Source organism: Elephas maximus, chromosome 20 (assembly GCF_024166365.1).
Source record: "Elephas maximus indicus isolate mEleMax1 chromosome 20, mEleMax1 primary haplotype, whole genome shotgun sequence".
Classification (NCBI taxonomy): domain Eukaryota; kingdom Metazoa; phylum Chordata; class Mammalia; order Proboscidea; family Elephantidae; genus Elephas; species Elephas maximus.
Window position 1 is genome coordinate 72,083,495 of NC_064838.1, and position 144,179 is coordinate 72,227,673.

Below are 144,179 nucleotides of genomic sequence, written 5' to 3' on the forward strand. Positions count from 1 at the left end.
ACGACATCATTTACAGTTTTAGAATTTGTCTCTTCTTGCACCTTTCCTTTCTTCATGCTAATCTCTGGGGAATTTATTCCGTGAGCAGAGAAGGTAAAATTGTTTTATTTTTGGGCAGTGTTAAATCTTCATCTTATCCAGAGAGCTTTGAGATGCTTCAACTTCCAGTCTCTTAAAGCATTATTCCCTGGACATTTACCTAAAGAACTCTTAGCGTTAAAATAAGTAGCTCTTATTGGAGTTCAGGTCCAGAGCGACGTGTTTGTATGGAACGATAAGAGAAATTTATGTTACTTATTACAAAGGCTGCTAACAAACTGACGTGGAGTCCAGTCTGTGTTTTCTTTATGCTAGAGGCTCTTATGAGATAGAAGCAAGGGTGGACCAAGTGACAAAAAGTTTTCCTGAAGGATGTTATGCATGTATTATTTTTCATTTTTTAAATAAATTAAGAAAAACTCAGGATAATATTTCTGACTGGAACCATCAGACATATCACAAAAGTGAGTATGTTTCTTATTATCAATGAAATGTTTGTCCCATCCATAATTTGACTTTGCTGGAATAAATTGCAGGGAGTCCCAAATTATCTCTTTAACATATTTAGCGTTATTGATTATATATGTAATATGTTTCAGCCATTGTTGAAAACATAGAAATACAGTCTCTACCCTTTGATATGCCATATTTTGCTGCTATGTTAATGACCACGTGTGCATATTCCTAAAGAAAAAGAGTGTTGATTGCCGGAAAAAGAAAAAAGGATAAAGAAGAAAAGAAGGCGTAATATCATCTTAGACACTACTCACCCATCAGTAATACTAATTGTTGAGTTAGGCAGAAGGGAACATCTTCTACATGTTACCTTCATCAGTGCTGTCTTACCAGTTCATGCTATAGAAAGAGATTGATACTAGGAACATTACTGAGAACTTGTACACAGATACAATTCTGGTTGTAAAGGATAGAGCAGTGGAAAAAAAAAAAAAGATAAAAATCGCTGAGCTTATATTTTAGCAATTTCTGTTTTCCCTAGAGTAAATCCTAAAATATATGTATATACATATATTTCCTGTAATCAGTATTCTAAAAAGGAGACAATGAGATATTGGCATTAAAACTTTCTTTATGAGTTCATTCTTGTCCTCAATCAGGTTTAAGACCAAAGAGAATAGTAGTAAAAAAAAAAAAAAAAAAAGTCCATTTAATAATTTTAATTAAAAAAACACAACAATACCACTAATCCTGTTGTAGAAATATATTAATGATAGGCTCTATCTATGTGAGTATTGATTCATCTCTCTGGTTTCTGTTTTCTTTCCCATTAATGAAAACTAACTTTACTCTTGTTTACAATCAAGATCATTCTAGTGATATGTTTACGTGATTGGAAAACACCTTTATCTTTGTTGATTGTATTTAAAATAAAAGGTATTAAGAATAAAAATAGTTTCAGATACTATTAAGTTCAGGGATTGCGATTGGGTTTTAATTACCGCCAAAGCCCTAGTAAACAATAAAGAATTTTTTGTTTTGTTTTTGTCTTTTTTTAATTTATTGTACATTGGATGGAGATTTACAGGACAAACTAATTTCTCATTAAACAGTCAGTACACACATTGTTCTATGACATTGGTTAAGAACCCTACAACATTAGGCAAGAAAATTTTAAAATTTTGGCACGAGGATAAATACTCAAAATTAAATTCATTCCTAAAATCATACAATCTTCAAAGCTGGAAAACAATGTTTCAGTATATAAACTATAGATATAATTCATTAATATTGGTGTGGAAATTTATGATTCAAGGATATACTGAAAATATAGAAAATTTGACTCTATGTAGAGGTTATACACACTGACACTGATTTGGGTTTTAACATAGGTCTGTGAATAGATTTTCTTTTCAAAGAGGCTCTAAGAAAATGTTCCATTTTAATAAGGGTGACAAGATATTGGAAGAGAGCTGAAAGAGAAAAAAGGGTCCATTGTTTAGTGTCATTGGGGTTATTAATACTAATATTTAAATCTAATGTTTGCTCATTTTTTATGTTTTTTCACCAATAGATTTTGCTTGAAGAGGAAAATACGTCAGTGTGAGAAATCACACAATGATTACAGAGTTTGTACTCTGGGGCATACCAGATGACCCAAAGCTTCAGGCTGTGGTCTTTATCTTTTTATTTATAGCTTATGTATTAACCGTCACAGGCAACCTGACCATCATCGTCCTCACCTTGATAGACTATCGTCTAAAGACTCCTATGTACTATTTCCTCTGGAACTTCTCCTTCTTGGAAATTACGTTCACCGCTGTGTCTATCCCCAGATTTCTAGGGGCAATCATTACCAAAGTCAAGACCATTTCTTACAACAATTGTTTAGCTCAATTATTTTTCTTCATCTTTATGGGTGTGTCTGAATTTTTCTTCTAACGGCCATGTCTTATGATCGTTATGTTGCCATCTGCAAGCCCCTTCATTATACCACCATCATGAACAAGAAAATCTGCACCCTGCTTGTTCTTTGTTCATGGCTGGGAGGATTCCTGACCATTTTCCCACCACTCATGCTTATCCTCCAGTTAGATTTCTGTCCTTCTAATGCCATTGACCATTGCTTTTTATAATCTCCTCGTTATCTGTATTTGTTTTTGAAAATGTATAACAAAGATGAATATTTAGGGAGCCACTATTACCATTATATAACCTGCAAGTCTGATTGATGTGTAATAAATAATAATAGCTCCTCTGAAGAGAATACGTACTCTGTGCATTTACTCAACTATGTAAGTTCTATACTATATTTTATTTACTAGGTATATGGCATGCTAAACATGATTATCTTCCTTTTAAAATTTGTAAATTCATTCTCAATTTGAGTAACTTGCTTGAGGCTACTGAGCTATAGTATCTAGTGTGATAGCCTGAAGTAAAAAACAAAACAAACAACAGAAAAAAATAAGCTTGAGTTTGTTCTATTTTTATACATAGTTGGAACTCTGAAATGACCCACAGATTTTGTATAGATTCCGAAGAACCTGAACAATTTTTTTTATTATTCAAATTATCTAATTTGAGTGTAAGTATATTATTGAGCATAGGCAGGGAAGATACTAACTCCAATTATTATTTTGGAATATAAGTTATAACATTATTCAATCAAAATAAGGTACACTCTTCATTTTGCTATTGCTGGTGAGCAGTAGCAGAGTGATCACAAAAAAAGCATAAAGTATTAGCAGTATATGGCAGCAAAAATTTGTATTAGAAGGCAGGTTAAAAATAATAAGATTTATATATGTATTTATTACAATGTAGTAGACTCTTAGCTTTAAAAAATGGCGTAGAGTATTGAGAAGAAATCTGAATTTGGAGATAAGATATTTGGTTTCTTGTCTTTGTCTGGGGGGCAGGGGAATCAAGGGGAAAAACTTCAGACTTAACTGTTGTTAGTTTTTATTCCCTGTCTCACAGGCTCTCTTTTCCAATTTCAATACTAATGTGTGTTATGTTTTATATTCCTTAGTGTTTTGTATACATTCCTCTTCTGGAAATTTTGATTCCCTGAATTAATCCCCTTGAGCCAGTGGCAGTTCAAATAGATAAAACGTTAAGTATCTGTGCAAGTGAAATCTATGTAGAAAGCATTTCATAGAGTTTCAAAACACCTTCTGACATTTTTCCTCTTTTATATTTTTGCTCCTTTCTCACTCTCTGCAAATATATATTCCTCAAGGGTAAAATGAGACATATCTGTAATAGGGCATCATAAGATCCTATGTTCGGTGGGAAGGGGAGGGGATGGTTTCAGGAATGCTGGCTTCCCTGGATTACAACGATGGCATTTTTAGCATCCTAGGCATTCTGAGTGTGTGTGAAACTATACGAATAGCAGAGGTAAGTGGGGCATATAAAAGGCAATGAAAATTCCCCATTCTTAGCATTAATTTGTTTTGTATCAACTCAACTTTTTATGAAAATAAATAGGATCTATACGGGTTATAATTTAAAACCAAATACATTAAAAAGTATTTTTAAAAAGTTGAGCATTATTTTATTGTATCAATTTATTTATTCCCAATTAATTAAAGGCAGAGAACTGCTGTCTCCATGTCTGTGTTTCTAATTGTACATAGGCTGTGCAGTTTAAGGGAACAGAATTGCATTTCAGGTAGTCCGATATTACATTTAACACTTGCTAGCTATAGGAATTTATTTAAGTTGCATAACTTCTCCCAGCCTTAGTTTTTTCATTTAAGAATAAAGATAAAAATTTCATAGCAATTGTTACAAAGAATAAATGAGATAAATTATAAAATCTTTAGTCTTTCACTGAAATAGTGCCTTTGAAAATTCACAAATATGAATATCTTTTCCAAAGTTGAGCATTTGTTCCAATTAAAATAAAGACAAATTTAATTAAGCCATTACTTTTAAGCACCAATTTAGTATGATAGAATTTATGAAGCACTTTCATTTATGTTATTTCAATTAATTCTCAAAAACACCCTTGACATTTCCACTTCATTTTTAAAAGAAATTCAGTAACTCACTCAGAGTCACAAATTCATGATGTGGCCTGTTTGAATTTTTAATGCACGTCTCTCTATCTGCAAAGCCCATATATTTTCTAGGATAATAAATTGACCTTATAATACCAAAAGTTGAAAATTAAGTGTTAAGTTTTAACACTATAACTTTATTAATAATTATTTCCTTTTCTTGTTTCCCTGGCAGGAAAGTGGTTAAGAGCTATGGCTGCTAACCAAGAGGTTGGCAGTTCGAATCCACAGCCACTCCTTGGAAGCCCTATGGGGCAGTTCTACTCTGTCCTGTAAGGTCGCTATGAGTCGGAATTGACTTGATGGCAATGGGTATCTTGTTTCTGTGTGAAATGGTCTGTTATATTATAGGTGGCAAATTAATGAACTGAAAGTGTGAGGTTACAAGCTGATATTCTCCATAAACTCTTACATGTATGAATGTTATTGTTTCTGAAGTTATTATTAAATGTGACTTTCGGATGTCTATTTACCTTTCATTTGTTTCTATACACACTGGTATAAAATCTGACAAATGAACCTGCCCATCTTTATGGAAATGAAGAAATATAAATTATTCAACTTTTTCCAGGGAAACAATAAAATTTCTATGAAAAATGTTAAAAAAATTTTTTTTTTTCTAATAAAACAGTTCTGCCAGCAAGTCAACGCCGTCCCCTGTGGAGACTTTGTTTCATTCGGGAAGAGAAAAGGTCTCAGATGAGCCCCGTGTTATTCAAAGCCAAGAATGATTGAGCAGTGCCAAATGCATATTTTAGTGTACTTATGAAGCTATGTTGAATGTTGCTCACAACAGTATATTAGACTCTTTTCCTTTTTCTAATGTATTAGCTTAAACACTAAACAAATCTTTAAATTCAGTAACGTAAAAAGAAACAGGGTGACATGGTCAGTAAAGCAGATTGCTTTGGAGATTCGCTCTGTCCTTGTTTTTCTAATGGCCTTTAATGAAACTTAACTAAAGAAGAGAGAACTGAGTGAACATAGGGGAAGATGAAAAAAGTAGGCTTTCAAAGACATTAAATCACCAACTGGCATTCCCTCCCAGTGTAACATAAAGCACTAAAATGAAAAAAAGAAAAAAAAAAAAAAACACCAGGAAAGAAGTGGAACCAGTCAAAAGTTCATCTCAGTTTGTCAAAGGTATATGCTTCAATCTTCAAATCTAACTTGACCTTTAAAATAAAGTTCCTTTCTTATTTTGTGCATCAAAGGAATTGTCTTCAGTATTCAAAGGGAGATTATTAGTACTGATGGTAGGGATTTTGGAAGAGCACAATATAGGAGTGCTTTGAGAATGAAGGCCCGGAAAATCCTTTCCAGCCATTTTACTTAACCAGTGTTAAGATTACTGTTAATTTGTATTTTGAATGATTTCACACAGTCTGTCTCAGGGGTCCTTTGAAGGTAATTAAGAATCCGTTTTGAAGAAATGGGTGGAAAGAAATGTAAAGCTTGGTAACATGACCCATGTTCAGCCAGGGAAAAATAGGGATCTGCACTCAGCAATACAAAGCTGAAATGTTGAGTTAAATTTTGAAAATGTCCTTCACTACTCTGAGTACATCCTTGGGATGACTTAAGACTCTACAAATCATATGACCTTGTGGGACATTGAAGTTTATTTCTCTCTAAGGATTATGAGTGTTGAACATTTTTATCAGCTTATTTCATGTTGGTAAGTAAATATAATTCATTGGATTTCCATAAACATTTTTGCATAAAAGTTTGATGTACTGCCACTAATCTTATGGTGTTGGATCATGTCCTGCTAGAGTTTCTTTTTGTTAGGTTTTTTTTTTTTTTTTTCTAGTAGTCCTTGCAGACTGGGTATAGAAGTGTTAATTCTTTGTGATGCTCAAGTAAACTATCTCTTCATACATTTCTTCACAGCTCTTTGTACACTTCTTCAGTGCTTTAATCAATCTCCAGAGTGAGTAAGTCATGGTACCATTACTCAGAAAAATGCTAAAATTAAGAGGAAAAACAGATACTTTTTAAAAAAGTTGTGTATATTTAAAAATACTGTGCAATGATACGTTACTCACTGTATAAAATAATAATAATTATAAAACAGCAGTAATAATAACCCTTGGTTCCCAAAGCCAGTAAGCTATTGAAGGAACTTCAATCTTGAGATTGAAATAAAATCTTTTCTATTTGATGAGGATGCCCTTTGAGACTTTAAGTTGTTATGAAAAACCAGTGATTTAATGAACAGTGACCTCTGAAAAGGAAGAATGATGTCACTGAACTAACAGAGTGAATTGAGAGGATGGATTGTAAAGTAATTTAAAGGGAAGTAATTTTAAAAAATGTTTTATAAAGTTTGTTTTTAAATTTTACATATCAATATTTTCTTCCCTTTACATATCGTTTGTTTGCAATTTATTCAATACAGAGAGTTTCGGCCAAACATTATTGGTAAAGGGGAAAATAATTTATCTTGCAAAACGTAGACACGAATTTAAGAAACGTCCAAGCTATAATATAGCATAAAATAGAGAACTGCACATGATGGCAATGTCTGGTTCAACAACAAACTCAGCTTCTGTTTGTTTGTTTATTTGACAAGTGTTTATTTTAAACCTACTATTTATATACTAAGCAGAAAACCCTGGTGGCATAGTGCTTAAGAGGTATAGCTGCTAACCAAAAGGTCAGTAGTGCGAATCCACCAGGCACTCCTTGGAAACCATATGGTTGCAATTATTTTGATGATTAGACACGGTCCTCTCGAGAATGCACGTAGTAGTGGGAAAATTCACAGATTTCAGCACAGTAAAGATGCATAAGTAGATTTTAGTGGGTTAGCAGCTTTAAGCCCAATATCTAATTACTAACAGATTCCAACTTTGGCTATGCTTCTGTTCTATTGAGATAACACTTTTATTTTATTTGCTCTGTTTTTATTTCTGGAAATTGCAGACTATAGTGCATGAAAACCTACTATTACAAGCATAAAACACAATTAGAATACACTTTTCCCATCCAGATTGTCACAGGCTTCCTCCACTAATACTTCCCAGGAATAACAGTTACCGATTAGGTGTACGAGTGATTCCTGGAGACATGAAGGTGTGAAAATGTGATAAGAAAACAAGGATTTTTCACCCCTAAAAAAAAAAAAAAAAAATTTTTTTTTTTTTTTATGGAGCTGCATGTGAGTATTAAGTACAGATTCTAGGTACCCATAACTGGGCAGGGAATGTGAAGAGATGCAATGCATTTTCTATATTCTCCTTTTATTCTTGTGGTCTTGGCAGAACATCTAAGCCATGAACAGGTTTTTTCTTTTTTTTTGTAGATGTAGCATAAAAACCAAAAACAAAGGTATTGCCGTCAAGTTGATTTGGACTCATAGTGGCCCTACAGGAAAGAGTAGAACTGCCTTATAGGTTTTCCAGTGAGCAGCTAGTAGATTTGAACTGCTGACCTTTTGTTAGCAGCTGAGCTCTTAACCACTGTGCCACCAGGGCTCCAATGTAACTGTATCTGATTAATAATCAGTTTATTTTTTCCCCTAGAATCAGCCTGTGTTTGTTTTTTTGTGGCATTACACTGCCTTTTTGCCATTTCTGCCTTCATAAAGTACTACATTGTACAGTTGTAGGAGGCTACAGATGAAGTCTTAAAAATATCACTTTAATATAAAATCTTAGCTTCAGAATTTAATTGTAGCTCTTAATTTATCAACGTTTTATTTTGATAAGCTTAATAGCTTAAAAATGAATGAATTACCTTTGAATCCTGAGCCCAGCATTTTATTTATGATCTAGCTAAATTTGGAATTAGATACAATTGACTGGAAGTTTGTAAGAGAGAAAAAAATCATCTCTCACTGGTTTTGTAGATCAATCTCCAAATCTGACTTCACTTTTATAGTTCATTTAAACTCTTAGTTTCTGTTCCACAGCTTTGGATCATATATGCAACTTCCATGGAGTATTACATCGTAAACAGTCATGTTTCTGAATATGGGTGTTTTTATATATCTTTTTTCTGGAGATATACCTACTCATATAATTTCTGATTTTTGTACCATTTTATTTCTAGAATTTCATTGAACTCATAAAAGAGGATTGAAGAATCATACAAAGAGCATAGAGTTTATTCTGCTGGGACTAACAGATAATTCCCAGCTACAGATTGTCATTTTCTTGTTTCTGCTTCTCAGTTTCATGTTGAGCATGATAGGAAACATAACCATCGTTGCCCTCACTCTGCTGGATTCCCATCTCAAGACCCCAATGTATTTCTTCCTTTGTCATTTCTCTTTCATGGAAATCTCATTCACAACTGCTTGCATCCCCAGATTCCTAAGCACAACTGCAGCCAGGGAAAAGACCATTTCCTATAATGGTTGTATGTCTTAGTTGTTTTTTTAATATCTTTTTTGGGGTTACAGAGTTTTTCCTTATGGCTGCTATGTCCTGTGACCGCTACGTTGCCATCTGCAAACCCTTGCATTATACATTCATCATGAGCAGCAGATATTGTCGCCAGCTTCAGCTCCTGGGTAACCGCATTGTTGATCATTTTCCCTCCACTGATTTTCTGTCTTAATTTGGATTTTTGTGCTTCCGATATCATTGACCATTTCATTTGTGACATTTTTCCTGTGTTGCAACTTTCTTGCTCAGACACACATTTACTAGAATTGATTGTTTTTTTAATAGCTCTGATGACAATCATTGCCATATTGTTATTAGTAATCTTTTCTTACTCCTATATCATCAAGACAATTCTAAAATTCCCTTCAACTCAACAAAAGAAAAAAGGCTTTTCTACCTGCTCTTCTCACATGATTGTTGTCTCCATCACTTATGGCAGTTGTATACTCACCTACATCAGCAAATGAAAGAGTTACTTTAAGCAAAGAGTAGCTGTGCTCAATACTTCACTTGCCCCATTGTTGAACCCAGTCATTTAAAACAAGCTTTCAGGGCTGTATTCAAAAAGATATTTTTCTGCTTCAGACAAATAAGGCTATCTACGGAAAAAAATTAACATGACAACATTAAGGAAACATTGAAAAAAATTTGATACTTCCAGTTTACGAAATCATATTTAATATTTAAGACTTTGGATTATTTTAATTTACCTAATCATTTTTTTTTAATCATATAAACTTTTTTCCATTCTATGCATCACAACTTTAACTTTCCTTCTTCGATATGAAATCTTGTCTATATTGGAAATATAAAATTGAACTATTTTAGTATCAAATGAATGAGAGGTTTGATTATATTATGGAATATAAATCCTTGGAGAGTATGAACCTGTTTAATAAATAATGAGTCTGTTTTATTTAGAAGCCATGTTCTTGGAAACTGTTAATAAATTTAATTTTGTCATCATAAACTGTGTTTAAAATGTACCAAGAGAGCATAATCTTCAAAAGAATAATGTAGAGAATTATTTTTTGTTTCTTTTAGAAATGTTAACTGTCAACAAGAAAGCATAACTTCTTTGAAATGAACCATAAATTTCTTTCACGTGATATTTAGTATTTATGCTGGATATATTTTCAAAGTTGCAGAAAAAAATATGATTTAAAATACAAGTAACTTATTCAACACACAATGTTTTCAAGAATACATGAAGCAAGTTTAATCTCTTTGAACATGCTAATGAATATATTAAATAAATAAGAATATATGGTGAGTTTTACGACCTATACTGTAACGATTGGTTTTTAATTTTGTACAAGAATACCAATGTCTTAAGCTTTTAATGACTTGCTTAAAGATAAAATTATGTTTCATTTCTTCCAAAATATGTGTATGAAATGATCTACTTTTTAAATCTAAAGTATCAGTTCTTAGAACACATAAATTCCATAATTTTATAATTATTGAACGTGCAGTATAAATTTTTTTTTTTTTTAGTTTGGTACTGATTAAACCAGTAGCACAAGATTCTTCTCAAGTTGTATCAGTTGGCTATGCCAACAGTTACCATACATTTCTTGAGATAATGTTCCTGAAAATATTTACCTATTAAACTTAATTGCCAATGGGAAAAGTAAACATGAATAAAAAAACCAAACCAAACCTGTTGCCATTGAGTCTATTCCAACTCATAGCAACCCTATAGGACAGGGCAGAACTGCCCCATAGAGTTTCCAAGGAGCGCCTGGTGGATCTGAACCACCAACCTTTTTGTTAGCAGCCATAGCACTTAACCACGCTGCTACCAGGGTTTCAAACATGAATAGATCAATGAAAATCTATTATTAGGCTATTGGTGGACTCTCTGGTCTTCAGGATAAATTATAAGTTGAAGGCTTTCAGGAAAGGTCACACGAAGTTAAAAAGATAGATGCAAGTTTGCCTAGAAAAACTTGAGGAGATAAACTTGTAGGGTAATGAGCTGGAGAAACTCTCCATGTTGTTTCATTATCTGTATAGCCTCATTGAATAAGAAATAAAGCAGAATGCTCTGTCCTTCACCTTCACTTCTGTGGCAGAGCTGTTTTTCTAAAGGATAACACCACATTACCTCCTGTCCAACATGCTCTTAAAAGTGACTGACACTTCTCTGAAGGAGAGGTGGGGTCTAAGTTTCTTTTCCCTAAATTTGGGCAGAAACTAGTAACAACTCTAATCAGTACAGTATCATACAAGACATGCCATGTGACTTCAAGCCTAGGCCATAAAAAAGGCTACAACTCCTTTCTAGGCCCCTCTATTTGGAGATTTTTACACTTGAAAGCCAGCCGCCATGTTGTGAAAAAGCCCAAATAGCCCTATGGAGAGACCACATGGAGAGTCCCATATAGGAAGAAAGCTAGCCCTCAAACTTACAATCAACATCAACCACCAGATGTGTGAGTGAAAGTATCTTCAGCTAACCCAATCCTCTAGTGTTTAAATCTTCCATGTGACACTCCAGACATCCTTAAGTAGAGACAAGCCTTGCTGAACTCTGAATAAATTCCTGATGACAAAATCTCTGAGCCCAGTAAATGGTTGCTTTAAGCCACAAAGTATTGAGGTAATTTTTAATGCAGCCCTATTAATCAGAATATTACCAGAATATGATGAGGAACCGATGGTACTGAAGGAAAAAGTCTAAACTACACCAAAGGCATTGGCAAAAAACAAGTCTCCAAGAATTTACTAGATAGCAATTGAGATGTTTCGAAAAAAGGGTGCAGCATCTATGCCAAGAAATTTGAAAACAGCTACCCGGCAAACCAACTGGAAGAGATCCACATTTATGCCTCTTCCCAATGAACATGATCCAACCAAATGTGAAAATGTAAAAAATTATTATTTTTTTTTGCTTTGTTTTATCATTAATATCACACAGAAGTAAAATTTTGCTGAAGATCATTCAAAAGTGGCTGCAGCAGTGTATCCACAGGGAACTGCCAGAAATTCAAGCCAGATCAGAAAAGAATGTGGAAACTGGAATATCATTGCTGATGTCAGGTGGATGCTGGCTGAAAGCAGAGAATACCAGAAAGATGTTTACCTGTGTTTCATTGACTATGCAAAGGCATTCGACTGTGTGGATAGTAACAAATTATGGATAACATTGCAAAGAATGGGAATTCCAGAACACCTCACTGTGCTCATGAGGAACCTGTACATACATCAAGAGGCAGTCTTTCGAACAGAACAAGGGGATACTGTGTGGTTTAAAGTCGGGAAAGGAGTGTGCCAGAGTTGCATTGTTTCACCATGCTTATTCAATCTCTTTGCTGAGCAAATAATCTGAGAAGCTGGACTATATGAAGAAGAACGGGGCATCAGGATTGGAGGAAGACTCATTAAATCCTGCATTATGGCAAATGACATAACCTTGCTTGCTGAAAGTGAAGAGGACTTGAAGCACTTACTGATGGAGATCAAAGACCACAGCCTTCAGTGTGGATTACACGTCAACATAAAGAAAACAAAAATCCTCACAACTGGATCAATAAGCAACACCATGATAAACACAAAAAAGATTGAAGTTGTCAAGAATTTCATTTTACTTGGATCCACAGTCAACTCCCATGGAAGCAGCAGTCAAGAAATCAAAAGTCTCATTGCATTGGGCAAATGTGCCGCAAAAAAAACTCTTTAAAGTGTTGAAAAGCAAAGGTGTCACCTTGAAGACTAAGGTGTGCCTGACCCAAGCCACGGTGTTTTCAGTTGTCTCATATGCATGTGAAAGCTGGACAAAATAAAGAAGATCAAAGAAGGATTGATGGTGTTGGTGAAGAATATTGAATATACCATGGACTGCCAAAAGAACAAGCAAATCTGTCTTGGAAGAAGCAAAGCCAGAATGTCCTTAGGGGCAAGGATGGTGAGTGACACTGTGTCTGATGTACTTTAGACATGTTATCAGGAGAGATCAGTTCCTGGAGAAGGACATCACGCTTGACAGAGTAGAGGGTCAGCAAAAAAGAGGAAGACCCTAAATGAGATGGATTGACACAATGACTGCAACAATGGGTTCAAGTATAATAATGATTGTGAGGACGGCACAGACTGGGCAGTATTTAGCTCTGTTATATAGTCAGAACTGACTTAACGATGCCTAACAATAGCATTAATCAGAATAACAGCCAACACTTACCACTTGGCATTTCTCTTTATCTGTTCTGTAGCATCTGCATGGCTGATTAATTTTTAAATGGAGATGTACTGGAATATGTTGTTATTAGCTGCTGTTGACTGGGCTCCTACTGATGAAGACCTTATGCATAACATAAAAATGTTGCCTGATCCTATACCATCTTCATGATTGTTGGCATGTTTTAGTCTGTTGCTGTACCTATTGTGTCAATCCATCGAATTGAGGGTTCCCCTCATTTTCACTGACCCTCTACCAACCATGATGTCCTTCTCTAGTGATTGGTGTTTCCTGATTATGTCCAAAGTAAAAGAGCCAGTATCTCTCCATCCTCACTTCCTTAGAAGTGAACATTCTGATTGTATTTCTTCTAAAACTCATTTGTTTTTTTGGCAGTTCATGGTATATTCAGTATTCTTTGCAAATACCACAATTTGAATGTATTAATTTTTCTTCTGTCTCCCTTTTTGATTTCTGGCTCTCACAGGCATATGTGGCAATTGAAAAGACCATGAGTTTGGTCAGAGTCATCTTAGTTATCAAAGTGACATCATTGCCTTTTAAAACTTTAAAGGGATCTTTTGCAGCAGATATTCCCAATGCAATTCATCAATTTACTTATTTCTTGGTCACAGATTCCATGGACATTGATTGTTGATGCAAGCAGAATTAAATTGTTGACAACTTCATTTTCTTCTTCATGTATCATCATGATGTTTATATAGGTACTTTCAATTGACATTTTTTCTTCTTTATAGACATCAAAAGTAATCCACAACTCAGTGTATAAACCTTCAGGTGATATATTAATTTTGACAGATAAAAAGGACGTTGCTTACGTTAAACATCATCGAATTCAACACATAATATTTGTGCATTTCAGCAAATATAAACTTTATTTAAAAAAAAAAAGAATCCTAGTTAGTAGGTTTGCTTTCAAAGTGATGGGGCTTATCATTTCTGTAATGATAATAAACACTGTTCTGTGTTTATTCTTACTGTGCAAATGAGAGATTGAAGAAAATGACACTCAAGTCTCTCACTGTGGGAGAAATAAATATGGAGCATAAAAAATCTACAAAATACCCTATAAGGTGTTGTATCAGAATTAGTGATGTCAGTATGAATATATAGATATAGATATACATGTATACACATTTGAACAAGGGATCCTTGAGGAAATGGCTGTATTCAAAGCTAGATAAAGAAAAGTACAAGAGATCCAAGGTCATCCTGTAGTAAGAAAGGACACAAAAAATGAAAGGGACATATGAATAAAATCCAGAAGCCAATTTGAAGATGCTCTCTCTGTCCATAACTGGATAATTTGATCATCAAAGTAAATGATGACAGTAATGGATTGTAATATATTAAGTAAAATAAGAGCGTTGAATCAATATAAAATGTAAATGAATAAATATATGCAGGATAAAGTAAAATATGCCAACTAATAAATGTATAAATAATGATGACATCAGAAACCTTCAATAAATGCATCATCTTAAAGTGTTTCTCCATAAATTGTTTATTATTACAAGGAGAAAATAGTAACTTTTCAGTCTAGAGATGTCTGGAAGGTATCAACTTAAACAAATGACCAATTGCCATCACCAATAATGGGAAAAACATTATGTTTAATATTGTGCATTAAGAAGGATTCTTCATTATGTTTGTATTATTCCTGGAAAAAAAAAAAAAAAAAAGAACCTTGTTTTAACCTAGAAGAAAAATCCCATTAGCTCCAATATCATGTGTTCTTCCAAAATCTCAAGACGAGAAGGTCAAAGATTGGCTGAGAAACTAGTCCAGATTAAATAATTAAATAGGCACAATAGGTAAATGAAATGTGCTGGACTACACAATCAATATGTAATCATTGATGCCGCCTCCCCAAAAAAGAGAATACAAAGGACATTACTGAAAAAACTGATAAAGTTTTAATAGGGACTGTGAATTTTATTGTGTCAATATAATATAGATACAATAGTATTATATTAATGTTATATTTTCTGGTTTTGATAATTAAAATCCCATTGCCATTAAGTTGATTTTGAATTTTAAATTATACTTTGACTATATAAGAAAATGTTCATGTTAAAAAATACACACTGAGTTAATAAAGGATAAAGCATGATATCTTCAACTTAATATCAAATTGTTCAGTGAGAAAAAATGTACATATACATATATCTATCCATATTAAATATAGATAGATGATAGAGAGAGAGAAAATAACAGAGAATGATAAAGGAAATCATATGAAAACAATTAGTGAATTTACAAACTGGACATATGGAATTCTTTGTATTATTTTTGGAATTTTTCTTTAATTTTGAAACTACAAAAATATAACAAAAACAAACTTATACAAAGCAATAACTCTGAAAATACAATATGATGTATTGTTTATTCATGAAAACAGTTCTCTTATGCTCATGCTCACAATTTTAGGAAAAAGATGCCCTTTTATCATGTTTTTCGTTTTAAGTTAATTGAAGTTTTGACTTAATCTTGTTTTCTCTTACAAATGATACATTATTGTTAGATTAAATTCATCCTCATTAATTCATTACTGTTTGTGTTTTTTGTGTAACCTTAACAAAACAAAGTAATCATAACATCTTTTAGTGATAATTTTTTTACTACAAAATTCTCCTAATTAAAACTTACAGGTACTAGACTTACAACAACATTGCAATTTAAATAGGATTCAGCTATATTTCTATTGCTAAAGTGACAACACTATCTCAGAGTAAAGAATGTACATAACCTTCCCTATGGTTTGTTACAACCCTTAGGATCATCACTAGGTCCTTCAAACACTATAAAATCCATCTAACTGAGCTGTAGTTCAAACAGAAACTTCTGCACAAATGTTCATAGCAGCAGTGTTCATATAGCTAAAAAGTGGAAGCAACCTAAAGGTCCATCGACTGATGAATGCATTTAAAAAATGTACATTATATCCATACAAAGGAATATTATTAAACCATAAAAAGGAATACATGCTGTAACATGGACAAACCTTGAAAACGTTATCTTAAGTGCATTAAGACAGACACTTTACAAAAAGCCACATATTATTTGGTTCCATTTATATGAGATGAGCAGAGCAGGCAGATTCATAAGTCGGGGAAACGTAAGCAGGAATCTGGAGCGACGATCATGTTCTCACACAGAGCTCAGGAGAGCAACTGCCTGGTCGACTCCCGACTTAGGAAGTGGTGGTGTCTTTTTCTGTGGGGACACTCAGAGTTCTGTCTCACCTGGACCACACGTTTGTTAAATGAGATCGAGCAGGAAATTATTTTCCCAACTGGTGAGCAATCCTTCCGTAGACTAACTGCAGAAAAGGCAGAATTAGCACATTAGTAGAGCAGGTAAATATCAGGCACCACTTTCTTCACTCCATTTAGTTTTCCAGGAAACTTAGAGAATAAGTTGACAGTTGCACAGCAGCCGGCGTTAGGAGGGGTTTGCTACGTGGAAAGAAGTGTAAAACTTGATCCGTAAGATTTTATTTTGAATGTTAGGGTCTCCTTAGCTGTGAATGGGCCTGCTGGGTATTTATTTCTCAAATTCTTAATGTCTTATAGGAGCCCTAGGCCAAAATCCCCACCATTGGACCAATAAGCAACATCTTCACAAACGGAGAAAAGATTGAAGTTGTTAAGGATTTCATTTTACTTGGATCCACATTCAACATCCATGGAAGCAGCAGTCAAGAAATCAAAAGATGCGTTGCATTGGGCAAACCTGCTGCAAAGGACCTCTTTAAAGTGTTAAAAAACAAAGCTGTCATCTTGAAGACTAAGGTGTGCTGACCCAAGCCATGGTGTTTTTAATCGCCTCATATGCATGTGAAAGCTGGACAATGAATAAGGAAGACTGAAGAAGAGTTGCCTTTGAACTGTGGTGTTGCCGAAGAATACTGAACATACCACGGACTGACAAAAGAACTAACAAATATCTCTTGGAAGAAGTACAAACAGAATGCTCCTTAGAAGCAAACATCGAGACTACGTCTCAGATATTGTGGACATACTATCATGGAGTCCCTGCAGAAGGACATCAGGCTTGGTAAAGAAGATGGTCAGTGAAAAAGAGGAAGACCCTCAAAAAGATAAATTGACACAGTGGCTGCAACATTGGGCTCAAGCGTAACAATGATTATGACGATGCCACAGGACTGGGCAGTGTTTCCTTCTGTTTTACATAGGGTGGCTAAGTCAAAACTGACTCCCTGGCACCTAACAACAACGACAACAACAGGCCATTTCATGGTGTTGTAACTGGCCAATCTGTTAGTCAGAAAACTAACAAGGTTGAAGTAAAAGAGGAATTACTACTGTGTGGCAGACTGAGAATTCAGAGGATTGCCGGAACAGGGATTCAATGTAGAGAAACTATATTCTTAAAGACATCAAATGACTGAAAAATATGAGGGTTTGGAGGAGAGAGTTTTGAAATGAAGCTCCAGTTTCAAGACCTGGGATCATATTGGCTGCATATGTTGAAGGACACGGGCTGCGGAATTCGTGGCTTTGACAAGATTGATGCGTAGTTTCAGTTCACTGGCACTAAAAAAATATTTCAAGTCTTATACTTTCACCAGTAAAATGAATTGTGCCACATACTGGGCACTACTTTGCTTGTCTGATACTTCAAATTAAGGTCTGAAAAAACTCCACCTGTGAAAGCAACATATTCTAAACCGTCTGACCCTCAACTAGTATGTTCTCACACCTGGAGAACTAATGCCAACTCATCACGTGGTTCTCAATCTGTGCAATAAATTACCAACCTGGGGGAAAAAGGAGTTTCCCTCTGGCAATGTACTTAAAAGTTACCACATTTAAGGATGTTATTTTTCTTCTATACATAATGTTCCAAACTTGTTAACCTTTTCCGTGATGAAAACGATGTCAGTAAGGCACCTAAAGGATATTTGAAAAAATAACTACGTTTGTCTTTTCAGGGCAATGGTTATGGGCTAACAAAACGAAAGAGAGAGAGTAACAGCTTTTCAGAATAAACTCATGCTGTCCAGAGGCGAGCTGAGAAGGCAGAAAGGGACAGGAGCTGGTTGAATGGACGAGGGAAATCTGGGGTGGAAAGGGGGAGTGTGCTCTCATTATAGAGAGAGCAACTAAGGTCACATAACAACTTGTTTATAAATTTTTGTATGAGAAACTAACTTGAGCTGTAAACTTTCACTTAAAACACAATAAAAATAAATTAAACTCGTACTTTGGAGACAGTATACTGAAAAGGGGTAGTGGAAATGTCTCCAGTGTTATGTGATCTTGAGGCAGAATATTATGTAAGTGGGCCACCTATTAACATCGTTTCTATGCTTTAAACTCTTGGAAACAGGGTATTCGAACCTCATAAAAAGCTAGAATAAGCTAATTTATTAACAATATGGAAATGTAGAACCTTCCAATTATTTTGCAAGAATAACTGATTGACATTAGGAAAAATGAGTATCACAACTTGTTAGGCAAAGTCCATAAAGCGCTTTTTCCTTTTGGTATCTGTGCATGTTGCTGAAGTTCTTTTTCAAGTACTGGAATAATCTGAATTTAGAACTAAACCAACATTGTCAAAAAATTGAGCATATTTACCTTTGCTAAAACACACACACACACAGAGATATATAAATAAAACCAAAACAAAACCAAACCGTTGCCGACAAGTGGCATCCGACTCACAGCAACCTTTTAGGACAGAGCAGAACTGCCCCACAGGGTATTCAAAGAGCGCCGGGTGGATTCAAACTGCCGACCTTTTGGCTAGCAGCCAAACTCTTAGCCACTACGCCACCAAGGTTTCCATGTATTTATACATGAACAACAGCAAATAAAAACCAAACCGGTTGCCGTCAAGTTGATTCCAACTTACAGCAACCCTAGAGGACAGGGTAGAACTGCCCCATAGTGTTTCCCAGGAAAGCCTAGTGGATTCAGAATTCCGACCCTGACCTTTGGGTTAGCAGCTGAATTCTTAATCCCTACACCACCAGGGTTTATAAACACACACACACACACACACACACACACACACACACACACAGACCCAGACACAGACACAGACACAGACACACACACATTTTTTAGTGAGAACAAAAATGTGCTGTGCCCTAATAAGTAAAATTAAAATATTTTATTTATTTGTTTTTATTGTGCTTTAGATGAAGGTTTACATAGCAGATTAGTTTCTCATTAAATAATTAATACACATATTATTTTGAGACATTGCTTGCCAGCCCTGCGATGTGTCAACACTCTCCCCTTTTCGACCTTGGGTTCCCCATTTCCCTGCGTCCAGCTTTCCTGTACCCTCTTGCCTTCTGGTTCTTGCGCCTGGGCTGGTGGGCCCATTTAGTCTGGTATACACGGTTGAGCTATGTGTATTATTGTTGGTTTTATGTGCCTATCTAATCTTTGGCTGAAGGGTGAACCTCAGAAGTGACTTCAGTACTGAGTTAAAAGAGTGTCTGGGGGCCATACTCTCATGGTTTCTCCTGTCTCTGTCAGACCAGTAAGTCTGGTCCTTTTTTGTGAGTTAGAATTTTGTTCTCCATTTTTCTCCAGCTGTCTGGGGGCCTTTATTGTGATCCCTGTCAGAGTATTTGGTGATGGTAGCCAGGCACCATGTGGTCAGTTGTGCTGGAAAAATTAAAATATTTTTTAAAGGTAGTTTATTTGATATTTATATTCTCTTTTCAAAATGTGAATCGGTAGTACTTGGACCAGCAGCATCAGCACTACTTTGAAGAGTGTTATAAAAGAAGGTTCTCAGTTCCAACCCCAGGCCCCACGTCACTGCTTTGAGCTAAATGTAGGAATTACCTGCACTGATGAGTTTGGTATAAGTACAATCGGGAAAGGCCAAGGCTATTTACTGTTAGGTAGGGTGAGGGTCTGCTCTTCCAGTTAGAAGTTTTGAGGATGAAAAATAATTCTTGACATTTTGAAATGAGTTTGTGTTAAAACAGATTTTCTGGGGTAGGTGGAGCCCCTAACCGAAAACAAAACCCAGTGCCGTCGAGTTGATTCGGACTCATAACGACCCTATACGTCAGAGTAGAACTGCCCCATAGAGTTTCCAAGGAGGGCCTGGAGGATTTGAACTCTCAACCCTTTGGTTAGCAGCCGTAGCACTCCACCACTACACCAGCAGGGTTTCTGGTGGAGCCCCTACTAGGTATAAATTCCAACTCCACTTTTATAATGGCACTCAATAGTAGATGTATAGAATAATATTCAGAGTCCTGGTGGCCCAATGCTTGAGAGCTCGGCTGCAAACTGGAAGATCGGCAGTTGGAATCCACCACCCACTCTTTGGATACCCTATGGGGCAGTCACACCCTGTCCTATAGTGTCATTATGAGTCGGAATCAACTTGACAGCAAGTTAACATAACATTTATCATGTGCCAGGCTTGTTCTAAGTTCTTATGGATTACTGAATTTGACCCTTTCTGCAACCCTCAGAGGTGGTGAGTCTGCTATTACCCTCAGTTTACAGATGGGACAGCTGAGATACAGAGGTTGTTTGCTCAGGGTCACGTACCTAAAAAGTTGCAAAGCCAGGATTTGGGAGATAGTCTATCTGACTCCAGAGCCCAAGCTCTTAACCATTACACTACACTGCCTAGGTATAAAATGTATAAATGAATAAATATTCATACATTGGAGGTGTATACACAAATATTTTTATTGATGAGGAACATGATCAAAAAAATTTGGAGCAGGGCCAAGAGGCGGACTAGGTGGACGCTACCGCGGATCCCTCTTGCAACAAAGACTCGGAAAAACAAGTGAATCGATCACATACATAACAATCTACCAACCCTGAACAACAAACACAGATTTAGAGATGGAGAACGAACAAATACGGAGAGGCAGCGATTGTTTTCAGAGCCTGGAGCCAGTGTACCAGTCAGGCAGCTTCATTAACATCCGAATAGCCTGAGCCAGAGGGAGAACTCTGATAGGGATCTGACTGCATTTTTTTTTAGCGGATTTTCTGGAAAAACTAGTTTCCCAGTGATGGCTCAGAGACAGCACTCCATATCAAACCACATAAAGAAGCAGACCATGACAGCTTCTCCAACCCCCCAAACAAAAGAATCAAAATCTTTCCCAAATGAAGATACAATCCTGGAGTTATCAGATACAGAATATAAAAAACTAATTTACACAATGCTTCAAGACATCACAAAGGAAATTAGGCAAACTGCAGAAAAAGCCAAAGAACACACTGATAAAACTGTTGAAGAACTCAAAAAGATTATTCAACAACATAGTGGAAAAATTAAAAAGTTCCAAGAATCCATAGAGAGACAGCATGTAGAAATCCAAAAGATTAACAATAAAATTACAGAATTAGACAATGCAATAGGAAGTCAGAGGAGCAGACTCGAGCAATTAGAATGCAGACTGGGACATCTGGAGGACCAGGGAATCAACACCAACATAGCTGAAAAAAAATCAGATAAAAGAATTAAAAAAAATGAAGAAACCCTAAGAATCATGTGGGACTCTATCAAGAAAGATAACTTGTGAGTGATTGGAGTCCCAGAACAGGGAGGGGGGGACAGAAAACACAGAGAAAATAGGTGAAGAACTCCTGACACAAAACTTCCCTGACATCACGAAAGACGAAAGGATATCTATCCAAGATGCTCATCGAACCCCATTTAAGATTGATCCGAAAAGAAAAACACCAAGACATATTATCATCAAACTTGCCAAAACCAAAGACAAACAGAAAATTTTAAAAGCAGTCAGGGAGAAAAGAAAGGTTTCCTTCAAGGGAGAATCGATAAGAATAAGTTCAGATTACTCAGCAGAAACCATGCAGGCAAGAAGGGAATGGGACGACGTGTACAGAGCACTGAAGGAGAAAAACTGCCAACCAAGGATCATATATCCAGCAAAACTCTCTCTGAAATATGAAGGAGAAATTAAGATATTTACAGATAAACACAAGTTTAGAGAATTTTTAAAAACTAAACCAAGACTGCAAGAAATGCTAAAGGAGATTGTTTGGCCTGATGATCATTAATATCAGGTACCAGCACAATACAAGGTCACAAAACAGAACATCCTGATATCAACGCAACTCAAATAGGGAAAGCACAAAAACAAACAAATTAAGATTAATTCTAAAAAATAAATAAATAAACAAAATAATACACATAACAGGGAATCATGGAAATCAATAGATAAACGATCACAATAATCAAAAAGAGGGACTAAATATAGGAGGCATTGAACTGCCAGATGGAGAGTGATACAAGGCGATATAGAACGATACAAGTTAGATTTTTACTTAGAAAAATAGGGGTAAATAATAAGGTAACCACAAAAAGGATTATCAATTCCATAACTCAAGAAAAACGTAACGACTCAACTAACATAAAGTTAAACATTCTGAAAATGAGGATCTCACAATCTACTAAGAAAAACATCTCAGCAAAAAAAGTATGTGGAAAAATGAAATGGCCAACAACACACATGAAAAGGCATCAAAATGACAGCACTAAAAACTTATTTATCTATAATTACGCTGAATGTAAATGGACTAAATGCACCAATAAAGAGACAGAGAGTCAAGGACTGGATAAAGAAACACGATCCATCTATATGCTGCCTACAAGAGACACACCTTAGACTTAGAGACACAAACAAACTAAAACTCAAAGGATGGAAAAAAATATATCAAGCAAACAATAAGCAAAAAAGAAGAGGAGTAGCAATATTAATTTCTGACAAAATAGACTTTAGACTTAAATTCACCACAAAGGATAAAGAAGGACACTATATAATGATAAAAGGGACAATTGATCAGGAAGACATAACCATATTAAATATTTATGCACCCAATGACAGGGCTGCAAGATACATAAATCAAATTTTAACAGAATTCAAAAGTGAGATAGACACCTCCACAATTATAGTAGGAGACTTCAACACACCACTATCGGAGAAGGACAGAACATCCAGTAAGAAGCTCAAGAGAGACACGGAAGACCTACTTACAACAATCAACCAACTTGACCTCATTGACTTATACAGAACTCTCCACCCAACTGCTGCAAAGTATACTTTTTTTTCTAGTGCACATGGAACATTCTCCAGAAGAGACCACATACTAGGTCATAAAACAAACTTTTGCAGAGTCCAAAACATCGAAATATTATAAAGCATCTTCTCAGACCACAAGGCAATAAAAGTAGAAATCAATAACAGAAAAACTAGGGAAAAGAAATCAAATACTTGGAAAATGAACAATACTCTCCTGAAAAAAGACTGGGTTATAGAAGACATCAAGGAGGGAATAAGGAAATTCATAGAATGCAACAAGAATGAAAATACTTCCTATCAAAACCTCTGGGACACAGCAAAAGCAGTGCTCAGAGGCCAATTTATATCGATAAATGCACACATACAAAAAGAAGAAAGAGCCAAAATCAGAGAACTGTCCCTACAACTTGAACAAATAGAAAGTGAGCAACAAAAGAACCCATCAGGCACCAGAAGAAAACAAATAATAAAAATTAGAGCTGAACTAAATGAATTAGAGAACAGAAAAACAATTGAAAGAATTAACAAAGCCAAAAGCTGGTTCTTCCAAAAAATTAACAAAATTGATAAACCATTGGCTAGACTGACTAAAGAAATACAGGAAAGGAAACAAATAACCCGAATAAGAAACGAGAAGGACCACATCACAACAGAACCAAATGAAACTGAAAGAATCATTTCAGATTACTACGAAAAATTGTACTCTAACAAATTTGAAAACCTAGAAGAAATGGATGAATTCTTGGAAAAACACTACCTACCTAAACTAACACATTCAGAAGTAGAACAACTAAATAGAAAAATAGACCCATAACAAAAAAAGAGATTGAAACGGTAATCAAAAAACTTCCAACAAAAAAAATCCCTGGCCTGGACGGCTTCACTGCAGAGTTCTACCAAACTTTCAGAGAAGAGCTAACACCACTAGCACTGAAGGTATTTCAAAGCATAGAAAAGGACGGAATACTACCCAACTCATTCTATGAAGCCACCATCTCCCTGATACCAAAACCAGGTAAAGACATTACAAAAAAAGAAAATTACACACCTATATCCCTCATGAACATAGATGCAAAAATCCTCAACAAAATTCAAGCCAATAGAATCCAACAACACATCAAAAAAATAATTCACCATGATCAAGTGGGATTTATACCAGGTATGCAAGGCTGGTTTAATATCAGAAAAACCATTAATGTAATCCATCACATAAATAAAACAAAAGATAAAAACCACATGATCTTATCAATTGATGCAGAAAAGGCATTTGACAAAGTCCAATACCCATTTATGATAAAAACTCTTACCAAAATAGGAATTGAAGGAAAATTCCTCAACATAATAAAGGGCATCTATGCAAAGCCAACAGCCAATATCACTCTAAATGGAGAGAACCTGAAAGCATTTCCCTTGAGAACGGGAACCAGACAAGGATGCCCTTTATCACCGCTCTTATTCAACATCGTACTTGAAGTCCTAGCCAGGGCAATTAGGCTAGACAAAGAAATAAAGGGTATCCGGATCGGCAAGGAGGAAGTAAAGTTATTACTATTTGCAGATGACATGATCTTATACACAGAAAACCCTAAGGAATCCTCCAGAAAACTACTGAAACTAATAGAAGAGTTTGGCAGAGTCTCAGGTTATAAAATAAACATACAAAAATCACTTGGATTCCTCTACATCAACAAAAAGAACACCGAAGAGGAAATAACCAAATCAATACCATTCACAGTAGCCCCCAAGAAGATAAGATACTTAGGAATAAATCTTACCAAGGATGTGAAAGACCTATACAAAGAAAACTACAAAGCTCTACTACAAGAAATTCAAAAGGACATACTTAAGTGGAAAAACATACCTTGCTTATGGATAGGAAGACTTAACATAGTAAAAATGTCTATTCTACCAAAAGCCATCTATACATATAATGCACTTCCGATCCAAATTCCAATGTCATATTTTAAGGGGATAGAGAAACAAATCACCAATTTCATATGGAAGGGAAGGAAGCCCCGGATAAGCAAAGCATTACTGAAAAAGAAGAAGAAAGTGGGAGGCCTCACTCTACCTGATTTCAGAAGCTATTATACAGCCACAGTAGTCAAAACAGCCTGGTACTGGTACAACAACAGGCACATAGACCAATGGAACAGAACTGAGAACCCAGATATAAATCCATCCATGTATGAGCAGCTGATATTTGACAAAGGACCAGTGTCAGTTAATTGGGGAAAAGATAGTCTTTTTAACAAATGGTGCTGGCATAACTGGATATCCATTTGCAAAAAGATGAAACAGGACCCATACCTCACACCAAGCACAAAAACTAACTCCAAGTGGATCAAAGACCTAAACGTAAAGACTAAAACGATAAAGATCATGGAAGAAAAAATAGGGACAACCCTAGGAGCCCTAATACAAGGCATAAACAGAATACAAAACATTACCAAAAATGATGAAGAGAAACCAGATAACTGGGAGCTCCTAAAAATCAAACATCTACGCTCATCTAAAGACTTCACCAAAAGAGTAAAAAGACCACCTACAGACTGGGAAAGAATTTTCAGCTATGACATCTCCGACCAGCGCCTGATCTCTAAAAACTACATGATTCTGTCAAAACTCAACCACAAAAAGACAAACAACCCAATCAAGAAGTGGGCAAAGAATATGAACACACATTTCACTAAAGAAGATATTCAGGCAGCCAACAGATACATGAGAAAATGCTCTCGATCATTAGCCATTAGAGAAATGCAAATTAAAACTACGATGAGATTCCATCTCACTCCAACAAGGCTGGCATTAATCCAAAAAACACAAAATAATAAATGTTGGAGAGGCTGCGGAGAGATTGGAACTCTCATACACTGCTGGTGGGAATGTAAAATGGTACAACCACTTTGGAAATCTATCTAGCGTTATCTTAAACAGTTAGAAATAGAACTACCATACAACCCAGAAATCCCACTCCTCGGAATATACCCTAGAGAAACAAGAGCCTTCACACAAACAGATATATGCACACCCATGTTTATTGCAGCTCTGTTTACAATAGCAAAAAGCTGGAAGCAACCAAGGTGTCCGTCAATGGATGAATGGGTAAATAAATTGTGGTATATTCACACAATGGAATACTACGCATCGATAAAGAACAGTGACGAATCTGTGAAACATTTCATAACATGGAGGAACCTGGAAGGCATTATGCTGAGCGAAATCAGTCAGAGGCAAAAGGACAAATATTGTATAAGACCACTATTATAAGATCTTGAGAAATAGTAAAAACTGAGAAGAACACATACTTTTGTGGTTACGAAGGGGGGAGGGAGGGAGGGAGGGAGAGGGTTTTTTATTGATTGATCAGTAGATAAGAACTGCTTTGGGTGAAGGGAAAGACAGTACTCAATACATGGAAGGTCAGCTCAATTGGTCTGGACCAAAAGCAAAGAAGTTTCCGGGATAAAATGAATGCTTCAAAGGTCAGCGGAGCAAGGGCGGGGGTCTGGGGAAAATGGTTTGATGGGACTTCTATGTCAATTGGCAAAATAATTCTATTATGAAAACATTCTGCATCCCACTTTGAAATGTGGCGTCTGGGGTCTTAAAGGCTAACAAGCGGCCATCTAAGATACATCAATTGGTCTCAACCCACCTGGAGCAAAGGAAAATGAAGAACACCAAGGTCACACGACAACTAGGAGCCCACGAGACAGAAAGGGCCACATGAACCAGAAACCTACATCATCCTGAAACCAGAAGAAGTAGTTGGTGCCCGGCCACAATCGATGACTGCCCTGACAGGGAGCACAACAGAGAACTCCTGAGGGAACAGGAGATCAGTGGGATGCAGACCCCAAATTCTCTTAAAAAGACCATACTTAATGGTCTGACTGAGACTAGAGGAATCCTGGCAGCCATGCTCCCCAGACCTTCTGTTGGCACAGGACGGGAACCATCCCCAAAGACAACTCATCAGACATGAAAGTGACTGGTCAGCGGGTGGGAGAGAGATGCTGATGAAGAGTGAGCTAATTATATCAGGTGGACACTTGAGAGTGTGTTGGCAACTCTTGTCTGGAGGGGGGATGGGAGGATAGAGAGAGAGGGAAGCTGGCAAAATTGTCACGAAAGGAGAGACTGAAAGGGCTGACTCAATAGGGGAAGAGCAGGTGGGAGTACGGAGTACGATGTATGTAAACTTATATGTGACAGACTGACTGGATTTGTAAACGTTCACTTGAAGCTTAATAAAAGTTAATAAATAAATAAAAAAAAACAAGAATACAACTAAAGAAAAAAAAAATTGGAGACCACTAGCCTAGAGGATATAAGCTCAATCTGTAGTGTGACATAAAAAGCCTTTTGTGATCTGGCCCCAACCAATCTCTCTGACCCCACCTGTTTCTCTCCTCCCTTGAAACCTGTGTTCTGACTTCTGTCACATTGAACGAGCATCCTGGCAAATCACTGAATTCCCAGTGGCTCCTCTTATCTCCTACTCCTTGAATTTAGGAACTCTACCTGCCCTTCCAATCCCCAGCTTCTCCACTTTCCCTCATTCCCCCTAACCCAATGCCAAGGCCAGCCCAAGTATCCTACATACACTCCCAGCATTCTCTGTATGCTTCTCCATGACCCTTGTTTCACTAATTTGTAATTATCTCTTCACTTGTTTGTCTACCACCCTTGACTGCAGTGTTCTATCTTGTTAGTTTCTTATGTCTAGCATCTAGTGTAAGGTCTGGCGTATAGTAGGTGATGTTCATATGAATGAATGAAATATTGATGAAAGAGAAAGCAACCATTGCCCTAAGAGTTGCTCTTCGACCTGTTGTTTGTATAATGGCCGCCAGAGGGGGGCAGACGAACAGGGTCCAGTGAATACCACACATTTAGAAGAATTAGGGGCCAAAACTTTAAAGAATTATCCTAGATCTGAAAGGGAAGTTGAGTGGTCATGTAGGCCATGGCAGTGTTTTATACAAAACTTTTCAAATAAGTACAATGATTTTTAAAATTATTTTTGTTTTGCTTTTGTTTTTATCTAGGTAGTTTTCCCACCACTTGTTTGCCAGTTTATTTTACCGTGGTGGTTTTCACGTCGCTGTGATGCTGGAAGCTATGCGACCACCAGGATTTCGAATACCAGGAGGGTCACCCGTGGCGGACAGGTTTCAGCGGAGCTTCCAGACTAAGACAGATTGTTATGAAGGACATGGTGACTTCTAAAAAAAACTGGCCAATGAAAACCTTCTGAATAGCAGCGGAGCATTGCGCGATATAGTGCTAGAAGATGAGTCCCTCGTTTTGGAAGGCACTCAAAAGACGACTGGGGCAGAGCTGCCTCCATGAAGCAGAGTAGACCTTAATGACTCGGATGGAGTCAAGCTTTCAGGATCTTTGTATGCTGATGCGGCAAGACTCAAAATGAGAAGAAACAGCTGTAAATATCTATTAATAATTGGAATGTGGCATGTACGTAGTATAAATCTAGGAAAACTGGAAGTCTTCAACAAAGAAATAGAACAGGTAAAGACTGATATTCTAGGCATTAGTGAGCTTGAAAGGGACTGGAATTGGTCATTTTGAATCAGACAATCATGTGGTCTACTCTGCTGGAAATGACAAACTGAAGAGGAGCGGTGTCACATTCACTGTCAAAAAGAACATTTCAGGGTCTGTCCTGAAGCACAGTGCTGTCAGTGATAGGATAATATCCATACTCTTACAAGGAAGACCAGTTCATATGACTGTGATGCAAATTTATACACCAACCACTAATGTCCTGTAGGGTCACTGAGTCAGAGTTGACTCGAGGGCAGCGCGTTTCGTTTATTATTTTTTTTAATCATTAATATCACATGCGAATAAAATTTTGCTGGAGAAAATTCCAAACTGTCTGCAGCAGTATATGGACTGGCAACTGCCAGGAACTCAACAGAATTAACAACAGGATCTAATTCATAGAATCTTTGTGAGGATTAAATGATTTAATACTATAAGGTGCTTAGCACAGCAATACCAACCTACCTGTTTATGTATCAATTCCAAACTCAAGGGGGAATGGACAATGGCAAGTCAGATTGTCAAGAGCAAGGAGGCCAAGGGATGGGACACATCTCTCAGGAATGGGGTCCTGGGAACCATTAGAAACAAGCAGCATCACAACCCAGCTCAACATTTGTTGCTGGAGCGCAGAGGCTCCTTCCCTACCAAAGACCCCAGGTCGCACCATTGACATCACATGGACACTCCTATCTCAAATCCAGGGATGGGATTAAAAACAAAAAAAGAGAAACCTGTTGCCATTGAGTCAATTCCGGCTCATAGCAACCCTATAAGAGAGAGTAGAACTAATACCAGAAAGGGTTTCCAAGGAGCACCTGGTGGATTCGAACTGCAGACCTTCTGGTTAAAAGCTGTAGTTCTTAACCACTGAGATACCATGGCTCAAGGGATGGGATTAGTACGTGCATAAACCAGTTGCTACCAATTTGATTTAGACTCATGGTGATCCCATGTGTGTCAGGGTAGAATTATGCTCCATGGATTCTTCAAAGGCTGACTTTTTAGAACTAGATCACCAGGCCTTTTTCTGAGGTGCCTCAGCGTAGACTCCAACCTTCAACCTTTTTGGGTAGTAGCCCAGCATATTAACCATTTGCCCCACGAGGGACTCTAGATGTGCATAAAAACTAAACTCGTTGCCCTTGAGTCAATTTCAACTCATACCTACCCTATAGGACAGAATAGATCTGCCCCACAGAGTTTACAGGGAGCGCCTGGTGGATTCGAACTGCCAGCCTTCTGGTTAGCAGCATGAAGCTCTTAGCCACTGTGCCACCAGGGTTTCCAGTATGTGCGTAGGGAAGGAAAAACAAGGTTAGCTTCTTGTCCTTCTCAGCACCATCACATCCAGAGAGCTCTTCCCCTCAGCAGCAGCAGCAGCAGCAGCACCTCTTCAGCCACACAAGAAAATGGAATTGTTTTCTTGAAATATTTTCTTGGAGGGGGGAAAATCCCTTTTGGAGGGAAGAAGTAGAAACGTCTTGGGTATTAAAGCATCCGTTTCCAGACAATATCCTGGGGGCTGTTGGGACCAGCAAAGAGGGCGTGAATGTGAGACCAAGAGAGGCTGGTCTGTTTGAGCAGCTACAGAGAGGACTGCACTCATATCACTAATGGAAAATGAGAGGAAGGAGGAAGGAGGTGCCCAGTGATGCCCTGGATGAATGTCTTATTGACTAAGGTTGACAGGATGGCTTGGTGCCCTGGTAGGATCACAGGGAGTTTAGAAATGAACAGCCGTTTTTTCCCGCGGTCTGAACGCTGACCGACGTCTCATGGTTCATTCTTCTCCTGAGATATTTTCCTTCTCTTGAGCTGACATGTTCCTTTCCAGAGCCCTCAGGTAGTGGGGCATAGGACACAAGTGTTCACTAAATAAAAGGCGTCTTTTTAGTCTCTGCACATCTTTACCTTCTGTTATTATAAGGAATTGGTATTTGAATTTCACTTCCCTTCCCTGTAGTCCCACTCAAAGGAGAGGCATATCCTTGGGAATTCAAATCCTGCTTTGCATTAGCTGTTCTGCCATAATTATCAACAGCATCCCCTTCTCCCTTTCACTCTCACAAGTGTCCTAGTTTGAACTGTAAATTACATGATCATTTGTCTTAGTTTGGGTTCCCTCAGAACAGGAGTCTGAGACAAGGATTCAAGCACAAGAGATTTATTTGGGAAGCATAGGAAACACGCTGGTAGAAGAATGGGGAAGTGAGACAAGAAAGGGAAGGCAGCTAAGAAAGATTGTGCTATTAAGCCAGTCCTAGAATACTCATAAGGAGCCCTGGTGGCACAACAGTCAAGTGCTTGGCTGCTAACCGAAAGGTGGGCAGTTCAAACCCACCCAGTGTCTCCGCAGAAGAAAAGACCTGGACATCTGCTGTCATAATGATTACAACCTAGAAAATTCTTTCAAGGCAGTTCTACTCTCACATGATATTGCTATGAGTTGAAATTGACTCGATGGCAGTCAACAACAAGAGCATTAAGCCAGCTACCACAGTGGGCTCCTGGAGCTTAATGCTGCAGGAAAACTCTGGGAAATGGTACAAAATGCATGGCTCAGGATTGTGCCACCCCAAAGCAAGGGCAAGGCAAGGGAGCTGGGGTGTTTATACACCAATTCCTGAGTGTCAGAAGGCTATTCGTGGGGCTCCTAATTCCCCATCCCATCTGACCTATCTCATGGCAGAGTGGCCAGTAGTTTGGGGGCAATAAATAAATAAATAAATCTCTTAAGCAAACAGATGCAGATTCCCAGTTGAACCTCAGCCAGAACCCACAGGAAGTCCAAGGAATGTGGGTGAGCATTGACAGCATCTGCTGCAGCCCTGTACCTATAACTTATCCTTCTCTCCGTCATCCAGTTACAGTCTCCCATCTCCAAGCGCACCAATAACTTCCTGTTCCCCAATCTCAATAGACTTTCTCTTCGAACTTCTCACTGGCTTCCCTGCCTCCTTTCACCACTGCTTAACCTCTCCCTATTCAATCTCTTTGCTTCCCTGGCTGTGGTGACCCTGCATTCTCTTACTTCCTCGATCCTCTTATTGCCTCTTGCACTTATTAAAGCCTCTCTTCTGAACGCCTCCTCTGAATGGCTGTCATGCTTCTTGGATGTGTTACTTATTTGTTGTTTAACCCCTCACGTCCTATGCTGTATCTTCTGTTATCAAAAGGGATGAATACTTTAATATTTTATTGAGTTTTTTAACTGGCCACATAATTAGACTATTTCTCCCTAGCTGGGCTGTTGTTGGACTATAAGCCCATGTCCTAGTTTACTTTTTTATCCCATAAGACACCCAAACAAGAGACCTTGTCCAGACTAGACTCAAAAATTGTCTCTTTTGGTTCCTACTGGGCTGTCATCCATGTTGAACACATATCGACCTGGGAGATCTGGTGGGGAAAAAGGCCTATGCTGAGAGGCAGGAGACCTGGCTTCTGATTCTCACATGAGCCATCAGACACGGCCAAATCACAACTCTCTTTATTTCATGGGTTTTCCATCTTGAAATAATGACAATAAAATGTGTCCTAACTCTCAGAATTGTTGTGAAAATACACGGCAATGATAAAAAGAAAGTGCTGTATAAATGCAAGTTATGTTTATTCACATTGATAATTCAAAGGGAAAACCTAGATGTTACCAATAAGGTACCATTTTCAGGTACAATTCTTGCTACCAAGTTTGCATTTACACAATTGTTTCCTTCTCTAAATGACACCATTTCATCCGCAGAAAGCAGGAACCAGTGGTTAAGCCAACCATTTAATCAACCTTGAAAAACTTTGTGGAACTTTAAAGAACATCTAATAGGAAGCATTGGTTTCCAAAACTTTCTATTGGGAAAACGCATTCCACTTGGCAGCAAAGTGCTGATTGGTAAATCATAACTTTACTCCTGAGCGGATTTTTTTTTTTTTTTTAGTAATTCTGGCAAGTGTTTTAATAACTACTTTCAGTAATGAAGTGTTTTTTTTTTTAAACATCAACCTTTCCTTTCTCCTTTTGTTAAAGAACCCAGATTCTAATCCTCTTCTCTTAATCAAGCTGCAAATTTTACTCACTGCCTTGTATGTTGTCTTAGTTATCTAGTACTGCTATACCAGAAATACAACGAGTGGATGGCTTTAACAAAGAGAAGTTTATTCTCTCACAGTCTAGGAGGCTAGAAGTCCAAACTCAGGGTGCCAGCTCCAGGGGAAGGCTTTATCTCTGGGTCAGCTATGGGGAAGGTCCTTATCATCAATCTTCTCCAGTTGAGGAGCTTCTCAGTGCAGGGACTCTGGTCCAGATGACCCACTATTCTCCTTCCTCTTGTTTCTTGGTGGTATGAGGTCCCCATGTCTCCCTGCTCGATTTTCTTCTTTATATCTCAAAAGGGATTGACTTAAGACACAGCCTAATCTTTTAGCTTGAGTCCTGCCTCCTTAACATAACTTCCACTAATCCCACTTCATTAACATCGTAGAGGTAGGATTTACAACACATAAGAAAATCACATCAAATGACAAAATGGTAGACAATCACACAATACTGGAAAGCATGGCCTATGCAAGTTGACACACATTTTTTGGAGGGACACAATTCAATGCATAACATATGCACCAGACACAGTGTAAGGCAGTGGGTCAATAGGGTCCAGTCCTTGCTCTCAAGGAGCATCTAGTCAAGTAAGAAAGACAGTTGGTAAAAAATCATTTTTAATTACCTACAATTATGCAGTTAACAATTATCTAACAGTGTATGAGTCTGGGTAGGCTAGCAGCTGTAACAAACAACCCCCAATTTTCAGCATATTAACATAGTAACTCACACAAAGTGCAGTGTGCCTGTTCTAGGTTGAGTGGTTCTCTTCCAAGTAGTGATGTGGTTATCCAGGCTCACTCTACCTTGTGATGTCACCATCTTCAACTCATGGCCTCCAAATTCACCAGGAAAGGGGAAGTTAGTGTGGGCAATGTGCACTGGGTACTTAGCCACCTCAACAAAGAAGTGATAGACGTGACCTCTGCTCGTATTTCATTAACCAGGCCTAGTCACACACAGAGCAATTTAGCTGCTGGGCAGCTGCTTCCTAGCCACAGATGCACTATATAGGAGGAATGCGTATCTTTGGAAGACAACTAGTCACCTCTGCCAGGAGCAGGTACTATTTTATAGATGACAAAACTGAGGAACTCACCCAAAGTCACACAGCCAGTGTGTGGAGAAACCAGATGTGAACCCAGCTTCGTTTGATCCAAAGCTCATGCTCTAGCTGCTCTATTACACACTCTACTGTGACCACTGCTCTAGACCACAGTGTGATTCTCATGCGCATGACCTGCTTATGGATCCTATTCTCTCTGGTTTGGACCCGTCTGCAAAACTGGTGTTGCTGCTGCCTTAGCTTTCTGGCCTAATTTTCCTTGGCTATGACCTGAGGTCCTGCTAACCAAACCAACCCATGGTGACTGAGTCGATTTTGACTCATGGCAACACTATAGGATAGACTAGAAGTCTCCCATAGGGTTTCCAAGGCTGTAAATCTTTACAGAAATAGACTGCCACATATTTATCCCATGGAGCGGGTGGTGGGTTCAAACCACCCACATTTTGGTTAGCAGCCAAGTGCTTTAACCACTGAGCTGAAAGGGCCCCTCGAGGTCTTGCTAGTTTACTGTAATTCTCTCCTTCCTCAAATGAATTCATAATACTGGAGGAAGTTTCCATCTTTGTGGCATGGAAAACAAAGGAACAGGATTCAGTTTTCCACAGCTGCTGTCTGGATGGGATAGCAGTAATTTGTATATACAACTCGACACATCTTTGGTTATACAGTGGTTACATTATTTTATAGTTCCACCTCCCAAAGGCTAGTAAATGGTCAGGGTTAAATAATACCCAGGGCTGTAGGAGCTTGGATATAGAAGACCACATTGGGTTTGAGTACAGAGCCAATTAATTTTGTGAAAAGAAACCTCTACACTGTGTTACAAACATAAGCAACAGTACAAACATGTACAATAGGCTCTTAATCTTTGATTTTTGAGTGAAAGAAGGCAAACAGCCTGATGCACATGTATAAGAGAAATGTCAACCCCTTCTGAAACACCTTGATTATGCTGAATTCCAATTACTATGCCCATATAAAAAATTACCTCAAAACTTCAGAGCTAATATAACCATTTATTATGCTCATGGATCCTGTGGGTCAGGCATTTGAGCAGCACACAGCAGGGATGTCTCGTATTTGCTTCACAATTTCTGGGACCTCAGTTGTAAGACTCATTGACTGAGAGCTGAGATCATCTGAAGGCCTGTTCACTCCTAAGTCTGATGGTTGATAATGGCTATTGACTGGAGGCCTCAGTTCCTCTTCATGTGGGCCTCTCCACATAGTCTTTCTATGTAGGCTAGTATGGGCTTCCTCACAGCATGGTGACTGAGTTTCAAAGGTACGCATCTTGATACAGAGAGAGAGAGAGAGAGAGGACTAGGCAAAAGCTGTATTGTCCTTTTTGATCTAGCCTCTGAAGTCATATAACATTGCTTCTGCCATATTGTTTGTTTATTGAAGCAGTCACAAAGTCTTGTCCAGGTTCACAGGGAGGGGAAATAGACCCTGCCTCTTGATAGGGAGCAGCAAAATTCTGGAAGAATGAGTGAGACTGGAAATAGCGCTGCAGCCAATTTTGGAAAATATAATCTGCCACACTTTGCTTTTATTCTGATCCTTAAATCTGACTTAAATCTTAGCTATCATCCACTTGGTGCCCATGCGCCAGGCCCCTTATATTCATTAAATATCGTCCTGACCCCAGCTCCGCAAAGTAAATCCTGTTGCCCCTTTAACAGTTTAGGAAACTGGGGCTCAGAAAAGTTAAACCAACTTACCCAGCCAGAGACACAGAGCTAGCAAAAGGTAGAGTCAAGCTGCAAAGCTAAGCCTGGGAAACTCCAAATCCCATACTCTTTCCCACAGTTCCTATATGATTCCCAAAGGGATGACTCATTCCTTTAACCAAAGTCAGGTTTGTCACGGGAATGCTAGATTGGTGGTGACGGGGTAAAGGGAAGTTCAGACACTTTGGATTATGATAACTTCTATGAAGGTTTCTAATGATTTCTACCTTCTACAATCGGCACATCTGTAAAGTCCATCAAGTCAAGGCAACGTACTTTAAAACCCTCCCTGGTTTTCAAACAGCTGCAGTACATTTCCTTTGATTCTCCAAAACAAAAACCAAACCCACTGCCATCAGTCGATTCCAACTCATAGCGACCCTATAGGACAGAGTAGAACTGCCCCATAGGGTTTCCAAGGAGCGCCTGGTGGATTTGAACTGCTGCCCTTCTGGTTAGCAGCTGTAGCACTTAACCACTATGCCATCAGGGTTTCCTTGGATTCTCCAGCATGTATAAAACATTCCTCAAAGACCACAGGGGAAGTAAAATGCTAGTGGACAATGAAATCCGCCCTCTTTCAGGTGGGCTGACGAGAAACCCTGGGAGACTTCCCCAGAGTGATCATCAGGCTGTACTCTTAAGAGTTGTGTCCTTTACTGATGTGAGTTATACCTCAACCGAAAATCAATACGGCTGCAAAGAAATGAAAGTTATGCGAGGACAACAGGCATAAATGAGTTCTGTCTTGGGAAAATAGGGCTGCATGGACGTTATAATCTGTTGCTGTTGAGTGAGTTCCGATTCAGTGACCCTGTAGGACAGAGTAGAACTGCCCCATAGGGTTTCCAAGGCTGCAATCTTTACAAAAGCAGACTGCCACATCTTTCTCCTGTGGAACGGCTGGTGGGTTCAAACCACTAACCTTTCAGTTAGCAGCCGAGCACTTAACCGCTGCATCACCAGGGGTCCTTATAGTCATTACCAACTCCCAAGCTAACCTCACTGGGCACAAGAGGGTGTTAGTGCTCAGAAATGATGGAGTTTTCAAAGTTGAGATCCCTAAATGTTACATCTTTGCATAGTAAATGCACACGCTCACATAACTTACACTCACACACACATTCACACCACACCCACTTACACACAGACTTGTACACTCACATTCACACCAGACAACTTATACTCACACATAGCTACTCTCACACTTGTACGACTCACACACATTCACATACTTATATTCACATGTTCACATACTTGTACACTCATGTTCAAATGCACACGTTATACTCATATTCATAGTCACACACACATTCACATTTACACTCATGTTTACAAACACAACTTACACTGGCACACTCAAATTTACATTCTCTCTCTTTCTCTTTCTTAAAGCCCTGGTGATGCAGTGGTTAAGAGCTCAGAGGCTAACCAAAAAGTTGGCAGTTCAAATCCACCAGCCACTCCTTGGAAACCCTATGGGGCAGTTCTACTCTGTCCTACAGCATCGCTATGAGTCAGAATTGACTCAACGGCAACAGATTTTTGCTCTCTCTTGCTAACCCACCCACACATATACTTTATCTCAGTTTTTTGAGAAGGACTCAGCTGGAACCAGAATGGGACAATTACAACTTTTTCCACCTTAATTTTACCACATGGGCTAACTATCTGCTAAGGGGTCTTGTCATTGCTGAATTAGTTCTTCTGTCCTTATTTGTGTTTTTCATTCAAAGAATCTCAGGTTTTTTGTCCCAAAATAAAAATTTCTGTATCATTGCATATAAAATTTACATAAACACAACAGTGCTTCTTGCTAAACTTCAGAACATTAAAAAAATACTACACTCAGTCCTGATGTTCAGAATTTGATTCCCTTTCCATGTGTATACTTTATATGTTTTAGACAGCACCTCTTCTGATATTAGTGACTTAAGTTTTTAAAAATTAAAAACTCCTCAAGCTTCAGCTAATAGCCCCAGGCAGCTGGGGGCCCTAGGGACACAAGTCTGTCTGGGGCCATTTGTGTCACTAATTTGTGCTCATGGTGGCAGTTTCTCTGGCTCTATCTTCGTTCCAGGCTAAATTCCTGGGTCCCAGTTGAGCTGGGCAGTGTGTGGGCTGGAGAACTGCCTGGGCAGCCTGCATAATAGTGGGCATGAAAGAGTTAAACAACAAAACATAAAAATGAAAACCTCAGACAGCTGAAGCTGGGTGGGGCGGGGGGCGGGGGGAGGATGGTTCCCAGTGCAACATTCAATTCATCCCAGAGCTCATGATGACTCAGGGGAGGCCTTCGTAGGCTGTTTACATCCCTTTCCACCCAATTAACAGCACAGGCTTTAAGACCCCCTCATACTCCGGTGACACAGATCAGAGCGTGCAGCAGCCAGAGCAAGGCAGAACGCCCAGCAGCGCAGGCAGTACAAGGCCATTCCCAGTGAACCTGGCAGCAGCAGCATTTCACAGCCCGCTTGGAAAAGGAGGCATGATTCCGTTAATGTCCCGATAGGAAAAGATAAAGCTATATGAAAACCCAAACAAAACCTGTTGCTGTTGAATCAATTTCTACTCATGGCGACCCCAGTTGTTACAGAGTAGAATCAGGCTCCATAGGGTTTACTTGGCTGTAATCTTTATGGAAGAAGATTGCCAGGCCTTTCTTCTGTGGCTCTGCTGGGTGGTTTCGAATCCCCAACCTTTTGGTTCGTAGTCGAATGCAAACCATTTGCGCCACTGCAGTGTGATGGATCACTTTTTTGTGGCCTTTCTAGCCATGATCTTGTTACTCCCACCCAAGCAATTAGGCAGGACTGTGCAGATATGGTAATTGTGGCCTACCAAAGGGATTGGTCAGGTTTGCCATTCTGTTGGGCTTGAAATGAGCCACCCCAGAGTCAGGAAAGAGAGGATCCCAACAGCACCAAGGAAGAATAGCCAGGAGCAGAGAGCATGTCCTTTGGACCTGGGATCCCTATGCTGGAAGCTCCTGGAAGCAGGAGACAGAGAGAGAGAACTGTAACACTAAAGGCAGTGAGAAGTGGCAGCAGAGATCCGGCAGCGGGGAGACTGCGCATTGGGCTTTCCAGCTCACAGACAGAGAGTGCCTTTGGGCAGAGGCCTAGGGCCAGGGAGAACTGGGCCTGCGAGCATGGCTGGGAAGAGACTGGCCTATGGAAGAACTGTATCCTTGAGTGTTCCTGGAGCTGAACTGTAACCTGTTAGTTCTCTAATAAACCCCATAATAAGAAGTATGGGCTGTGAGTTCTGTGTGGCCACTGCAATGAATTATCGAGCCCAGCAGAGAAGTAGAGAGTGCTGTGTGAGGGACGGTTGGTGTCAGAACTGGTGAAGATGGTGGAGAGAGGAGGTGTGTTTGGCATCCACCTCATGGGGGCCAGGCTGGGGCTGTTGGTCTTGGTTCTCTTCCCCCTTGTGAGGTTAGAGGAGGTCACTCACCATCCCCGTGCTGTTTCCATAGCCACCCAGGGACCTTAAAGCTATGTGAACACAGCTGATGAAGCTCTGTACCTTCAGGCTGGAAAAGAATGAGAATTCTCTGGTATCTCAGTGTAAAAGCCAAAACAGACAAAGAACTTGTATTTAAGAAAGCACCTTTCCTAATGCCTGAAAGCTTGATGTGGAACAGCGTGGCACACAAAGGAGGACCAGTGAGGACTGCAGAACCTGGTGATAGAAGAAAAGATTGGGCCAGGACAGAGAAGTCCTTGCCACACCCAGATGAGGAGCCCCTTGATTCTTAGTTGGTAGGGATTGGAGATTAATGCCAGGACCACATAGTATGGGAATTGTCTCTGACTTGTATTTCACTTCCTGACTCATTCTTGCTCTCTTTTTATTATTTGAGGTAGGATTAATAAGTCTCAGCCAGACCCTAAAGAGAAACCCTCAAGCCTTGTCCACTTTCTGGGAATATCTGAAAGTCCAGCATTTGTATCTAATCACCTTCAAGACTCACCCTCACCAGGGGCCATTTGCCCACTTGATTATCTCATCCCACTCTTTCCTTGGGTGATAGACTGTCCCATGACAGTGAGATTGGGGTAGTTTTGGGAGTCTTTTTGCTTAATGAGCTGGTTGAATTAAGATTAATGGACACAACTTTCCTTTAAGAAAGGATAACGCTCTATTTTCTCAGACTTAGAGGGTCTGAGTTCCCCCAAACCAGTTGTATGTTATTTTTCCCACATATACATCAGGGTGCAAGTAGATCTCAAGATCCATAGCCTCAAAAAGAAAAAGAAAACTATCACTCCCGTTCCTCTCTCCCCTTTTAGGGCCAAGGAAAGTCCATGTGTTCTCTCTCTCTTAGAACTTTATATTAGGGTCTTGGGCCAATGGGCCTAGGCCAAAATTCATTTCTTCAAACTTAGAGATCTGAATCACAGGGGAAGGAACAATGGTGAACGTGAGGGTGGTAACGGTAGTGGTGACAGGTTTTGTAATGGAGGTGGTGATTCTGATGATGTTGATATTGAGAGTAATGGGGGTAGTTTTGGTGGCGGGGGGCTCCCTGATGATGGTGGTAAAATTGATGGTAAGAGTGATGGTGATGGTGGTACTGGTAATGATGGTGGTGATGAGCTGTGTAAGGGAGGTGGTGAAGGTGGTGGTGGGTAGCATGATGATGGTGGTGACAGTAGGTGGTGTGATGCTGCTGGTGGGTTGTATGATGGAAGTGGTGATGGTGATTATGGTGATGATTATGGTTGGTGCTATGAAAGTGGTGGTGGAAATGGTAGTATTGGTGTTGGTGATGGTGGTGACAGTGGTAGTAGAAGTGGTGGTGGTGGGTTGTATGGTGGAGATGGTGATGGTTATGGTGGTGGAGGTAGTGGTGGTGGTAGTAGTGGTGGTTGGTGCTGATGTTGGCCATGGTTGGTTGTGATAAGATACATTCAATTCCTTCTCTCCCAGGAGACCCCTGAGTTTCTTGTGTAACTTGTACAAATCTTCCTTAGACTTCTGCATGCTACAAGAGGAGCTGCTTTCCTAGTAAAATACAAATGTCTTACTCATGGCATAAAAGCCCTTGGCCTACATCTCCATAGCAAAACTGGATCTCAAGAGCTGCTCAAATATGACTTGGCAGCTTCATTTCTTGAAGAAGAGGGAAAAACTACTGGTGGTCTACTCACTACACAATTTTTTTAATCACAATAAACCGTATATAGTTCCCATTTCATTGTATGGGTTCAGACATTCCTTGTCAAACTTGTACTTGTCCCAAGAAAGACTCCAGTAAATGCCTGAACCTCTTCAGTCATTGAAGATAGGGGGCCTGGGCATGAAGGACCTAACTGACAACTATTTCGTAAGGAGTCTGATGCCCTGGGTGACAAGAAATCCTTCCCTCAACTTTACCCTGCACTCCCAGATTGAACCTGCATACAGGCCACCTTTCCTGTATCTCTTGCTTTAACTCCCATTCATTGATTGCCTACTATGTGCCAGGCATCGTTCTGTGTGCTTCACCAATATTTCAATGTAATCCTCAACAACAGTGATGTGAGGAAGACAGTATTAGTCCCATTGTAAAGCTGAGGAAACCAAGGGTCAGAGAGGGGCAGTAATTTGCTGAAGATCTCACAGCTAATAAGTGGGAAAGGCCCTACACATATTACTATGCCTCTCCTCATTATTCCAGTTCAGGAGATCACAGGATGAAACACCCAACAATGGTAATTTCAATCCACAATGGTGCTTAGGGCAATAATGGTTTTTGTCTGCCCTAAAGGCCCAATGTAGAAACACGGGCCCCTGGTAAAAGACAAGGAGTCACCACTCATTAATGTGAGTTCTTTGGCCCATTCAGAGAAGTCTATCAGAAACCACTTTCCCGTACCTCCTTGACTCCAATTCCCCAATCATGTTCCTTCCAAGTCCCTGGCTATCAAGCCAAACCATTGACCACAGCCCATGAATCAATGTACAGCTGCATATCTGGCCATTTATCCTTCCAAACAAGGTGAACAACCAGGTGCACTGCTTGAAGTTCTGCCATTGGGAAGATATCCCTTCACCACTGTCCTTCAGGGAAGTCCCAGAAATGGGCTGCAGTGGTGCCGCTCTGCACATTCAAGTGGTTCCTACATATTATGCAGGACAGTCAATACGCCAGGCAGGAGTTTTCTCTTCCTCAGGCAACTGATCATGAGGCACTCCCAATGAGGCCATAGGTGCAGCCTGGGAGAGGGCAGGTAATATGACAGGAGTGGGGACCATGAGCATTTGGGCCATTTTTTTATACAAATTACTTGAGTGTTCAAGTCATGCTCAGGCCCTGTATTGTATATACCTCTTTCATTTAATGATGGAGTGCTACTGTGCACATCCAGCTTTATGGTTCTATGGGTCAGACAACACCCAATTCATGATGGGCAACTCAGGACACATGGTCATTTGGTGGTGCGTGGTTAAGAGTTCAGTCTCTACTAAGACCCAGTAACAAGACAAAAGCTGTTTTGTAAAAGGAGAGTAGTTATCTGTGGAGGATGGCAGGGCTTTGCTCCAAAATCCTAAGGACCTGCACTGTGATTCACCAATAGGAGCCTGCCAAAGACCCCAGATAACATCCTTATTTGCAAGTGACTCCTCAAACATCATTTCATTAGCTGGATCATATGGCTCAAGCGGCAGAACAGCTTGCACATCAGTCTGAACCTCTTGCAAGGCCTTCTCTTGTTCTGGGACCCACTCAAAACTAGCAGGTTTTCAAGCCATTTGAAAAATAGGCTGGAGTAGCACACCCAAATGAGGGGTATGTTGCTTCCAAAATACAAAGACGTCCAGCAGGGGCTGTGCCTCCTTTTTAGTTGTAGGAGGGGCTAGATACATCAACTCGTCCTTCACTTTACAAGGAACATCTTGACATACCCCCACCACTGGAGCCCTAGAAGTTCACTGAGGTGGAAGACATCTGAATTTTTGGGGAATAATTCCTACCTTCTAGCAGGCAAATACTCTACCAATAACTGCAGAGTCATTGATACTTCTTTCTTACTATGTCCAATCAGCATAATGTCATCAGTTTAGCGGACCAGTGTGACATACTGTGGAAGGGAAGGGCGATAAAGGTCCCTATGGATTAAATTATGACATAGGGCTAGAGAGTTGATATACCTCTGCGATAAGACAGTGAAAGTGTACTGCTGGCCTTGCCAGCTGAAGGCAAACTGCTTCTGGTGGTTCTTCCAAAAAGGGATGGAGAAAAATGCATTGGCCAGATTAATGGCTGCATACCCCAGAAAACGTATTAATTTGCAGGCCACATTCCCAAGGAAATGCCTCTTCCAACTGATTGGCTGCTCACATCAGATTATAAAATGGAGTATGATTACATAATGCCTGCCAAACCCCTGAGAATCATGGCCTACCCAAGTTGACACATAACGTTAACCACCACAGTGGTGATGAAAATGTTCTGAAGGAGACACTGTTGATGGGGAATAAGATTGTGAAAGTACATAAAGCCACTATATTACACACTTGCAAGCTATTACAACAAAACTTTATTTAATGAGAAATCCACCAGTTAAAATACAATAAACTATACAGAATAAATTGAGCTGGGAAAATACTACAACAAAACCAAAAACTATCCACTCAGGTGAGGAGAAATAAGGGTCTGCTTCCGGAGCAGATGTTCCCTGGTTGTCAATAAGGAGTTGCTGTGGAGAAGGTTCAGCAACTAGTTAAGCCTCTGGTGCCCCAGACTGAGCTGGAGATGGAGGACTTAATGGTGTATGGGGCTCCAGTGTTGGAACAGGAGCTGGATCAATATCAGCTGTTCATCTGGGAGCCAGTTGGAAGTGGCCCAGGATGGAAATCCACCCCTCCAGCTGGCCCTTCATCTAGTGTCGGTGATGAAAATGGAGAAGGAAGACCTGTGCCAGTGAAGCTTTGGTTTTGGTGCAAGAGTGGGTTCAACATCAGTAGGTGGTATAGGAGCAGGTTTTCGGTGTGTTCCAGGATAAGACTCTGACCCTTCAGCTGGCTCTTCATCTGGTGTCAGTGAAGCAGCTCATGATGGTGGTCTAAGGAGCTCCAGTGTTAGTCCAGGAGCATGATCAACCTCCCCAGGTGGTCCAGCAGCCCATTATGGTGTTGGCCGAAGAAGAGAATCCGATCTTTAAGGAGGCTCTCTGTCTGATCAACTTGCTGATGGAGGACCTGTTGATGTACCCAGCTCCAATGTTGCTGCAAGGACAGAATGTAACTCATGAAGTTTTCCTTGAATGTGTTCTGGAAGTCACCCAGGGTAAAAATCCAGCTCTCCATGTGGTGGCACTGCTGGAGCAGGTGATGCTCTATTGAGTTTCGATGTCCGTTCAGTACCAGGATCCACATCACCAGGTTGTCCATTCTCTGGCTCTGGAGGTGGCCCAGGTTAAGAATCCGAACCTCCATGGGGCTAGCCCTCTGCTGCCACAGCTGAAGCTCGTCATGGAACAGCTGGTGCTCCACGGAGCTTCTGTGTTGGAGCAGGAGCAGAATCGACATCAGCTGGTGGCCCAGGTTCCGGTTCTGGAAGTAGCCCAGGATGGGAATCCACCTCTCCATCCAGTTGTCCATCGGATGCTGGTGATGGAGCTGGAGGAGGGCCTGGGCTACACTGAGCTCTGGTGTTAGAGCAGGAGCAGGATTGACAGTAGCCAGTGGTCCAGGAGCTGGCTCTGAAGGTGGCCCAGGATAAGACTCTGACCCTCCAGCTGGCTCTTCATCTGATGCCAGGGTAGGCGCTGGTGATAAAATAGCTGGTGTGGTGTGGAGCTCCGGTGTTGCAGCAGGAGCAGGACTGACAACAGCCAGTGGTCCGGGAGGCCCTTCTGGAGGTGACTCTGGATGGGAATCCACCCCTCCAGCCGGCTCTCCATCTGGTGCCGGTTCCGGAGCTGGCGATGTAATGGGTGGTGTGCTATGGAGCTCCGGTGCCAGTACAGGAGCAGAATATACCCCAGAACATGGTGCAGGACCCAGTTCTTGGGGCAAAGATGGATCTTGAGCTACTGTTACAACTGGCCCTGGCCTTGGCTCTAGGACTGCAAGAGGAGAAATGTTCACCAATATATGACTGCCTTTCCTCATGCCTTTCCAATGATGAAAAACATCTCACTGCCATCAAGAGAAGCCCATTCCCAAGACTTCCACCCCAGGGAGTCTTCCCAGACCATGGTCCACCAGAGGTGGGTCTGAGGTTACTCTGTGCTATAGGCCAACCCCAGCCTCTGGGGTTCTTCTCATGTCCCCCTCACAAGCTCATATGCAGGCATGCCCAGTCCTCCTCACCCTCTGGCTCTGTCTCAGTGACCTCCATTTGATCCAGCTGGGCCAAGAGAAGTTGGGCACGGCGCCCCAGATGTGAGCCTGGCATGTTCTCCTGCACATACTCCACCACGAGCTTTAGGCAGGGGAAGTACGGGGGCTGATCAAAATCCTCTGAGTATTCCTTCAGCCACATGCCCAGGATAAAAGAGATGGCACTAGGGGTGGGTGGTGAAGAGCAGGGTCAGAGGCCTGGTTTTTCCCACCACACTGCCCTCCCAGGGCACCCCTGCAAAGGGCCCTGTGTCTGCCCGTCCTTCCAAAGGTCAGCACCATCCTGCATCACACCCTCTGGCTGTCCTGGAAGTGGCAGGCCTGGTCACTGAGCAGAGGGCTAGCACACAGCCTCCATCACAGGGAGCTCCCCATCAATGATCTGTATAACTCTCCCTGCTCGGGGAGCCTGAATTACATCCCTTTTCTCCTCTGGCCCTCTCCCCACTGGACAGTAACCCTCTAAGGGCACGGAAATGTGTGTCTGCATGTTTACCTCACAGCCTGGCACACAGTAGTGCTCCAGGATGCTGCCCAGGCCCTCGGGCCCCTCCTCTGGAGAGTGTGCACCAGCATGCTGCCTGATTCTCTACACATGTGTGATTGTCTCTTCTCCCATGGACACTGTTCTCCCCTGGGACAGGGGCCCCACATGGCAGCAGAGCACCCACAACTGGAGATTAAGATTCAGGAGCAGGTTTCTCTCCCTCCCACCCCACACCTCCTATTTTGGGCACCCAATATGGGAGGGGGCAAGTGGAAATGTGAGGGGATTGTGTGGGGATGGGTTCTCTCAGGGGCCTCTCTGAACCCCAGCCTCCCCTCTGCTCCCCAGAATGCCCAGGTTCCACCCCCAGCTCTCTATGACTGCTTATCTCCTGCAGGGGGTGCTCCTAAACTCATTCCTGTAGTGGAATCCAGATGTGTGGGGTCCAGAGTCTGCCCAGCCCCAATCCAGACACAGGCCCTGTACAGCCTCCACACTTCTTAATAGACAGGAGCCCCTCTTTGTCCACCCACAGTCCACTCACCCTTTCAGCTGGTCTTGGGGTTCAGCATCCTGGGCAGAATAGGGGTGGTTACATCCATACCTAGAGGTGGTGTGAGGGTGTCATATCTAATGCACTGTGGACACTACTTGCTTAAGATGTCTAGTGTCCCTGTCTGACTCCCCGACTAGAATGGTAGGCCCAGGAGGGCAGGGCTTCCTACCTGCTTTGTCTACTGAACGATGCTAAGTGCCTAGAACTGTGTCTGCAACAGTAGGGGCTTCGTAGACAACCGGTGAATGAGTGAACCCAAGCAGCACATTCCCAGGTATCTGAGAGTCCTGGGACCCTTCTACCAGCCTCCAAGATCCCCGTTCTGGCTATACCAAGGACAAGGACCCACTAAATGGAATCTCAACCTCCCCATTACAAATAGGAAATAGGTTTGCTCAAGGGCACACGGTGAGTGAGGGCTGAGGCAGACAGTTTCTTTATGGGCGAGAAGAATATAATAAATGTGAACATCCCAGCCCCCCCAAAACCCTTTACCAAAGAGCTAGGCTCCACTACACACTTTCCATGGCTTGTCCCACGGGGTCCTGACAGTAATTCTAGCTGATTTGTCCTTTACCAACCCACTTCTCAGTGGAGCAAAGAGGCTCTGAGTGGTGAAGTGACATTCTGCAGACTCACAGCTGGTAGGGGGCAGAGTCTCCACTGGGCTGTGGAGGGCGGGGCACTCACCTTTGGAGCAGCTGGTCTAGGACCTGCTGGGTGGTGGCGTAGTTTCTATAGGTTCCCAGGAAGATTCTGATGTAGGAGAAGTTACCCTTTAGGAATGCTAGCACCAGGTGCTCCACCAGCTTCTCCAGTGAGCCTGCCTTGAAGGTTTTCATCACCCAGGCCTCATCCAGGTCCTCTTCGGAACCACAGACACACTGGGGTGGGACAGAAAAACAGAGGAGGGGCATATTGTCAGAGGCAGCCCCATGAGCCACCAGGAGGGTTGGGGGCCCGGAGCTCAGACCAGGCACTCCCTCTCCCTCAGTGACCTGTGGCAGGAGGTGGGACATGAGTGCCTTAAGCAGAAAACAGGGCTCGGCTTTCCGAGCACAGCTGGAGGTGGAGAGATGATTACAAACATTAGGAACCTGAAGTTATTTTGTTAACTAAGTAACCATGGTATCTCCCTGGAGGAAGAGCAGTGTCCCAGTGAGTCCTCACAAAACACCCCATTCCAGAGATGAGAAAACAGAGGCTTGGTGATGTCTAGTGTCTCCTCAAAGTCACCTAGTCAGCCCCCAGAACTGTCCAACACTAGGGCTCTGTGATGTTCCCTCTGTGCTGCATGAGGCCTGCTCTGCTCCTGACTCAGAGGGGAATATCTAGTGCAAGCTCACTCCTTCCCGGCTAGAGACAGTGCACAGAGCAAACACACCCATGAGATAAGTAAGACACGGGTATTTCTTTCTGTACATCAAAGGCGGGTTTGAAAACCTGAAGCTATGGAGTACCCAGATCCAGCCGAGGGTGAGAACCTGGAGATCCTTGGGTGGGAGAAAGATCCCCACAGGATCCAGGATCTAAACAAATGACTCAGGAAGAGCGAATCTGAATGGCCAGCGAAGGACTGAGAGGGGGCTCGGCTTCTCAGGGCCAACAAGCACCTCAAAGCCACCCTGCAGTTCCATTGGCCACCCTGAGAGCAGATTGGCAAAATGGAAAAGAACCCTAATACCCAGAACTGGCTCGGGGTAGGGACACAGCCATTGTCACACACTTTTGGGCCACGGGACTGCGACTGCTGTTTTGGGAAGGAGTCTGGCTCTAGTGATCCTAACTTGAAATGTGCACATCTTTCCCCCAACATGTCACTCCTGGGAGTCTGTCCTGAGTGGGTCTGTGTATGAGGACACATGTAAGCGTTCCTGCAGCCCTGCTGAAAGGGCAGCACAAGGAATCAGTCCAGGGCCAGCAGCCGTGAGAGGCTCAGTCACTGTGGGGACAGGCCTCCCTTCTGGAACATTCTTTAGTAAGGACACAGCTCCTGAACTGGAGGGGTCACATGATGTGTTTCTTGAGCTTGCAGGTGCAGAAAAAGATGTGTCATAGCCGGGGCCCTGCACTTTAGGGTAAAAGAAGCCTGCTAAGCGTGACGATGTGTGAGGCTGGGAGAAGGTGTGGAAGGACAGTCCAGCCGACTGCTGCCCAGGGCCCTGGGATTGGAAGTTAAACGCTACAACAGCAGCAACATGCAAAAAGACCCATGGGCTTATGTGAAAGGACGACAGTATAAAAAACTCCTTTCTGATATTCCTACAAATATGGGAAAAGAGACTCTGTAGTTGGCCAGGGCAGGGAGGGCAGTGGCAGGGGGGTAGGAGGACAGGAAAGGGTGGTGGTCAATTTCATTGAGAGGGGACTGGGGGCCCTCAAGAGGGAAAGTCCTGGGAGAGAACTGGGGGTCTCCAGGGCAGTGTCTGGGCCCCAGGCACGCTCTGGTCATCTAGGTTCCCACCCAGGGACCCACTCCCCTCCCTCGCACTTACCCTGAGCCTACACCAGCCCTTCCTGGACCCCGGCTGGGTGATGCCATTCTCTTTTTCCTTGGGGATCTTCTGAACCTGGTTCTGGAGAGACAGTGGTGGCAGTGGCCCGAGAGGCATCAAGGGCCCCTCTGAGCCACCTCCTTCACTTTCTGCCCCTTCAGGCCCTTGTGCCCCCTGGGCCTTGGAGGAGCTCCCAGTTTCCCATCTGTCACCATGTGATGAGTGGGTTGGCCTAGGGGTGGACCATCCAGCTCCAGCCAAGCCCAGAAATAGAAAGATCAACCTTCGAGTTTTGCAGCAGGACCTGGGAGAAGCCGGACTAGCATAGGGTCAGCAGTGGCTCAGGCAATTCCAGTAGTTGGGACTGTGATTTGACTGCCCCACTCAGGCGAGCTGCATCTCAGAGAAGCCCCAGGTGAGAGTGCTGACTCAGCCTGTGACCCTGACAGTCCCTCCCTAAAGCCCTGGTCTGAACTAGGACCGCTGGGCAGACTTAGGTTCCAGAGAGTTCTATGTGATCAGTGGGGTTGGGGCAGGGACTTGAAGGAGGTCTCCGCCTTGATGCCCCAGCTCCCAGTCTCCAAGGCACCCAACCTGATGGACTAGGCCTGGCCACCACCCCATTCCAGGTCAGACCCAGCCCCATGAACCCAGTGATGGTGAGGGGCTGTGGGGCTGGAGCTTGGGGTTGCCCTCAAGCAACAGCACCATTTTCATCATCCTCATCATCACTTCTCCCCTCCCAAATCTCCCCAGATCACATGACCCTCCTTCTCTGACTCCCACCCACCTCTCTCCCAAATGTACCCTGCCTTATCCAACAACTTTCTGTCTCATCAGTTCTGTCCACATTTCCTCCCTGCCCCTGTTACCAGGGACCCCATGAGGACAAGGGCTGGCATGGCCTGGGGGCTGGTATGATCTGGGAGAGGGATGTGAGGCTCCCTAGGTGGGATCACAGTGGTGGCCTGGCTTGGACTGGCAGGTCTGGGCCACCCTGTGTTACCTTCGGGTTCCTTTTGGAAAGTGGCCAGAGCCTTCGGGGGTGGGATATGAGACCATGTCTCAGCCTTCGGGACAGGGTCGAACTCCTGGATTTCTCAAGCTTCGATTCAATGGGGGATGAGAAACAACAAGAAAACATGTTCTCAGTTTGAGCGTCTCCACTCAAGTGAGCTGGGTTGGGGGCTTTGTTTACAATGTGGGTGCCTGGTTACCAGGGTTCCAAGTTCTACGTACTCTGGTGTCAAGGAAGTGAGGTCATGTTCTGGGTCCCCTGACCTGGGCCCAACCTCAGATGAGACCCCCCCAAAGTCTCCTCTGGGCTGCTGATTGCTCACCTCTCCCCATGCCATCTCTATAACTGTACACAGTGACACCAACACAGCCCCCTCCCCTTCCCCCATAGGTATTCTATTTTTTAAGTGAAGAAAACAAAAATGTTTGATGCACACATACAAGGAAGAAATACTCTGAACAATTATAGTCCTCATTTCTGCAACTGATCACGTGGTCATAACTGGTATTTAAAACTACCTTCTTCTACCACCCCTTCTGTTTTCCCTTTACCCTCAGCAAGCACCTCAAGTGATTATAGTTCTTTGCCTGGTGGGGTGAACCATACCTTCATTCCTGAATGGTCTGGGCTATTAGCAATCATGTCAGATTGGGTTGCTGTAGTTTTCCATTGCCTTTAATCACAGGGCATGGTAGTACTATATGACGTCCTAAGGGATTTCCTATATTCCAGAAATCCTCTTCTTTACCTTTATTATGCAATATCACTCTGATTTCCTCTTGGTAATCAGGATCAATCACACCAGCCAATATGGTAACCCCTTTCTTTGCCTGCTGATCCAGAGGCCGAGGAGCCCAAAGTGGCTAGGTGGCATTCTTAACTTCCAGTTCAATCAGTGTTTTGTCTCCTGCTGGGATCATTCCTCACTTTGAAACTAAGATCCCTAGGGTCTTGGGGATAGGAAGCAAAAATTTTGCAAGTGAGTCACTAGGGGTAATAGTGAATGGTACCAGTTCTGTTTCCATCCCTTGATTCCTGGACCCATGAATCCTGGCTATGGGAGAAACAAGTTTCTGTGGAGGATGGCAGGGCTTTTTTCCAAAATCCTAAGGGTCTGCACTGTGATTCACCAACAGGAGACTGCCAAAGATCCCAAACAGCATCTCTATCTGCCATGGACACTTCCAAAAGCATTGGATCTGCCAGATCACATGGCCCAAGCGGCAGAGTAGCTTGGACATGAGCCTGAACCTGATGCAAGGCCTTCCCTTGTTCTGGGCCCCACTCAAAACTAGCAGCTTTTTGAGTCACTTGATAAATAGGCTAGAACAGCACACCCAAATGAGGGATATGTTGCCTCCAAAATCCAAAGTGGCCCAACAGGTGCTGTGCCTCCTTTTTAGTTGTGGGAGGGGCCAGATACATCAACTTTTCCTTCACTTTGCAAGGAATATCTTGACATGCCCCATACCACTGGAGCCCTAGAAATTTCACTGAGGTATAGGGAAAGTGAATTTTGGTTGGAATAATTTCCCACCCTTTAGCATACAAATGTCTTACCAATAAGTTTAGCGTCATTGATACTTATTTCTTACTAGGCCCAATCAGCATAATGTCATCAATGTAATGGAGCAGTGTGATGTCTTGTGGAAGGGCAAGGAGATCAAGATCTGTGACGGTTAAGATTGTGTGTTAAATTGGCTGGGCCATGATTCTCAGTGTTTTGGCAGTCCTATAATGTTGTGATCACTTCCCTATTGAGATTTAATATGTGATCAGCCCCATGATGGGATCTGCTGTGAGTAGCCAGTCAGTTGAAGGGAGCTTCCTTGGGCATGTAGCCTGCATTTAGTATGGGCAGACATTCAGACAGGGCTCGGGGGCTTTTGCTCATTCTGGACTCTGCAGCTGGCTGCCATTTGTCTGACCTCCAGTTCTTGGGACTTGAACTAGCAGCTTACCTGTGGTCTTCCTGTCAATCTTGAGATTTGCCCATTTTCACAGACTGTGAGCAAGAGCCCTGCTCTCCAGCCTGCCAATCTTGGGTTTACAGCTCCCATGCCTATGTGAATCAGAAGGCTCTTTCCTGACCCATGGACTTGGGACATTCCCATCTCTACAACTGCCAGAAATTCAGGTCGGTTTCAGAAGAGAACGTGGAACCAGGGATATCATTGCTGATGTCAGATGGATCCTGGCTGAAAGCAGAGAACACCAGAAGGATGTTTACCTATGTTTTATTTACTATGCAAAGGCATTCGACTGTGTGGATCATAACAAACTATGGATAACATTGCGAAGAATGGGAATTCCAGAACACTTAGGTGTGCTCATGAGGAACCTCTACATAGATCAAGAGGCAGTTGTTCGGACAGAACAAGGGGATGCTGATTGGTTTAAGTCAGGAAAGGTGTGCGTCAGGGTTGTATTCTTTCACCATACCTATTCAATCTGTATGCTGAGCAAATAATCCGAGAAGCTGGGCTATATGAAGAAGGACAGGGCATCAGGATTGGAGTAAGACTCATTAACAACCTGCATTATGCAGATGACACAACCTTGCTGTTGAAAGTGAAGAGGACTTGGAGCACTTACTGATGAAGATCAAAGATTACAGCCTTCAGTATGGATTACACCTCAACATAAAGAAAATAAAAGTCCGCACAACTGGACCAATGAGCAACATCATGATCAACGGAGAAAAGATTGAAGTTGTCAAGAATTTAATTTTACTTGGATCCACAATCAATGGCCTTGGAAGAAAAGTCAAGAAATCAAAAGACGCATTGCAATGGGCAAATCTGCTGCAAAGGACCTCTTTAAAGTGTTGAAGAGCAAAGATGCCGCCTTGGAGACTAAGATGCGCCTGACTCAAGCCATGGTATTTTCAATTGCATCATATGCATGTGAAAGCTGGACAATGAATAAAGAAGACCGAAGAAGAGTTGACGCCTTTGAATTGTGGTGTTGACAAAGAATATTGAATACGACTGCCACAAGAATGAACAAATCTGTCTTGGAAGAAGTGCGGTCAGAATGCTCCTTAGAGGCAAGGATGGCGAGACTGCGTCTTACATTCTTTGGACATGTTGTCAGGAGGGACCCGTCACTGGAGAAGGACATCATGCTTGGCAGAGTACAGGGTCAGTGGAAAAGAGGAAGACCCTCAATGAGGTGGATTGACACAGTGGCTGCAACAATGAGCTCAAGCATAACAACGATTGTAAGGATGGCGCAGGACCAGGCAGTTTTTTGTCCTGTTGTGCATAGGGTCGCTATGAGTTGGAACTGATTCGATGGCACCTAACAACAACACAAAACAAGTGCATGACCAATACACCTTCAGTTCCCTACCTCATGTCTACAACTCTCCAGCCATACGTCATAATTTACACTGCAGGGAACTTTATCACCTTTCCCTTCCACAAGACATCACATGGGTCCATTACACCTACTGGACCTAGTAAGAAGACGTGTCAGTGACTCTGGACTTATTGGTAGAATGGTTGCATGCTATAGGGTGGGAAATTAATTCCACAAAAATTCAGGGATTATTCTAGGGGTGAAATTTCTAGGGGTCCAGTGATGTGGGGCATGTCGAGATATTCCTTCTGTCTTCCTTATTCATCGTACAGCTTTGGCATGCATATGAGGCCACTAAAAATATCATGGTGTGGGCTAGGAACACCTTAGTCCTCAAAGTGATATCTTTGCTTTTTAATGCTTTAAAGAGGTGTTTTGCAGAAGATTTGAGTACAAATGACAATGGTTAAAGACTAAAAAACAACAGGCTATCTCCAGCTTGTCAGGGAACACCAGGTGTTAGACGCTGGTCATCAGGTCTAACCTAGAGATGAAAGGGGACAGAAAGTGGCCAACACAGGAGCCTCATGGGCTCTGCGCCAGCCACGGGCTGGGTTGCTCTACCTCACTGATCACCATCGAGTGATACCCCTGAGGTCCCCTCATACAGTGGTCTTTGGGTACTGAAAGCTCAGCTCTGTTTCATTGTTTCAGTTGAGCCAAGAAAGAAAATTTCTTAGTCTTTCTCCCTTCATATGCCTCAAATACTGCTTTAGTTTTCTTTTCCACATTGTCTTTCTCCCCTCCTTCTTCTCTCTTTTAGCTCAGCACACACACAGGCACCCCCACTTTTTTAGTCCATCTTCGTGCAGAATAACCCCAACCAGAGGCCTTATGATTACAGATGAGCCCATGTTCACAGGCAACAAGTGATGATGAAAAACACAAGTCCCTCAATGTTGGAACTGTTTTACTGCTCAACAGTCTGTTTAGAAGGGATGGGGGTCTAATGTCAAGGCAGTCTTTACTTTCCTGAACCTTCCTGACCATTGGACCACACTTCAGTGATGGAGCATGGGCAGTGGTCCCTGAATGAACTTGACCACTTTATTTCCTGAGATGGGCCACAGCATAAGGGAAGCTGGAACTGCAGCTCCTCTGCAGACTTGGAAAGCTTGTCTAATTCTCTGTGACTTATCAGTCTTTCCCCCTCCCACAGGAGTTTTCTCTCACAAACTGAACTCCCTCACTGAGTTAAATACATTTTCCTCCTACATCTAACGATACTGGAAAATATACACAGGATGGAAGAGACCATGCAGTTCCTTCCCATATGTGTGTGAATGGGTCTGGCAGGAATGAAGAAAAAGTTTAGCTTTCCTTTCATGTGGGCTCTAGGTACAGGGTTTTATAAGTACTGGATCTGGATCTCAAACACAAATTATTGCAAGCCAAATACCTGTGGCATATGCATTTCATAGTAAGCACCACAGATCATCACTTCTCCACATTCCTGGTTTCCCCTTGTTAGATTCCACTCACAGATGGCTATGACTTATGGAAGCATTTTGGCTCAAACCTGACAAGCAGATACCTATGTTGGGATGGCAGGAAAACAGCCTCATCTTGGAGCAGGATGGATGGGACCTGGCATGATGTGGAAGGCCAGACCCATGACTCTTCTTCCATTCTACCCTATGCCCACTAGAGTGCTTACCTGGTGTAGCAGAAGGCACATATGCAGAGGGGGAACCAAAATATTTCATAACCAGAGATCACTGGCATTACTGACTCTCTGCCACAGCAGTTAGGGGAGAATCCCAAGGGCTCCTTATTGCTCCAAGCATTAACCCTTCAGTTGCTGAATCAAGGGAGTGCTCTAGGATGTCTTGGGGGAGGGCTGGGGTTTCCTGCATGTTGGTGGGGCACTTGGAGGACTAGGGGTAGTGATAACTTACAAGTGGCATGGAAATATTTTAACAGCTAGTTTGGCTGTATTCTTGTGTTCCAGCTGAATTAATAGCTGTGCACTGGGTCAAGGTTGGTGGTCACAGATGTTCCTGTCCACTATGTGGCAATTCCCAGGTTATCCTGAAAGGTGAAACACACGACTTAGGCTCACTTAATAAGATGTACCCACTCAGAAATTTTAAGCTAAAACAAGAGGTGCAAAGAGCAAAGATGGCGGAGAATGGATTTGGGTGCTCTCTGTAGAATGCTCTCTTTGCTGTTCTGGGGGAAGGTCTTTGTCTCAGCCTCTGTAGCCCCAGTGTTCCTTGGTTCCTTGGCAATCTTCATGTGGCATTTATCCTCCCTCCATCTGTGCTTGCTTCTAAGTCTAATCATCTTTGTAAGAGTCTAATCTACTCTTTTTATAACTCAGAAGTGATTAGGCTTAAGCCATGCCCTACACTGACATGGCCTCATTAACATAACAAGAAAACCCTATTCCCAAAAGAATTACACCCACAGGCATAGGGTTAGGATTCCAACACATATTTTGGGGGACACAATTCAATCTCTAACCCATGACCAAGCCCAAAGTCAGTGGAATAAGGAGATAATACTCCACCCAGAGAGGTCGTGACAGGAGAAGGGAGGGAAGGAAGAGTTAAAGACAGATAATACAATCTATGACAATCTAATTCCACTCATCATTTTAAAAACTAAAGTAGAACATAGTGAAGAGCTCATTGAAAGTCCTTTTCCCATTAGTAATAAGTCTATAATATTCATAACATCAACAACAAGGGAACAACTAAAATACTTGAGCAAATAGTACATGCCAGGCCTTGTTCTAAGCATCTTAAGAGATATAAATTTATTTAATCCTCAATGCAAAATAGTATCTGTGAGGTTGAATTATTATTCCCACCTTAAAGGTGAAGGAACCAAGGCCCAGAGAGGTTAAGTCACTTTGCTAAACTCACACAGCATAGTGGTACAGCTGGGATGTAGTCCCAGAGTTGTTTCCAGAGTCTAAAACCCTAACCACTAGGTTATACTACCTCTCCCACAATTACTACTGTATTTTATTTCCCTTTGAGGCTTTCCAAGAATTTGAATCATCTGTCTACATCAGGCAAACAAATTTTATTCCTTATCACAGCCTACAATCTCACATGATCTAGCCCCTGCATACCTCTTTGGCTTCATGTGAAATCCCTTTCTCTTTCACTCCAGCCACACTGTCCTTTCTGTTCCTGAACAACTAAGCTTGTCCCCACCTTAAGGCCTTTGCGCTTGCTGTTTTTTTCTGTCCAGAATACTCTTTTCCCCAAATCATGTTATTATTGAATTCTCAGCTTAAATGTAATGTTCCCCAGAGCGGTCTTCTCCTACCACCCTACCACAGCAGCTCACTCCCGTCTTAGTCCTAGCAATTCTCTCATCATTTTTTCACTTTTACTCATAGTTCTATGGCTATCTGAAATTATCCTTTCATCTGTTTATATGTTCATTGTCTATCTCCTTTCTTCTAGAATATAAACCGCAGGAGGGAAGGGATTTTTATCTGTGTTGCTTACGGCTGTATTCTCAGTCAGTACCTAATTCACGGACATAACAGGTACTCAGTAAACATCTGTTGGGTAAATGAATGAAATTCTCACTTTGCATCGACACTAAGCAGACTTTCCAGAAGTGCCCAATCGCCAGATCTCCCTCTTCTGTCTTCTGGTACAAAAAAGCCTGGAGATGTCTAAACCATACAGAGGCAGAAAGATGCGACCGAAGCCAAATTTTATTTCCAAGCAGACATCATCTTTGAGTCCTAGTCATTGCGGTTAGAGGCAAGTGAGGTCATCCATTCAATCCAAGAAGAAAGGTCAGAGGGAAAATCTTCACAGAAGATGCTGAATAGATGTAAAGAGTTGAAGTCCAGAACTTTGGCTTCTCAATACTTTATTGTATGGAATGAAGTTGGAAAAATCTGAACCTGTCTAGATAAAGATGCTACTTCCACTGCCTAGGTTTGAATTAGAGCTGGGTAGATGAGCCATGTGGGGAAGATTAGGGCTCAGTGCCAAGGGTCCAATCTTTACTAAGCTGCGAGCACCTCATTGCTCCATAACCTCCACTTCATGGGCTAGGTGTTTGTCCCTTTGAAGTTGTGTGGGAGGAACTGGACTGAGTTGGCTTCTGTTTTCTCAGGAAACCATCTAAGGGACTGAACTGGGGGATAAATCACCAAACTTCCAAGCACAGTTTTAACCACAATCCGTAGTGTCTCGGCTGACTACAAGACATCCCAGACTGTGTGTCCCAAGACTGTGTTGGCTGGTGATCTGGCTGCCAGCATTCTCCATCTTCAATCCCAGGCAAATAGGAAATGCTGCTTCCTTTCTGGGGAAGCAGAGGATTTGGTGGGTTAGTTGAGGCTAAACATCTGCAATCTTAGACAATTTGATGAATATGTACTTAATTGCCTGCAGAGAACAGATTCATTTACTTTCAAAGATGGCCAGGATGGGGGAGGGGAAAGGGATATTTGTGGGCCAAAAATCTGTCACTAGGAGAGCTTCCGTCCAGTGGAAGAGGCTTGGGAATTAATGGCTGGATACCCAGACTGAAGAAACCCAGACAAGATACCTTACATCCAAAAAAGGAATTTTGAACAACAGTACAGGTTTCTCATGGAATCTAAGGAAAAGTGCTGACATTAAAAAAAAAAAAAAAGGAAAGCTGCTGACATTAAAAGGCATTTATCTCTGTTTCTAGACTCATTTTTAAAATTTTAGATTAAAAAATTTTCCTAAATCTTTTTACTGAAATATGAATACATAAAGTGCACATAAGTGCACAGCTCTTTAAACACAGCAATGTCACCAGCACCAGATCAAGAAACAGAGCATTGCCAGCACCTCAGAAGCTCCTACTCGTCCACTCATTATTCCCCAAGGCTAGACACAGTCCTGACATCTAACAGCACACATTAATTTTGATTGTTTTTTACACTGACTTTCTTTATTCATTAACGTCGTCCATATGTCACAGTAATTCATTCATTCTTACCGCTGTGGAGTATTCCATCCTGTGAATATACCACAAGTTAGTCATTCAGCTACTAACTTTGGGCATTTGTTTCCCATTTGGGACTATTTAAAATGGTGCTTCAGGGAACATTCCAGCACATGTATCTTGGAGGAAATCTGTATGTTGTGAATATACACGGAGTAGGGTTTCTGGATTATATGGCAAGTGTGCGTTTAACTTTGTAAGAAACTGCCGAACTGTTTCCAAAGTAGTTGTACCATTTTACACTTCAACTAGCAGTGAGTTCCAGTTGCTCCATATTTTTACCAACACTTGGTATTGTCTGTCCTCATTTTAGCAATTCTAGTGGGCACACAGTGGAATCTAAGCTCATTTTTACTGCACTTCTCCTTTACTCCTTTCTGTTGTCTCTTTCTGCAAACGGCCTTTCTCTGCTCTCCATCTCCACCTAGAGGAGACCATGATTTCACTCCCACTTCCTGAGAGGTCTTTCCAAAGACCAGTACAGTCACAAATAGAAATCTTTTACTGCAAGTCCAAAATAAGAGAAAGTAGATCTGAGTTAATCATCTATAGCAAGGCTACATCATGTTATATAAACAAGATTCCTGGGACTGCACAGCTGGTATCAAATGGATGGCTGATTCCCTGAAAAGCGGATGGGGAAGAAACCCCAAAAGGCATCCTTTTTATGACCCTTAGACCATCCAAACAAATGCTCCATGAGACAACTTCTCAACAAAAGAACGAAAATTTCACTCCGTCATTTAACAAATATTTATTGAGCTTCTACTATGTGCCAGGCATTGTTTTGGGTGCTGAAATACAGCAATGAATAACAGTGACAAATTCTCTCTCCTTTTTTCCTTTGTCTATTTCCACATCAAGGGACTACACACAATGCAAATACTTTAATGACAAGAACATTTTTAAAAGTACGTGTAAGAGGCACCCTGAGATTCCTTAGGAACATGTCTTTATTTTCTCCAATAACAAAATGCTGCCAGTTGATGTGCCAAGTTCATGTCAAGAGTATGGCTTGTGTAGTGGGTATATATTCAGGCTGGTATAATCCTGGAATGGGAGCTTTACATATAAGGACTTACTCTAAAATTAATTTTTCAAGTATGCTCAGTCCCTAGAGTGACTGGGGCAAAGAGTTCTAAGTATCAATGTTAGGGTTAAATTGTAAGAATGGGAGCTGGTGGTAAGATTCAGGAATATAGTATAGCTGTTAGCTTTAGAAATACACAATGCTAAGGTACTATACTACTACACCTAGTACCTTAGCATTGTGTATTTCTATAAGATGAGAAATTGTCCAAAGACAGCAGTGGGTCTATAAGGAACTTGAGTTCAGTGTCATGATCTGGTACTACTTTTCAAGAAGGCAGTTCAGCAACATGTATCAAGGTCCTTCACAATGTTCGTATCTTTTAACATAATAATCTCACTTTTTGCAATCTAGAACAAGGAAATAATCCTTATGAGGAGAAATGATATCATACCCACCCACAATCTCTTTGGTTTCACTCCTCTTGACAGAGGTGTAACTAAGGTATGGCAAGTAGAGTGTGTACCCTGAGTGCTGCTTGAGGAGGGGCTCTAATGGGCAGTTTCTATTGGCCATCGAAGTTTCCATTGCCAGCTGTGAGAGATCATTCAGCAATTTAAAACTAATTGCCATAAGCACTAATTTCTTTGGACAGGCCCCTACTCTTGGATGCTCAGTCATTCTTGGCTAATTTGATAGCACTTATTATAAGTAGGCTAAAGACAAAAGGTTAGAGGGTCTTAGGAAGTCAATTGAAAGAACATGCCTTTCTCATTTGAGTCCACCTTCTGTGTTTTTTTGGGAAAAAATTGTCACCTGCTGTGATGAAGTGTGCTTTCCATTAGGCAAACTGGGAGGAAGCTGGCTAAAGCTCTTTAGATGGGTAAGTTCAACTGGATTGTAAACATCCTCTTTCTTCCTCTCGGTTATAAGACCCTTCCAACCTCCCTTTGGAACCTTTCACTTGGGCATGACAAGCATCTATTATCATCTAACCAAATCTGAGGTACTAGATTTAAAAGACACAGAGACAGGGCTGGAAGGTGGAGTGTGGGTAAGTGTGAGAAACTGTTCCCCCAGGACATCCTTGTTCTCCAAACAGTATTGTCAATCATGCTACTTGATGGCTCCAGGGGCCTCAAATCATCCCCTGTGCAGCTTCTTCACAGCTTGACTAAAATATTTTTATGTCCAAATACATTTCTAGTTCAATCTCTTAGCTCTACCCCAACTTCCCAGGGAAGTGTGGAAATTCTTACTTGTGGACACATAAACACTAAAGTTTATCACAAGCTTCAAGGAGGTTTAAAGTTTTAGGGTCTCTTCCTAAAACTTTGTCACTTAGTGTCCACACTGGTAGACCAGCATAACATTAGAGCTTAGGATTGACCGAGGTGAGTGTTCAATTAAAGAGAAACAAGTAGAAATATTTAGGATATTCAGAACTGTCGCCAGAGTCTCTATGCCTTTAATTAAATAAGGTTCTTGCCTCTCGCTGGTCAAGAATGAGTAGGTAAGGCACACCAGCAAAGCTTTATTGAAGAGGCTTGCAAGCAGAGATAAGGAAGGCCTAGGCAACGCTTACCCCCATCTCACGGAACGAAGGACTTGCAAGGGTTTTTAAAAATACTTGAGCGGCAACTGGACTGGACCAAAAGCAAAGAAGTTTCCAGGATAAACTGAATGCTTCGAAGGTCAGCGGAGCAAGGTGGGGGGGGAGGTTTGGGGACTATGGCTTAAGGGGACTTCTAGTCAATTGGCAAAATAATTCTATTATGAAAACATTCTGCATCCCACTTTGAAATGTGGCATCTGGGGTCTTAAATGCTAACAAGCAGCCATCTAAGATGCATCAATTGGTCTCAACCCACCTGGATCAAAGGAGAATGAAGAAACACCAAGGTCACACAATAACTACGCGCCCAAGAGACAGAAAGGGCCACATGAACCAGAGACTTACATCATCCTGAGGCCTGAAGAACTAGATGGTGCCCGGCCACAACCGATGACTGCCCTGACAGGGAGCACAACAGAGAACCCCTGAGGGAGCACAAGAACAGTGGGATGCAGACCCCAAATTCTCATAAAAGGACCAGACTTAATGGCCTGAGACTAGAAGAATCCCGGCAGTCATGGTCCTCAAACCTTCTGTTGGCCCAGGACAGGAACCATTCCTGAAGACAACTCATCAGACATGGAAGTGACTGGACAATGGGTTGGAGAGAGATGCTGATGAAGAGTGAGCTACTTGTATCAGGTGGACACTTGAGACTGTGATGGCATCTCCTGTCTGGAGGGGAGATAGGAGGGTAGAGAGGGTTAGAAACTGGCAAAACCATCACGAAAGGAGAGACTGGAAGGAGGGAGTGAGCTGACTCGGGGACAGTAAGTGGGAGTATGGAGTAAGGTGTATATAAGCTTACATGTGAAAGACTGACTTGATTTGTAAACTTTCACTTAAAGCACAATAAAAATTATTTAAAAAAAATACTTGAGCGGAAAAAAGATTCATGTTTATTCAGGGGCATAGGCGGGATTTTCCAGCAACTAGCCCGTTTTGGGTGGGGATAGGCTACCTAAGGTGCACGTGCAGCTGCTTTCTAAGATGGCTCCTGTCCCATAGGCCTCTGGGATTCATAGTAGGACTTATGGGCTGTCATGCCTGTGCAGTCTCTCACTCCCTGAGTTTGATTCCCCAGCTGCGGCTGCAGCCCTTCACTGCCCCTGGTGAAAGGTCACACAGCGGTCACAGGTGGATGTTCTACGCATGTTTCTGGGGCTCATTTCATCCGGTTGCTTCTGAGAGACAACTTTAAAGAAGTTTGTGGGCTAGTTTCTGATACCCTGCCCCATTGTTCTGGGGAATGTCTTTGTTTCTGCGCCCTGGCCCATTTCCTATTACTCTGTCCCTTTAATTTGTTTATGTGAATTGCAGATTTGGGGGCCCCTCCGTTCCCTTAGAACTTTGGATTCAGAAGTACAAGGAATAACAAAGCACTCCAGTAAAGAACCCGGAACTCATATCAGGAAAGGCATCTTGTCTCCCACTAGTACCTACAAAAGGTGTGTGGAAGACACCGGACATTTGAGCTTTCAGAGCAGCCCTCTCACACTTCTTGGCAGCATTCTCTAGGCTCACCAATGTGGTAACACGGCAGACATGAGGGCCACCACAAAGTTATGCTGGTCAGGACGATATAACCCCTTCTGGAAGATCTCAGGTTTCTGCTGAGAATCAGAAAATAACTTCTTTCCCCACCCTGGCCAACTTTCTCCATCCACCACAGAACCCACAACATTGAACATACACAACACCCTCCAGGGTCTCCCCCCATAGGATGTTCTACCCCACAAATTTAACTCATGTATGTTCTTTGCAGGCTTGTCAGTAAGTCACAAAAAATAGGGTTTGGAGAAAAGTATGTGGAGTTGCAACAGACTCTCAGAGTTGGAAGCAACAAATCTGTGAAAGTGCCTCAATAGTGCTGAGCACATAATAGGTACTCAATAAATGATTTTTTTTTTTTTTTTTTTTGGTCTCTTCTAGTTCACAATGTACCTGAGGTGTAAATCATTCTGGACAACTCTGCTAGAATCTTCTTTTCTTTTAGTGAACATAAATACATTTCTCTGAGCCATGAGTCACGAACTGACTTGATGGCAACTGGTTACTGGTTAGCTTCCTCTTATTATATTTACTCCTGGAGCCTTTAGAGAATAACCTTTATCTCTTTTTGCACGTACAACATTCAAAGGCAGCCATTTCATTTTCTAAATATTCAATATAACAATCCCCAAGTTTTCAACCAATCTGCTTATGACCTGATTTTGAGGCCTTCATCATCCTGTTTACTCCCTCTAAATACACTCTTGTCTTTCTCCCTTCTGAAAGGTAACCATGAATTGAACACTATGTTGTGTGGGGAAGGGGTTGGGGGGAAGGAGGCAGCAGCTAAGTGTTCACTAAAATACATTTTCTCCTTCTTCCATAGTAGTTGGGTGCATGGCTACTCAGCTAGAGATTACATTTCCCAGCCTCCCTTGCAGCTAGATATTGTCATGGAGCATAATGAGCAAAAACATATATCCACTAGTGAAAGTGAATACCTGTTGCCATCAAGTTGATTCCAACTCATAGCGACCCTATAGGACAAAGTAGAACTGCCCATAGGGTCTCCAAGAAGCAGCTGGTGGATTCAAACTGCCAACCTTTTGGTTAGCAGCCAATCTCTTAATAACTATGGTTTAGCAGTCTCATTTTCTAGTCATCTCAGGAGTTTAGATATTCTTCCAAACTTATTTTAGAGTATCTAGGAGATCTTCTATAATCTCTTCACCAGTTTGGGTCTTAGTCTCTCAGTATTCCCATTCCAAAGTCATAGGAGAAAGTCCAATTGGGCCAGCTCAGCCAACAGAGTCATAGGTCAGGTGTCCACTCTGGTTCAACCACCTGTGGCCAAGAAGACAGAGTCTTGAGATAAAACTACGACAACCTAAATTCACATCTTCGAGTGATGATGAGAGACAATTTCAGATAAAGGCATGGGGCTAAGCATGAACCCCTAATCACACAGAGTTTCTGGAATTGCAAAGTCAAGGACCAGATCTTAGGTTACGCATCCATACCTAAGCACTGACAACTGAGGAGACCCAGTGTGCAAAACTGCCCTGCTCACTTGTGGTAAATTGTTATAGTGGTGGTCTCCAGTGAACAAAACCTCCTGGTGTTTGCACCCTTGTGTAGCCCCCTCCCACACTGACTCTGGACTTGATCATGTGACTTGCTTTGGCCAATGAGACATTAGCAAAATGATGCCAGCAGAGGCTTCGTTAGTGCTTGCATATTGGGGCTTGTCCTCTTGAAATGTTCCTTCGTGGAAGCTAAATGCCATGGTATGAAGAAACTTGGGCTAGATTACCGAATGGTGAGAGGTATTAGAGGATGAGAGGCCATCTTACATGTCCTAGTCCAAGCCAGGCTTCCAGCCAAATGTAGCCCATGAGTGACCTCAGCTATACCATGTGGAACAAAACCACTCAGTCGATACTAGTCAGTCCACAAAATCATGAAAAATAATAAATTGCTGTTGTTTTAAGTCACAAAGTTTTGTGGTATTTTATAAAATAAATTCTTTAGATAACTGAACTTTTCTACGTAACTGAAACACCTCCCCTCTCTAAAATCTCCTTGACTACAAAACCCATCTGGAAATCCAGGTGTCTGGCCCAGGACTCTTGGAGAAAATGTTCTGACAGTGAATATGTAGCCAAAAGACCCTCGAAATGGGATCCTGAGATGTCTTCCTTTCCTCCTGTCCTCCTGAAAACAAATCCTGAAAAATAAAAAAGAAATCCTTAAACAACAAGGCATAAGAATGTTCCATAACTAGCCAGATAAGACCAAGTTCTCAAACAGTGCCCCACACTTCCCTGTTACATAATTTCTTTCCTCCTCAATAAATACATCAACATTAAGGAAAGGCTGTGATTCTTTCTAGTTCTCCTGAAACACCAAGAAAGAAAACTCTCATTGAATGTCTCCTGTTCTCTTGCATCAGTTTCCTGTGAGGTGGCCCAATGTATGGTGGGTTCTACGGCCTTAAAGCTAAAGATAAAAAAAAAATTCTGGTTTATTCCAGAGAGATTACCCAGAGAGGTAAAATTCACCATCTCCTGAGGTCATTAAAAACAGAGGGTACAATGTCTCAGGAGTCCCTGGGTGATGCAAACGATTAAGTCCTTGACTGCTAGCTGAAAGATTGGCAGTTTGAACCCACTTAGAGGTACCTCGAAGGATAGGCCTGGTGATCTGCTTCAGAAAGGTCACAGCCTTGAAAACCCTGTGGAGAAGTTTTACTCTGCATATACTGGGTCATCATGAGTCGCAGTTTCACATGACATCCCAGTTAAGTGGCCTAATAACATGTTTAGTGCTTCTCTTCTACCTCCTGGTTCCTTGCAGAGTGCCTGGGTTCTTAAAAGCTTGCAAGTGGTCATCCAAGGCACACAACTGGTCTCTATTCACCTGGAGCAACAGAGGAAGAAGTAGAATAAGGAACAGGAGGAGATATGGAATATGTTGCTAACTGCCTCCATGAACAACTGGTGGGGCAGTGGTTAAGAGCTTAGCTGCTAACCAAAAAGGCTGGCAATTGAAATCTGCCAGCCACTCCTTGGAAATCTTATGAGGCAGTTCTACTTTGTCCTACAGGGTTGCTATCAGTCAGAATAGACTTGAGGGCAGCAGGGTTTTTTTTTTTTTTTAGGTCTCCATGAAATCGTAAGAACTGGATGGTGCCCAGCTACTATGGCTGAACATTTTGAGCAGAGTCTATAGAACAATCCTGATCAAAACAGGGTAAATGCAGAAAAGAATTTAAAGTTCTCATGGAATCCAGACTTTCTGGAGCAATGGAGGCTGAATGAATCCCTGAAACTAATGCTCTGAGATAATCTTTAAACCTTAAACCAAAAAATCTCCTGAAGTCTTCCTAAAACTAAACAATAGTCTAGTCTAACTAGTAAAAAATGTGTTTTGAGCACTGTGCTCTTTGAAGGACTATATGGGATCAAAGTAACAACAGCAACTCAAAACATCAGGTAGGAACTTTAGGGGGCAGTGAGTTTATGTTAACGTGGGAGGAACAACTTAGAAACGAAAAGGAGAGTGAGAATAGTTACACAACTCGAAGAATGTAATCGATGTTACTGAATTGTGGTGAATTGGTGTATGTTTTGCTGTACATATTCTCAACAATAATATAAAATTTTAAAAATGATATTGTGGTCCCAGGAAATACGGATGGGGCACACTGACCATATCAGGCATGGTAGATCAGTGTTGTTACAGTTATCCTACTTTTGTAAAAACAAATACACCTTATGCAACAATAGGGGGAAAAAAAGGAATGTAACCAATGTCATTAACAAATATGTGTGAAACCTATTGAATTGGAATCACCAAAAATATATTAAATAAAAAATAAATCTCTTTTGTTTTTAACCACCAAAATTTGAGGTTATTACTACAGCAGAATCTAGCCCATCCTAGCTAACAGCCTCTCCGTCCCATGATCTGTGCCATCTGTGCTTTTGATGAGTACACCTTACATCTCACCCAATGGACTGAAAACAACAGGCTCCATGTGCAAAAAAGAAGGCTCAGCTGTTTTGTTAATTTCTTAATGAATTCAGGCTATTTCCTAATGATTAGTGCTTCACCTCTCCTGGAAACAATTTATCCTTTAAGTAATTTATTCTAGACTCTCACCTGAGGGCCATATCAAGCTCTACAGTCTTCCTTCTTCCCCTTTCTAAAAAATACACTTCTCTGTCTCTAGTTTTCAGGCAGCTCTCTCTTTAATTCCACAAGTCCTAAAAACATAAAAAGGTATTTAGATGCTTCATTTTCAGGTTCTTACAACCCTAGAACACAATTCATTCAAGTCAAAAACAAAGTTTCTCTCTTTTAATCACCCTTTCTGGATTTCACTTCCCTCATTCCGTTACCTCTCACTATTTTGCTTTAACCCAAAGTCTGACCGTTTATGAACATGGTCAGCCAGAGGAATCCTTTTCTTCAGATGTCTCTTTCATGTCTTTCTACACTGGGCTAGTCTCACTGTCCCCTGCTATTCATCCCTGCTTAACACTCATTTAACAAACATTTGCCAAGTGCCTACTATGTTTTAAGAAAATGCTTGGTGTGGGATATGATCTCTGCCCTCAAGGAAGTTACCTTAAAAAATGTCAAGTAGACACTAGAGAAGTGGGTAAGAGCCACAACACAAGGGGTCTGGAAGGTCCTACATAAGTAGCATAAGGAAGAGCCTAAGAGCATAAATTTTAAAAACAGACAGTCCTGGGTTTAAATCTAGGTCTCAATTTCCTCATCAGTGCAACCAGGAAAGTAGCAAAGGACTGTTCAAAGAATAAAATCAGACAACACAAGTGTAAAAATGGCACGGCGGGGCATCTGACCTCCTCTAATTTCACATACGAGAAGGAGAAATCAAAATCAACAGCCCATGCTGGTTCTTACACAGGCAGGAGTCAGACATGCCTCCACCTTTCAACCTTTTTACCAATTATGACACCAACTGTCCCTCCCAAGGCACTCTCTACTCCACTGCTGGGTTTAATAATTTGTTGCAATGGCCACAAAGAACTCACAGACAATACTCATAATTATGGAGTTTATTAGGGAAGTAACAGGTTACAATTCAGGTTCGGGAATGCTCAGGATAGCGTTCTTTGATCAGGACAGCCTCTTCTCAGTGTCTTTGCAGGCACATCTTTCTCTGGCCCCTTGGCCTCTGCCCTGCTCAGGTAAGTGTTACAAAGCTCTTTTAGCTCTGCCGGTATGTACCCGGAGGCACCCCACTCTGCCAACTCTCTCGCTCTGTGGCTTAGGAAGCCCACCTCGCTGTCTCCTGCCAGTCTCCTGGTTCTGCTGGCTGCCTCTGCTGCCACCATTTCTCTGCGGCTGTTTCTCACCATCTCTGGTGTCACAGCTCTCTGTCTCCTGGATCTAGGAGGATCTCAGCACAAGGATCCCGGGTCCAAAAGATGCACTCCACTCTTGACTCTTCTTTCTTGGTGGCATTGAAATCCTCTCTTCCCACCTCTGGGATTGCTCATTTTAAGCCTAGTCAGATGGAAAAACTGACCAATCCCCTCATTAGGGCTGCATACACCTATCTGCATGGTTGTAACCCCACAAGGTGCCATGCACCTTATTTATATTATTAGCAAACTTACCAATCCCTTTGGTGGGCCACCAGCACCTCATGCGCATAGTCTCACCCAGTCATTTGGTGGGAGTTACAAAGACCATGGCTACAAGAGCCATATTAATTCACTGCACCGCAATAAGTAATGCACTCAGCTATATTTAATGCCACTATTATCATGAAGGTGATGGCCAATAATTGAAAATTTTAACCAGGGGTGTGACTATTCAAATTTGTATCTTAGAAATATTAATAATTGAATACACTAACAAGAAAATTCAAAGAGTCAGCCTAAAGTCCAGAAAGGCAATTAAGAGGCTGATGCAGTAGTCAATGGTTCAAATAAGAACCTGAACCACAGAAGGGATGAAAGAAGCAGAACGATTTCTAGGATATTAAGACAGAATCAACAGAACTTAGTAATCAAGTGACTATGGGAGGGTGATGGAAGGAGGAGTTAAGAATGACTTTTGAATTTATGACTTCTGGAACTGAACAGATGATAGATAGCACCATTCACCAACGAGGGAAACACAGGGAGTAACAGAATTTTGGGGGAAAGGAAGATGATAAATTTAATTTCAAGGACACGAAATTTGAAGACGCTATGAAACATTACAAGGGGGCAGTGCCAGTTCAGGGGTAGAATTCTTGCCCTCCATGCAGGAGACGCAGGTTTGATTCCAGGCCAATGCACCTCATGTGTAGCTACCGCCTGTCTGTCAGCGGAGGCTTGTGTGTTGCTATGATGCTGAATACATTTCAGTGGAGCTTCCCAACTAAGATGGACTAGGAAGAAAAGCCTGCCGATCTGCAACTCATCATGGGGATGGGATGGCACAAGACCAGGCAGCATTTCATTCTGTTGTGGATGAGGTCTCCCTAAGTCAGTGTGGAATGCTAGCAACTTGACTCAATGGCCACTAACAACCATGACTAATGGCCTTTGAGCATCTTTTCATATGCTTATTGCCCATTTGGATAGTTCTTTGATGAAATGTCTAGTCAAGGCCTTTGCCCATTTTTTAACTGAGTCCTTCGTCTTTTTGTTGTTGAGTTGTTGCTGTTGTTCTTGCTGTTAGCTGTTGTTGAGTCCGCCTCTGATTCATGGAGACCCCATGCACAACGGAATGAAATACTGCCTAGTCCTAAACCACTCACATGATCGGTTGCAGAATGGACCACTGTGATCCACAGGGTTTTCATTAGCTGATTTTTCAGAAGATTGCCACCGGCCTCTCTACTTAGTTCATCTTAGTCTGGAAGCTCCACGGAAACCTATTCGGCATCATATTCAGCAAATCTCCACTGACAGACAGGGGTCTCCCACATCGAGGTTGAGAACTTTACCACTGAGTCACCACTGATAAAACCCAAACCCGTTGCCATCAATTTGATTCTGACTGATAGCGATTCTATAGGACAAAGGAGAACTGCCCCACAGGGTTTCCAAAGAGCAACTGGTGGATTCGAATGGCCGGACTTTTGGTTAGTAGCCTTAGCTCTTAACCACTGTGCCTTAATATATATTCTGGATGTTACATGCTTCCCAAATATTTTCTCCCATTCTGTAGGTTGTTTCTTCACTTCCTTGATAAATTTCTCTGATGCACAGAAGCTTTTAATTTTGATGAAGTCCAATTTATCTATTTTATCTTTTATTGTTCATGCTTTTGGCGTCATATGTAAGAACCCACTGTCAAAAACTAGGTCCTGAAACATTACCCCTATTCTAAGAGTTTCATGGTTTTAGTTTTTACACTTAGTCATTGATCCATTTTGATTTAATCTTTATATATGGTATGAGATATGAGTCAAACTTCATTCGTGTCCATAGAGAGATCCAACGGTCCCAGCATCATTTGCTTACGAGACTATTTTTTCCCCCACTGAAGGGACTTGGCACCCTAGTTCAACATCAGTTGCCCACAGATACATGCATTTATTTCTGGACTCCCAATTCTACCCGGTTGGTCTATATCTCTATCTGTATACTGGTACCAGACTGTTTGGATTACTATAGCTTTATAATACCCTTTGAAATAGAAGTGTGAGTCCTCCTACTTTGTTGTTCTTTTTCAAGATTGCAATTCCATATGAATTTGAGGATTCGCTTTTCTACTTCTGCAATAAAGACTACTGGCATTTTGATAGGAATCATGTTGAATCTTTACGTCACTTCGGGTAGTATTTCTATCTTAACAATACTAAGCCTTCAAATCCAAGAAGTGTCTCTCCCTTTATTCAGATCTTCTTTAATTTCTTTCAGTGATGTTTTTCTATAGTTTTCAGTGTACACTCTTTTCACCTTCCTGGTTAAATTAATTCCTTGGTATTGTATTATTTAAGATGTCACTGAAAATGGAATTGTTTTCTAAATTTCCTTTTCAGATTGTTCATTGCTTTTAGGTAGCAGCTGAGTCCTTAACCATTGCACCATCAGGACTCCGTACGTCAAGGTAATCCTGATTAATTTTATTCAGATAAAGAAAAAAATCTGTGAAGTCTCTTCTCTAAATTACCTTCAGTAAGGTTCTCATAAATGTTCCCCACAATTAACTTTCATAGTACCTACCAACAATTTACTCAAACACAGAGTTAGTTCATAGAAACAAATAAACTATTATTTCTATTTCTTTATGGGTGGGTAAATCTGTCGTGTTATCAGTAATTAAAATAATCCTATTGTACCCCCTCTCTTATACTTTGCAATCTCTTTCATTAAAGGTATTTACTAAACCTAATCTTCTTTGTCTAATTAAGATTCCCATTAAGATAATGCTTAGGGTCGCTGTGAGGCAGAATCCACTCAACGCCAACAGTTTAAGATAATGCTTGTTCCACAATTATTTGTAGTTCACAGTTCAGTATTTTTTATTCATCATTTTCTGAAATTCTTTTCCTTTTTCTTCCAGATATAATTATCCACTCACTTGATCTGCAGGTAACACTTTCTTTAGCCATATGAAGTCAAAATGTAACCATCAATTTAAATTCTGTCATATATTTTATATATTGAAAGTATATTCAAGTCTTAAATGAAAGGCCAAAACTTTCTTCCAAAGCCCAATTCAATCGCCTAATCTATGGCAGACCAGCCTAACAAGAGACACAAACTGACGTTCAACAATATCTGAGGGACAACTCTTAGGAGACTATCTGGTTTAAAAATTGTTGTTAAGAGGACCCTTCCACATGTATAGATTACTGAGGTCCTCAAAGAAGTTTGCTCATGTGGGTTGTATCTACTAATGTTTACTGTATTCCAAATTAAAACTAAACATTTTTAAAAACTGTTTTTAAATATTTTTCATAATAAAATATCATTTACCTATTAACATAAATAAATTTTCTATGAAAATAATTATCTTCAAAAGAATTTTGTGAAAACAGTAGCACAGTTTCACATTTTTGCAAAACTCTTTAATGTCTGAATTAAAAGAAAAAAGTTGGTGTCTCACAGCCATTTCTTCATTTAATGTGTTGAAATAAACTGTCTTCATTCAAAAACATGCAGAAAATCTCCACTCATACAAAACAGCCTTTTCAGATAATTGTGGACATTCTTCTTTGATAGGACATCAAAACTTGACCAATAGAAAACATATCATACAGCTACAGCAATCAGAACGGTCTGGTACTAGTGTAACAACAGACACACAAATCAATGGGATAGAACTGAGAGTCCAGAAATAAATCCACACATCTGCGATCAACTGATTTTTATAAGGGTGCTAACTAAGTTCCACTCGATATGGAAAGAAAAGTCTCCTCTACAAATGGTGTTAGGAAAATTGAATTTCCATATGCAAAAAATGAAACAGGATCCATGCCTCACAGCATACACAAAAACAAATTCAAAATGGAGTAAGAACCTAAATGTGAAAACTAAAGCCATAACATTGTTAGAAGAAAATGCAGAGGCAATGCTTTCAGGCCTAGTTTTGAACAATGGATTACCTATACAATACCAAAAGCACAAACAGCAAAAGGTAAAATAGATAAATGGGACCTCATAAAAACAAAAGATTTCTGTTCATCAAAACACTTTGTCAAAAAGTGAAAAGGCAAGCTAACAACCAGGAGAATATCTTCGGAAGCCATATATTCGAGAAGAATCTAAAACCCAAAATACATATAAAGTCTCAACAACCTAACAACAAAAAGAAAACCCAATCAAAAAATGGGCAAAGGACTTGAATAGACATTTCACCAAAAAAAACACATTCAAATGGCCAACAAAGACGTGAAAAAATACTCAACATCATTAGTCATCAAGAGATGCAAATCAAAATCACAGTGAGGGTGCACTTCACTTCTCCCAGGCTGGTGGCATAATGGTTAAGAGCTCTGCTGCTAACCAAAAGGTCAGCAGTTTGAATCCATCAATTGCTCCTTGCAAACCCTATGAGGTAGTTCTATTTTGTCCTATAGCGCTGCAATGAGTTGGAATCTACTTGAAGGCAACGAGTTTTTGTTTGTTTAGGTTGGCTTAAAAAAAAAAAACCAAAGTAACAAATATGGGCAGGGCGAGGATGTGGGGAAATTGGAACCATTATCCATTGCTGGTGGAATGCAAAATGGTACGGACCACTGTGGAAAACAATGTAGCAGTTCCTCAAAACACTAAAAACACTATCAGATAACCCAGCAACTCCACTCCCAGGCATATACCACAAAGACTTGAAAACAGAGACTCAAAGAGAGACTTGTACACCAATGTTTATTGCAGCACTATTTAGAACAGCCACAACAACCTAAATGCCCATCAACAGACGAATGTATAAACAAAAATGTGGAGCATACATACAATGGAATACCATTCAGTCAGTAAGAGAAATGAAGTCTTGATACATGCTTTAATATGGATGGAGCTTAAAGACATTACGCTGAGTGAAAGAAGTCGATCATAAAAAAGATAAATATTGTATGACCTCACTTATAGAAAAAGATAAGAAAAGGCAAATGTATAGAGACCAAAGTTTCTCAGTGGCTACTGGGGCAGGAAGCAGGGGAAAAAAGAGGGTTACTGCTTATAAGGAACCAAGGTTTGGGTTATGGTGATGGAAAAATTATATTCGTTCAAGTCAAGGTTACACAGCCAATTAATCAAACTGCTGTCATTAAGAAGCATACCTGTAAAAAGCTGAATTGGCAAAAGTTGTGCAACAGATATGTTTACAAAAACAACAAAACAACAACAAAAAGAGAGGAGCTGCTAAGGCTGCTTCTGTACAACCAAATACCTCCTGGGATTTGGTTCCTTGGTTCAGAAGTTTAGGGTCATGGTTTCATGGTACATCCAAGTTAACTGGCCTAATACTGTGTTTAGTGTTTTTGTTCTACCTCCTTGTTTGCTGTGTAGTGCCTGGGGTCTTCAAAGCTTGCAATCTGCCATCCAAGGCACAACAACTGGTAACTACTTGCCAGGAGAAAGAGAAGAAGGAGAGTCAGGCACAGGAGGTGGAAATGGAATGTGTGGATAATTGCATCCATGAACAACTCTCTCATTTGCCAGGCAACCAGAAGAACTGGATGGTGCCTGACTACCATTACTGAACATTTTGATCCAAGATTCTACAGAAGAATTCTGATCAAAAGGGGGAAAAATGCAGAACACAACTTTAAATTCTCAGAGACTACAGACTTTGTGGAGCCATGGGGGATGGACAAACTTCTGAAATTACTACCCTAAGATAACGTTTAAACCTAAAACCAAAAATATCCCCTGAAGTCTTCTTAAAACCAAACAATACTTTAGCTTAACTAGTAAAGAATGCCTTGAGCATTATGTTCTTTGAAGACTTATGTGGAATCAAACTTGACAACACGATTCAAAAGATTATGTAGGAGTCTTAGGGTTTATGCTTATGGGGGAGGATTATCTCAGAGAAGGAGGGTGAGAATGGTTGCACAATTCAAAGAATGCAATTAATGTCACTAAATTGTACCTGCAGAAAGTGTTGAATTGGTATATATTTTGCTGCATATACTCTCAGCCACAAAAAAAAAATTATATTAAAGAGGCAAGGAAAAAAAAGAAAACTATTTCATAGCCAAAAACATCTGAAAGAATAAAATACCTAGGAATTAATTTAACCACGGAGGGCAAAGACTTTTAACTGAACACCATAAAACATTGCGGAAAGAAATTAAACACCTCAATAAATGAAAACACACTCCACGTTCTTAATACTGTTAAAATGTCAATACTACTCAAACCAATCAACAGATTCAATGCAATCCTTACAGAAATTCCAACAGTCTCTTGGCAGAAATGGAAAAGTCAATCCTCCAATTCATACGAAACTGCAAGGGGCTCTGAATAGCCCAAGCAACCCTGAAAAATAAAAACAAAGTAAGAGGACTCAAACTTCTCTGTTTCAAAAACTAGTATAAAGCTACAGTAATCAAAACAGTTTGGTACTGGTATAATGACAAAGATATAAACAAATTAAATAGAATTGGGAGCCCAGAAATAAATTCATTTTCTACGGTCAACTGATTTTTTTACAAGGTGCCAATTGTATTCAATTGGGGAATAGTCTTCAATAAATGGTGTTGAGAAAAAGAATGCAAAAGAATGACATTGGGCCCATACCTCACACCATGTATGAAAATTAACTCAAAATAGATGAATGATCTAAATGTCAGAACTAAAAGCTTAAAATGGTAAGAATAAAACATGCTTTGGGATCCAGTTTCCGACAATGGATTCTAAGATATAACACCAAAAACAGCAGTAACAAAAGATAAAACAGATAAATCCAGTTCTCCAAATTTAAAAACTTCCAAAGAATTTTATCAAGGAAGTTAAGAAACAACCTACAGGATCCAAGAAAATATTTAGGAACCATATATCTGATAAGGGTTTCGTATCCAGAGTATTAAAAAAACCAAAACAAAAAAAACCCCTACAACTTAACAACAAAAAACAAACCACCAAATTTAAAAACAGGCAAAGGATTTGAACAGACATTTCTCTAAAGAACACACAAACAGTCAATAAGCACATAAAAAGGTGCTCAACACAAGGGAGGATAAAGGAAACCAAAGACACAAGGGAAAGATTAGCTCAAAGAACTAATGGAACACAACTACCACAGCCTCCACCAGACTGAGTCCAGCACAACTAGATGGTGCCCCGCTACCATCACCAACTGCTCTGACAGGGGTCACAACAAAGGGTTCCAGACAGAGTTGGAGAAAATGTAAGACAAAATTCTAACTCACAAAAAAAGACCAGACTTATTGGCCTGACAGAGACTGGAGAAACCCCGAGAGTACAGCCACACTTTTAGCGCAGTAATGAAGTCCTCATTCCTGAGGTTCACCCATCAGCCAAAGATTAAACAGGCCCATAAAACAAAAGGAGACTTAACAGGGCACACCACCCCAGGGGCAAGGACAAGAAGGCAGCAGGGGACAGGAAAGCTGGTGATGGGGAACCCAAGATTGAGAAGGGGAGAGTGTTGACATGTCGTGGGGTTGGCAACCAATGTCACAGAACAGTATGTGTATTGTTAAATGAGAAACTAGTTCGCTCTGTAAATCTTCACCTAAAGTACAATAAACAAAAAAATATTTTAACTTAAGGGGAAAAAAAGATGCTTAACCCGTCATTAATCATTAGGGAAACACAAATCAAAACCACAGCAGCACTTCACTCTCACTAGGATAACTATTACCAGAAAAATGGGAGATGACAACTGTTGGTAAGGATATGGAAAAATTGGAACCCTAATCAATTGTTGGTGGGAATGTAAAATGGTGTAGTTGCTGTAGAAAAGTCTGGTGGTTCCTCATAAAGTTAAACATAGAATTACCACATGACTCCGCCACTGCACTATTAGGTACATACCTACCCAAAAGACTTGAAAGCAGGGTGTGATCATTATGGTTGTGTTTCAAACTGACTGGGCTGTGACCCTCAGTGGTTTGGCAGTTGTATAATGATATAATCACTTCCACAATGAGATGTGATATAATGTAATCACCTCAATGATGGGATCTGCTGTAAGTAGCCAATCAGTTGAAAGGGAGTTTCCTTGGGGGTGTGGTCTGCAACCAATATAGGAAGACTTTCTGGCAAGGCTCATGGACTTCTGATTGTTCTGGATTCTGCAGCTGGCTCCTGCTTGTCTGACCTCCAGTTATTGGGACTTGAGCTACCAGCTTACCTGCCATCTTGCCTGCCAGTTTTGGGTTCCCCAGCCCTGCAGCTATGTGATTCACGAGAAGCCTGCGGCCTGATCCACGGATTTAGGACATTCCAGCCTCTATGACCACATTAGCCATTTCTGTCACACAAATCTCTCTCTATAGGTATTTATCCGCTTTACTGGATTTGCGTCTCTAGAAAACCCAGCCTAAGACTCAGGGTCTCAGTGTCCTGCTTACCGATGTTCACTGGAGCATTATTATTGTTGTTGTTAGATGACGTCGAGTTGGTTCCAACTAATGGTGACCCTATGCAAAACAGAACGAAAAATTGTGTGGTCCTGTGCCATTCTAACAATTGTTGCTATGTTTGAGCCCACTGTTGCAGCCACTCTGTCAATCCACCTCGTTGAGGGTCTTCCTCTCTTTCACTGACCCTCTGTCCACCTTACCAAGCATGATGTCCAGGGACTGGTCCTTCCTGATAACATATTCAAAGTAGAGTATGAGAGACGAAGTCTTGCCATCCTTGCTTCCAAGGAGAACTCTGGTTGTACTTCTTCCATGACAGATTTGTTCGTTCCTCTGCAGTCCATGGTATAATCAATATTCTTCGCCAACACCATTAATTCAAAGCATTGATTCTTCTTCAGTCTTCCTTATTCACTGTTCAGCTTTCACATGCAGATGCGATTTAAAACACCGTGGTTTGGGTCAGGCCCACCTTAGTCTTCAGGGTGACATCTTTACTTTTTAACCCTTTAAAAAGGTCTTTTGCAGCAGATTTACCCAATGTGTCCTTTGATTTCCTGACTGCTGCTTCCATGGGTGTTGATTATGGATCCAGTAAAATGAAATCCTTGACAACTTCAATCTTTGTTTATGATGATGCTGCTTACTGGCCCAGTTGTGAGGATTTTTGTTTTCTTTATGTTGAGGTGGAATCCGTACTGAAGGCTGTAGTCTTTGATCTTCATCAAGAAGTGCTTCAAGTCCTCTTCACTTTCAGCAAGCAAGGTTTTGTCATCTGCATATTGCAGGTTGTTAACGAGTCTTCCTCCAATCCTGTTGCCTCATTCTTCTTCATATGGTCCATCTTTTCGGATTATTTCCTCAGCATACAGGTTGAATAAATATGGCGAAAGCATACAACCCTGACACACGCTTTTCCTGACTTTGAACAATGCAGTATCCCCTTGTTCAGTTCCAACGACTGCCTCTTTATCTATGTACAGATTCTGCATGAGCACACTTAAGTGTTCAGGAATTCCCATCCTTGGCAATCATCCATAATTTGTTATGATCCACACAGTCAACTGCCTCTGCACACTCAATGTAAAACAGAGGTAAACATTTTTCTGGTTATCTCTGCCTTCAACCAAGATTCATCTGACATCAGCAATGATATCCCTCTTTCCACCTCGTCTTCTGAATCTGGCTTGAATTTCTGGCAGTTCCCTGTTGATATACTGCTGCAGCTCATTCTAAATGATTTTCAGCAAAATTTTACTTGCGGGTGATATTAATAATACTGTTGGATAATTTCTGCATTCAGTTCGATCACCTTTATTTGGAATGAGCACAAATACCGATCTCTTCCAGTTGGCTGGCCAAGAAGCTGTCTTCCAAATTTCTTGGCATAGACCAGTGAGCACTTGCAGCACTGTATCTGTTTGCTGAAACATCTCAATTGGTAGTCCATCAATTCCTGGAGCCTGTTTTTCTGCCAACACCTTCAGTGCAGCTTGAACCTCTTCCTTCAGTACCATCGGCTCCTGATCATATGCTACCTCCTGAAATGGCTGAATGTTGACCAATTCTTTTTGATATAGTGACTGTGTATTCCTTCCATCTTCTTTTGATGCTTCCTGTGTCATCTAATATTTTCCTTGTAGAAACCTTCAATATTGCATCTCCAGGCTTGAATTTTTTCTTCAGATCTTTCAGCTTGAGAAATGTCCAGCATGTTCTTCCCTTTTGGTTTCCTAACTCCAGATTACTTTACTTTGTCTTCTGGAGCCACCCTTTGAAATTTTCTGTTCAGCTCTTTTACTTCATCATTTCTTCCATTTGCTTTAGATACCTGATGTTCAAGAGCAAGTTTCAGAGTCTCTTTTGACATCCATCATAGTCTTTTTTTTCTTTCTTGTCATTTTAATGACCTCTTGCTTTCTTCACGTATGATGTCCTTGATGTCATTCCACAACTCGTCTGGTCATTAGTGTTCAACGTGTCAAATCTATTCTCGAGATGGTTTCTAAACTCAGGTGGGATATACTCAAGCCTGTACTTTGGCTCTCCTGGACTTGTTCTAATTTTCTTCAGCTTCAACTTGAACTTACATATGAACAGTTGATGGTCTGTTCTGCAGTTGGCCCCTTTGTTCTGACTGATGATACTGAGCTTCTCCATCATCTCTTTACACAAATGTAGTTGATTTGATTCCTGTGTATTCCATCTGGTGAGGCCTGTGTGTATAATCGCCACTTATGTTATTCAAAAAAGGTACTTGCAATGAAAAAGTCATTGGTCTTACGAAATTCTATCCTGTGATCTCCAGCATCATTTCTATCACTGAGGTCGTATTTTCCACCAACCAATCCTTCATTTCCACCTTCTGCATTCCAAACACCAGTAATTATTGATGCATCCTGACTGCATGTTCAATCAGTTTGAGGTTGCTGAATTTGGTAAAAAATCTTTAGTTTCTTCATCTTTGACCTTAGCGGTTGGTGCTTAAATTTGAAAAGTAGGTCACGTTAACTGGCCTTCCTTGCAGGCGTATGGATATTATCCTACCACTCACAGCATTGTACTTCAGGATAGATCCTGAAATGTTTTTTGATGATGAATGCAATGCTATTCCTCTTCAGGTTGTTGCTGCTGGCATAGCAGACCATATGACTGTCCGATTCAAAACGGCCAATACCAGTCCTTTTCAGCTCACTAACGCCTAGGACATTGATGTTTATGTGTTCTATTTTGTTTTTTATGATTTCCAATTTTCCTAGATTCATACTTTGTACATTCCAGGTTCCGATTATTAATGGATGTCAGCAGCTGTTTCTTCTCATTTTGAGTCGTGCCACATCAGGAAATGAAGGTTCCAAAAGCTTGACTCGATCCACGTCATTAAGTTTACTCTGAGGAGACAGCTCATCTTCTGGGACAGCCTCTGACAATGTTCCACTGCTATCCATAAGGCTTTCACTGGCTAATTCTTTTCAGAAATAGACCACTAGGTCCTTTTCCTAGTCTGTCTTAGTATGGAAGCTCCACTAAAACCTGTCCACCATGGGTGACCCTGCTGGTATCTGAATACCAGTGGCAGAGCTTCCAGCATCACAGCAACACGCAAGCCCCCACAGTACGACAAAATGACAGACACGTGGGGGGAGCATTATTAACAACTGCCAAAAAGTGGAAACAACCTAGGTATCCATCAACAGATGAATGGATAATATGTGGGAAATCCACACAATGCAGTAATTCAGGCATGAAGAAATATGAAGTTCTGATACATGTTAAAACATGGATGAACCTTGAAAAGATTATACTGAGTGAACTAAGTCAGACACTACTGGACAATATTGTATGACCCACCTATATAAAATACCTAGAACAGGCAAATGCATAGAGACCAATGTTTATTAGAGCTTACTAAGGGCAGGTGGGAGGGGAAAATGGAAAGTTATTCCCTAAGGAGTATGGAGCTTCTGTTAAGGGTGATAACAAAAAAATTTGGAAATGGATAGGGATGACAAGTGCACAGCATGGTGAATAAATGTCACTGAAATGTACACATACAAATGGTTGAAATGCCAATTGTTTTGTTATACATATTTTACCACACACACACAAAATCCATTTGTCTAACTTGCTCTTTGAATGGGATCTTTACCTACGTGTGATTTCATAACGCCATCTGGAAAGTGTTGGTTTACTGAGTTATTCAGTTCTTCCAAATGTTGATACAGTTCGTTATACAATATCACTATTACCATCATTATTACCACAAATGTCTTTACTAGAATGCTATCAAGGTGGCCCATACAGATTTCCCCAAATTCTAACTTTTGCCTGAACGCTCCAATTTTATCATTAGTAACAAGTTCATTTTGTTCATTTTCAAAGAAATGTTTGCCAAATACCCAAGTCTGAATAACCATGGTTTTCCAGGTGTTCTTTCAATTAAAGAAGATATTACATGAAAATGGGGAGAGGGGTAGCTGAGCTAGCAACTCAATCACACAAATTCTTTTCCTCTGCAGCACATACCCATTTTATCACACAGATACTCTAGAGCCAAGTGTAGTAAAATTTAATTTGTACTGAAAAAGAATCTGAAGGAAAAATGAGTTTTTTTTTTTTTTTTTTAAATTGTATGACATGAAGTATTCATGACAGAGAAGAAGAAAAGAACACACACTATAGACAATTCAGTGCCACTGCCTTGATTTCCTGCTAAGGTATCAGCTGTTTTACTTAGCATTGCTTTTGTATCTTTAATCCAAACATCACAGAGAAAAGGCCATAAAATATTTTAGTATTAATATGAACAGGTTTTACTCCTAAGGGTTCAAGGACTACACTTTGAAAACTACTGACTTACATATACAAACAAGCCTTTAAAATGTAAGATATGTGCATATTTAAATTAAAACTAAAAAGCCTAAGGCCAGTGGAGACCATTTCCACTCATAATGACCCTATAAGATAGAGTAAAACTGTCCCATCAGGTCTTCAAGGCTGTAGTCTTTACAGAAACAGACTACCACACCCTTTTCCCACAGAGCGGCTGGATTTGAACTGCTGACCTCTTGGTTAGCAGCTGATCGTTTAACCACTGAGTCACGAGGGATCTAAAACGTCTCTAGACGTCAAAATGTCCCCCAGAAGCAAAATCCTATCCTACTAAACACTGAGAAGTAGTGTTTTGAAGGAAAACCATCTAGGAAGTCTAACCTTGCCTGTTTTTTGTTTTTTTTTTTAAACAAAAAGAAAAAAAAATGGAATAAACTCAATTTTAGGTCTATCTTCCCACCTTTCCTAAACTTAACTATTTGATGATGGAATGCAATTGTCCATTCTGAGTTCCGCCTACAAACAACACTTGAATAACATTACCAAATTAAACTTTTCCTACTAGGGAAATGAGATTACCAATTTCAAGAGTGATACCTTCTATATCTCACATGCGTTAGAGGGAAGATAGACCAAGGTTTCTCAACCATAGGAGTGCACACCAAAATAATCTGAGGTGCTTTTTCAATACATGTCAGGATACCATCTAAGCCACAGCAAATCAGAATTCATTCAGCAATTACTTGAGTGTCCACTATACACAAAGCACTGCAATAGGTGATAGGGATTGTCTCAGTCACCCAGTGCTGCCATAACGGAAATATCACAAGTACATGGGTTTAACAAAAAGAAATTCATTCTCTCACTGTCTAGTAGGCTACAAGTCCAAATTCAGGTCACAGATCCAGAGGAAGGCTTTCTCTCTCTGTCAGCTCTGGAGGAAGGTCCTTGTCATCAGTCTTCCCCTGGTCTGGAGGCATCTCACACAGGAACCTTGGGTCCAAAGGACACACTCTGCTCCTGGCACTGCATTCTTGGTGGTAGGAGGTCCCCAACTCTCTGCTTACTTCCCTTTCATATCTTCAGAGATAAAAGGTGGTGCAGGCCACACCCCAGGGGAACTTCCTTTATACTGGATCAGGGATGTGACCTGGTAAGGGTGTTAAAATCCCACCCTAATCCTCTTTAACATAAAATTACAATCACAAAATAGAGGACAACCACACAATACTGGGAATCATGGCCTAAGGAAGTAAACACACACATTTTTGAGGGGGATATAATTCAATCCATGACAGGGATACAGCAATATATAAAAGACACATGGTCCCTGTCCTCTTAAAGTTCACATTCCAGTACAGGGAGACACCATAAACACGTAGACAAATAAACAGGATTACCTCAGTCTATTAAAAAAACAAAACACAAGGGAAAGTTTAGTCCAAAGGACTAATGGACCACAACTACCACAATCTCTGCCAGGCTGAGCCCAGAACAACTAGATGGTGCCCGGCTTCCACCACCAACTGCTCTGACAGGAATCACAACACAGGGTCCTGGACAGAGCAGGAGAAAAATGTAGAACAAAATTCAAATTCAAAGACACAAAAAAAGACCAGACTTGCTGGTGTGACAGAACCTTGAGAAACCACAAGCCTATGGCCCCCAGATACCCTTTTAAGTCAGTACAAAAGTGCTCCAGAGGCTCGCTCTTAGGCTGAAGATTAGACAAGTCTATATGGCAAACAATAACACACTTGAGGAACTGGCTGCATAATTTAACCATGTTTATGAGACTAAATGAATACACCAGCCCAAAAGCAAAGATAAGAAAGCAGGAAGGGACAGGCAACTCAACAAATGGAAACAGGGAACCCGGCGTGAAGGGGAGTGTTGACACATCAAAGGTTTGGCACCCAATGTCCTAAAACAACTTGTGTATTAATTCTTTAATAAGAAACTAATTTGCTCTGTAAACTTTCACCTAAAACATAATTAAAAAAAAAGGCGAATAGAAAAAAGTATAATGGGACCAATTTCACTACATTCTCACCAATATCAGTAAAGATATTATCGAAGTATTCAATGTTCTAAGTGAAAGTTATTTTATATTTTTCTATTTAGAAAGGCCATGACACAATCATGTCCATAAATTCAAAATTACTTGTTCTATGTTTGGTGGTGGGCAAAACTATGGCTCCTATTCTTTGGGAAATTTTCAGCTCAAGGCTAAGTAGGTAAATTCTCTCACAGTTTCAATTTTAACTTACATCAGTTCCATGAAAGCAACGTTAAATTCCTGAAAACTGTAGAATTTAATGGTTTTATGAATAAGGGGGGAAAAGAGCACCTGTACTCCCGAAGGCAACTTTGGGCAATAACTAAGGGTGATCCAAGGCAAGGTATTCCCCAGAAATTACCCAAAAGAAAAAAGCATCCCTTGGCAAGCTGACCCATCACAAGGATTGTTTACAAAGGAATCAGGCAGGGATTCTGCATTTTGTACTTCTGTGAAGAACTGGTGGCAAAAATTTAAAGACAGTCAATTTACTGCTTTTAAATTTCTTCTAAGAAGCAAGTACAAAGCCTCTTACCTAGCCTACCTATGGTTTAAAAAAAAAAAAAAAAGCTGTGGGTACCAAGTAAGTAAAAGGCCAAACACTTCCCTGAATGTGAACTACTAAAAGGCACTGCTATTATCAGCCCAGCCTTCCTTGAACAGTCAAAAATAAACAAATAAGATGCCAGAGGATGTTTAAGCTTTCAGTATACACCCCACTCCATATACACAAACAATAAGCATCTGTTCAGCCTATAACAAACCAAAACACCAGTTGCTGTCCGGTCAGTTCCAACTCATGGCAACCCCCCGTATGTCAGAGCAGAGCTGTGCTCCATAGGGTTATCGATGGCTCTTTTTTTGGTAAGAAGATTGTCAGGCCTTTCTTCCAAAGCACCTCTGGGTGGACTCCAACCTCCAATCTTTCCGTTAGGAGCTGAGCACGTTAACCATTTGCACCAGCCAGGGACTCCTATAGTAGTGGTTTTCTCAAACTCTTGCTTTACAAACCTCACAGAGAGCTCTCATGATTCTCTCTCCATATACTATACATCACTCGGTCACAAATTCGTAAATATTGCATGCCTGCAAGGAAGTACCTTCTTGGATACAAACAACTTTTAACTGCCCAAAAGAATAAAGGACCAATTCCAGAAAAAAACCTGTGATTTGTCATTGCCATCTCTAAGCATTTAGAGCCCAGTCTTTGCAAAGTTAGTTCCTAAAGGCTCAAATTGAATGACAAAACTCTAAATAAACTTTTCCAATGGCTGCCACCCCACAGCTGTAATAAATTTCAAGCCCCTTAGTTTAGTTTAGAATTGCCCCTATATACTCTTCCTCCCCTAGTCTCATCTCCTGCCATCTCTCCTCAGTCCTCATCAACTGACACCATGTATAAAATCATAAGGCACATAATCCCCAGTTGACAAGATGGGAGGATAAAGATGAAAGTCAGATACTATCTCTGCGCTGCGCCACAGGGCCCTCTCCCAGGCCTTGTCTGAAGTCTTTCTTTGCTTGTATCCTTTCTGATTACAATAAATGGGTAAATGTAGGTACAAATAAAGGAGCCCTAGTGGCACAATGGTTAAGCTCTCTGCTGCTAACCAGTGGTTTGAGCCCACCCAGTGGTTCCGCAGGAGAAAAGACCTGGCGATCTGCTCCGGTGAAGATTACGGCCTAGGAAACCCTACAGGGCGGTTATACTCTGTCAAAAGGGTTGATTATGAGTTGGAATCAACTCAGCACACAACAACAACAAATTAAAAAGTTTCCATGAATTTTATAAGCAGTTATAGAGAACCAGCAAACCCACAGGGGGTAATAAGCCAGCAAGGGCTAGCAGGACAGAGATTTGTGAAGACCCAGGTCTGGGCGGCTGGGTGACAGAGAAAGGCTGCACAGGCTAGTCCCAGGGGATGAGAAAGAGAGAGAGAGACAGACACACAGGGAGAGAGAGAGACAGAGAGAGAGAGGGGCCAGCTGGTCTGAAGTGATGGGAGTTGTGCAGACTTCTGAGCCTATGGCTGGTACCCAATGAGCTGGCCCTAGGTGGCCAGGGATGAGGTTTAGTTTAACTTTGGGTGGTTGGGGTAAGAGAGACAAAGTGCCATGTAAGTGACTGGTGACAAGAAAATGATAAAGGTGAGGTTTGCTCATCTTGCCATTTTAGCAGTGCATACACTTTGAAAAACACTGCTCTAACCAGGACTGTGCAAATCAAAAGGTCAAGGCTTCTCCAGAGGTCAGTTTGTGGCCAAACTGAACCGAGCAACTAAGTGAAGTAGGCTTAACACAGCAAAGCTCAGGTTCACTGGAAGAACCAAGAATGAAAGAAGCTGTGGTCAGAGAAAAGAAATTTCAAGTTCAGAACTGCAGCTCCAAGGAGCAAAGAGAGGCACAAGGTGAGCAGGTAAGGAGTTCATTTGACATTAATTGAATCTGTAAGCCTTAGAAGGTGAAATATTGTCAGTAAGGAGAAAATACAAATGAGTTAATTACTAACATTTAAAAAGCAACAGTTCCACAGCCAATACATAGGTGGTTCTAAAGCCAATAATTTACCAAACCTGAAACTTGAGGCTGTCGAGTCGATTCCGACTCATAAGGACCCAACAGGACAGAGGAGAACTGCCTCACAGCGTTTCCAAGGAGTGGCTGGTAGATTCAAACTGCCGACCCTCTGGTTAGCAGCTGGGTTCCTAACCACTATGGCACCAGGACTCCAGTAATTCACGAGAACATGCAAAATAGTCTCTGTAGTGATCACCTGTAACAGTCAAACAGTCAGAGTATCTAAATTTAAGTGAAGGTGATATACAGAAATTCAGTTTTATGATAAAAGATGAGCTAAAAGATCGCTTATTCTATTAAAGGACTTCATATTTTAAATCATTTACAGTAAGTTTCTTTAAAATAACAAGTTCATCCATTGTTAAGTGAGTAGATTAGCCATTACTGAACATATACACAATCACCCAGAAACATTTCTATAGGACATAAAGTCCATATTTCATTTTCCCCCTTGACTAGCTTCTCTATTAGGAAATACTCTAACCAGGTTCTCTCTCAGTGTCCCTGCTACAAGATCACATGAGAATGTCTGCAAGGTTACATAGCTCCTTGGCCTCATTTACTGAAGTCTCTCGATCCCAGACGTCTTCCCTATTTGAATCCTGCAGGCTCTCACAGACACGCTAGTTTCTAACTACTTGCTCATACCTTGCATTAGGCTACTTATCTGTCTTGCCTAACTAATACCACACTTGCTACTCTGATCTAGTCCCCTGGTTTCTATCCTACTGATGCTGCAGTCGCTTACATATTCTTTAAAAGCCAACTGTTGTTAACAAACAAGCCCAACAAACTCCAAGAACATGCCACGCCTATTTCTCCAGGTTGTGGCTGTCACTTGCTCAGCCTTTTATAGTTCTCCTAGGAACACTTTCCTCACGCTGGTAACAATCCAGTTTGACACTGCAACCACACACTGCCTAGCATGTAAGCTTTTAAAACTGGGGGAAATCCCTAAGCATTTAGAGAACTATGCAATATAGAAGATTCCTGTTTATTCATCTACACATGCACCCATCTACACACACACACACACACACAGCTACTAACCTCAAGGGTGGAGGTTCAGACCCACTCAGTGGCACTACGGAAGAAAAACCTGGCGATCTGCTTCCATAAAGACTACATCCAAGAAAATCCTACAGGGTGCAGTTCTACTCTACACACATGGAATCGTCATGTCAGAATCAACTGGACAGCAATGGGTTTGGCAAGACAGATAGATATATCTTTCCAAGTCCTGTTTGATTAACTATGTGATTTTACCCTATGGAACTTACACAGATTTAGCATACCATGTTTATGAAGAAAGTAGGTTCTTTCTGACCTTCACCACTCCCAATCCAAAATTTCCCTGCAGAGGAAAAGGGAAGGAGTAAATATCATCAATAAGGTTTTCTTTAAATTTTTTTCTTTGTTAATTGCAGGAAACATTTAACAATATAATCTGCATCAAGACTAAAATTTATAGTTCTCTTAAATAATTTTCTTAGTGATAGAGATTAAGAAAAGACACATGTTCGGCACACCCCATGTAACACAAATCTACCAAAAATGTACTTGTTTTTGATCTTCTAAAGGGATTCCACCAGGCGCTCCTTGGAAACTCTGTCCTATAAGGTCACTGTGAGTTGGAATTGATTCAATGGCAACAGGTTTGGTTTTTTTTTTCATTTAAAGGGGTATTTTAAAGAGGTTATGTATGACTCCTGTCCAACAAGTATAAAAGAGAACAATATTACATAAGGGATATAAACATCGAGAAGGACTCCACCCACTCCACCTTGGGCTCAATTAGCCACTTCTCCCTTGGTGCTCCAAAGTACAGGTAAGATAATTGCTCTTATCTAAGTCCATCTTATTCCATACCAGAAGGCAGACCCTTTGTTTTATATATAGATGTATCCCCAGCATCAAAGACCAGGAGGCAGTAAGCATGCAAATGTTTGTCATTTAATAAAATTATCAGGATGTTAACAAAACCATTTCCATTAAAATTATTACAGAAAAAAATACAATATTTACCTACAGGGCCTGTAAGTCAACAACTGAAGACTATTGTTGTCAGGTGCCATCGAGTTAGTTCCAACTCACAGCAACCCTATGTACAACAGAATGAAATACTGCCCAGTAACCGCGCCATCCTCACAATCCTTGCTATGTTTAAGCCCGTTGTTGTAGCCATGTGTCAACAGATCTTGTTCAGGGTCTTTTTTTTGCTGACACTCTACTTTACCAAGCATGATGTCCTTCTCTAGGGACTGGTCCTTCCTGATAACATGCCAAAAGTACACGATCTCACCATCCTCACTTCTAGGGAGTATTCTTGCTGTTACTTCTTCCAAGACATATTTGTCTGCTCTTCTGTCAGTTCATGGTATATTAAATATTCTTCGTCAACACCATACTTCAAAGGCATCAGTTCTTTCTCAGCCTTCCTTATTCATTGTCCAGTTTTCACATGTATATGAGGCAACTGAAAATACCATGGCTTGGGTCAGGTGCACCTTAGTCCCCAAAGTGACATCTTTGTTTTTTAATAATTTAAAGAGGTCTTTGCAGCAGATTTGCCTAATGCAATACGTTGTTTGAAACTGAAGACTACCCTGCCATATATAAATGAGTTTAAAAATACAAATATTATAGACAAAGGGTTCCCAAACTCTGATCCTTAAATAGTAATCTAAGAAACCATACTGGCTAATGTAACAGTGGATGTTATAATAGGTAAATTCCAAAACTGTGGCATAACACAATAGTTTATTTTTAATCCATGCATACAGAAAGACCAAAATCAGTGTTAATGATCAGTTTGAGGAGGGTGGAGACAACCCAGGTTGACAGATGCTCAGCTCTATTTGACCCCTCGTTTCCAATGTTGCTCTGTCATACATACAACTGCCAGACAGAAGGTGGGAAAGAGAGAGGATCGATCAAGGGGGCTTCGTATTTGCAATGGATAAAGTGACACTCAACACTTCTGCTTAATTTCCTGTGGAAAGATCTCAATCATATGGCCATCCCCAACACCAAAGGGACTAGTAAATGTAAGTTAGCTGGCATCAGGGATAAAAAGAAACAAGCTTGGTAAAGAGCAAGTCTTTATCACAGAAGTTTTTAAAAAATACAGATTCTAGGGTGTCATCCCAGGTGATTCTCATTCAGTAGGTCTACCAGGACCCAAAGAATCTGCATTTAATCTCACCAAGTGACTCTGATATATGTCCAAGTTAGGAAACACTGGCTTAGGTAGTAAAGAGCATGAGGCAAATGGGAAAAACAAAACAAAAAATTTTCATGTTAAAGTTTAAAACAATGTACTGGATAAAAGGAAAACTAAACGATAATGAAAAATTGAGCTAATTCTTCCCTACTTTGGCCTGTAATAGCAGCCCCTTGTAGCTTTCTTCCTACCTCTTGTAGCTTAATTTCAGGTTTCCTTTCCTCTACTCATCCTATAGTCTCCACTATACTCTCATTGACCACGAGCTCTGCTCATTCCTTGAGTGACCTCATTCACATTAATTATCACCTAAAACACTTTTCTCTGAATCCAGCCTCACATTTAACCGCCTAGGATTCCCAACGTGGTGCAGAAGGTTAAAACACTCGACTACTAACCAAAAGGCTGACGCTTTGAACTCACCCAGATATGCCTTGGATGACAGGCCCGACGATCGGCTTATGAAAGATGACAGCCTTGAAAACCCAGTTCTACTTTGCACACATGGAGTCGCCATGAGTCGGAATCAACTTGATGGCAACTAACAACAACTATAACACTTCTCCAATGTAGAACCACCTAGGCCGTGGTCAAAACCATAGGAATCATGGAGGTACTGTCCTGCTCCTTCAGCCTCTATAATCCAGTTACCAAGTACTATCCATTTTTGACTTCCTAAAAATCTATGTATCTATCCCCACTTAAAAAACAAAAAACCAACATTGTCATCGAGTTAATTCCGACTCAGTAACCCTATAGGACAGAGTAGACCTTCCCCACAGTGTTTCCAAGGAGCAGCTGGTGGATTTGAACTGCCAACCTTTTGGTTAGGAGTCATGGCTCACTGTAGCTCTTAGTCACTGTGCCACCAGAGCTCCACTGCCAGTGTCTTATTTCAGGCTTTCTTTTCTTTTCAAATGATAGAACTACCAGTTCCCCAGCCTCCAGCTTCATTTTCAAATCAATCTATATCTTCTATACTACCTCTCCTTCCTCACGATTTGTTCAAAATTCACATCTGACACTGATTTCCTGCTTCAGATCTTTCAGTGGCTCACTACTACTTTCAGAATAAAGTTCTAACTCCTTAGAACTTAGCTCACAGGATGTTCGTGATACAGCCCCTGCATATCTCCAAGAGGGTCCTCTGTTGACATGCCAGGTCCTCTGTGTTAGAGCCATTCTTACCCCAGACATTTCTCCAAACACATTCTTGTATCCTTTGGAGTCTGGAATAGCACTCAATGTACAATAAACGAATCAATCAAATGAATGCATGAATAAAGTTGTGCTGAATTTGGAATGGCAGACTGATAGCTAATTGGAATTATGAAATAAGCAAATGTCAGAGAGATTAGAACTTAGGTGAAAATTGAAAGAAATTAAAAAAAAAAAAACTAAATAAATGGAAAGACACCCCATGTTCATGGGCTGAAAGACAATATTGCTAAGATGGCAGTATTCCTCAAACTGATCTACAGATTCAATACAATTCCCATCAAAGTCCAACAGCCTTTTTGGCAGAAATTAACAAGTCGATCTTAAAATTTACGTGGAAATGCAAGTAACCCAGAAAAGACAAAATAATCTTGAAAAAGAAGAATAAAGTTGGGGGACTCACACTTCTCAGTTTCAAATTTACTACAAAGCTACAAGTAATTAAGACAGTATGGGACTGATATAGCCCAGTGGAACAGAATTGAGAGTCCAGAAATAAATCCTCACATTTACAGTCAGTTGATTTTTGACAAGGATACCAAGACAATTTAAAGGGAAAAGAATAGTCTAGACAAACAAAAAAATGAAGTTAAACTACCTCATAGCATATGTAAAACTTACTCAAAATGGATCACAGACCAAAATGTAAGAGCTGTAACTGTACAACTCTTTGTACTAGTTTCCTAGGACTGCCATAACAAATTACAACTTGGTAGCTTACAGCAAAAACTAATTTTCTCACAGCTGAGGCCAGAAGTCTAAAATCAAGGTGTCCACAGAGCTGCCCTCCCTCCAAAGGTTTTAGGGGAGACTTCTTTCTTGCCGCTTCCAGCATCTCAGGCTCCAGTCGTTCCTTGGCTTGGGGGTACGTGATTTCAGTCTCTGCCTTCATCTTCACATTGCCTTCTCCCATGTGTTTCTAGGTCTCTCAGTCTTCTCCTTTTCTATCTCTTACAAGGACATTCCACTGGATTTGGAGCCCAAGATAATCAGGGTGATCTCATCCCGAGATCATTACCTTAATTACATCTACAAAGACCCTCTGTCCAAGTAAGATCACATTTACAGGATCCTCGGGTAAGGACTTGGACACGTCTTTTTCAGGACCAGTGTTCAACCCACTATACTCTTCATGACTTTGAATTAGGCAATTATTTCTTAGATATGACAACAAACGAGCAAGTAACCATAGCAAAAATAAATTGGGCTTAATCAAAATTAAATACTTTTATGCTTCAAGGACACCATCACAAAAGTGAAAAGACAGGTTACAGACTGGTAGAAAAATCTGATGAACGTTGTATCTGATAATGGACTTGTATCTAGAATATATAAAGAACTCCTACAACTCAATAAAAAGAAGACGAATAACCCAATTAAAAAATGAAAAAGGGATCTTAATAGATATATCTCCGAAGATAAGAAGACAATCACAAAGGACATATGTTATTTAATTCCATTTATACAAAATATCCAGAAAAGGCTAATCTACAGAGACAAAAACAGCTCAGTGGTCATCTACAGCTGGAGAGGATACGGATTTAGGGAGTGACAGCTTAGAGGTGAGGGGTTTCTTTTTGGTATGATAAAAATGGTCTAAAATTGATCGTAATGATACTTGTTCAGTTCTGTGAACTGAATTGTATAATTTAAATTGGTAAATTATATGGTAGGTGAATATATCTCAACAAAGCTATCTGAAAAAGAAAAAGTGATCAAATTTTTCAATCCAGAAACTGATGCAAGGGAAGAGGCTACCTCTCCAAAGTAATTTGTGCTCCCTACTATAAAATATAAAATAATCTCTCTCTCGCTCTTTTTTTTATACCTTAGATAACAGGAAATAAAGTTAAATGTAGCGCTCAATTGTAATAACTCTCATTTTAGAGTTAGAACAAATATTTCTTACCTGATTTTACTTTTTAAGTATTTTAATTATCCTATGCTGCATGTTTTAGTGTTATCTATGGCCTTAAATCCTTACAAGTACAAAAGATTGACCTTTAAGTTGTTAATAAACTAATAAATTAAGTGGCCTTTTCCCTAAAGCTGTGAAGTAATAACTGCATCCAGACTATTTTCTATGCCAATCACCAAATACAGAAAAGAATGTTAGTAATTTTTTCTTTTTTTTTTTTAATGAGCTTCACATAGGAGGATAGTTATCATATAAATAAGAATGGGGAATGGTGGAAATAAAACCTCAAGTATTTGATAACTGTAATCATTTTAACTTTATATTTGCACACAACATACTAGTAACTGTTTAAAACATTACTAAGTAACCGGAGATTTCATTAAATTTTGTTTTGAATCAGAAGTATTACTGTGTGACTGATTTGCTTTCATGTGGCTGTCTACCAGGAACATTATCCAAACCAAAAAGACTTAATCCTAAACTACTCTCTCCAGACACACAGCATTTTTCCAGGGTCACTTCACCCCAGAGTACATTTACTAAATATCAATTTTATGTTAGACTAGAATAATGAAAACCAAATAAGATAAAATGCTGAAAAACCTAACACAACCCAAATCTAAACACCTGGATTATCTGATTCTTTTTTACTGCCATAATCAATGTTTTACTTCATTTTCATAAAGTTTAATTTATCCTACTGGGACTAAAATAACAACGACAACAAAAATATATGATTAAAAAAAAAACAAAAAACCAAACCCTGTGCCATCGAGTCAATTCCGACTCATAGCAACCCTATAGGGCAGAGCAGAACTTGCACTATAGAGTTTCCAAGGAGCACCTGGTGGATTCGAACTGCCAGCCCTTTGGTTAGCTGCCATAGCACTTAACTACTACGCCACTGGGGTTTCCAAAATATATGATAGTCACTCTAATTGTACTTATAAGTGAGCCATTAATATGGCTATGTGGGACCTTTAAAGATATACTCACTTCTATTCAAACTTTTGCTTAGTACTTAATGTCCTCAGTTTATACTCAAACATATTACATACAGTCTGAATTACAGCAATAGCCACCTAACTGGCCTTGGGTGTTTATCTGTCTTTTGTAAACTACTCTTCTAAAACCTGTAATATAGTGGTAATTTAACTTTCAGGGGTCATAGGCCTCTCGGAGAATCTAATAAAAGTTATGGGCCCTCTTGACTAAGTACATATATGCACATTTCTCTCCAAGTCCTTCACAGACTCTAAGAAAGCACAGCTATAATGACTTCTCATTGCCTACCAATCAAATCCAAACTTCTTAGCCTGATATTTAAAGTACTTCATAATGTAGTCACAGTTAACCTAGGTAATTTATCTCCTGTTCTTTCTCAACTACATGCACCAATCAGGGCTCTCTCTCTACTATCCCAACATAGGCACACCATCCTCTTTCTGACTTGACCTTTTGGTTCCCTCTTGTTGCTTCCATGCACAACTGTCTGCTTTTTACAAATACTTCCAGGTAAACCTAAAATACCTCCCCTACCATGACGGTGTCCCTCTGTCCATGATCAGATCATCTGCTCCTTTCTGAATTCTGAAACAACTTACCTACATCTCTTAAAGAGTTCACCATGTTCTACCTTGTATTATACCAAAACTGTCGTTGCCGTCGAGTCGATTCCGACTCATGGTGACTCTATAGGACAGAGTAGAACTGCCCGATAGGGTGTCCAAGGAGCGCCTGGTGGATTAGAACTTCCAACCTTTTGATTGGCAGCCACAGCCCTTAACCACTATACCACCAGGGTTTCCTTGTATTATACAAAAAAAAAAAAAATTTTTTTTTTTTTTACCCAAAAAGTTAGGAACATAAAATACACTTGTTCATTACATTTTCAAAAAATGTTTTATGTTTGTCTTCAACCTCCACAACGCTTTTCATGGGAAGTATCTCACACACTCTGTATTTATGTATATCTTTTCTCCTCTCATAGCCAATAAGATCCTTAAGGGCAGAGACAGTACCTAATGTACTCTTGGGTGTCCCACAGTCTCCAACAGAAAAGAAGTACCCTTGATATAAAGTACCTCAGTATCTGGGCCTCAGTGTTCTTCAGGCACTTCATGCATTCTGTATCCCAAATTACAAGATTTTTCAAGGATCATCTTCCCCTGTGCCTCCATAAACAAAGTTCAAAGTACAAGTTCTACCCTTTAGTGGGTACTGGATCAACTGTGAACTTACTAAAATAGTACTTAAGTTATTCTCTCTACTCACTGAGATATGCCAACCCTACTATTATGGATTGAAATGTGTCCCCCATAAAATGTGTGTGAACTTGGGTAAGCCATGATTCCCAGTACTGTGTGACTGCCCACCATTTTGTGATCTGATGTGATTATCCTATGTGTAGTAAATCCTAACTGCTATGTCAGATGGATCCTGGCTGAAAGCAGAGAATACCAGAAGGATGTTTACCTGTGTTTTATTGATTATGCAAAGGCATTTGACTGTGTGGGTCATAACAAACTATGGATAACACTGCGAAGAATGGGAATTCCAGAACACTTAATTGTGCTCATGAGGAACCTTTATATAGATCAAGAGGCAGTTGTTCAGACAGGACAAGGGGATACTGATTGGTTTAAAATCAGGAAAGGTGTGCGTCAGGGTTGTATTCTTTCACCATACCTATTTAATCTGTATGCTGAACAAATAATACGAGAAGCTGGACTATATGAAGAAGAACGGGGCATCAAGATTGGAGGTAGGCTCATTAACAACCTGCGTTATGCAGATGACACAACCTTGCTTGCTGAAAGTGTAGAGGACTTGAAGCACTTACTAATGAAGATCAAAGACCACAGCCTTCAACATAAAGAAAACAAAAATCCTAACAACTAGACCAATGAGCAACATCATGATAAACGGAGAAAAGATTGAAGTTGTCAAGGATTTCATTTTACTTGGTTCCATAATCAACAGCCACGGAAGCAGCAGTCAAGAAATCAAAAGACACATTGCATTGGGCGAATCTGCTGCAAAGGACCTCTTCAAAGTGTTGAAGAGCAAAGATGTCACCTTGAAGACTAAGGTGTGCCTGACCCAAGCCATGGTATTTTCAATCACATCATACGCATGTCAAAGCTGGACAATGAATAAGGAAGACCGAAGAAGAGTTGACGCCTTTGAATCGTGGTGTTGGCAAAGAATATTGAATATACCATGGACTGCCAAAAGAATGAACAAATCTGTCTTAGAAGAAGTACAACCAGAATGCTCCTTAGAAGCAAGGATGGTGAGACTGTGTCTTACATACTTTGGACATGTTGTCAGGAGGGATCAGTCCCTGGAGAAGGACATCATGCTTGGCAGAGTACAGAGTCAGCGGAAAAGAGGAAGACCCTCAACGAGGTGGATTGACACAGTGGCTGCAACAATGAGCTCAAGCATAACAACGATTGTAAGGATGGCACAGGACCGGTCAGTGTTTCGTTCTGTTGTGCACAGGGTTGCTATGAGTCGGATCCGACTCGACGGCACCTAACAACAACAACAACATGATATTAATGAGGCAGGACATGATCTACTGGGTTGGGTTCCCTCTTTTGAGATACAAAAGAGAGACGGGAGCAGAGAGGAGACACACCTCATTATTGCCAAAAGAAGAGACAGGAATGGGTGCATCCTTTGGATCCAGGTTCCCTGCACTGAGAAGGTCCTAGACCAAGGGGAGATTGATGACAAGGATCTTTCCCCAGAGCTGATAAAAAGAGAAAATCTTCCCTTGGAGCTGGATCCCTGAATTCAGACTTCTAGCCTCATAAACTCTGACACAATAAATTTCTGCCTGTTAAAGCCATCCACTTATGGTATCTGTCATAGGAGCACTAGGTAACTAAAAAGCTTGTTCATAAAAACGTTCAACATATCAAGAATCCTCACCTAATGACCATTAGCCCAGAAGGGAGCCCCACACCTTTAGTACTACTGCAAAGTTTAACTCCAGTTATAAAACAGATTCAGAAAACATACATACCAACATCCCAAATTATATATGCAATATATACATTTTATGTATACACATGCCTTTGAGTTGCGGTGTCGGCAAAGAATATTGACTATACCATGGACTTCCAAAAGAATGAACAAATCCATCTTAGAAGAAGTACAGCCAGAATGCATCTTAGAAGGGAGGACGATGAGACTTCATCTCACATATTTTGAACAAGTTATCAGGAGAGACTAGTCCCTGGAAAAGGACATCATGCTTGGTAAAGTGATTGTTGTCCTTAGGTGCCGTGAAGTCGGCTCTGACTCACAGTGACCCTATGTACTACAAAACGAAACACTGCCTAATCCTGCGCCATCCTCACAACCATTTTTATGGTTGAGCCCATTGCTGCAGCCACTGTGTCAATCTATCTCACTGAGGGTCTTCCTCTTTTTCGCTGACCCTCTCTTTACCAAGCATGATGCCCTTCTCCAGGTACTGGTCCCTCCTAATAACATGTCCAAAGGATGTAAGACATCGTGCCACATCAGGAAATGAAGGTTCTGAAAGCTTGACTCCATCCACATCATTAAGGTGGACTCTACTTTGAGGAGGCAGCTCTTCCCTAGTCATCTTTTCAGTGCCTTCCAACCTGGGGGGCTCATCTTCTGGCACTATATTAGACAATGTTCTGCTGCTATTCATAAGGTTTTCACTGGCTAATTCTTTTCAGAAGTAGACCGCCAGGTCCTTCTTCCTAGTCTGTCTTAGCCTGGAAGCTCAGATGAAACCTGTCTGCCATGGTAAAGTAGAGGACCAGCAAAAAAGACGATGACCCTTAATGAGATGGACTGACACAGTGGCTGCAAGAATGGGCTCAAGCATAACAACCATCATGAGGATGGTGCAGGCCCAGATATGTTTCGTTCTGTTGTATGTAGGGTTACTATGAGTCAGAACTGACCTGACAGCACCTTATAACAACATCAACAAACACTACAGAAAGCAGTGAAATAGCATACAAATATAGGAACTTTTTTAGGAACCCCTAAACATGATATGGAAACCTGGTGGCATAGAGATAAGTTCTACGACTGCTAACCAAAGGCTCAGCAGTTCGAATCTGCTTGGTGCTCCTTGGGAACTCTATGGGGCAGTTCTGCTCTGTCCTATAGGGTCGCTATGAGTCGGAATCGACTCGACAGCACGGGGTTTGGTTTTAAACATGATATGGAGCTATAGAGGCTGCTAACCAAAAGGTGAGCAGTTTGAATCCACTGGCCACTCCTTGGAAACCCTATGGAGAAGTTCTACTCTGTCCTATAGGGTCACTGTGAGTTGGAATCGACTCGATGGCAATGGAAACATAATATAAAAGTTTACGACCAACTGACTGATACTACGACATACGTGAACCTTAAAAATAGTATGTTAAATGAAGGAAGTCAGACAGAAAGAACCCCATATTATAGTACTTTGTTTATATGAAATAATCAGAATAAGTAAATCCATAGAGACAGATAGTAGATTAGTGATTGCCAGAGGCTGAAGGGAGGAGGGAATAGGGAGTGACTGCTAATGGGATATGGGGTTTCTTTTCAGAGTAATGAAAATGACCTGAAATTAGACAGTGGTAATAACTGCACAACTTTGTGAATATACTTAAAATCGCTGAACTGTACACTTTAAAATGGTGAGTTTCATGTTATACAAATTACACCTCAGAGTCCTGGGTGGCGCAAATGTTTAAGCCCTCAACTACTAGCCAAAAGCTGGTGGTCCAAACCCACCAAAACGAGCCTAAGAAGACAGGCCTGGTGATCTGCTTCTGAAAGGTCAGAGCCTTGAAAACCCTATGGAGCACAGTTCTACTCTGCACACATGGGGTCACCACAAGTCAATATATATACCTTTCAATATATGTGACCTAAATCATATCTCAATTTTTTAAAGTTTATGACCAATGACCAGTTTGGTCATTTTACCTTGAAGAAAACTTTTTCACAGGAATCTTACTTAGTACTTTGTTTTCTCAGGCTGATTAAAACTACAGGTTGCAAGCTAGTCCCCTACAAGCCCCTTTTTAAAATCATAGCATTAAATTCTTATACAAAGAGATTTTGTATTAAGAATCCAGAGTGCCGAATTCCTTAAAAAAAAAAAAGGAGTTCTAAAGACACTAGGCATACCTGCACAGTTAACAATGGCAGCAAGTAACATACCTGCTCCTATAAGCCGTGATCTCAGGACATCACTCCCTATTGTAGTCCCCATAGGCATGTGAATTTGTGAACCCTGATCTAAACAAAGATCTTCTATCTTTCTTATTATAATGAGTGTGCTATGAATCACTACTAATAAATTAAATGCAATCATGTAGGATTACATTTTTATTAACTTCAAAGAGAAAAATACTGACAGCAACACCTGTTGAATAAAACCCTAGAAGTGTTACAGATTCATGCTGTGTAAACTAAAGCAAAATAATCTGGGGAAAAGTTCATGTTTCTACTCTACGAAGAATAAGAAATTAATTTTAGTTTAAAAAGTCTCAAATTATTTTCACTAATTAATACACAGTAGTAAGTAATAACTTTTACCCACATAATTAGGTACTGGCCTAAGATGAAGGAAAGCTCTCTCATTCAGATTACTGATTCGGTATTTGAACAAACTGCTTTATTTGCTCACTGATTTTATATTTAAACCATCGCTAACTCTCCTGACGCTTAAACACATAATGAAAAAATGACTGCTACCCACCTACAGCTTGTACATAATAGGCTGTATTTTACAAAACTAGAAGAAAACAAAATACAAGATGAATACGGAAATAGATCTAGAAAAGTAGATTCTACTACTTCCAGCCTCAAATGTAAATGAAGCCAATTCATTTTATGCTTTTGTTCAGCTAAATTTATGTCAAGTAACTTCCAGCTTTAAAACTCACCTGTACTTATTCAGACCTCATCCTGCTTTCCTCCAAATAATTCATCTTAGCTGAGCTGCTTTTTCTGTAGATGAGAAAGTTCAAATAGTATTTACATTCCATTTGACTTTTACCATCACTTCTAACTGTAAAGTATCAACATACGAGACAACTTCTAAAACAGTTATTCCGTTTAAACTAGGCAAAATTAAAAACTAAACTCGTTTCTCAATGTCTTCCAAAAGAGAGACCAGATAAGCCAATGGCTTAGTGATTTACAGGTAAACCTCAATGTTCTTTTACCCCCTCTGAGCCAGGCCATTTTATTAACTTATCCAATCACCCTCAAGTTTACAGGTGACGTTTTAACAGATCAACTTTACCACTTAGTATTACTAAATATTATATAAAACTGGACTAGCATCACAGTCACTTCATAAGTGCAATTCCTAAATACCGTACACAAAGGTGCAACTGGATTTTGTGACCAACTGAAAACACAATCCTATTTCTGTTTAAACCTGACAGTGAATAAAATAGTATGCTCTCCTAAAAGTTTACCAAAACTGTAGCACATACAATGATTTAAATCATAAAAATAACTTTCCCAAAAGTACAGGATTAGAAACTAAAGAAAGCGAACAATCGTTACCTCAACCATTACTTATGGGAACACAAAGTTATTTAGAATGGTAAAAATTTGAGGAAAATTTAGATTTTGAGTTTCACACCCTTGGCGTATAATGTGAGATAACTGTACACGAATCAGTTTCCAAAGAGAAACCAATTTGTTTTATTTCAACTGAGCTTTGCTTGTTATTCTTTAACAGTGTTGTCCAATAAAACTTTCCCTGATGATAGAAATCTTCTATTATCTGTGCTGTCCAGTAGAATAGTTAACAGTCACATGTGGCTACTGATCACTTGAAATGTGGTTAGCAGGACTGAGGAAGTGAGTTTTGAAATTGATTTAATTTTAATCAACTTAAATGTTCATTGCCACAGGTGACTAGTGGCTGGTGACACAGTGGTTAAGAGCTATGATACTACCCAAAAGATCTGCAGTTCGAATTCACTAGCTGCTCCGTGGAAACCTTATGGGGGCAGTTCTCCTCTGTCCTACAGGGTCACTATGAGTCGGAATGGACTCCACGGCAACAGGTTTTTTTTTGTTTGTTTTTGTTTTCCGGCTAGTGGCTGTACTGGACAGCGCAGTCCTACAATTTGAAATAAAAGGCATAAGATTGACTGAACAGTTTTTCAAAGTATCATGTCCTGAGATGATGTCAGCACCAAGTAGACCCCTTCTGCTACCAAATGATACACACCTTCAGCACCAGCCTAAACATAAAATTCACTTAGGAAATGAGAATTCATACTACTTAGATTCAGAACGCAAGGCACAATATTCACTAAGAAACGATATTAAAAAGCACATCTCAAAATTTCCCCCATTATTTTGCAAAACAGGTACTGATTTATGGAATAATTTCCCAATGCATGCGAGTAACTATTCCTTCAAATCTGTCCAATTATCTTCTGTTCACAAAAGGAAGGGAGGAAAGCAAAAATAAGTTCTCAGCACTAATAAGTTTCCTACGACTCGGTAAATTTCATGTTTCTTTTTTTTCCCTTAAGGAAAGATACAAACGTCTGCAAGCGCCTGCATCTCCTGAAAGCCTCATTACCTATGTATTTAGACAAACCAATCATTCTGATACCGTTGCGATCTCCTTCCTACATACAAAATATTTTTTCAGGCCAAGAAAGTCACGAGTCAGGTAATCTCTGACCAGCTCTTCCCAAGCCAAGTAACCAAGAACGTGCACAAGATGTCAAAAGAAAACAAATCTGGCAACCTGCACGTTGAATAACTTCTCCCTAAGCAGAATCAACTGCTCTGAACCAGGATCCATCCAGCGAAGCATACAAGCAAGGTCGTGACCCTAGGTCACGGCCGCCCGCACCGCTCCGCGCGCCTGCGGGAAGCCACCTGTCAGGCCTGAGCCTCACCTGGCAGGCGACAGGAGGCGCGGGCCGACAGCGCGGCCCAGAGCGGTGGACGGAGCCCGGGACTGAAGGAGACCGGGTGGGGGTAGCCGCTAGCGATTCACACGCGGACGGAGAGTGTAGACGCCTGTCCCCGAGGCGGGACCCCTGCCTCCCGCACACCCACCCCGCCGGGCAGGCGTCCAAGCCGCCCACGTCGCCGGCCCGCCCTACCCCCCTTCCTCCTCAGTCGGAGCGCTGCCCCTCCGTCGCCCCTCACCTACCTGGTCGCGGAGTTTGAGGAACGCCATGGCGGTCGCCGCCGCGCCCACTCCAGCCTCCGCCGACACCCCGGCCCGCCGCTGCCACCCCGGTGGCCTCAGCAGCTGCCCGGGGCCGCGGGTCGGCGGCCGGCTGAACTGAGGAGCCCGCGGGCAGGGGGGGAACCGCCTCCCGGGCCGCCCGCCGCCGCAGAGAGGTGAGGAGCCCGGCCGGTCCCGCCTCCTCCTCCTAAGGACTCCACGCTCTCTTCCTTCCTTTCTTTCTCTTTTTCTCGGTTGCCTCCACAGGCTGCCCGAGCGGCCGCCACAGCGCCTGCCGCCTCCTCCTCCTCTCACCCCCTTCCCGAAATACCCCGTCAGCCCCCGCGGCAGTGCCGCTCCAGCCCGCGGCAGCAGCGGCATCCAAACTCCACTCCGCAGCATTACCACCACCGCTCGCCGCTATTGGCCGCCGCGCGGGGGCGAGGCCAGAGAAAGCTGAGCGCCCATTGGCTACGCCGTTGCGCTCCCCGGTGGCCCCCCGCGCCTGCCGGAGGGGGAGACGGCCGTGAGGAGGAAGCCGCGAGGGGTGGGCGCGGAGCTGCGGCTGCCGTGGGCGGGGGAGTCGGGAACGTGGCGGAGCCGGGGGTGGGACGGCCAGGTGTAGGGGCACTGGAAGGGTGTGAGGTAATGCCTGGGGGCTGCAATCCAGGGGGAGGGGGACGATGCTGGCTCTCCCGAAGGAAGGGAGGCGTATTTGCAGCCAAACAGGTTGTGGACGCCTGAGCCTTTTTTTTTTGCTTGCAGTCCCAATCCTAAGCAAGGCTGTGGTCCCCCTTTCGTAAAGGCCCCCTCCCAGGCTTGCTTTTCTTCTTTTTTCTCCCTTTATTCTTATGCATTTGAAGGATTCTGTCTCCCACGCAAGAAAAACCAATTAAATATAAAAAACGATGTGCAAAATTTCTAATAAGTATCGTCCTTGGATGGAAAGAGAAATAACTCCCTAACCCTGCCACACACACATACACTTCCTACCCCCCCCCCCCCCCCGCCCCTCCAAGCCACCCCATAGCTCTGAAACTGCTTCTCTTTCTTAGGCAGCTGCACACTGTTACCATTCCAGGATTGTGTGGCAGAAGACTGTTGTGCGCTTGTGTCTGTCCTCCCAGGTGGCACCAGCCCCTGGTTAATAAAAGGCCCCTGGTTAATAAAAGGTACAGTTGGTTAGAACATGAACCTGTGACGTCAGACTTTGTTTTAAAAAGGCCCGTTTTCCCCATATCAGTTGTATCTCTTGGGATAGACTTTATATTTAGAGGATCGATTTGAGTCTAAGAGCAGTCTGGATGCAGGAAAGGGGATCTACGCCAGAACCGTCAGATTATTATAATGCTTCACTTATAACAATAAGCTTATCCTTAGCCCCATAATAAAATATCAGAATCTGCAAGATCAAAAACAATGCAGATTAATAGTACAAGCCTTCCGGTATTCTTTGACATATCCATGTCTTGATGCTCTAGAAACAATTTCTACCTAAAATTATATTCATCGTCATAAATTACATTTTCTACTTAAAATGCAGACATTCTCATAACAGTGAATGCAACAATCATGACAAAACTACAAAGAAAGTCCAACTGCTCTTGCTTTGTATTATCTTCAGTACCTCATGCCTTTCCCTTTACTTCAACTCCAGCGGGGAAAATAGGGATGCTATTTGTCCTCCAACCTCTCCTTATCTGTTCAGTGAAAGTGAATGAGTTCATGTTATGAAAGCATTTGAGTTCTGCAAATCAAAGTTGTGATAATATTACTAAAGCACTTTGTAATTACAGGTCACCTTTGTAAATAATTACCCATGTGCTATGTGGGTTACAGGATTCTACCTTAAGAATTTAGCTTCATGCATACATAAACCTGTTAACCGCTGTGGATGTCTAGTCAGAGGTCAACAAATTCCCTCCAATCATCCCTCCTCTATATTAAAGTTCTAGAATTTAAAAGCACAGTGGAAACTTGATTAGGAACATGGTGAAGATTAACTTTTGGGAAAATGAAAGTGCTTTTGAGAACATGAATTAAAATTATGGACCAAGTATGCATTTTTGTGGGTTTTGTAATTGATCTAATAAAATTTTACAGGCTCCTCTGAATTTTTCTAATTACCAACAATTAATGAATATGTTTTATAATGCACAAAATCTGACAACTTTCCAAATAGTAAACGCCAACCTCTCTTGCTAGAGAATGTTTAAGACCTAGCTGGGTTCTCACCCTTCCTGACTCTGAACATCATTTGTAAAATCTAAACTTGACCTTACCTGGCCTGCTCAGCTCCCAGAATCAAGTAAGATGACATGAAAGGCTGCGGGAACTCTGAATGGTTGTACAAATTTAATGTTAATATTGCAGCAACTACATTTCCATAGCTGGCAAGAGGGTAATAACCATTTATTCTGAAAACACAGAAATAAAAAATGTAAGGAATTGAGCAACAAAATAAAATTCATGTTGAATTCTGATTTTTTTAAAAAATTTATAAGATTTCTCCTGCTTATTATAAAATACTCAAATATTAAAGAAATGTAGAAATGTACAGTACTGAGAAAAATCAGTTGGATTCCTCTACACTAACAAAGAGAACTTCAAAGAGGAAATCACCAAATCAATACCATTTACAGTAGCCCCCAAGAACATAAAATACTTAGGAATAAATCTAACCAGAGACATAAAGGACCTATACAAAGAGAACTACGAGACTCTACTGCAAAAAAACAAGACAACTACGTAAGTGGAAAAACATAACTTGCTCATGGATAGGAAGACTCAACATTGTAAAAATGTCAATTCTACCCAAAGCGATCTACAGATACAATGCAATCCTGATCCAAATTCCAACAACATTTTTTAACAAGATGGAGAAGCAAATCACCAACTTCATATGAAAAAGGGAGAGGCCCTGGATAAGCAAAGCATTATTGAGAAAGAAGAACAAAGTGGGAGGCCTCACACTACCCAATTTTAGACCATATTATACCGCCATAATAATCAAAACAGCCTGGTACTCATGCAATGACAAATTGACCAATGGAACAGAATTGAGAACCCAGATGTAAATCCTTCTAACTATGAGCATCTCATATTGGACAAAGGTCCGAAGTCCATTATATAGAGAAAATACAGCCTCTTTAACTTATGGTGCTGGCATAACTGCATATCCATATGCAAAGAAAAAAAAATGAAGCGAGACCCATACCTCACACCATGTACAAAAACTAACTCAAAATGGATCAAAGAACTAAATATAAAATCTGAAATGATAAAGATCATGGAAGAAAAAACAGGGACAGTGCTAGGAGCCCTAATACATATCATAAACAGAATACAAACCATAACTAACAATGTACAAACACCAGAAGAGAAACTAGATAACTGGGAGCACTCCTAAAAATCACACACTTATGCTCATCAGAAGACTTCACCAGAGTTAAAAAGACAGCCTACAGACTGGGAAAAATTTTTTGGCTATGACATATCTGATCAGGAGCCAATCTCTAAAATCTACAAGTTGCTGCAAACCCTCAACAACAAAAAGACAAATAACCCAATTAAAAATGGGCAAAGGAAATGAACAGGAACTTCACCAAATAAGGCATTCAGGCAGCTAACAGATACATGAGGAAATGCTCACGATCATTAGCCATTAGAGAAATGCAAACCAAAACTGCAATGAGATAACATCTCACCCCAACAAGGCCCGCATTAATCCAAAAACCACAAGTTAGTAAATGTTGGAGAGGTTGTGGAGAGACTGGAACATTTATACACTGCTGGTGGGAATGTAAAATGGTACGGCCACTTTGGAAATCGATTTCGTTCTTCCTTAAAAAGCTAGAAAAAGAAGTACCATACGATCCAGCAATCCCACTTCTTGGAATACATTGCAGAGAAATAAGAGCCTTTACACATACAGATACATGCACACCCATGTTCATTGCAGCACTGTTCACTACAGGAAAAGGACGGAAAAACCCTAGGTGCTCATAAACAGATGAATGGATAAACAAATTATGGTATATACACACAATGGAATCATATGCAAAGATAAAGAACAATGATGAGTCTGAAAAATATCTCACAACATGGGTGAATCTGGAAGGCATTATGCTGAGTGAAATCGGTCAAAAAAGGACAAATATTGTATGAGACCGCTATTATAACAACTCAAGAAAAAAGTCAAAGAAAAGAAAACATTCTTTGATGATTACAAGGGTGGGGAGGGAGGGTGAGGGGGATTCACTAACTGAACAGTAGACAGGAATTATCTTAGGTGAAGGGAAGGACAACACGCAACACACGGGAAGTCAGCACAACGGGACTAAAACAAAAGCTAAGAAGTTTCCTGAACACAACCAAACATTTCGTGGGACAGAGTAGCAGGGGCAGGTGTCTGGGCACCATGGTTTCAGGGGACATCTAGGTCAATTGGCATAACAAAGAAAATGTTCTGCATCCCACTTTGGTGGTGGCATCTGGGAGTCTGAAAAGCTTGCGAGAGGCCATCTAAGATGCATCAATTGGTCCCAAGCCACCTGGAGCAAAGGAGAATGAAGAACACCAAAGACACAAGAAAAATATTAACCCAAGAGACAAAACGGCCACATAAACCAGAGACTCCATTGACCTGAGACCAGAAGAACTAGATGGTGCCCGACTACCACCATTGACCACCCTGACAGGGAACATAACAGAGAGTTCCTGACAGAGCAAAAGTGTGGTGCAGAACTCAAATTCATATAAAAAAGACCAGACTTAATGGTCTGACTGAGACTAGAGGACCCCCAAAGACATGGCCCCTGGGCTCTCTGTTAACCTAGAACTAAAACCATTCCCTAGGCCAATTCTTCAGACATAGAATTGATGGACTATAAAATATAAAATAATACTCGTGAACAGTGTGCTTCTTAGTTCAAGTTGATACAAAAGTCTAAATGGGCAGCTCCTGTATGCAGGTGGGATGAGAAGACAGAAGGGGATAGGAGCTGGTTGAACGGACACCGGAAATGCGGGGTGGAAAGGCAGAGTGTGCTGTCATATTTTAGGGATGGCAACTAGGGTCCAATAGCAATATGTGTATAAATTTTTGTATGAGAAATTAACTTGAGCTGTAAACTTTCACCTAAAGCACAATTAAAAAAAAAAAGAAATTTATATTACTGAAAGTAAAGTCCCATATCATCAAAGCCAGTGAAACTAGAAACTTGAATGTTGTCAGTAATCCTTCTGTCTGCCATCCTTACCTCCCTCCTCTTTTCTCCAGGTCACTTTCATTCTCCTTTACTACAACCAAGACCTCTACTAACACATTTTAAGTACTCTGCAATGATAAAGGAAAAAAGCCAATATTCCTGACTTCAGATTTGAAGAGGAGGCCTGGTGGCACAGTGGTTAAGCACTGGGCTGCTAACTGAAAGGTCGAGGGTTCTAATCCACTAGCCAGTGCACAGGAGAAAGGAGTGATTAACTGGTTGGGTTAGAGTCATGTGACCATGTCTTAACCAATCACTACAGCCAAAGAAGCAAGGTCTTGAAATTGATGAAAGTTTCTATGCAGAAGCCATGTCTAAAATGGTTTGAGGACAGATATCATACAGAATTGCTGTGAGCTGGACAATCACAACAAATTTTATTTCCTATACTACTATATGGAAACCCTGGTGGCGTAGTGGTGGCTATAGCTGCTAACCAAAAGGCTGCCAGTTCAAATCCACCAGGACTCCTTGGAAACTCTACAGGGCAGTTCTTACTCTGTCGTATAGGTCGCTGTCAGTCGGGATTAACTCAGCGGCCATGGGTTTGGTATGGTTTGGATACTACTACATTAAGAGCCCCGGTGGAACAGTGGTTAAGGGCTTGGCTACTAACCTAAAGGTCAGCAGTTCAAACTCACCAACCGCCCCAGGGGAGAAAGATGTGGCAGTCTGCTTCCGTAAAGATTACAAGCTAAGAAACCTTATGGGGCAGTTGTACTGTGTCCGATACAGTCGCTGTAAGTCAGAATCTACTTGATGGCAGTGGGTTTTTGGATACTACCACATGTCAGGTACTTGCTCTGCACTGTATATCCTTTATCTCATTTCAGTTTTCAGTACCCTCAGAAGTGTGCCCAGAGTTACCCAGCTAGTAAATGGCAGGCCTGGATTCATGAGGGCCTTGGAAGCCAAGAAGAGTAGCTAAGAAAGTAGGAAATAGGCAACTATTGATGCCTTTCAGCCAGATAATCCCCATTGTTGTTGTTAGGTGTGGTCGAGTCAGTTCCTACTCATAGTAACGCTATGTACAACTGAGTGAAACACTGCCCAGCCCTTCACAATTGCTGCTAAGCTTGAGCCCATTGTTGCAGCCACTGTGTCAATCCACTGACCCTCTGAGCTTTATAAAGAGTCTGAAATACATGGAGAATGTATATAATAGACTGCCAAAGCAGCACAGAGAAACAAGGAGATAAAAAAATCAAAAGTTCAGAGACTTAAAAGATAAAATTAGAAGATCCAACATAGATCTAAAAGTTTCATTGGAAAGAAAATAGAAAATGAAGAAGAGATACTATTCATGGAGATCATGGCTGAGAATTTTTCAGATTTGAAGAAAAGCATGAGTCATCATCGGATCAAAGGTAGACACTAAGTCTCAGGCAGAATAATTGTAAAAACTGAGACCCACACATTAACAGTGAAACTACAGGACACCAAACACAGTAAGAAAATGTTAAAAATTACCACTGAAAGAAGTCAATTACCCTAAAAGGAATGACAGGGACATGTCATCAGACTTATCAGTGAAAATATGTGACAGAAGATGGAAAATATCTTCAAAGTGTTGAGAAACCAGAACTCAGAAACTAAATTCTATACCTAGCTAGGCTATATTTCAAAAGGAAGGACAAAATACATTTTCACATTTTGCACTCAGTGTCCCTCATTGAAAGAAATATTAAAGGATATACTTGAACCAGAAACAAACTGAACCCTAAAGGAACAAGTGAGATGGGAGAAGAAAGGGTGAACCAATAAATTAGCAAATATCCTGGTTAATCCAAACAAGTATTATTCTTTTTTAAGAGCCAGTATTTTAGAATGTAAAAACAAGGTGAAATAAAAGTATTAGTCATTAAAAATATGGTAGATGGTAGCAGGAAAAAAAAAAATTTTTTTTTTTTTTTTTTTTTAAGGAGTTCTGAATTAAAACATTCTAAACTCCTTTTTTGGAAACTCTGTTGGAATAGCAGTTAAGTGCTACGGCTGCTAACCAAGAGGTCCACAGTTCAAATCCACCAGTTGCTCCTTGGAAACTCTATGGGACAGTTCTACTCGGTCCTATAGGGTCACTGTGAGTCGTAATCGACTCGACAGCAGTGGTTGGTGGGTTGTTGTTGTTGTTAGGTGCCACCGAGTCGGTTCTGACTCACAGTGACCCTATGCACAACAGAACGAAACACTGCCCGGTCCTGAGCCATCCTTACAATTGTCGTTATGCTGGAGCTCATTGTTGCAGCCACTGTGCCACTCCACCTCATTGAGGGTCTTGCTCTTTTCTGCTGACCCCGTACTCTGCCAAGCATGATGTCCTTCTTCGGGGACTGATCCCTCCTGACAACATGTCCAAAGTGTGTAAGGTGCAGTCTCGCCATCCTTGCTTCTAAGGAGCATTCTGGTTGTACTTCTTCCAGGACAGATTTGTTCGTTCTTCTGGCAGTCCGTGGTATATTCAATATTCTTTGCCAACACCACAATTCAAAGGCATCAACTCTTCTTCGGTCTTCCTTATTCATTGTTCAGCTTTCACATGCATATGATGTGATTGAAAATACCATGGCTTGGGTCAGGCGCACCTTAGTTTTCAAGGTGACATCTTTGCTCTTCAACACTTTGAAGAGGTCCTTTGCAGCAGATTTACCCAATGCAATGTGTCTTTTGATTTCTTGACTGCTGCTTCCATAGCTGTTGATTGTCGATCCAAGTAAAATGAAATTCTTGACAACTTCAGTGTTGTCTCTGTTTATCATGATGTTGCTCGTTGGTCCAGTTGTAAGGATTTTTGTTTTCTTTATGTTGAGGTGCAATCCATACTGAAGGCTGTAGTCTTTGATCTTCATTAGTAAGTGCTTCAAGTCCTCATCACTTTCAGCAAGCAAGGTTGTGTAATCTGCATAATGCAGGTTGTTAGTGAGTCTTCCTCCAATCCTGATGCCCCGTTCTTCTTCATATAGTCCAGCTTCTCATATTATTTGCTCAGCATACAGATTGAATAGGTATGGTGAAAGAATACAACCCTGGCGCACGCCTTTCCTGATTTTAAACCAATCAGTATCCCCTTGTTCTGTCCATACAACTGCCTCTTTATCTATGTACAGATTCCTCATGAGCACAATTAAGTGTTCTGGAATTCCCATTCTTCACAATGTTATCCATAATTTGTTATGATCCACACAGTCGAATGTCTTTGCATAGTCAATAAAACACAGGTAATCATCCTTCTGGTATTCTCTGCTTTCAACCAGGATCCATCTGACATTAGCAATGATATCCCTGGCTCCACGTCCTCTTCTGAAACCAGCCTGAATTTCTGGAAGTTCCCTGTCAATATACTGCTGCAGCTGTTTTTGAATGATCTTCAGCAAAATTTTGCTTGCATGTGATATTTATGATATTGTTCTATAATTTCCACTTTCAGTTGGATCACCTTTCTTGGGAATAGGCATAAATATGGATCTCTTCCAGTCAGTTGGCCAGGAAGCTGTCTTCCATATTTCTTGGCATAGATGAGTGAGCACTTCCAGCACTGCATCTGTTTGTTGAAACATCTCAATTGATATTCCATCAATTCCTGGAGCCTTGTTTTTCACCAATGCCTTCAGAGCAGCTTGCACTTCTTCCTTCCATACCATCGGTTCCCGATCATATGCCGCCTTTTGAAATGGTTGAACATCGACTAATTCCTTTTGGTACAATGACTCTGTGTATTCCTTCCATCTTTTTTTGATGCTTCCTGCATCATTTAATATTTTCCCCCATAGAATCCTTTACTATTGCAACTTGAGACTTGAATTTTTTCTTCAGTTCTTTCAGCTTGAGAAATGCCGAGTGTGTTCTTCTCTTTTGGTTTTCCATCTCCAGCTCTTTGCACATGTTGTAATGATACTTTGTCTTCTCGAGAGGCCCTTTGAAATCTTCTGTTCAGTTCTTTTACTTCATCAATTCTTCCTTTTCCTGTAGCTGCTCGACGTTGAAGAGTAAGTTTCAGAGTCTCCTCTGACGTCCATCTTGGTCTTTTCTTTCTTTCCTGTCTTTTCAGCAACCTCTTGCTTTCTTCATGGATGGTGTCCTTGATGTCATTCCACAACTCGTCTGGTGGTAGACTCCTTTTATTCAGAAGGGGGAGCGAAATATTCCTTAACTTTTGATTTTAACAAGTTATAATAGTTTAGGTTCTTTGCTGCCATTAACAGAATCCATGAAGGAATTTCTTAAAATTCTCTTCAGCAGCTCTCTGAGTCATTGGAAGACCTAGAAAAACAAAGCCTTGGCTAAGGTCCTAGAAGTGCCCTAAACCGTGCAGCAGAATGAGCGTGATTAAGAAACTGCTACTGCCCCCGTGGAACACCAAACGGCAGGGGCTCAGCTTGCCTTCATCGGCCCCTGCTGTCAGCATCAATGTCAATCCTGCATCAGGAGGTCGATCTTGCAACCACGGCCACCTCCGCGAGCTGAATTCCTCTGCCTCTACCGGGAAAATGGAAGCAAAGGCATAGCTTGCATAGCTTACATTGCCTACTCTCACAGGTGCTCCTGGTTACCAGAGACTAAGTTATAGGTCTGCAGCCTAGCTGCAAGGGACGCAGAAAGTTTGAGTCTGACTTGTATACTAGAGAGGTGGAATCAATAACCCAAATATAGAAAGGCTGTTTAAATGATTATGGCTCTCCTGAATATGACAAGAGTCCACTACTGATGTTATCGTTAGTTACCGTTGAGTCAGCCCCTGTCTCCTGGCAACCCCAAGTGTTACAGACCAGAACTGTTCCATAGGGTTTTCTCGGCTGTAGTCTTTATGTAAGTGTATCACCAGGCCTTTCTTCCACAGGGCCACTGGGGGACTTGGGTTAGTAGTCAAGTGCAAGCTGTTTGTGCCACTCAGGCACTTTTCATTACTGATACGCATGCTAAATACTTAAGGGTATTCACCAAAATAAGAAAAATAGAATGTGTAATTTCCAAACCTATACAGAATAAAAAAATTACAGAGAGAAAATTAGTGAATTGATTAGCACGTAAGAAAGAAGAAAAATGGAAGCAAATTAAAAGCATGGGAAATAGAAAAACCCAAATAAGTTTGTAGAAAGAAGTCCAAGTGTATTAATCACTATAAATATAAATGAATTAGACATTAATATTAGGCATAAGAATTTAAGTTAAGAAGGATTGGTAGGATAAAGGGGTGGTATGTAGTAATTATAAAAAGAAAAAGTCACCAAGAAAACATACAGTCTTCAACTTGTATTCACTTAACCTAAAGCATGACGTGGGAAATATAATCGAAAGACGCACTTGACCTAAAGTAAAATGGCTGAACTAATGCTAAGGCTCAGTATAACCTTTCACATAATTCAAACCCTGTTGCTTAGGAACCAACCCTGTCATTAACGAAATTCTTTTCTTTGTGGTCAGGCTAAGGATGTGGATACTGGGCGTCCTGGGGTCTGTAACCAAACCTTATCGAAACGCTTTGTGTTAGATCTCTTCAGAAAATCTTTTACTCTGAGTGACGTAATGTTTAACAACCTATTCCTGACGGTATCTGTCATGCTAACATCATGTCATCATTTTTTGACGGTCCTGAGACCCCCCTCTGCAAACACATACCTTGCAATTTTGTCCTTTAGCCAATGTATTCCAGTTGTATTAATGTAACCAGTGATGCTAAAAATCATGCTTTGCTTTGTCTCACCATTGATTGACCTCAGTCACTGTAAACCAATCAGAATATTGTGTTTTGTCTCTCCTCCTATGACACTATGCCTATATGTGATTTGTACCCCTTCCCTTGGATCTGTGAGCTTCAAACTCTGAGTTTTTCACGATCTCCATTTGAATGACACACTGCCTCCAATACATGTCTTTTATTTTACTTTAAAAGAATTGGAGAGTCTTTTCTCTACAACATTTGGCATAGTCTTGGTGGGATTCGGTGATGTCTTCCCCAGTGGACCAGAAGGAGCTGAAAAACCAGAGTCGGGCACTGACAAGCTCTTGCTTTCTCGGACCCCTTGGGACCTGTCCAGACGTGAGTGCTCCCAAGAGTGAGCCCCAAGTATTTCGGCATGGATCTTTGGTATTTATCAAAGCCATTTCTCAACTTTCACTTTCCCATTCGCTACTGAACAAGTTTGTTGGAGGATTGTGTTTTCAGCTCCATTTGGGGTGTTACGAAGTTGCCACTTACTGGCTGTATTCTGTTAAGTGTATTCATACTCATCTTTCTTTTGTTTTCTGTTTGCCTATTTCTAATTCACGAGTTTTGATTTGTGTGTGTGTGTGTTCACATGCATGTGTGTGTGTTCGCATGCGTGTGTGTGCACTTTAGGTGAGAGTGTACAGAGCGAATTAGTTTCTCATTCAACAGTTTATACACAAATTGTTTTGTGACATTGGTGCAATCCCCATAATGTGTCAACAGTCTCCCCTTCTCCACCTTAGGTTCCCTGTTTCCATTTATCCCGGTTTTCTGACCCTTTCTGCCTTCGATTTTGGGCAGGTGTTGCCCATTTGGTCTCATTTACAATCTAATTCATGATTTGAATGACTGTCTACCGAGGTGCTTTCCGGTCTTACAAGCTGCAAAAGTAAACGAATAAATAAAATAAGGGCACAAGTCAACCTCTTAAATGCCACAAGAGAACACATCTCAACTGCAGCAAAATACTCGTAGATTTTTTTCAAACCCTGAAGGTGCTGAAGTTCTCAGTGTACCTTTTAAGTTTTTGGTCAGTTGTTTCTTTTCATGGTCTGGACATTTTGCAGAAATCTTGAGCATGACAAGTCCACCATCTAGTGGATGAAAAATATAACTCCCTGCGCAAATGTTTCCTTTTTTTTTCCTCTGAAGGTGTATTAAGCTTAACACACTCTTTGGTTGTCAGCACGTACAAGTGTTTAGTAAGATGGGGAATGCCACCTCCAAAGACCATAGCGGACCTCCTTCTGTGACTCCCACCACTTACATGGCCAAAAACGGGGACTCCCATTTCAGTTCAGTATCTTTGGTGGTAGCACATGCTTACTACAGAAAATCCCTGGCCAGTTTGGGGGAGTTTTGAGCTCACTAAACTAACTTTTCTGAGCAGCGAGTTAGAGGCTAAAGGTTCTTGGACCAATCAGAACCAGTGGGAAGACTCTTTTAATTTGTTTTTGGAAGCTTCCAAGAGACAAAATGATGATAGTTTTGCCTACTCCAAGACACAGTGTTCAGGCAAGCAAAACAAAGAATTGCAATGCCAAAATTCTACTGTCACGACAGCATTTTCTCCTCCTCCCACTGCTCCTCTGGAGGCTGCTTCTCTGTATCCATCTATACCTTCTTGTCCTGATAATACTTTGTGTGAGCTTCCTTGTTACTCTAGGGAATCCTCAAAAGAAACCAAACTAGTAGCTACAAGAGAGACTAAAACAGTAATTGAGATGCTGTTCAAAATAAAATATCCAAAGGCAGGGGGAGACCTCCTGAGGTTGCTTTTGCTCCCTGGACTAAAGTGAAACCTCATGCCCTTGTTAAAGAATTTCTTGACCCTTGCGAAGATCATCAAAAGTTTTGTCAGAAGTTTAAGATTTTGTCAGAAACTTATGAACCTGGACGAGCAGATTTATGTAATGTATTACACACGTTACTAGAACCCTGGGGATGCTCCGAAGTAGATAAAAAAAAAAAGCCAAATGATTGCCATCGAGTCAATTCTGACTCATAGCGAGCTACAGGACAGGGTAGAACCACCCCATAGGGTTTCCAAGGGGTGGCTGGTGGATTTGAACTACCAATTTGGTTACCAGCCAAGCTCTTACCCACTGCATCACCAGGGCTCCATCAAAGGTGCATAGAAGAGGCTAAATAGAAAAAACCTGAGAAATCATTAGCTGTACAACCTAATGTCCCAGGTCTAGAATTACTAACTTAGATTAAAGCTATTGCTGCAGTTCTAGTGAATTTTTCCCCAAGGTTTTTCCCCAGAAGATAAACTGGGCTAAGGTTCAACCTTATAAGCAGGACAAAGATGAAAATGTTTGTAACTATAGGGATTATTTAACTAAACTTTTTGTGGATCATTAGTGTTAAATTTAGAAGATGCTGGAGCCAGATCTCTTTTAATTCTATTTTTTTGGAGGGCTCCACCCCAAACTGGCCGATTCAGTTAGACATCATCAATTAAACTGGGAAATGCTGAAACTTCAGAATTGATCTTGGCTCATAAATTAGCCCAAACCTTAGAACAAAGAGCTAGGGAATTGGAGCAGAAGGATAAAACATGGCAGAATAAATTAATGGCATTACAGTTACAACAATTACAATCTCCAGGTTGTAATAAAGGACTCAAACCCCGGTTTGGGAATAGACCCAGGGTTCCTCAATCAGTAGTTCCTGGCATTTGCTATTATTGGAAAAAGTCAGGCACACCAACCTAAAAATGTTCCCAGACCGAAGAAATTAAAGGGAATATTTTAGCTGACACAACCGCCAGACAGACTGCTTCCCAGTTACCTCTGGATTGTGAACGGCCTCAGTTGCGATCAGGACGAAAAGAGGGGCATAAAGGAAATTAGGGAAATAAAATGGGGGTCTTCTTTCACTTTTTCAAAGTCTAATTTCTCAAGAAAGATAAATCAAGTAGAGTTGGGCCTGGCAAAACTTAACCCAAACCTTCTTGATCTTTCCTGTTTTCCTGATTTCTTGGGTATCCTTAGTAAATATCAGCAGCTGACCTCTGAGGAAGAGATTAAGGACTGGGCATGGAATGAATGTTATCCGGATCCTACTATATGCTTGTGGGTTGGTCCTGTGGACAGATCTGTTTTGCCTCCTTGCCTTCATGTCCCATTGCTCTGAGCCTGTTTAATCGAGAAGATCAATTTGCCTGGGGAAAGCCTCATTGATTTCTTGGAATGGCATTTTTGGGGACATTTTGAGTCCACTGCCAACAACATATCTTTTAGCTCCACATCTTCTTACAGGACAAGAATGTTTATGACGCTGAGTGCTTATGGCTCAGACCTTTATAGCCCTTCTTACTGACATTGTCCCAACAAATCCTCCGTTCATAACAAATTTCGCCTTTGCAGCGACTGCCCTTCAGATATACCCCCCAACTTACTGATTGAAGAGTGTAGACAAAAAATTGCTGTTTGGCATGATTTGACCAGTCATCAGGCTTAGGATTCTGATGATGAGAGGGAACAATGGAAAGGGGAGGTGTCTTAGTTGTCCAGTGCCACTGTAACAAAAATACTACAAGTGGATGGCTTTAACAAAGAGAAATTTATTCTCTCACAGTCTAAGAAGCTAGAAGTCTGAAATCAGTGTGCCACCTCCAGGCTATCTTAGTCATCTAGTGCTGCCATAACAGAAATACCACAAGTGGATGGCTTTAACAAAGAGAAATTTATTTTCTCACAGTCTAGTAGGTTGCAAGTCCAAATTCAAGGTGTTGGCTCCAGGGGAAGGCTTTCTGTCTCTGTCGGTTTTGGAGGAAGGCTTCCCCTGGTCAAGGAGCTTCTCAGGCACAGGAACCCTGTGTCCAAAGGACACACTCTGCTCCTGCTGCTGCTTTCTTGGTAGTATGAGGTCCCCAACTCTGCTTGTTTCTCTTTCCTTTTATCTCTTGAGAGATAAAAGGTGGTGCAGGCCACACCCCAGGGAAACTCCCTTTAAGTTGGATGAGGGAGGTGACCTGGGTAAGGGTGGTGTTACAATCCCACCCTAGTCCTCTTAACATAAAATTACAATCACAAAATGGAGGACAACCACACAATACTGGGAATCATGGCCTAACCAAGTTGACAATATTTTGGGGGACAGAATTCAATCCATGACACAGATGATGCCTTTTTATCTCTTTTGGCTCTGGAGGAAGGTCCTTGTCATCATCTTCCCTTAGTCTAGGAGCTCCTCAGTGCAGGAAGCTAGAGCCCAAACGATGCACTCTGCTTCTGGCACTGCTTTCTTGGTGGTATGAGGTCCCCATGACTCTCTGCTCACTTCTCTCTTTTACATCTCAAAAGAGATTGGCTTAATCTTGTAGATTGAGTCCTGCCTAATTAACATAACTGCAATTAATCCCATCTCATTAACATTATAGAGATAGGATTTACAACACATAGGAAAGTCACATCAGATGACAAAATGGTGGGCAATCACACAATACTGGGAGTCAGGGCCTAGCCAAATTGATACACATATTTTGGGGGGATATAATTCAATCCATGACATACCATCCTTTAGCTCCCCAAAATTCATTGTCCTTGCCTCATGTAAAACACATTCACCCTATTATATCATAGCAAAAGTCTTAATTCAACTCCAAGTCTGAAATCAAAAATTCCTCTTCATCTGTGAAATCTAGAATACGAGTTTTCTGCTTCCAAAATACAGTGGTGAAACAGACACAAGCTAGACATTTCCATTACAATGGGAGAAATTGGAGGTAAAGAAGGAATAACAGGCACCAGGTAAGTTAGCAGAATAATGGCCTTGGCCTGCAGACTCTAGGTATTGGCCACACTCTCCAGATTCTAAGCGGAGGCGCCTCAGCCCTGGCAAGGCAAATCTGCCCCCTCAGCTTCAGGTGCACCATTCTCTTAGGCCATCTGAGTAGCAACTCCACCCTTAGAAACTCCAGAGGCCATGGCTCCCCAATTTGAGACCCCAGAAGTCCTGGACATACCCTCTGAGACTGAAGCAGCTTCGCTTCCTGTGTTCCTTGTCTCTTCAGCTTCTGCTTCCTGGTTTCTTAGCCTCTCAGCCCTTCGGGCCTCACCTCCCACATCTGCCCTACTGGGGCAAGTGTTCCAAAGCTCTTTAGGTCCACTGATAGGTGCCTGGAGGTACCCCACTCCACCAGTTAACTTCAGCCAGAAGGCACTCAGCTCTCTCATTCCATGGATCAGCAAGCCTAGTTCCACTGATAAGTGCCTGAAGGCACCTCACTCCACCAGGAAGCCTCCTGTGCAAAGGTACATAGCACTCTCACTTCGTGGGTTGGCTCCAGCACTGTCTTCTGCCAATATCCTGGTTCTGCTGCTGCTGGTTGTCTGCTGCTGCTTCTTGCCATCTGCTCCGTCTCCAGTGCGATGGCTCTCCTTACCTCCTGAGTCCTCACCGCAATTGTCTTTGATGTATATAATAACACCAACTATCTCTTCTGAGCAAACTAGGCTTCTATTACACCTTAAAACTCTTGTAGCCGCTATCCATTCAGTTTCAAAACTGAATCCATATTTTTTCTTTAAATTTTTTATTGTTCTTTAAGTGAAAGTTTACAAATCAAGTCAGCCTTTCATACAAAAACTTATATACACCTTGCTAGATACTCCCAATTGCTCTGCCCCTAATGAGACAACCCACTTCCTCCCTCCTCTCTTTTCGTGTCCATTCACCAGCTTCTAACCTCCTCTACCCTCTCATCTCCCCTCCAGACAGGAGATGCCAACATAGTCTCAAGTGCCCACCTGATCCAAGAAGCTCACTCCTAACCAGTATCCCCCTCCATCCCATTGTCCAGTCCAATCCCTGTCTGACGAGTTGGCTTTGGGAATGGTTACTGTCCTGGGCCAACAGAAGGTTCGGGGGCCATGACTGCTGGGGTCCTTCTAGTCTCAGTCAGGTCATTAAATCTGGCCTTTTTACAAGAATTTGAGGTGTGCATCCCACTGCTCTCCTGCTCCCTCAGGGGTTCTCTGTTGTGTTCCCTGTCAGGGCAGTCATCGGTTGTAGCCAGGCACCATCTAGTTCTTCTGGTCTCAGGCTGATGTAGTCTTTGGTTTATGTGGCTCTTTCTGTCTCTTGGGCTCGTAATAACCATGTGTCTTGGGTATTCTTCATTCGCATTTGGTCCAGGTGGGTTCAGACAAATTGATGCATCTTAGATGGCCCCTTGCTAGCATTTAAGACCCCAGCCACGACTCCCCAAAGTGGGATGCAGAATGTTTTCTTAATAGATATTATTATGCCCATTGACTTAGATGTCCCCTGAAACCATGGTCCGGAAACCCCCGCCACTGCTAAGCTGGCCTTCGAAGCATTCAGTTTATTCAGGAAAATTCTTTGCTTTTGGTTTAGTCCAGTTGTGCTGACCTCATTGGTATTGTGTGTTGTCTTTCCCTTCACCTAATTAAAAAAAAAAAAAAAAATTTTTTTTTTTTTTTACCTACTATCTATTTAGTAAATACCCTTTCCTACCCTCCCTCCTTCCCCCCTCTTGTAACCATCAAAGAATATTGTCTTCTCTGTTTACACTATTTCTCGAGTTCTTATAATGGTGGTCTTATACAATATTTGGAAACCCTGGTGGCATAGTGGTTAACTGCAATGGCTGCCAACCAAAGGGTCGGCAGTTGGAATCTGCCAGGTGCTTCTTGGAAACTCTATGGGGCAGTTCTACTCTGTCCTATAGGGTCGCTATGACTTGGAATCAACTTGGCGACACTGGGTTTGGTTTGGTTTTTTGATACAATATTTGTCCTTTTGCAACTGACTACTTTCAGTCAGCATAATGCCTTCCACATTCCTCCATGTTATGAAATGTTTCACAGATTCATCACTGTCCTTTATCGATGCCTAGTATTCCATTCTGTGAATATAAAAATACCATACTTTATTTATCCAGTCATCCACTGATGGGCATGTTGGTTGCTTCCATCTTTTTGCTGTTGTAAACAGTGCTGCAATGCTCTTATTTTTCTAGGATATATTCCAAGGAGTGGGATTGCTGGATCATGCAGTAGTTCTATTTCTAGCTTATTAAGAAAGCACCAAATCGATTTCCAAAGTGGTTTACAATTTTACATTCCCACCAGCAGTGCATAAGTGTTCCAGACTCTCCACAACCTCTCCAACATTTATTGTTTTGTGTGTTTTGGATTAATGCCAGCCTTGTTGGAGTGAGATGGAATCTCATCATAGTTTTGATTCGCATTTCTCTAATGGCTGATGAAAGTGAGCACTTCCTCATGTATCTGTTAGCTACCTAAATGTCTTCTTTAGTGAAGCGTCTGTTCCTTTCTTTTGCCCATTTTCTAATTGGATTATTTGTCTTTTTGTAGTTGAATTTTTGCAGTATCACGTAGATTCTAGAGATCAGACACTGATCGGAAATGTCATAGCTAAAAACTTTTGCCCAGTCTGTAGGTAATCTTTTTATTCTTTTGGTAAAGTCTTTGGATGAGCATAGGTGTTTCATTTTTAGGAGCTCTGAGTTATCGAGTTTTTCTTCTGCATTGCTGGTAATGTTTTGTATACTGTTTATACCAAGTATTAGGGCTCCTAATGTTGTCCCTGTTTTTTTCTCCCATGATCTTTATCGTTGTAGATTTTATATTTAGATCTTTGATCCATTTTGAATTTGCTTTTATGCAGGGTGTGAGGTATGGGTCTTGTTTCATTTTTTTGCAGATGGATTTCCACTTATGCCAGCACAATTTGTTAAAAAGACAGTCTTTTCCCCATTTAACTGATTTGCGACCTTTGTCAAATATCAGCTGCTCATATGTGGATGGATTTATGTCTGGATTCTCAATTCTGTTCCATTGGTCTATGCATCTGTTGTAGAACAAGTACCGAACTATTTTGACTACTGTGGCTGTATAATAGGTTCTAAAATCAGGTAGAGTGAGGCCTCCCACTTTGTTCTTCTTTTTCAGTAATGCTTTACTTATCCACGGCCTTTTCCCCTTCCATATGAAGTTGGTGATTTGTTTCTCCATCTCATTAAAAAATATTGTTGGGATTTGGATCAGAATTACATTGTATCTATCGATTGCTTTTGGTAGGATAGACATTTTTACAATGTTAAGTCTTCCTATCCATGAGCAAGGTATGTTTTTCCAGTTATGTAAGTCTCTTTTGGTGTCTTGCAGATGATTTTTGTAGTTTTTTTTGTGTAAGTCTTTTACATCTCTGGTAACATTTATTCCTAAGTATTTTATCTTCTTGGGGGCTACTGTAAATGGCATTGATTTGGTGATTTCCTCTTCAATGTTCTTTTTCTTGGTGTAGAGGAATCCAACTGATTTTTGTATGTTTATCTTGTATCCCCATACTCTGCTGAACTCTTCTATTAGTTTCAGTAGTTTTCTTCAGGATTCCTTAGGATTTTCTGTGTATAAGATCATGTCATCTGCAAGTAGAGATACGTTGACTTCTTCCTTACCAATCTGGATGCCCTTTATTTCTTTACCTAGCCTAATTGCTCTGGGTAGGACCTCCAGCCAGAGCAAGAGTGGTGATAAAGGGCATACTTGTCTGGTTCCCGTTCTCAAGGGAAATGCTTTCAGGCTCTCTTCATTTAGGATGATGTTGGCTATTGGCTTTGTATAAATGCCTTGGATTATGTTGACGAATTTTTCTTGTATTCCTATTTTGCTGAGAGTTTTATCATGAATGGATGTTGAACTTCCTCAAATGCCTTTTCTGCATCAATTGATAAAATCATGTGATTCTTGTTTTTTGTTCTATTTATGTGGTGGATTACATTAATTGTTTTTCTAATGTTGAACCATCCCTGTATACCTGGTATGAATCCCACTTGGTCATGGTGAATTATTTTTTGATATGTTGTTGAATTCTATTAGTTAGAGTTTTGTTGAGGATTTTTGCGTCTACATTCATGAGGAATATAGGTCTATAATTTTCTTTTCTTGTGGTGTCTTTACCTGGTTTTGGTATCAGGGATATGGTGGCTTCATGGAATGAGTTTTTAAGTATACCATCCTTTTCTATGCTCTGAAATACCTTTGGTAGTAGTGGTGTTAACTCTTCTCTGAGAGATTGGTAGAACTTTGCAGTGAAGCGATCCAGGCTAGGGCTTTTTTTTTTGTTGGAAGTTTTTCGATTACCTTTTCAATCTCTTCTTTTGTTATGGGTCTATTTAGTTGTTCTACCTCTGTTTGTGTTAGTTTAGGTATGTAGTGTGTTTCTAGGAATTCATCCATTTCTTCTAGGTTTTCAAATTTGTAAAAGTTCAATTTTTCATAGTAATGTGATATGATTCTTTTAATTTCAGTTGGGTCTGTTGTAATATCATGCATCCCATTTCTTATTGGGGTTATTTGCTTCCTCTCCTGTTTTTCTTTTGTCACTTTGGCCAATGGTTTATCACTTTTGTTGATTTTTTCAAAGAACCATCTTTTGGTCTTGTTAATTCTTTCAAAAGTTTTTCTGTTTTCTATTTCATTTAGCTCTGCTGTAATTTTTGTTGTTTTCTTCTGGTGTCTGAGGATTTCTTTTGTTGCTCTCTATTTGTTCAAGTTGTAGGGATAATTCTTTGATTTTGACCCTTTCTTCTTTTTATATGTGTTCGTTTATTGATATAAATTGACCTCTGAGCAATGCTTTTGCTGTGTCGCAAAGGTTCTCATAGGAAGTGTTTCCATTCTCATTGGATTCTGTGAATTTCTTTATTCCATCCTTAATGTCTTCTATACTCCAGTCTTTTTCGAGCAAGGTATTGTTCAGTCTCCAAGTATTAGATTTCTTTTCCCTGCTTTTTCTGTTATTCATTTCTACTTTTATGGCCTTATGGTCAGAGAAGATTCTTTGTAATGTTTCAATCTTTTGGATTCTGTGGTCTATTGTAGAGAATGTTCCATGTGCATTGGAAAAAAAAGTATACGTGGCTGCTGTTGGGTGGAGTGTTCTGTATGTCTATGAGGTCAGGTTGGTTGATTGTGGCATCGAGATCTTCCCTGTCTTTATTGAGCTTCTTTCTGTATGTCCTATCCTTCATCGAAAGTGGTGCTTTGAAGTCTCCTACTATTATTGTAGAGCTGTCTCTCTCACTTTTTAATGCTGATAGAGTTTGTTTTATGTATCTTGGAGCCCTGTCATTGGGTGCAAAAATATTTAATATGGTTATATCTTTTTAGTATATTGTCCCTTTTTTTCCTTATCTTTTCCGATGGATTTAACTTTAAAGTCTATTTTGTCGGAAATTACTATTGCCACTTCTGCTCTTTTTTGATTGTTGTTTGCTTGATATATTTTTTCCACCCTTTGGGTTTTAGTTTGTTTTTGTCTCTAAGTCTAAGGTGTGTCTCTTGTAAGCAGCATATAGAGGGATTTTTTTTTTAAATCTGTTCTGCCACTCTCCATCTCTTTATTGGTGCATTTAGTCCATTTACATTCAGGGTAATTATGGATAGGTATGAATTTAGTGCTATCATTTTGATGTCTTTTTTTGTGTGTTGTTGACAGTTTCTTTTTCACACTTAATTTTATGTGCTGAATAGATTACCTTTCCTCATACTCATTGTTGTTGATTTTTTTTCTGGTGAGTCTGTATTTTTTTCTTGCATTTTATTTTCATGTGTTGGATAGTTTGTCCCTTTTGTGATTGCCTTATTATTTACCCTTACTTTTCTAAATTTGAACCTAACTTTTATTTCTTTGTATTGCCTTGTCTTTGTCTCCGTATGAAAGATCTATGACTACATTTCTTAGTCCCTCTTTATTTTTTTAATGTTGTCTTCTTTGACATAACATCACTTTTTCCCTGTTTTGAGCGTTTTTTAAAATAATTTTTATTGTGCTTTAAGTGAAAGTTTACAAATCAAGTCAGTCAGTCACATATAAGCTTATATACACCTTATTCCATACTCCCACTTACTCTTAAGCATTTTTTTAATCTTGATTTATTTTTTTGATTTCACTGTCTTGGTTGACTTCTGATTGCTCCGCCCTGTGTTCTAGTCTTGGGCTGGTACCTAGTATTATTGATTTTCTAACCAACGAACTCCCTTTAGTATTTCTCATAGTTTTGGTTTGGTTTTTATGAATTCCCTAAACGTCTGTTTATCTGGAAATGTCCTAATTTGACTTTCATATTTGAGACACAGTTTTGCTGGATATATGATTCTTGGCCGGCAATTTTTTTCCTTCAGTTTTTGTATAAGGCATCCTATTGCCTTGTTGCCTGCATGGTTTCTGCCATGTACTCCGAGCTTATTCTTATTGATTCTCCTTTGTAGGTGACTGTTTATCTCTAGATGCTCTTAAAATTCTCTCTTTATCTTTGGTTTTGGAAAGTTTGATTATAATATGTTTTGGTGCCTTTCTTTTAACGTCTACGTCATGTGAAATTCGATGAGCATCTTAGAGAGATATCTTTTCATCTTTCACGATATCAGGGAAGTTTTCTGCCAGCAATCTTCGAAGATTCTCTCTGAATTTTCTGTTATCCCTCCCTGTTCTGGTACTGCAGTCACTCATAGGTTATTTATCTTGTTAGAGTCCCACATGATTCTTAAGGTTTCTTCATTTTTTCAAATTCCTTTATATGATTTTTCTTGAAGTATATTGGTGCCAAGTGCTGTATTTTCAACTTCAGAAATTCTGCTTTCCACTTGCTCAGTTCTGCCCCTCTGACTTTCTATTCAGTTGTCTCCTTCTGTAATTTTATTGTTACTCTTCTGAATTTCTAATTGCTGTCTGTCCATGGATTTTTCCAGCTTATTAAATTTTTCATTATGTTTCTGTATAACCTTTTTCATTTCTTCAACTACTTTATCTGTGTGTTCCTTGGCTTGTTCTGCGTATTGCCTCATTTCCTTCCTGATGTCTTGAAGGGTTCTGTATATTAATCTTTTGTATTCTGCCTTTGGTAATTCCAGGAAGGCACTTTCATCTAGAAGATCCCTTGGTTCTTTGTTTTGAGAGCTTGTTGAGCCGATCATGGTCTGTTGCTTTATGTGACTTGATATTGACTGTCGTCTCTGAGCCATCTATAAGTTATTGTATTAGCTTATTTTATGTTTGCTTACTGTGTTGTAGCTTTTTGCTTTGGTTTGTTTTGATATTCCCAAATGGGTTGCCTGGGTGAGCTAGCTTGATTATTTTCGCCTTTGGAGCTCTGACGTCCTGTCCCTCGATGGCTACAGCTGTTATCAGGCATATCAGTCTAGGAGTCCATTCAGTTTTCTTGCATGAATTCAGCTCAGGTATCCAGGTAGCCGATTATCAATATGTGGTACAGGCTCTGTCCTACAGTCTTAGAGGGGCAGGGGTGATTGGTGCAGGTACTGGTACCTGGTTGCAGCAGGGCATCATACTCTGAACAAGGCAGAGGCCTGAGAATCATCCCCCACGTGTCTCTGAGGAAAGCATGTCCCTGTTCCCTAGAGCCTATAGGTGGTGGTGGTGGGGGGGGCTCTGCAGACAGACCATGGGCACACAATGATTTTGGTTGTAAGGACTGGGAGGTACCAGTTCTCCTTGGACCCTTGTCGCGGGTGGCTGGGTGACCTGAGTGGAGCCTCCAGTCCTTTAGCCCCTGATGTGGGTAGGTGAGGACCCTGTGTAATAAGCAAAGCAATGTCAGACATCAAAGTCTCACCTCTCCACCACACAGCTGAAATGGTTGTAGTCTGCCAAGGAGGGCCTATTCTACTGAAATAGGCCCACACAAGTCCATGCAGAGGGGAAAGGTACTCAAAGTCCATGGACCGTTTATGCCCAGACAGGAGCCGCTCCTGTCCTGAGCTCTTCTGGTTAGTGGAGCTGGCAAATTATCTTTTCCCCTAATTGCAGTTTTATTCCTTCTCCAAGGCTGAGAGGATGGCTCTAGGCACTGAACAGGGCCTATCTCAGGGCCAGGAAAATCAGCTGCTGAAGCCGACTTGGGATCGGGGCGGGAGGTGGTGTGGTAAAATATACGCAGGTACTTAGCTTTTGCCAAGAGCCCTGTTCTTCTTTGGTTCCAGAGGTATGAGTAGGCTGTGTGGCTGGCTGCTTCTCCCTGAGGAAACTGCCACCGAACACTAGTACCAGCCTGCCACAGCAGCTCCCAGGAATGGTGCCTGAGTGCTCCCGGTGATTCAGGTCCAGTAACTCCTCTCTGCTTCTGAAATGTCTCTTCCTCCCCCTGACTCTCAGTTTGTTTTCTAACCTGCCTTTGATGTTCAGGGCTCCTGGCTTGTCATAAATATACTCGTTTCACTTGTTTTTTCAGGTCTTTGTTGTAAGAGGGCTCACTGGAAGCATTTGTTTATTCCACCATCTTGGCCCCTCCTTCCTCTGCATCCACATTTTAGGTATCTGTTAGAGCAGCACCTCACTCCTGGTAACAAATTCTGTCTTGGTTATCTAGGGCTGCTATGACAGAAATACCACAAGTGGATGGCTTTATGACAGAGAATTATTCTCTCAGTCTAGGAAGCTAGAAGACTGAATTCAGGGTGCAAGCTCCAGACGATGGCTTTCTCTCTCAGCTGTGGAGGAAGGTCCCTGTCATCAATCTTCCCTTGGTCTAGGAGCCTCTTAGTGCAGGAACCTCAGGTCCAAAGGACGCACTCTTCTCCTGGTGCTGCTTCTTGATTGTATGAGGTCCCCATGTCTGTCTGCTCACTTCTGTCTTGTATATCAAAAGAGATTGGCTTAAGATACAATCTAATTTTGTATATTGAGTCCTGCCTCATTAACATAACTGCTACTAATCCCATCTCATTAACATCATAGAGATAGAATTTACAACACACAGGAAAATCACATCAGATGACGAAATTGTGGACAGTCACACGATACTTGGTATCATGGCCTAGCCAAATTGATACACATATTTTTGGGGGACACAATTTAATCCATGGCAGGACAGTTGTAAAATTAGTAAGAATACTTTCCTTTGGGAAAGGCCAGATTCAAAATCAGTAATCTTCAAGGACTTACACATTCTTTGGTCATGACCTTTCATGTGAAGGATCATTGAGCAGAGAGAAGACAATGGGAATTTTACATAAATATTTTTGGGGACACCTTGGAAGGCTTCAAATCAAGTAGCGAGGCTGTGCTCTGTTTGTTCTGAGTAGAATGGAGGTAAAATCTACCAACCCTCACCAGAGGGATACCCTCATCATCAGGGTGTCTCCTGGGAGATACCCATTGCTAATAGGACCTATGTTCAAATAGTAAGTGGATTTTATTCAACCAGCTCCCACCAATGGTTATACATTTGTTTTAGTTGTGATTTGTGGATATTCACATTTAGTAGAAGATTTTCCCTGTCACCAAGCTATGGCAACTTTTGTGGCTAAGAAATTGCTGGAAAATATCATTCCCACTTGGGGCTCCAGCCATCCTTGGCAGTGATTTAGGTACCCCACTTTACCGGACAAGTGATCGCTGCTATTTGTAAAGTATTTCCTGTTTTTTTGTCAGCTCCGTCGTTCTTACCACACGCAGTCCTCTGGATTTGTGGAACGGAACAACGGTATCGTAAAGACCTAATTGGCAAAACTTTCATCTTCAGTGGGGCTGATCTGACCCTCATAAATTGACCCCTTATGAGATAATTGCAGGGTAGCCAATGAATTTACCTTATTTATCAGGAGCTGCTGATTCAGATTTGATCCAAGGCAATTCATTAAAATATTGCCAGGCCTTATTTCATTATGCCAAGGAGTATGCTCCTCAAGCAAGCATTTGATGGCGGAGGTACTGAATGGCTCACAAGGCCTCCTCTTGCACCTGGCAATTATGTTTATTGGAAGACACATCAATTAAAGGATTCACTTGAGCCTTGTTGGAAGGGTCCATACCTATTCCCCCTAATTCATCCTTGTGTTCCTAAATTACAAGGAGTTAAGGAGTGAGGCCATTTATCTCAACTGAAAAAGACTACAGCACCTGTTTGTACTAGAAGCCACAGAAGAACTCAAAGTGAAATTCACTTGTGTTCAAACATGAAGTAGATGACTGCAAGAGTGAATAACTTACCCCAGGTCATGGAGCTGGAACATGCAAGTGGCTAAGACCTTTAGGCTCTGTTATACTGCTATCTTTCTAGCTTTAGCGATTCTGTATCTGTTGTATACTTAAGAATTATTTTTTGGTAAACATTTATGCAGCTTTTGGAGATTTTTGGAGTTAGTTTGGTAATTTTAACCAAACCCATTGCTGTTGAGTTCTTACTGACTCATAGTGACCCCATAGGACAGAGTAGAACTGCCCCATAGGGTTTCCAAGGAGCACTTGGTCCATTTGAACTGCAGACCTTTTGGTTAGCAGCTGAACCTTAACTACTACACCATCAGGGTTTCCTTGGTGATTACAGGCACAGTTATTTTTTCTGGATGTTTGTGGTAGTATTCCTTTTCCATATTTGTGTTCTAATCATGACTCGCATTACTGCTTTAATACCTTTATTGTTTCCTTTTTCTATTGCTTGGCAAGAAAATGCTTTTATCAAATTAGTTATATCAGTAGCCAGTGATAACAATTTAACTGAATGCTGGATGCATCACTCTTCCCCTCAGTCTACACAAGATCATACTGATCCTTTTGCTGTGCCAGTATTAGATTATAAATCCACACCTGATTTTACTGTTGATTTTGAGAAACCCTTTAAATGGGCTATTCATGTCACATTATGGCTACTTCCAGAATTACCCACTTATCCATCAGCTCCCTGTTACAATCTTAACAATGCATGGTTAGAATGTTTTATTCTATCCACACCATGCAATCTTTTTATTGATGGTGTTCGATATTATTCTACAATAGTAGCAGATAGTCATTTTAAAAATAATTTAAAAAAACTCTCAGTTTGTGCCTGACTCAAGGATCCCCTGGAATTTGGAGAATTATCCATTTGTGATGATTCATTAACTGCAAAGTGACTCGGAAGGGCCAATCAGTCCATCCCATTTCCTTATATTCAAACCGGGGCAGACATGTTGTGTGCCCCATCCAGATGTGTCTTTTTGTGTGGAGGATCAGCTTATTCAAGGGAAAACTCTGATAAGTCACTCTATATTTGGGCATTGTCATGTTTACATGGTTGGAATATATGCTAGGCCCATGCACCTTAAAGATGCTAGGAGTTACCATGAGTATTCATTCATACAATGACGCCTTGCTATTGAACAGTAACTTCAAATTAATATCCATAAAGAAGATAGAACTTGTCCTCTCAGGTAATACCATCATTTATTACCAGGATGGGGAGATCCTTATTATGTGCTGTTGTGCCCTGGCTTGGTACTATGCAATAAAACATCCCATTAGCAATTTATCTGCCACTATGGCTAAAATTTTTTTATGGCTAAAATTGTTGATGATGTGGCCAATGGAATGGCCGCCCAACAAAAAACCTTTAGAATCCTTGGCAAAAGTAGTATTGGACTATGGAATAGTTCTAGATTTCCTCTTAGCCCAGCAAGGAGAGTTTTGCTCCATTGCTAACACCTATTGTTGCTCTTGGATTAACTGGAGATGTTGAACAGGATATTGCTAAGATTCATCCAATGACTGTTTGGTTACAGTCTATACCCCTATAACTTTACCATTCTTTTTTTATATCTTCAGTTGGCTACTTAATAGTGCAGATTCTTGGTTATGGTCTCGGTTGCAAACTGGGTTAATTATTTTAATAATAATTTTTATTATTGGAATTATAAAATGTGTTATGCAATGTGCATCTACAACAGGAACTGATAACCCTTCCTCATCTCATGCTCAGAGAATTATGTATATCAACACTGCATTCAAGATCATGCTCAAAGAATTATGCATATCAACACTGCATTCAGGAACCCAAAATTAGAGAAGCCTCTTGACTTACGTTAGCCATTTGAAAGTAAGTCAGCTTGTTCCTCCAATGTGGCCATACTCTATCCACTTCCCATACCGAAATCACTGAAGACAGCAGTTGCTCAGCCATAGCATGATGGACTTACTGGAGCTGCCCAGCAACCAAGATACCGATGGTCCCTGATTATGGGGGAAAAGGGGCTTAACGTGAAAAACTAGAAAGGAATAAATTATGAAGGTTGAGCCACCACCTGGGAGCAGCATATTGACAAACTCATGCGGAAGACATTATGCCCATAACTGTGAACAAAGGATGTTCTTCAGAACCCTTGATCAAAAGAACAGAATGATGTGGGATATAAACTCAAAAGAGGCATCTGATGTAAAGTAAAATGGGTGAACTAATGCTAAAGCTCAGTATAATCTTTCACACAGATTCAAACCCTGTTGCTTAGGAACCAACCCTGTCATTAAGGAAACTATTCTTTGTGGTCAGGCTAAGAATGTGGATATTACATGTTCTGGGGTCTGTAACCAAACCTTATTGGAAGTTTTTGTGTTAGATCAGTCCAGAAAATCTTATGCTCTGAGTGAGGTAATGTTTAGGAATCTGTTCCCGACAGTATCTGTTACGCCATCATCATTTCATCATTTTGTGATGGTCATGAGACCCTCTCCACAAACACATACCTTGCAATTTTGTCCTTTAGCCAATTCATGTATTCTAGCTATATTAATGTAGCCACAAATGTTAAAAATCATGTTTTGCTTTGTCCCACCTTTAATTGATTTCAGTCACTGTAAACCAATCAGAATATTGTGTTTTGTAGTTCCTCCTATGGCATATAACTATGTGTGATTTGCACTCTCTCCCTTGGATCCATGAGCTTCGGACTCTGAGGTTTTCACAGTCTCCATTTGAATGACATATTGGCTTCAATAAATGTCTTTGATTTATTCTAACAGAGTTGGAGAATCTTTTCTCTACAACAAGCATAATTTGGTGAAACTAGTTGGAGAATTGGCAAATGCACCATCAAAAACTAATAGACGAAGAGACAAAAGGTTTAAATAAAATCAATAAGCTTAATATCAGCGTGTACATAAAATCAGTAGTAGACAACTATCCACACCACTCCCTCAAGACAGTAAGTCCAGCCATTTTACAGGTGAATATTACTAAACTTACAAAAGAAAACATTTTTCTTTTATTTAACAAAGTAAATAGGAAGCTAAAAACACAGCACCCAGAGACCAGGTGTGTAGTACAAAGACTTGACGCAGCAGGTGCTGTTCAGACACCTTGCCTTTTAACCCAAAACAGTTGCTGTCGGGTTGATTCTGACTCGTGGAGACCCCACATGTGTCAGAATAGAACTATACTCCATAGGGTTTTAAATGTTTGATTTTTTAAGAATTAGACTCAAAAGCCTTTCTACTGAGGCACCTCTGGGTAGACTCGAGTCTCCAGCCTTTCAGTTAGCAGCCAAGCACATTAACCATTTGTATAAACCTTCTGACATATTCAACTTTTTGATAAGTGCAGTCATTTAAGCAACAGGACCATTCAGAGCCACTTCATTTATTCGAAAAGTCTTCCACATGACTGCTTCAAGGGTATCTTGGCTGGCGATGGCTCTTCTGTGGTTCAAATACATGTGAAATGCATATGTGGTTCAAATCCATGCAAAATGCATATAATATACTTCTGTAAGAAAATATACAATAATTGTATGTGTAGTATGATATAAACTCTGGGAGGAAAAAAAGCAGGCAAACATCTATGAAGAGTAAAAAAGACTGGAAGAAAATATACCACAATGTTAAGTGAAGTTAAGTTTGAATGACAGAAGTGTGAGTCGTTTCTTCTCTTTTCGATTTTTCTTTAGTGAGAAATAATTTAGTAGTTTCCAAATATATTGATGCTTCTTATTAAACTTAAAAACTTTTAATGGTTCTATTACTTCATTGAAACAAACAGAAAACAACTAGCAAAATAGCAACAGAAAGCCTAACCGTATCAATGAGAACATTAAAATTGAATGGACTAAACACCCCAATCCAAAGGCAGAGATTATGTGACTGGATAAAACAACAGGATCCAACAATGGGTCTTGCTGCTTACAAGAGGAACACCTTAGATTCAAAGACACAAGTAGGTTGAAAATAAAGAATAGAAAAAGATATAGTATGTAAACAGTAACCATAAGAGAGCTGGAATGGCTATATTAACATCACATTAAATAGACTTTAAAACAAATATTACTATGGACCTTTTTGATAGCCAATACATCTAGAATATATAACAATTATAAATGTCCTTCAACAACAGACCCCCAAAATGCATGAAGCAGATACTGGAAGAATTAAAAGAGGAAATAGACAATTCATCAATAATAGTTAGGGATTTCAATACCCCACTCTCAGTCATTGATGGAATACCTATAGAAGACTTTAACACTACTCATCAACTTGACATGACTGATATTTATAAAATGTCCAAAGACTGCAGAACACACGCTCTTTTCAAGTATACATGGAACATTGTCCAGTGTAGGCCATATTCAGAAGCCCAAAACAAGTCTCAATAAAATTAAAAAGACTGAAATTATATAAAGTGTGTTCTCTGATTCTCTGACCACAATGGAATTAAATTAGAAATCCACAACAGAAAGAAATATGAGAAAACACCAAATACTTGAAAATTAACACACTTCAAAATAATCCATGAATCAAAGAAGAAATCAGAAGAGACATTAAAAATAATTCAGACTTAATGAAAACAAAAACACAACATATCAAAACATATGCGATGTATCTTAAGCACTGCTTATGAAGAAATGTATAACTTTAAATGCCTATGATAGAAAAGAAGAGAAGTCACAAATAAAAAACCCTAAGCTTCCACCTTAGGAGACTACAAAACAATGAGCAAGCTAAACACAAAGGAAGCAAGAGGTATGAAATAATACTGTAGCTAAAAGAAAAACCCAGAGAAAATCAAATAAGCCAAGAGTTGGCTTTTTGAAAAGATCAACAAAATTGACAAACCGTTAACCCTTGGCTAGACTGACCAAGAAAACAAAAGAGAAGACACCGATTACCAAAATCAGGAAGGAAAGAGGGGGCACCACTACCAACCCTACAGAAATGAGAAGAATTATAAGGGGTCTGCCCGCCCTCCGCCTCGGTCCGCTCCGGCTCCTCTCACGGTGGTGGCTCTGCGGCTGGGGAGACCTGCCACAGGTCGCTCTGTCTCAGCCGCCAACTCCTCCAGCGCAGGGGCAGGTGAAGCGGTGGCTGTCACCCCAGGGGTGGAACCCCTTCGTGCACGAGCTGCGCTTCAGCACTCTGCAGAAGGCCCAGATCGCCATCATGACGCTGACCCTCTTCCCCATCTGACTCCTGTTTGCCGCCTTCACGATGCTGCTCGCCTGGTCCTTCCCTTTTGTACCTTCACTGGGATTTGCTGAGAGAAAACCAGAAGAGCCGTTGGCTTGTGGCAGAAGGTCGTGGACTTCCGGCTCAAGGCCGTCATGCAGACCACGTGATTTGCCGGCGACTCCCACCCAGTGGCCCAGAAGGGGTGACAGGCCCTACCGACTGAGGCGGCCATCCTGACCCTTGGCACCACACTCCTCGTACTTCAACGCCGTTCCCGTGACCATGGCGTCCATTGTGATGAAGGCAGAGAGCAGGGGTATCCCCATATGGGGAACTCTGATCAAGTGCATCCGGCCAGTGTGTCCGGATCAGACCAGGACTTGTGCAGGAAAACAGTGGAAGAGATAAAAAGAGGGGCTTAAGTCCAACGGGAAGTTATGACAATGATTTTTCCAGAAGGTACTTGTACCAATGGGACCTGCCAAACTACCTTGAAGACTGGTGTGTTTATCTTTGGTGTTCCTGTCCAGCCTGTGGTTTTAGGATACCCAGATAAGCTGGACATGATCACGTGGACGTGGCAAGGACCTGGAGTGTTGGAAATGCTGTGGCTCGCCCTGTGTCAGTTTCACAGTTAGGTGGAATGAGTTTCTCCAAGTTTACCACCCTTCCAAGGCGAAGAGGAGCCCGGCGCTATACGCCAGCAGCATGAGGCGCGTCATGGCAGAAACCCTGGGCTTCTCCGACATGGATTACACGTTTGAGGATTGTTAGCTGGCCCCAGGGGAAGGACAGTCCATCTCCCCTCTGACCCTTGCCTTCTAGAATTTGCCAGGCTTGTGAGAGGCCTGGGGCTAAAGCTAGAAAAACTTGAAAAAGATCAGAAAGCGCAAAGGTGAAGAAGGGCGAGAAGACTGACTTGTGGAGTTCACGGAGCACTTGAAGTACCGCTTTCCGACACGCTGGACTGCGTGTTCTCACTGTTTGATGAGAGCGGAGGTGGCAAGATGGACCTGCGGGAATATGTGATCGCCTTGTCCGTGGTCTGCAGAGCGTCTGAGACTCTGGACACCATCTAGCTGCCATTCAAGATGTATGCATGGCACGAGGACGGCTGCATAAATGAGGAAGACCTGTCCTGCATTCTGAAGACGGCCTTGGGCGCGGCAGAGCTGCTTCTGACAGACCTCTTCAGCGGTGTCGATGAAGATGAGAAGGGAAGAATCTCTTTTGCTAACAGGTTTGCACACATGTACCCAGACTTTGCAGAGCAATATCTGTATCCTGACCAGGCACGGTTTGAAACCTGCCCTTAGACTCTTGTCAGCGCCAACCCCGAACAGCGTCTGTACTGACTTCAGCCCCCAAAGCACTGACCCCGGGAGGAAGCCCCTCCATAGGAAACTGGACTAGGACAGAAGGTTCTGGAGTGAGGAACCTCCCCGGCTCTGTTGCCATGCCCTACCAGGGGCTGTGGCTCCCCATTTGCGCGTGAGGACATCTGGTGTTCTCTCTCTCCACAGGGCCTCCACATACTGTCTCCAGACTCGGGTTTTAGAAGAGGTAGGGTGTGTAAGGGGCCGTGGTGCCACGATGGTTAAGCACTGGGCTTCTAGCCAAAAGGTCAATCGTTGGAACCCACTAGCAACTCTGTGGGAGAAAGATGTGAGTCTGCTTACTTAAAGATTTACAGCCTGGGAAATCCTATGGGGCAGTTCTACCCTGTCCTGCTCCTTTTTGATTGTTTGCTTGATATATTTTTTTCCATCCTTTGAGTTTTAGTTTGTGTCTCTAAGTCTAAGGTGTGTCTCTTGTAGGTAGCATCTAGACAGATCCTGTTTTTTAATCCATTCTGCCACTCTCTGTCTCTTTATTGCTGCATTTAGTCCATTTATATTCAGGGTTATTGTGGATAGGTATGAATTTAGTGCTATCATTTTGATGTCTTTTTTGGTGTGTTGTTGACAGTTTCTTTCTCCCACTTAATTTTATGTGCTGAGTAGATTATCTTTATATATTGTCCTTTCCTCATATTTGTTGTCAATTTTGTTTCTGCTGAGTGTCTATTTTTCCCTCGTATTTTATTTCGATGTGTAGGATAGTTTGTCTCCTATGTGGTTACCTTATTGTTTACCCCTATTTTTCAAAATTTAAACCAAACTTTTATTTCTTTGTATCACCGTATCTTCGTCTCCATATGGAAGGTATATGATTACATTTCTTAGTCCCTCTTTAGTATTTTAATGTCGTCTTCTTTTATATAATAATATTGCTATTACCCTGTTTTGAGCTTTTTTTTTTTTTTTTTTTTGAATAATCTGGCTTTGTTTTCTTGGATTACCCTGTCTGGGTTGACTTCTGGTTGCTCTGCAGGTGTTCTAGTCTTGGGTTGATACCTGATATTACTGATTTTCTAACCAAAGAACTCACTTCAGTATTTCTTGTAGTTTTGGTTTGTTTTTTAAAAAAATCCCTAAACTTGTGTTTATCTGGAAATGTCGCAATTTCACCTTCATATTAAAGAGACAGTTTTGCTGGATATATGATTCCTGGCTGGGAATTCTTCTCCTTCAATTTTTTAAACATGTCATCCCATTGCCTTCTTGCCTGCATGGTTTTTGCCGAGTAGTCTGAGCTTATTCTTACTGGCTTTCCTTTGTAGGTGACTTTTCGTTTATCCCTCGCTGCTCTTAAAATTCTTTATCTTTGGTTTTGGCAACTTTGATTATAACATGTCTTGGTGACTTTCTTCTAAGATCTACCTTATGTGGAGTTCGATGAGCACCTTGGATAGATATCTTCTCATCTTTCACGATATCGGGGAAGTTTTCTGCTAAAAAATCTTCAATAATTCTCTCCGTATTTCCTGTTATCCTTCCCTGTTCTGGTTCTCCAATCACTTGTAGGTTATTTCTCTTGATAGAGTCCCCCATGAGTCTTAAGGTTTCTTCATTTTTTTTTAATTCTCTTATCTGATTTTTCTTCAAATATATTAGTGCCAAGTGATTTATCTTCGAGTTCAAAAATTCTAGCTTCTACTTGCTCCATTCTGCTCCTCTAACTTTCTATTGAGTTGTCTGCTTCTGTAATTCTATTGTTAATCTTTGGAATTTCTGATTCCTGTCTATGGATTTTTCCAGCTTATTAAACTTTTCATTATGGTCCTGAATAATCTTTCTAGTTTCTTAAGCTGTTTTATCTGTGTGTTCCTTGGCTTGTTCTGCGTATTGCCTCATTTCCTTCCTGATGTCTTCAAGGGTTCTATATATGAAAGTTTTGTATTCTGGCTCTGGTAATTCCAGGAATGCACTTTCATCTAGAAGATCCCTGGATCTTTGTTTTGAGAGCTTTATGAGGTGATCATGGTCTGTTTCTTTATGTGTCTTGATATTGACTGTTGTCTCTGAGCCATCTATAAGTTATCATATTAATTAATGCTTGCTTACTGTGTCATAGCTTCTTGCTTTGTTTTGTTTTGGTATACCCCTATGAGTTGCTTGAGTGAGCTAGCTTGATTATTTTCACCTTTGGAGCTCTGATATCCTGTTCCCAGATGTCTAGAGCTGTTATCCAGTGTATCAGTCTAGGAGTCCATTCATTTTTATTGTATGAATTCAGCTCAGGTGTCCAGGTAGCTGATCATCAAGTGTGTGGTACAGGCTCTGTCCTACAGTCTTAGAGGGGCAGGGGATATTGGCGTATATACCGGTATCTGATTGCAGCAGGGGGTCACACTCTGAACAAAGCAGAGAGCTGAGAACCAACCCCCGAGGGTCTCTGAGGAAAGCGCGTCTCTGTTCCCTAGAGCGTGCAGGTAGGTGGGTTCTGCAGATGGACCATGGGCATCCAATGTTTTTGGTTGTAAGGACTGGGAGGTACCAGTAATCTTTAGACCCCTGTCGCAGGTGACTGGGTGACCTGAGTGGAGCTACTGTCCTTAGGTCCCTGATGTGGGTAGGTGAGGACCTTGTTTAATAGGCAAAGCAATGTCAAACATCAAACGCCCACCTCTCCACCACACAGCTAAAACAGTTGGATTCTTCCAACAAGGGCCTATTTCTCCAAAATAGGCCCACACAGGTCCATACAGAAGGGAAGGATGGTGAAAGCCCATGGATGGTTTATGCCTGGACAGGAGCCGCTTCTGTCCCGAGCTCCCCTGGTTAGTGGAGCTAGCAAATTATCTTTTCCCCCAGTTGCAAATTTTTTCCTTCCATAAGGCCAGGAGGATGGCTCTAGGTGCTCAACAGGGCCTATCTCAGGCCCAGGGAATTCAGCTGCTGAAGCCGGCTTGGGGTTGAAGGGGGGACGTGGTAAAATATATGCAAGTACTTAGCTTCTGCCGAGAGCACCGTTCTTTTCAGGTTCTGGAGGTGTTAGTAGGCTGTGTGGCTGACTGTTTCTCCCTGAGGAAACTGTGGCTGAATGTTGGTACCAGTCCTCAGCCACCACCGCTCCGGGAATGGTGCCTGAGTGCTCCCCGTGATTCAGGTTTGGTAACTCCTCTCCGCTTCTGAACGGTCTCTTCCTTCCCCCTCCCCTCGGTTCGCTGTCTAAGCTTGCCGTTGAAGCTCAGGGCTCCCAGCTTGTCACAAATATACTCGTTTCACTTGTTTTTTGGGGTCTTTGTTGTAAACAGGGCTTGCCGGAAGCATATGTCTATTCTGCCACCTTGTCTCTGCCTCCCGTTGTTACTGTTTTGAGTATTTTTTAATCTTGATTTCCCTGTCTGGGGTAACTTCTTATTGTTCTGCCCACTGTTCTAGTTTTGGATCGATACCTGATATTATTGATTTTCTAACTAAAGAACTCCCTTTAGTATTTCTTTTAGTGTTGGTTTGGTTTTTACGAATTCCCTAAATTTCTGTTTATCTGGAAATGTCCTAATTTCACCTTCCTATTTGAGATATGATTTTGCTGGATATATGATTTTTGGCTAGCAATTTTTTTCCTTCAATTTTTTATATAAGTGATCCCATTGCCTTCTTCCCTCCATGGTTTCTGCCAAGTAGTCCAATCTCATTGTTACTGACCCTCCTTTGTAGGTGACTTTTCATTCATCCCTAGCTGCTCTTAAAATTCTCTCTTTATCTTTGGTTTTGGTTTTGGCTGTTAAAATTATCTCTTTATCTTTCTTTTGAGATCTACATTATGTGGAGTTCAACGTGCATCTTGGATAGATATCTTCTCATCTTTCACGATATCAGCGAAGTTTTCTGCCAACAAATCTTCAACAATTCTCTCTGTATTTTCTGTTATCCCTCCCTGTTCTGGTACTCCAATCACTCGTAGGTTATTTCTCTTGATAGAGTCCCACATGATTCATAGGATTTCTTCATTTTTTAAATTCTTTATCTAATTTGTCTTCAAATATATTGATTCCAAGTGCTTTATCTTCTGTCTCACCAATTCTGCCTTCCACTTGCTCAATTCTGCTCCTCTGACTTTCTATTGAGTAGTCTACTTCTGTAATTTTATTGTTAGTCTTCTGAATTTTGGACTGAAGTCTCTCTATGGTTCCTTGCAGTGTATTAATTTTTTCATTATGTTCTTGAATAACCTTTTTAATTTCTTCAACTGCTTTATCTGTGTGTTCCTTGGCTTTTCTGCATATTGCCTGATCTCCTTCCTGATCTCGTTCCTGTTGTCTTGAAGCATTCTGTATGTTAATCTTTTGTATTCTGCATCCAGTAATTCCAGGAAGGCACCTTCATCCAGAATATCAGTTGATTCTTTGTTTTGAGAGCTTGTTGAAGCGATCATCATCTACTTCTTTATGTGATTTGATATTGACTGTTGTCTCTGTGCCCTCTGTAAGTATTGTATTAGTTCATTTTATGTTTGCTTACTATATCCTAGCTTCTCGCTTTGTTTTGTTTTGATATATCCATATAGGTTGCATGAGTGAGCTAGCTTGATTATTTCCACCTTTGAAGCTCTAACATCATGTCACCAGATGGGTAGAGCTGTTACCAGGTATATAAGCCTAGGTAGGAGTCCATTCACTTTTCCTGTATGAATTCATCTCAGGTGTCCAGGTAGTTGGTCATCAAGTGTGTAGTACAGGCTCTGTCCTACAGTCTTAGAGGGGCAGGGGTGATTGGTGTAGGTACCAGTATCTTGTTGCAGCAGGGGGTCATGTTCTGAACAATGCAGGGGGCTGACATCCATCCCCTGAGTGTCTGTGAGGAAAGAGCATCCATATTCACTTGAGCGCACAGTGGGATGGGTCCTGCAGATGGACCTTGGCCACCCAATCCTTTTGGTTTTAAGGACTGGGAGGTACCAGTTATCCTTCAACCTCTGTTACGGTTGACTGGGTGACCTGAGTGGAACCACCAGTCCTTAGGTCCCTGATGTGGGTAGGTGAGGACCCTGTTTAATAGACAAAGCAATGTCAAACATCAAACGCCCACTTCTCCACTGCACAGCTGAAACAGTTGCAGTTTGCCCACAAGGTCCTATTCTCCTGAAATAGGCCACACATGTCCATGGAGGGGGAAAGGTATTAAAAATCCACGGATCATTTATGCCTGGACAGGAGCTGCATCTGTCCTGAGCTCCACAGGTTAGTGGAGCTGGCAGATTATCTTTTCCTTAGCTGTGAGTTTATTCCTTCTCCAAGGCCAGGAGAGTGGATCAGGACACACAACAGGACCTATCTCAGGCCCAGGGAAATCGGCAGGCACTGAAGCTGGCTTGTAGGCTGGGGGTGTGGTAAAATATATGCAAGTACTTAGCTTTTGCGAAAGCACCGCTCTTCTCTGGTTCTGGAGGTGTCAGTAGGCTGTGTGGCTGACTGTTTCTCCCTGAGGATACTGCGGCCAAACACTACCATCAGCCCACTGCAGCTTGAGGATTCCTAGAGATTCAAGTTCAGCAACCCCTGTCCACTTCTGGACCATCTCTCCCTCCCCCTGCCACTCAGTCCATTTTCTAACTTTGCCTTTGATGGTCAGGGCTTTTAGCTTGTCATAAACGCAATCGTTTCACTCGTTTTTTTTGGGGGGGGGGTCTTTGTTGTAAGAGGGTTTGCTGGAAGCGCCTGACTACTCTTACATCTTGGCCCCACCTCCAAGAATATTTTTCTTAAATGGCTGATCATCATCATACCTTCACCAAGGTTGAAGCCTTATCTAGTAAAACCAGGAAGGCCAGTAACACAGTTACTATTTAATACTGTTCAAAATTTTGGCCAATTCAATTGAAAAGGAGAAGAAATCAATAATCTTAGTTAGAAGCAGAGAAAAAGTATGTCAATATTGTCAAGAAATAATATAAAATTATTACTCTTGACAGGTGCAATAAACCATATAACAAACCACAAGGCTATATTATAAAAAAAAATCTCAAATATGCCATGTACTTCCTTCTTGCCAAGCCATCTTCTCAATGCTTCACACTTTATTATCTCATTTAATCCTCACAAGAACCCTGTTGTTGTTGTTAGGTGCCGTTGAGGCAATTGTAATTCATAGCAACCCTGTGAACAACAGAACAAAAGACTGCCAGGTCCTGCACCATCCTCACAATTGTTGCTATGCTTGAGCCCATTGTTTCAGGCATCGTGTCAATCCATCTCATTGAGGGTCTTCCTCTTTTTTGCTGACCCTCTACTTTACCAAGCATGATGTCCTTCTCCAGGGACTCATTCCTCCTGATAACATGTCCAAGGTATATGAGACCCAGTCTCGCCATCCTTGCTTCCAAGGAGCATTCTGGTTGTACTTCATCCAAGACAGATTTGTTCATTCTTTTGGCAGTTCATGGTATATTCAGTATTCTTCACCAACAGCACAATTCAAAGGCATCAATTCTTCTTCAGTCTTCATTGTCCAGATTTCATGTGCGTATGAGGCAATTGAAAACACCATGGCTTGGGTCAGGTGCACCTTAGTCCTCAAAGTGATGTCTTGCCTTTTTGACACTTTAAAGAGATCTTTTGCAGCAGTTTTACCCAATGCAATGCATCTTTTGATTTCTTGACTGTTGCTTCCATGGGTGTTGATTGTGGATGCAAATAAAATGAAATCCTTGACAACCTCAATCTTTTGGCCATTTACAGTGATGTTCCTTGTTGGTCAAGTTGTGAGGATTTTTGTTTCCTTTATGTTGAGGTGTAATCCATAGTGAGGCTACTGGTCTTTGATCTTCATCAATAAGTGCTTCAAGTCGTCTTCACTTTCAATAAGCAAGGTTGTGTCATCTGCATAATGCAGGTTGTTAATGAGTCTTCCTCCGATCGTGATGCCCTGTCCTTCTTCATATAGTCCATCTTCTCGGATTATTTGCTTAGCATACAGATTGAATAGGTATGGTGAAAGGATACAACCCTGACGCACACCTGTCCTGACTTTAAACCATGCAATATCCCCTTGTTCTGTTTGAATGACTGCCTCCTGATCCATGTACAGATTCCACATGAGCACAATTCAGTGTTCTGGAATACCTATTCTCCGCAACGTTACCCATAATTTGTTTTGATCCACACAGTTGAATGCCTTAGCACAATCAATAAAGCACACATAAACATCTTTCTGGTATTCTCTGCTTTCAGCCAAGATCCATCTGACATCAGCAATGATATCCCTGGTTCCATGTCCTCTTCTAAATCCGTCTTGAATTTCTGGTGGTTCCCTATTGATATAACGCTGCAGCCGCTTTAGCATTCAAAATGATCTTCAACAAATTTTTTCTTGCATGTGATATTAATGATATTGTTTGATAATTTGTGCATTTGTTTGGATCACCTTTCTTGGGAATAGGCATAAATATGGATCTCTTCTAGTCGGCTGGCCAGGTAGCTGTCTTCCAAATTTCTTGGCGTAGACAAGTGAGCACTTACAGCGTTGCATCTGTTTGTTGAAACATCTCAATTGGCACTCCGTCAATTCCTGGGGCCTTGTTTTTTGCCAGTGCCTTCAGTGAGCTTGGACTTCTTCCTTCAGTACCGTTGGTTCCTGATCATATGTTACCTCCTGAAATGGTTGAACATCGACCAGTTCTTTTTGGTATAGTTACTCTGTGTATTCCTTTCATCATCTTTTGGTGCGTCCTGTGACGTTTAATATTTTCCCCATAGAATCCTTCAGTATTACAACTCGAGGCTTGAATTTTTTTGTCAGTTCTTTAAGCTCGAGAAATGCTGAGCATGTTCTTCCCTTTTGGTTTTGTATCTTCACGTCTTTGCACATATTGTCATAATACTTTACTTTGTCCTCGCAAGCCGCCCTTTGAAATCTTCTGTTCAGCTCTTTTACTTCATCATTTTTTATCCTTTTGCTTTAGCTACTCGATGTTCAAGAGCAAGTTCAGAGTCTCTTCCAACATCCATTTAGGTCTTTTCTTTCTCTCCTGCATTTTCAATGACCTCTTCTTTTCTTAATGTATGATGTCCTTGATGTCATTCTACATCTTGTCTGGTCTTTGGTCATTAGTGTTCATTGAACCAAATCTATTCTTGAGATGGTCTCTAAATTCAGATGGAATACACCCAAGGTTGTACTTTGGCTCTTGTGGACTTGTTCTAATTTTCTTCAATTTCCACTTGAACTTCCATGTAAATAATTGATGGTCTGATCTGCAGTCAGCCCTGGCCTTGTTCTGACTGATGATATTGAGCTTTTCCATCATCTCTTTGCACAGACACAGTCAGTTTATGCCTGTGTATTCCATCTGGCAAGGTCCATGTGTATAGTCAACATTTATGTTGGTGAAAAACGGTATTTGCAATGAAGAAGTCATTCGCCTTGCAATATTCAATCATGGGACCTCTGGCATGATTTTATTACCAAGGCCATATTTTCCAACTACCGATCCTTCTTCTTTGTTTCCAGCTTTCACATTCCAACCACCAGTAGTTATCAGTGCATCCTGTTTGCATGTTTGATCAATTTCAGACTGAAGAAGTTGGTAAAAAATCTTAAATTTCTTCATCTTTGGCCTTAGTGGTTGGTTCGGAAATTTTAATAATAGTCGTATTATCTGGTCTTCCTTTTAGGTGTGTGGATATTATCCTATCACTGACAGTGTTGTACTTCAGGATAGATCTTGAAATGTTCTTTTTGACATTGAATGCAAAGTCATCCCTCTCCAAGTTGTCTTTCCCAGGGTAGTAGGCCATATGATTGTCCAATTCAAAATGACCAATACCAGTCCATTTCACCTCACTAATGCCTAGGATATTGATCTTTATGCGTTCCATTTAATTTTTGACTGTTTCAAATTTTCCTAGATTCATGCTTTGTATATTCCATGTTCTGATTATTAATGGATGTTTGCAGCTGTTTCCTCTCATTTTGAGTTGTGCCACATCAGCAAACGAAGGTCCCGAAAGCTTGACTCCGTCTATGTCAACTCTACTTTGAGGAGGCAGTTCTTCCCCAACCTGAAGGGCTCATCTTCCAGCACTGTAGCAGACAATGTTCTGCTGCTATTCATAAGGTTTTCACTGGCTAATTCTTTTCAGAAGTAGACTGCCAGGTCCTTCTTCCTAGTCTGTCTTAGTCTGGAAGGTCAGTTGAAACCTGTCCCCCTTGGGCCACCCTGCTGGTATTTGAATACCAGTGGCATATTTCCAGCATCCCAGCAACACACAAGCCCACACAGTATGACAAACTGACAGACACTTGGGGGCACAGGAACCCCAGGAGGTACATTTATCGTTGCTTCCATTTTGCAGGTGTGGAAACTAAGTTCCAGAAATGTTAAGTAGGAGGTGAGTGGTGAGTGGTAGAGCCAGGATTCCAATCTGAGTGACCTAATTCTGGAGCCTGCTCATGTAACTTCCCTGCTACCCACTGTTTAAAAACCAAAGGGTATCTTTCAATAAGAAGCCCCCTTACGTAATATATAAGAAGCAACAGCTTTTTATATATTGTATCATAGCCAGTTTGAAAATGTAATGGGAAAGCACAAAAAACAAAAAACATTCTACTTACCATAAAAAAAGAAAAAACCCCGCTGCCGTCGAGTTGATTCCGACTCATAGCGACCCTATAGGACAGAGTAGAACTGCCCCATAGAGTTTCAATGGAGCACCTGGTGTATTCGAATACCCAATCCTTTGGTTAGCAGCTGTAGCACTTAGCCACTTCACCTCCAGGGTTTCCTTACTTACGACGGCAACTAGAATTGTGTATTACCAAGTAGCCAATTTAGAAAGACCAGCATAAGGAAAATTTCAAACTTTATTGAGAGACAGAGAAGACTTAAATAAATGGAGAGACATTCTGTATTTGTAGTTTAGAAATCAATATTGAAAAGATGTCAAATATTCTCAAAGCAATCTAGAAATATAGTGTAAATTCCAAATTATTAACATTTTTGTCAGAATTTGCCAAATCATTCTTTTAAGAAAAACATTTAATTTCAAAAGCTCATTATATTAAAAAAAAATCAGAAATGTGTCATAAAATATTCCCTTCAGAAGTAATCACTCTTTATAGTTTGGATTATACTCTTACAGACCTGCACAGAGACACACACACTTTTTTATTTACACAAGTGGAGCATTTTTCTATTCTATGCTTCAATTTTTTTTCACTTATCGATATGTTTTGGATATCTTTCCAAGCTATTAATACATAACTATCCAGTTCCTCTTAACCAGGGTAAATATTTGAAGGAGGTTTGCACCATCATGCATTTATCCATCTGCCTATTAAAGAATATTTGGTCTGTTTCCAGTGCCTTTGCTAAAATAAACATTGTTATACATACATTTTTACACACTTAAGCTAGCATTTCTGTAGGATCGGTTCCAAAGAATGTTCTTGCTAGTCATAGGGTATATACAGTTAACATTTTGATAGATGCCATCAAGTTAGTCTCCAAAAACCTTGCTCCTATTTACATTTCCTCAAGAAAGGCCATTTTCTCATACTGTTTTCAACATTGGGTGCTATGAATCTTTTTAAAATTTTGCCCATCTCGTAAGCAAAAATTTTTCCCATTGGTGTTTAGTTGTACGTTTTCTTGATCACTAGCAAAATGGAGCTGCTTTTCACAGTTTTCATGGCCATTTGTGTTTCTTCTTTCATGATTCGACTATTTATATCCTTTGATCGTTTTAAAATTGTGTTTCTTTTTTGTACTATTAATTTATAGGAACTCCATAATATATCTTACCCTTTGCCTGTTAAACATATTACAGCTATTTTCCCCTCATCTGTTTTTCTTTCTCTCTTTTTTTGGTGGTTGTTGTTATGACAAAGCCTTTAACTTTGTGAAACAGAGTCTGTCAGATTTTCCTCTTATGGCCTCTGATTTGTATCACACTGAGAAATTCCTCCTCAACCCACAATCTTAAGTGCATCATCCTATATTTTCTTCTCGTGCATTTAATTCACTTGTGTGAGGTTAT

The 144,179-nt window shown here is 40.9% G+C and overlaps 1 protein-coding gene and 1 pseudogene across 22 annotated transcripts; one reads left to right on the forward strand and one right to left on the reverse strand.

The window, feature by feature from the left end:
• Positions 1–43,196: 43,196 nt before the first annotated feature.
• LOC126063604 (ral guanine nucleotide dissociation stimulator-like) lies at positions 43,197–100,967 on the reverse strand. 22 transcript variants are annotated; one of them, XM_049862022.1, is made up of 13 exons: positions 100,613–100,967; positions 98,361–98,424; positions 86,356–86,414; positions 73,931–74,020; positions 66,219–66,322; positions 63,056–64,281; positions 51,558–51,794; positions 49,585–49,683; positions 48,579–48,659; positions 46,774–46,967; positions 46,072–46,131; positions 45,011–45,204; positions 43,198–44,763 (listed from the first exon to the last, which is right to left on the reverse strand). In XM_049862022.1, exons 7-13 carry the CDS (start codon positions 51,708–51,710, stop codon positions 43,775–43,777), a joined length of 1,770 nt encoding a protein of 589 aa, XP_049717979.1. In that variant the 5' UTR covers positions 51,711–51,794; positions 63,056–64,281; positions 66,219–66,322; positions 73,931–74,020; positions 86,356–86,414; positions 98,361–98,424; positions 100,613–100,967; the 3' UTR covers positions 43,198–43,774. The 22 variants fall into 22 exon arrangements, with proteins under 22 accessions (XP_049717990.1, XP_049717993.1, XP_049717979.1 ...); XM_049862021.1 differs by having other exon boundaries at positions 63,056–64,973; XM_049862025.1 differs by having other exon boundaries at positions 64,894–66,322.
• Positions 100,968–110,213: 9,246 nt separating this feature from the next.
• On the forward strand, positions 110,214–133,228 carry LOC126063647 (lysophosphatidylcholine acyltransferase 1-like; annotated as a pseudogene).
• The last annotated feature ends 10,951 nt before the right edge of the window (positions 133,229–144,179 follow it).

Coding starts and splice junctions, on each gene's coding strand:
- LOC126063604 (XM_049862028.1), bottom strand. CDS start 51,710: ATGGGAATGTCCCAAGTCCATGGGTCAGGAAAGAGCCTTCTGATTCAC. Junction 48,660..49,584: donor TTTCCAAAAGGAACCCGAAG/GTAACACAGGGT, acceptor CTGTCTCTCCAG/AACCAGGTTCAGAAGATCCC. Junction 44,764..45,010: donor CACTGAGACAGAGCCAGAGG/GTGAGGAGGACT, acceptor CTCCTCTTGCAG/TCCTAGAGCCAAGGCCAGGG.